Source organism: Spea bombifrons, chromosome 8 (assembly GCF_027358695.1).
Source record: "Spea bombifrons isolate aSpeBom1 chromosome 8, aSpeBom1.2.pri, whole genome shotgun sequence".
NCBI lineage: Eukaryota > Metazoa > Chordata > Amphibia > Anura > Pelobatidae > Spea > Spea bombifrons.
Window position 1 is genome coordinate 484,407 of NC_071094.1, and position 110,545 is coordinate 594,951.

General features: G+C 51.0%; 8 protein-coding genes across 15 annotated transcripts; 3 read left to right on the forward strand and 5 right to left on the reverse strand.

The window, feature by feature from the left end:
- The first annotated feature begins 1,353 nt into the window (after nt 1-1,353).
- CFP (complement factor properdin) lies at nt 1,354-10,060 on the forward strand. Its single transcript, XM_053473139.1, has 10 exons — nt 1,354-1,411; nt 2,737-2,887; nt 3,233-3,387; nt 3,816-3,986; nt 4,550-4,747; nt 5,101-5,274; nt 5,441-5,629; nt 7,072-7,180; nt 9,078-9,225; nt 9,910-10,060. The coding sequence occupies exons 1-9, from the start codon at nt 1,354-1,356 to the stop codon at nt 9,211-9,213; spliced, it is 1,341 nt and encodes a 446-aa protein (XP_053329114.1). The 3' UTR covers nt 9,214-9,225; nt 9,910-10,060.
- Nucleotides 10,061-13,035: 2,975 nt separating this feature from the next.
- On the reverse strand, nt 13,036-17,237 carry LOC128503393 (transcription cofactor vestigial-like protein 4). The gene is made up of 5 exons (XM_053473470.1): nt 17,147-17,237; nt 15,784-15,922; nt 15,443-15,662; nt 15,160-15,256; nt 13,036-13,395 (listed from the first exon to the last, which is right to left on the reverse strand). Exons 1-5 carry the CDS (start codon nt 17,211-17,213, stop codon nt 13,181-13,183), a joined length of 738 nt encoding a protein of 245 aa, XP_053329445.1. The 5' UTR covers nt 17,214-17,237; the 3' UTR covers nt 13,036-13,180.
- Nucleotides 17,238-20,275: 3,038 nt separating this feature from the next.
- LOC128503120 (basic proline-rich protein-like) lies at nt 20,276-21,843 on the reverse strand. Its single transcript, XM_053473140.1, has 3 exons — nt 21,790-21,843; nt 21,600-21,671; nt 20,276-21,343 (listed from the first exon to the last, which is right to left on the reverse strand). Exons 1-3 carry the CDS (start codon nt 21,841-21,843, stop codon nt 20,276-20,278), a joined length of 1,194 nt encoding a protein of 397 aa, XP_053329115.1.
- Nucleotides 21,844-23,624: 1,781 nt separating this feature from the next.
- SYN1 (synapsin I) lies at nt 23,625-44,068 on the forward strand. 2 transcript variants are annotated; one of them, XM_053473458.1, is made up of 13 exons: nt 23,625-24,300; nt 27,452-27,509; nt 28,496-28,587; nt 30,069-30,225; nt 30,307-30,396; nt 37,373-37,435; nt 37,849-37,991; nt 40,188-40,262; nt 40,607-40,709; nt 40,885-41,022; nt 41,098-41,158; nt 41,533-42,139; nt 42,848-44,068. In XM_053473458.1, exons 1-13 carry the CDS (start codon nt 24,002-24,004, stop codon nt 42,981-42,983), a joined length of 2,022 nt encoding a protein of 673 aa, XP_053329433.1. In that variant the 5' UTR covers nt 23,625-24,001; the 3' UTR covers nt 42,984-44,068. The 2 variants fall into 2 exon arrangements, with proteins under 2 accessions (XP_053329433.1, XP_053329434.1); XM_053473459.1 differs by having other exon boundaries at nt 23,626-24,300; nt 41,533-42,160; nt 42,886-44,068.
- Nucleotides 31,121-33,864, reverse strand: TIMP1 (TIMP metallopeptidase inhibitor 1). The gene is made up of 5 exons (XM_053473473.1): nt 33,735-33,864; nt 33,054-33,133; nt 32,506-32,623; nt 32,012-32,133; nt 31,121-31,668 (listed from the first exon to the last, which is right to left on the reverse strand). The coding sequence occupies exons 1-5, from the start codon at nt 33,841-33,843 to the stop codon at nt 31,465-31,467; spliced, it is 633 nt and encodes a 210-aa protein (XP_053329448.1). The 5' UTR covers nt 33,844-33,864; the 3' UTR covers nt 31,121-31,464.
- Nucleotides 44,069-47,019: 2,951 nt separating the features above from the next.
- On the reverse strand, nt 47,020-54,028 carry ARAF (A-Raf proto-oncogene, serine/threonine kinase). Of its 2 annotated transcripts, XM_053473461.1 has the most exons (17): nt 53,913-54,028; nt 52,681-52,933; nt 52,475-52,578; nt 52,223-52,325; nt 51,863-52,020; nt 51,633-51,701; nt 51,380-51,518; nt 50,159-50,186; nt 49,956-50,074; nt 49,413-49,615; nt 49,158-49,334; nt 48,738-48,784; nt 48,397-48,515; nt 48,188-48,319; nt 47,645-47,779; nt 47,285-47,453; nt 47,020-47,103 (listed from the first exon to the last, which is right to left on the reverse strand). In XM_053473461.1, exons 2-16 carry the CDS (start codon nt 52,924-52,926, stop codon nt 47,313-47,315), a joined length of 1,920 nt encoding a protein of 639 aa, XP_053329436.1. In that variant the 5' UTR covers nt 52,927-52,933; nt 53,913-54,028; the 3' UTR covers nt 47,020-47,103; nt 47,285-47,312. The 2 variants fall into 2 exon arrangements, with proteins under 2 accessions (XP_053329436.1, XP_053329435.1); XM_053473460.1 differs by lacking the exon at nt 47,020-47,103 and having other exon boundaries at nt 47,277-47,453.
- A 4,710-nt stretch (nt 54,029-58,738) lies between these two features.
- Nucleotides 58,739-93,945, forward strand: ZNF618 (zinc finger protein 618). 6 transcript variants are annotated; one of them, XM_053473312.1, is made up of 15 exons: nt 58,739-58,901; nt 78,081-78,324; nt 79,979-80,086; nt 80,527-80,604; nt 82,942-82,980; nt 85,025-85,114; nt 87,236-87,313; nt 88,163-88,252; nt 88,829-88,909; nt 89,134-89,202; nt 89,518-89,562; nt 90,160-90,243; nt 91,545-91,622; nt 92,038-92,136; nt 92,394-93,945. In XM_053473312.1, the coding sequence occupies exons 1-15, from the start codon at nt 58,878-58,880 to the stop codon at nt 93,899-93,901; spliced, it is 2,715 nt and encodes a 904-aa protein (XP_053329287.1). In that variant the 5' UTR covers nt 58,739-58,877; the 3' UTR covers nt 93,902-93,945. The 6 variants fall into 6 exon arrangements, with proteins under 6 accessions (XP_053329287.1, XP_053329285.1, XP_053329286.1 ...); XM_053473310.1 differs by having other exon boundaries at nt 58,741-58,901; nt 89,131-89,202; XM_053473311.1 differs by having other exon boundaries at nt 58,741-58,901; nt 79,982-80,086; nt 89,131-89,202.
- Nucleotides 93,946-99,823: 5,878 nt separating this feature from the next.
- Nucleotides 99,824-104,639, reverse strand: LOC128503121 (cholesterol 7-desaturase nvd-like). Its single transcript, XM_053473141.1, has 7 exons — nt 104,198-104,639; nt 102,648-102,836; nt 102,038-102,216; nt 101,593-101,718; nt 101,137-101,256; nt 100,884-101,060; nt 99,824-100,123 (listed from the first exon to the last, which is right to left on the reverse strand). Exons 1-7 carry the CDS (start codon nt 104,637-104,639, stop codon nt 99,962-99,964), a joined length of 1,395 nt encoding a protein of 464 aa, XP_053329116.1. The 3' UTR covers nt 99,824-99,961.
- Nucleotides 104,640-110,545: the final 5,906 nt, after the last annotated feature.

Consider the following 110,545-nt stretch of genomic DNA (forward strand, 5'->3'; position numbering starts at 1 on the left):
GGATCTCCAGGTTCTGCCGCCGTCTCTACAGGAAATTTACCCCGTCTGCCGGCAAACGCTTCCAGACAACATGGCCGTCCGCCTGTCATCTCTGAGACCCTTCCGGAATACGCATCACCTTCTCAAATCCTCTCTTTCACTGTAACTTGCACAATTTTTCCTCCCCAGCAGTCTCGGTGTATACTGGCAGCATTCCCAGGGAGTGTTGAGGAGTGCAAGGTGTGCGTGCGAGGGCAAGCATGTCGATACTTGTTTGTGAAATGGAAATTAATGTTCGGCATCCACGCAGGTGATGCCCACAAAGCCGTTCCCCTGTGCCGTGTCGCCCGTGACCCATTTCTGCCGTGTCGCCCGTGCTATGCCCCTGTGCCGTGATAACCGTGTTGTGTCGCCCGTGCCGCTGTGCCGTGTCCCTGTGCCGTGTCGCCCAAGCCCCTGTGCCATGTTGCCCGAGCCCCTGTGCCGTGTCGGCCGTGTCGGCCGTGCCCCTGTGCCGTGTTGCCCGTGCCCCTGTGCCGTGTCGCCCGTGCCCCTGTGCCGTGTCGCCCGAGCCCCTGTGCCGTGTCGCCCGTGGCAGGCCCACCTCTGGCACCCCACAGACGAGTCAAAGGGGATTCTGATTGGTTTCTATAGAAGATTAAATAAAACAATGCCAAACCTAACAAGGAAACGGCCTCCCCGGGGCTTCCCCTCCGGTCTCTTCCTGGCTGCACCGGCAGATGGTGAAATGAGGGGGCTCTGGGGGTCCTATTCACTGGCACGCCATACCGGGACCCCCTCTCCCTGGCCGCCCCAATTCCTTCATGGTAAAAACGGAGGCATCCAGTGCTGGGAGTTGGATTTTGCCTCTGTTGACGGGTCGGCACACTCCACAGAGGGGCAGATGACCCTTTCACTGGGGCGCTTATGAAAAATGCCCCCTACAGGACCGGCATCAAGAGATCTCCAGTAAACCGGACGTTAGGCGGCATGTACTCCCTGGTCGGGTCCTTTTTAGGCTCGTCCGGGGCTTCCGTCGGACAGGACTGCCGAGCGCACGCTGAACGCGCCGTCTGCTCTATTATTCCGAATCTGCCCCTTGGGGCGGCCCCGGTGTATAGGGTTAAATTGTGCCCTGTGGATGGGTGGCTGGCAGCTTTGTTACCCCAGATCAGCGCAAGTTCTCCTCCCCCGCCGCCTATTGCGACACCTGCAGCTTCTGCTTTTTTGTTTCCCGTTTGTAATGGGACGGTCTGTGCGGGGCAGGGGCAGTAGGAGGAGGTGGTAACTCGGACGTGTTATAAAGCCCCGGGGAGAAGGGGGTTAGCGCACTCCATCTCCCACACCTGACATTTCCACTCCCCCCCAAAAAAAATGTTCCGCCGCGTGCTGCTGCTGATCGCTGGGGGTCTCCTAACTCTGCGGAGTGCAGGTAAGAGCCTCTTATTCTCACCTTTACCCCCCCGGGGGCACTTCTATAAAGCGCGGGATCCATGTGCATGCGCGGAGGTGCGGAGGCCTCACATGCTGGGCTTTATATAATACGTAGGGGGTCATTTACATTAAAAGCCCCTCTTCCTATTGGTTGGTTTAAGCAGCAAAGTACGGTATGTAATGTAGCTGTATCCACTGGTTGCTATGGCGATAAGCCCAGTTCCCAAACTTGGCAGAATCGATCTTTGCACGTAAGCCCCTGAATGCCCTGGTGAGTGGAGGAGACCACCACGGACCCCGGCGTGTGAGGAGAGGGGCAGCGTGGACCTCGGATCTAGAAAAGGCTCGGGTTCTAGGTGTTCTAGATGTTCTAGATTTCGTTAATAAGTTCTCCAGAACACATTGTATTGAGTGCACTGTTACCCTTTAATCCCCCCCCCACGTGTCCCTGAACTTCTGCCCCTCTGCCCTCCCTTTTCACACCCAGTGATTGCGACATCCTCCTTCCTGGGGGTGGGCGAGGAGGGGGTCCTTTCACTTCACTGATAAACAGAGGAGGGGCAAATCCGAGACCCTCTTACCCCCAGCATGCCCCCCCCCTGGCTGTGGGTGATCCTCTGGTTATGCTCCCCAGCAGGGGCAGATACACGGTACTGATATATGGTAGGGATCCTGAGTGGCGTGGGATGGGCTCTGACAGATGACATCGTCTGATTTTCCCTATGATGTCATAATATTTTGGGATTATGTTTTCTCTAGGTTTGTATTGGTTGCCGTGGCTCCGGTGGGCTCCAGCACGCCCGCTCCTTCCCCCCTCCGCTCCTGCACACCCCCCTCCTGCACGCCCGGCTCCTACACCCCCCTCCTGCACGCCCGGCTCTTGCACCCCCCCTCCTGCACGCCCGCTCCTGCACGCCAGCTCCTGCATACCCCCTCCTGCACGCCCGGCTCCTGCACCCCCGCTCCTTCAGGCCCGGTTCCTGCACCCCCGCTCCTGCATACCCCCTCCTGCACGCCCGGCTCCTGCACCCCCGCTCCTTCAGGCCCGGTTCCTGCACCCCCGCTCCTGCATACCCCCTCCTGCACGCCCGGCTCCTGCACCCCCGCTCCTTCAGGCCCGGTTCCTGCACCCCCGCTCCTGCACACCCCGTTCCTGCACGCCCGGTTCCTGCACCCCCGCTCCTGCATACCCCCTCCTGCACACCCCGTTCCTGCACGCCCGGTTCCTGCACCCCCTGATCCTGCACACCCCCTCCTGCACCCCCTGCTGCTGGGTTTAAGTGTTAGGAAAGCACCGTGGTGACCGTGCCTCTCTCCCCCCAGGATCGGAGAGCGTCCTCTGCTATGGAGACTCGGACGAGGATCCGGGGTCCTGCTCCTCGTACCTCGGGGAGGGAGTGAGTGAAGAGGACTGCTGTCTGAACATTAAATACAGCTTCAGGCGTGATGCCCAGGGCCCCTGCCAGGCCTGCCGGTGAGAGCCCAACTACCCCCTGCGGGGCAACAAACGCACACATCTGACACTCACAGCATGTACACTTATGGGGAGTTCAATGAGAGTGTAAGCCTCACTCACCCTCTCTGACTCAGTCCTCACTCACACTCCTTCTCTTAGTCCTCACTCACACTCCTTCTCTCAGTCCTCACTCGTTCCCTTTCTTAGTCATCACTCACCTTCCCTCGCTCAATTATCGCTCACCCTCTCTGACTCTATAGTCCTCACTATAGAGATCACAGTGAGCTCCCTTCTCAAGTGCCCGTTAAATCTCACACTCGGACATTAGCCCTCACTCACACTCCCGGTCTGTCTCTGTTCCAGGCCAGCTCAGTGGACAGAGTGGGGTGCGTGGAGTGCATGCTCAGTTTCATGTAAAGAAGGAATCCGCAGCAGACGCAGGTCCTGCATTGGGCAGGGAGACTGCAATGGGAGCAATTTGGAGGTGCAGGCGTGCTCTTTACAAGACTGCTGCCCAGGTGAGTGTGAGTGGTGGGTTTACATTGGGTGAGTGGTGGGTGCGGGTTTACATGGGGTGAGTGGTGGGTGTGGGTTTAGAGGGGGTGAGTGGTGGGTGCGGGTTAAGATGGGGTGAGTGGTGGGTGCGGGTTTAGGGTGATGGTGGGTGCGGGTTTAGTTGGGGTGATGGGTGGGTGCGGGTTTAGGGTGAGTGGTGGGTGCGGGTTTAGTTGGGGTGATGGGTGGGTGCGGGTTTAGGGTGAGTGGTGGGTGTGGGTTTAGTTGGGGTGAGTGGTGGGTGCGGGTTTAGGGTGAGTGGTGGGTGCGGGTTTAGTTGGGGTGAGGGGTGGGTGCGGGTTCAGGGTGAGTGGTGGGCTACAGCTTTGTGTTCCCGGCCCCCTCCTCTTACTCCGTCTCCTTGTCTTCCGCATACCGCGACTCGGTTTAGAGGATGGTGAGTGGTCGCCGTGGTCTCCGTGGTCATCCTGTTCCGTCAGTTGTGAAAGCGGCACGATGGAGAGGAGCAGGGAGTGCAACAACCCACCCCCGCTGTGCGGAGGAACCTGCGGAGGACAGAAGAAAGAGACGGCTGTGTGCAACACTCGCCAAATCTGCCCCAGTGAGTGGTAATCTCTACTAGCACCACAGGCAAGAGGGGTAATTATATGTATCCTGCTGCCCTAGCCAGGGGCCAATGGTGGCAGGACCATTACCCGGTGGGGGTATTAAGGACATTACACTCGTTCTGTTGCCTTTTCGTGTTTCTCCGCCTTGCTCCCGGACCCCCCAGGTTCAGGTGACTCTCTCCCCACTCTCTATATGGGTTCGCGTGACGCTCTCCCCACTCTCTATATGGGTTCGCGTGACGCTCTCCCCACTCTCTATATGGGTTCGCGTGACTCTCTCCTCACTCTCTATCCGGGTTCGCGTGACTCTCTCCCCACTCTCTATATGGGTTCGCGTGACTCTCTCCTCACTCTCTATCCGGGTTCGCGTGACTCTCTCCTCACTCTCTATCCGGGTTCGCGTGACTCTCTCCCCACTCTCTATCCGGGTTCGCGTGACGCTCTCCTCACTCTCTATCCTGGTTCGCGTGACGCTCTCCCCACTCTCTATCCGGGTTCGGGTGACTTCTCTCCCCACTCTCTATCCGGTTTGACACTAATTTCTTTTTGCCCGTAGCTCACGGCTCCTGGGGAAATTGGGGGCCGTGGGGGTCTTGTTCCTCCCCCTGTATCAGAGAGGGCTCTGGAGACGTCGCTACCCAGGAGCGCCAGCGAGAATGTAACAGCCCCCCGCCATCCACCATCCCCCGCGGGAGACCCTGCACCGGGGACCAGGGGCAGTCGCAAGAATGTAAAGGTCTACCCTCCTGTCCAGGTGAGGCCATCAGTCACGGTGACCACGACGGCTTCCACCACGGACTCCGTTAAGGTGATGGGTGTGCAGAGAGAAAGAACCCCGGCCGCTATCCATGGGGCAGATGAGGGGCAAATTTCAGCCCGAGGTGGGCAAATCTAAAATGCATAAAAATAATGGGCTTCGCTCGATGTATGCCGGCCTCCGGTGTATAAAAACCCTGAAGAAGTAGTAGGTGCCTGACGCCCCGATGTGGCCACACGTGGGACTGAGGTTCTATAATGGGGCCCGGGGACCACTCACAGGGTGCAGCACGGCGTCTCTTTAATGGGTTTTCCGGGCGGGTTTCACGACGTCCACGCTTGTCCCCGCAGTGGATGGTGGCTGGAGTGAGTGGAGGGTGGTCTCCGAGTGCTCCGTCACCTGCGGAGTCGGGCAGAATAAAGAAGAAAGAGTTTGTGACAACCCTCCACCCCGACATGGCGGCAAAGACTGCGCGGGGTCTCCAACAAGACACACTCTGTGCAACACAAAGATCGTGTGTCCAAGTGAGTACACTGAGAAGGAAACACGCTACTCACACGCGTGTACAGATGGCGTGTGTCTAATTCTAGGCTACCCCCGTCCTGCGCATAACGTGGCACCTGCGCTGGCTGCCGGTGGGTGCGGGAATTGCCTCTCTGATGTCCTCACGCCATGGTTTGTGCCCCTCAGTTGACGGTCAGTGGTCGGAGTGGCAGGAATGGACGGAGTGCAGCCGGCTGACGGAAAAAATCAGCTGCACCAAGCGGGCCGGGGTGCAGAACCGGCGGCGCGAGTGCCAGGGCGTCGTATCCAGCGGCAAATGGTGTGAAGGACCCTACCGGGAGAGCCGGCACTGCTACAACGTCAAGGGCTGCATCCGTAAGTGATTCCCGTAACCCGCCGCCAAGGGAAGACAGGAACCCCGTGCGGGTGTGTGTGCGGGTGTGTGTGCGGGTGTGTGTGCAGGTGTGTGTGCGGGTGTGTGTGCGGGTGTGTGTGCGGGTGTGTTTGCGGGTGTGTGTGCAGGTGTGTGTGCGGATGTGTGTGCAGGTCTGTGTGCGGGTGTGTGTGCGGGTGTGTGTGTGCAGGTGTGTGTGCAGGTCTGTGTGCAGGTGTGTGTGCAGGTGTGTGTGCAGGTGTGTGTGCGGGTGTGTGTGCAGGTCTGTGTGTGTACAGGTACCTGTGTGTGTTATATGGGGGTAGTGTGTACAGGTACCTGTGTGTGTAATATGAGGGTAGTGTGTACAGGTACCTGTGCGTGTTGTATGGGGGTAGTGTGTATAGGTACCTGTGCGTGTTGTATGGGGGTAGTGTGTATAGGTACCTGTGTGTGTAATATGAGGGTAGTGTGTACAGGTACCTGTGTGTGTTATATGGGGGTAGTGTGTATAGGTACCTGTGTGTGTTGTATGGGGGTAGTGTGTACAGGTACCTGTGTGTGTAATATGAGGGTAGTGTGTACAGGTACCTGTGTGTGTTGTATGGGGGTAGTGTGTATAGGTACCTGTGTGTGTTATATGGGGGTAGTGTGTATAGGTACCTGTGTGTGTTGTTTGGGGGTAGTGTGTACAGGTACCTGTGTGTGTAATATGAGGGTAGTGTGTACAAGTACCTGTGTGTGTTGTATGGGGGTAGTGTGTATAGGTACCTGTGTGTGTTGCATTGGGTTGTGTGTATGTGTGCGTGTGTGTGTTCGGTTACTTTGTGGTACATTATATTGTGTTCTGTTACTTTGTGTTACATTATATTGTGTTTTGTTACTTTGTGGTACATTATATTGTGTTTTGTTACTTTGTGTTACATTATATTGTGTTCTGTTACTTTGTGTTACATTATAGTGTGATTTGTTACTTTGTGTTACATTATATTGTGTTCTGTTACTTTGTGTTACATTATATTGTGTTTTGTTACTTTGTGTTACATTATATTGTGTTTTGTTACTTTGTGTTACATTATATTGTGTTCTGTTACTTTGTGTTACATTATATTGTGTTTTGTTACTTTGTGTTACATTATAGTGTGTTCTGTTACTTTGTGTTACATTATAGTGTGATTTGTTACTTTGTGTTACATTATATTGTGTTCTGTTACTTTGTGTTACATTATATTGTGTTTTGTTACTTTGTGTTACATTATATTGTGTTCTGTTACTTTGTGTTACATTATAGTGTGATTTGTTACTTTGTGTTAGATTATATTGTGTTCTGTTACTTTGTGTTACATTATAGTGTGATTTGTTACTTTGTGTTACATTATATTGTGTTCTGTTACTTTGTGTTACATTATATTGTGTTCTGTTACTTTGTTACATTGCATCGCAGTGAAGAGCCAGTGGTCAGAGTGGAGCGAGTGGGGTTTGTGTTCTTCTCCCTGCGGACGTTCTGAAAGGACGAGGGCGAGGGTGTGTGAGCCGATATACCCCGAATACCCGTGAGTAACCCCGAATACCCGTGAGTAACCCCCTGCCCTATACCAGATCTCATACAGTAAATCAAGACTCGACAAACCCGGGCGCCAGGTCTCCATGGCGACTATAAATCACTTCCTGTCCCCGGCTTGGCCACAGGGGGGGTGATGAGGCAGGTACTGTAGTGTTAGAGTCAATGTGTGTGCATACTGTTAGCCAGTGTGTATGTATACATTAGAGTGAGTGTGTATGTATACATTAGAGTGAGTGTGTGTATAGTGCCTGAGTCAGTGTCCATCTGTCCCAGGCTCCGGATACAGCCCCCTGTCTGTCCATCTGTCCCAGGCTCTGGATACAGCCCCCTGTCTGTCTGTCTGTCCCCGGCTCTGGATACAGCCTCCTGTCTGTCTGTCTGTCCCCGGCTCTGGATACAGCCCCCTGTCTGTCTGTCTGTCCCCGGCTCTGGATACAGCCCCCTGTCTGTCCATCTGTCCCAGGCTCTGGATACAGCCTCCTGTCTGTCCGTCTGTCCCCGGCTCTGGATACAGCCCCCTGTCTGTCTGTCTGTCCCCGGCTCTGGATACAGCCCCCTGTCTGTCCATCTGTCCCAGGCTCTGGATACAGCCCCCTGTCTGTCTGTCTGTCCCCGGCTCTGGATACAGCCCCCTGTCTGTCCATCTGTCCCAGGCTCTGGATACAGCCCCCTGTCTGTCTGTCTGTCTGTCCCCGGCTCTGGATACAGCCCCCTGTCTGTCTGTCTGTCCCCGGCTCTGGATACAGCCTCCTGTCTGTCTGTCTGTCCCCGGCTCTGGATACAGCCCCCTGTCTGTCTGTCTGTCCCCGGCTCTGGATACAGCCCCCTGTCTGTCCATCTGTCCCCGGTTCTGGATACAGCCTCCTGTCTGTCCGTCTGTCCCAGGCTCTGGATACAGCCCCCTGTCTGTCTGTCTGTCCCCGGCTCTGGATACAGCCCCCTGTCTGTCCATCTGTCCCAGGCTCTGGATACAGCCCCCTGTCTGTCCGTCTGTCCCCGGCTCTGGATACAGCCCCCTGTCTGTCTGTCTGTCCCCGGCTCTGGATACAGCCCCCTGTCTGTCGATCTGTCCCAGGCTCTGGATACAGCCCCCTGTCTGTCCGTCTGTCCCCGGCTCTGGATACAGCCCCCTGTCTGTCTGTCTGTCCCAGGCTCCGGATACAGCCCCCTGTCTGTCCATCTGTCCCAGGCTCTGGATACAGCCCCCTGTCTGTCCGTCTGTCCCCGGCTCTGGATACAGCCCCCTGTCTGTCTGTCTGTCCCCGGCTCTGGATACAGCCTCCTGTCTGTCCGTCTGTCCCCGGCTCTGGATACAGCCCCCTGTCTGTCTGTCTGTCCCCGGCTCTGGATACAGCCTCCTGTCTGTCCGTCTGTCCCCGGCTCTGGATACAGCCCCCTGTCTGTCCGTCTGTCCCCGGCTCTGGATACAGCCCCCTGTCTGTCCGTCTGTCCCCGGCTCTGGATACAGCCCCCTGTCTGTCCGTCTGTCCCCGGCTCTGGATACAGCCTCCTGTCTGTCCGTCTGTCCCCGGCTCTGGATACAGCCCCCTGTCTGTCGATCTGTCCCAGGCTCTGGATACAGCCCCCTGTCTGTCTGTCTGTCCCCGGCTCTGGATACAGCCTCCTGTCTGTCCGTCTGTCCCCGGCTCTGGATACAGCCCCCTGTCTGTCCGTCTGTCCCCGGCTCTGGATACAGCCCCCTGTCTGTCCGTCTGTCCCCGGCTCTGGATACAGCCCCCTGTCTGTGCGTCTGTCCCCGGCTCTGGATACAGCCCCCTGTCTGTCCGTCTGTCCCCGGCTCTGGATACAGCCCCCTGTCTGTGCGTCTGTCCCCGGCTCTGTCTACAGACCCCTTTTGTTTGGGAAAATGCTTTTTTCTTTTTAAGGGATTTTGTTGACACGGCGACCAAATCAGTGGAAGTTTTCTTCTCCGGATCTCCAAGAATTAAGTGTCCAGCTATCGATGGGCAGACCCTGAAGGTGGAGGAGAAAAAAGAGTGTCAGAATGTGCCTGAGTGCTGATATGGCAACAAGGTAGATTACGGCATGCGGAGGGGAATGGGTGCTCTGGTGTGCGGGGGGGTCATTTCTTATGCAGCTGGCGAATGGCGACCTCGGTGCCGTCACGGTGTCCCACGCAGGGCCCACGGGGAATGTTTGGGCCCAGTGTCAGCTTCAGCCCCCCGGCCCCCATCACAGCCACTCTCTTCACCCAAAGCGCTCACATCAAATCAAGGCAAGCATATGGGGGAGTGCAGCCCGTGGGGGGGCCCAGGGCCCTTCGGATCTGAAAATGAGTTTTCCTGATTAATTTAAACAGTCCTTCTTCCTCCCCACTACTACTCTCTCCTCCCCTGATGCCCCCTCTCCCCTCCTCCGATGCCCCCTCTTTCCTCCCCTGATGCCCCCTCTCCTCCCCTGATGCCCCCTCTCCTCCCCTGATGCCCCTCTCTCCCCCCTGATGCCCCTCTTTTCTAGGAGGTCAGAAAGTTTGCTGGGTATGAGGGTATCGCAGGGTTCTACAGCCCTAAAAGCCCCGATAATGTGTATAGAAACATCAGGAAACGGCTTTATAAACTAAACGGGGAAATAAACCCCATTATTCTTCTAAATACCCCACTCAGTTACACCAATACCTAGTGCCCCCGCTGCACATGCTCTAATTTGTAGCCCTCCATAAATATGGCGGCTTCATCGCCTTCTTTTATTCTGCTTCAGGAGTTTTTTGGACCCGACGTGGAGCTGCGGGGCGGACGCTGAACACCCGGAGATGCGGAATGCGGAGGATGGGGATCGGGGGTCATACTCTGTACCGCTCGACTGTACCGGATCCCACCAAAGAAAGCCGTCCTGATCCCAATCAATAAAATGATAACTTTATCCAGATCTCCTGTCATGGATCGGGAATCACAGAAAGCATGGGGGGCCCCGGAGACGCTCAGCGAGGCCCGACCCCCACAATCACCGGGTAACACATCATAAAGTGATTGCCCGGGGCAGATCGTTATCCTGAGACCCCACGTGGCATCCTGACCTGGAACCCACGTGTCATGCAGTTACCCTGCTGGGTGCAGTAATACCCTGTGGAAGGGACAGTTAAGTTGGGTTTAGAGGGTAGATTAACGTCGTTTAAATCCACATTCGCTTCACAGATGGTACGGGGCATCTGGAGAGAACCACCGGCCGAAGTCCCTAGGAGTGCCACCAGGTGGCGCCGGTGCGGCTCTGATAAAAGCGCCCCACACGGGGTTATCATTAGTGACAAACTATATCTTCCGGCTTTCATCAGCCCAATTGCCACACTTGGGGCATGTCCCCTCCTAAACTACCCTGAACCCAGCTGTGTGGGGCATCTGGGGGGCTATTCTTTCTGGAAAATGTTTCCGGAGAGGACGGTTCCCCTGACGCGCCGCCAGCTGATCCTGTGCCCGATGCCACATTAGGGACACCCCATGTTTGCCCCGTGGCCGGCGTCCCCAGTCTGGGGTAATTTACCCGAAATGTTTCAGTGTTTAAAATAATTACCCTTTACTCAACCAATATAACCCTTTGTGTGCCAGAGGAGTGTGAGAAGGTGTTTGGGGCAGATGAGGGGTGAGAGTGAAATGAGAGGGAATACCCGGGGGGGGTAAGAAAGATGCAGGAGGAAGATGAGCCCCGCACATTAATTATGAACAGACGTTGGGGGTCTGTTATTTGGGGCCCCCCTGCGGGGTCACTGGGCATGTGATATTTCATGGTATTTGGAGCCCGGGGCAGTTGTCCGTGGGATGCCGAATACTCCGCATGATCCCAGGAGGGTCCTTTGTCTCACCTGGACCGTCCCTCTTTGAAGTTTGGCTCCATTGTTCTTTTTTTAGTGCTCGGGGGGGTAAGAATCTATTTAATCTCCAATCCGCCACTCAGCGGCATCCCCACCGCGTGGTGCACAGTGGCCCCGAGCCTTGGATTTCCTCCCAGGTTTCCGGTCGGACCGGTTTTCCCGGAGATCGGATTCCTGTTTGGATTGCGGCTTCAGAAATGGTAGCCCGGGGGCCGCTTCATCGTTTCTGTCTGAGAAACTTAACACCTGAAAGGAACAGCTGTCGGCCCCCGGCACTCACGCAGGAATTTGCTCCTGTCCGGGGTCTGTGGAGACTTGCCCCAGGAAGGTGGGGATCATTCCAAGCGCATTTCACAAACCTCCCAATGTCAGGGGGGGGCAACTTAATTACCCCTCGTTAAATGCGCGCTTCCACACTTCAAAGGCCGTAAATATGGAATATCCAGAATTATGATGGGATCCAGACGGGGAGGATCCGGAATGAGCAATATCTCAACGACTCCTAATACCCCTCCGAGGATGGTCTGTCGGCTCCCCGCATAGCAACTGCCCCACACAGCCCCACAAGGTGTGCCCCATTAGTAACGTATTCCCTTTGGGGAGTGAGTTTGGGGTATCAGTTATGTGGGGGTTCTCAGGTGAAGATGCTCTGGCTGGGCTCCTATAGAATGACTTATCGCCGATAATAACCCATGGAAGCTGTCAGGCGGGGGTAACAAAGCCATAACCGGGGCACCTGGGGCAAGGTTGAAGGTCCTGCCATCCGCTTGTGGAAGCAGAAGAAAGGGGGTGCAGGGGCACGGCTCGCCTTGATGCCCCTCTTACGGCATGGCAGGTACAGGCCTGGGGTATTTCCTCCGAGAAATAACACTAACATATACCAGAGGGCTGGAATGAAGATGCAAATCCCAAGACGGGGTTAAACACGCCTGCGGGGGCTGAAATGCGGAAAACTGTATAGTTAACCCTTTCAGCTACACGGAATCCAAATGGTCCTTGGATCATACATGTAGACAAGGGATGCCCCAGCGAGGTGGTAGCGTGTAGACAAGGGATGCCCCAGCGCGGTGGTAGCGTGTAGACAATGAATGCCCCAGCGCGATGGTAGCGTGTAGACAACGGATGCCCCAGCGGAATATTTGGGTGGATAAGAGAGTTTTTTCTCAAATTAAGAAAATGTCTGTTGTGGAAAGTTGGGTTTTGGATAAAGACGCTTAATTTGAAGATCAGTCTTGAATTTGGCTTTTGATGCAAGTTGAGGCACAGAACCCAGTGAAAGCCCCCCGGAGGGGCAGAACGTGCATGGACTGTGCAAGTGACCCCGGCTTGCCTCTTACCCCAAGAACTGACGCTTAACTCGTGGAAAGACAGATAAAGTGTATTTGCGAGCCGTACAGACCTGGAAGGCTGACCCCCCCCTTACTGCCCGTCCAGGGGCTTTAGGTTTCTCATATTGCCCCCACGAAAGCGTTTGTGTGTTTATTCCCGTGTAACCAGACCTGCCATCCACGCATCTCACCATCTGTGGTCGAGACCTTGAAGCTAAAGAACCCTCACCAGCTGCCCCACACAGGGATACGCAGGTAGTGGGGGCAGAAGGGAACCAGCTGGCCATCCATTCTGCCCCATTTTAAACCACTTTTCACTTTAGGAGAGCTTCATGCGCAACCCAAGCTTTCCAGTTACTGTGTTTGTATTGCTTCCACTGGAGGTCTATTTCAGGTATCTACTACCCCTCAGGTAGAAGGTTCTCATATTACCCCCCAGTCTCCTGCCCTGGTGCCCTCTAGTTCTGGGCTCCTCTCTCTTTTTTTATTGTTAAAGACAATTTTCTTTTTGGACTTTTTTAATCCCGTGGCAGCAGAAACACATATGTTGGCGGACACATCCCCTCCCCCACTGCTGACATGATCTGTTTCATACATGTAACCCGGAGCACTTTAACCCTCAGACACTAAAAGGGTTAATGCAACTCTGAACCCCCACTCAAATGTCTCGAAAGAAATGACCCCAAAAAGCGATTTATTCCACTTATTTTATTAAAAAATAATCCAATTATATACAGTTATCTCATCCGTTACACGCAGTTCCTTCGGGGGCCAATAAATATATTTACAAAGCGTGGAGTCCGGGGGGCCGTTCCGGCTGGGATTTTTCGGGCTGGTTTCATGAGAGGAGGCTCCTGTGTTCTGGAGAAGAGGGAGAGTCGGCCGCGGCCCGGATGAGAAGCCACCTGGAGCCGAGGGCTTTGGAAAAATGATCCTCCACGGAAACGCTGGGATTCCTGGCTGGAGCCGGCGGGGGGGAAACGTTGGGGCGAGGGGAAGAAGACATCAGGCTCCTCCGAAAATGCTCCTCCACATCAGGGGATCGAGAGAAGACTGCGCAGGAGAGAATCAGGAGCCGTGAGCCAGAGGAACCTCACAAGGGCCACAAACCTAGAAAACCCCCAAAGCCAAGCGCCCCTGACCGGCCCCTGACCGGCCCCCTCCAGCAGCCCCTTCTCCCCGAACGGCCAACATTCCCAGATCTTAACACATTCTCACTTTCAAGGAGAAGTATCCAAACACATAAAGAAACATTCCATCCAAACATTCTATCCACACACGTGAAGAAACATTCTATCCAAACACGTAAAGAAACATTCTATCCAAACACGTAAAGAAACATTCCATCCAAACACGTAAAGAAACATTCCATCCAAACACGTAAAGAAACATTCTATCCAAACACGTAAAGAAACATTCCATCCAAACACGTAAAGAAACATTCTATCCAAACACGTAAAGAAACATTCTATCCAAACACGTAAAGAAACATTCCATCCAAACACGTAAAGAAACATTCTATCCAAACACGTAAAGAAACATTCCATCCAAACACGTAAAGAAACATTCTATCCAGACACGTAAAGAAACATTCCATCCAAACATTCTATCCACACATGTGAAGAAACATTCTATCCAAACACGTAAAGAAACATTCTATCCAAACACGTAAAGAAACATTCTATCCAAACACGTAAAGAAACATTCTATCCACACACGTAAAGAAACATTCCATCCAAACACGTAAAGAAACATTCTATCCAAACACGTAAAGAAACATTCCATCCAAACACGTAAAGAAACATTCCATCCAAACACGTAAAGAAACATTCCATCCAAACACGTAAAGAAACATTCTATCCAGACACGTAAAGAAAGATTCCATCCAAACACGTAAAGAAACATTCCATCCAAACATTCTATCCACACACGTAAAGAAACATTCTGTCAACACACGTAAAGAAACATTCTATCCAAACACGTAAAGAAACATTCCATCCAAACACGTAAAGAAACATTCCATCCAAACACGTAAAGAAACATTCTATCCAGACACGTAAAGAAACATTCCATCCAAACATGTAAAGAAACATTCCATCCAAACACGTAAAGAAACATTCTATCCACACACGTAAAGAAACATTCTATCCACACACGTAAAGAAACATTCCATCCAAACATTCTATCCAGACACGTAAAGAAACATTCTATCCACACACGTAAAGAAACATTCTCTCCACACACGTAAAGAAACATTCCATCCAAACACGTAAAGAAACATTCCATCCAAACACGTAAAGAAACATTCCATCCAAACACGTAAAGAAACATTCCATCCAAACACGTAAAGAAACATTCCATCCAAACATTCTATCCAGACACGTAAAGAAACATTCTATCCACACACGTAAAGAAACATTCTCTCCACACACGTAAAGAAACATTCCATCCAAACACGTAAAGAAACATTCTATCCAGACACGTAAAGAAACATTCTATCCACACACGTAAAGAAACATTCCATCCAAACACGTAAAGAAACATTCCATCCAAACACGTAAAGAAACATTCTATCCACACACGTAAAGAAACATTCCATCCAAACACGTAAAGAAACATTCCATCCAAACACGTAAAGAAACATTCCATCCAAACACGTAAAGAAACATTCTATCCAAACACGTAAAGAAACATTCTGTCCAAACACGTAAAGAAACATTCCATCCAAACACGTAAAGAAACATTCCATCCAAACACGTAAAGAAACATTCTATCTCTGTCCCTAGCCGGTGGACGATAGGTTATTAAAGGACTCACCTTGTCTATGGCTCTCCCGCAGGGGGCTCGGGGGCTCGGCGGACAGTGCCGCTGCCGGTTTGGGTTTGGACACGCAGGTGATAACAGAGGGTCGGTTCTGAAACAGGCAAAAAAAGAAGAGTTAGGGCCACAGGCAAAGAGTGAAGGGCCAACGGAGAGAAGGGATGCGGAGACACAGCGAGCTTCCGGGCATGGAAGTCGTCGGCTGTCACAGTCAGGACTCTACTCCGGCAGCCAGTAAAACGCGTCGGCGATCAGGAGCACGTGATCCGGTGACACGTACCTGCTGGAGCAGGACTGCGGGGTCCACGGGCCTCTCCTTTCTCTTCACTAAAGCCAATGGCTGCTCGTCCTGGTTCTGATCCATCGTCTTCATCTCCAGCGGTCTCCGGTCCGGCATCAGCCTTCGGAGAACATGTTCCAGGCTGGCGTGAGGACCAGGCGCCGGGGGGAACGCTCTTCCTACGGACTGTGAACTCACTGGAGCCGGTGGAACCTTCCCCCTAGAAAGAGACGGGAAAAGCCGGTTATCCTCCAGCAGAAATGTGATTGGTGGAGGGCTGGTGGAGGTCCCCGCTCCCCCAGGGGTTACACTGGGCGCCCATATGCCGGGGGGGGCAGTACCTGGGCTGGCTGCTGGCAGGGCACACTCTCTTCGGCAGCTGGCGCGGTTCCGGGCTGCACTTGCGCTTTATGGGGTAGACGGGGATGCCGCGGCTGGATAACGGTCGCAGGCGGTCCGAGTCCCGAGAACTGTGCTGACCTGGAGCAAAACGGCAAGCGGGTGTGTTAATATTACTAATAGTAATAATTATACCACTAATACCACTAATAATAATAATAATAATTATACCACTAATACCACTAGTAATACTAATACTAATACTACTAATACCACTAATAATAATAATTATACCACTAATACCACTACTACTACTAATAATACTAATACTAATAATACCACTAATAATACCCCTGATAGTAATAATAATTATACCACTAATACCACTAATAATAATAATAATTATACCACTAATAATAATAATTATACCACTAATAACACTACTACTACTAATAATACTAATACTAATAATACCACTAATAATACCCCTGATAGTAATAATAATTATACCACTAATACCACTAATATTAATAATAATTATACCACTAATACCACTAATAATAATAATTATACCACTAATAACACTACTACTACTAATAATACTAATACTAATAATACCACTAATAATACCCCTGATAGTAATAATAATTATACCACTAATACCACTAATAATAATAATAATTATACCACTAATACCACTACTACTACTAATAATACTAATACTAATAATACCACTAATAATACCCCTGATAGTAATAATAATTATACCACTAATACCACTAATAATAATAATAATTATACCACTAATACCACTAATAATAATAATTATACCACTAATAACACTACTACTACTAATAATACTAATACTAATAATACCACTAATAATACCCCTGATAGTAATAATAATTATACCACTAATACCACTAATAATAATAATAATTATACCACTAATAACACTACTACTACTACTAATACTAATAATACTAATACTAATACTACCAATAATAATGAATATAATAATAATAATAATAACAACAACAACAAAGGGAATCTGAAGGGGGGGCATTTGGTCTAGGAGAGGCTCAGCTAGCCCGAGAGCTTGCAATCTATCTCCAAACACCAGTTGAGTCGGTTGGTTCGTGGGCTGAAGAATAAAAGCTTTACACGGGGGGGGGGCACAGGGGCCCCGCACGGCACAGGGGCAGATACCCGCATATGCTGATATATAGTGTCTGCAGGCAGCAGGGGCTGGGGGTAATATACGCTAAATATATTGGGAATGCCTATAGAACGTCGGGATCCGTCTCCCCGGCACGGGGGCTGCGGAGGGCTATGGGGGGCTGTGGGGGGCCATGGGGGGCCTACCTTCCAGGATGTAGACCTTGAATCCGCTGGAGATTCCCATTGTGTACTGGAGGCTGGACACGGCCATACTGGTGGGGAGAGCGAAGCAGGGATATTCCTGACTGGGAGACACTCGGCAGCTTTATATCCCCCAGGACCCCGGGACAGCCAATCAGCAGCTTGCACCTAAGCCCAGCTCCCCCCCCTGCCTCCCTCCCTGCTCACCTTCAATCACAGGTACAAAGAGCTTCCCCCCCCGCCTGCCCTCCCTGCGCCCGCTCCACGTGCCCCCCCCGCTGCCCCTGTTAATGCCCCAGAACCTCCCCTGGCACAGCAATGTCTGCAGAGTGAGGCTGTTAGGGGTCTCCGAGACCCCCTTACACCCTTTCCTGTCCTTCTGGTCCTCTACAAACTCAATGCCCCCCCCCCCCGTGGGTATTAAAGAGGGGTCACTGAGCCCAGCGTACTTCCAGAGGTTTAACCTCTTCTTTTCCAGAGCCCGGTACAAATGTTTAACCATTTCCCTGCCAAACAACCCTATGTAACGTACAGCTGACAGAACTGGATTTAACCCCTTCCTTGCAATATCCCTGGTTTTAACCCCTGCCTTCACCAATTCATCACTTAACTCTTTCACTGCCATAGGTGGCACACGGGGGGCACGCACACACATACACGCACAGTAAAGGTGACAAGGCCCTGCAGGCCCAAACATGCAGCGGGGCGGGCGAGGGGTTCTCACGCCGAGTGCCATCGGTACACATAGCTGTCATTCCTGCGAGTATGCGCCGAGACACGTCTCAACAAAACACGCGTGTCCCCTAATAGTGACCGCGCGCGGCACACGGATCACAGCAAATCTCCAGCAATCGCATGTATGAGCATCCGTGACAGGCCCAACAAACACGTTAATGTCACGGATTTTACATGCTGTGCACGGCTTCCAATGGCCCAAGACTTGGCACGCGATGGCCGGGCAGCGGGATTCTGGGGCCCCCATGGGCAGCCATGGTTTGGGGTTACATCGGGGCGTCTCGGGGAGGAGGGATTAGTACGTCGTCCTCCTTTATCCGGGGATATCGGCTGAGATGGAATGGAAGAAAGCTTTACTTTATTGAGTGGGTGGTGGGCCAGTGGAACAGCCTCCCAGCAGAGGTGGTAGAGGGTAATACAGTGAGGGCATTAAACATGCATGGGATAGACATACGGCTCCTGAATCTAAGACGAGACCAACGACTGATTAAGGTTTGAGTCTTTACAGCGGGAACCCCAAATTCTGATGCCCCCCCCCCGCACAGGCAGAGGGAGAATAAAGGAGTCCGTGTCAGGAATCTGCCTCCAGCCGGGTATTTCCAGGAGGAGAATGAACGTCGCGGGCCGGCTGGGAGTTGCATGCTAATGAGGGTGCGTGTGCGGCACATTCCAGCCCCGTGGCTAAGCTTCTGCCCCATTGTTACGAGCTGCTATTTACTTATCCCCCCCCCTCCCCCCCAGAGACACGAGGCCGGGCAGAACGCTGACACACCCCGCCTGAGCTCACCCTCGCCCGGGGGCAAATCCCAGCACACTTCTGAGGGCGCGTCCCACCAGGCGGCTCGCTTACTGATCCCAGCCCTAAATGCCCCAAATTCACAGCGTGAGCAGCAGCGTCCGCACACGGGGGGTAAAAGGGGCATTTCACAACGATAATCACGACCGACATTACATCATCATCTAAAACATCAGAGGCTTAATAGAAGGATGTTTCTCTTCACTGAGAGGGTAGTAGTTGAGTGGAACAGCCTCCCAGCAGACGTGGTAGACGCTAATACAGTGCGGGGATTTAAACTAGATAGGCTGACGGGGGCCGATCTGCCGGCAGCTTCTGGGTTTCTAATTCCGAGGGGAACCGCTGCTTGTAAATTAAATGAAGAGAAATGATTTCTCCTTTTTATCTGATTCCTGCCCCTTTTTGCCCCATTTCCCTAAGGATTAGAAACCCAGAACCCGCCAGCAGATCGGCCCCCGTCGGCCCGTCTAGTCGCCCGTTTCTCCTGCTGTAAAGACTCAAACCTTAATCAGTCGTTGGTCTCGTGTTAGATTCAGGAGCCGTATGTCTATCCCATGCATGTTTAATGCCCTCACTGTATTACCCTCTACCACTTCTGCTGGGAGGTTGTTGCACTTATTCTACTACTGGTGTGAGATTGGATTAGCTGGTCATTCTATTCACACCAGTTTTCCGCGTTGAGCCATTTCGCTCGCCATTTAGTGAATAAGCCCCAATATTTCCGGGGCGTGTAGGCACCCCCGACACCAACGGGACGTGGCGCCGGCAGACCGACTCCTGACTCAGTGACGGGGAATTAACGCAGACTCCTATTGACACGCGTGGTGCATGAGACACGCAGCTCTTAACCCGTTAAATGCCAGAAGGGTGAGTAACATGAATGAGTTAGACAGTCAACATGCGAGAGGTAGGCTATATGTGCAGGTAGACTGTGAGGAGTAGGCTGCGTGCACAGGGTGGGCTGTGTGGGGTGGGCTGCATGCACGAGGTGGGCTACATGCGAGGAGTGGGCTGCATGCACGGGGTAGACTGCGTGGGGTGGGCTGCATGCGCGGGGTAGACTGCGTGGGGTGGGCTGCATGCGTGGGGTGGGCTGCATGCGCGGGGTAGACTGCGTGGGGTGGGCTGCATGCGTGGGGTGGACTGCATGCGCGGGGTAGACTGCGTGGGGTAGACTGCATGCGTGGGGTGGGCTGCATGCGCGGGGTAGACTGCGTGGGGTAGACTGCATGCGTGGGGTGGGCTGCATGCGCGGGGTAGACTGCGTGGGATGGTCTGCATGCGCGGGGAGGGCTGCGCGGGATCAGGTGAGCCGGTGTTCAGACACGTCGCTGTAATTACCCCGTGACGGGCTCGGCTCGCTCCGCTGACTGACGGCTTGTGCCATCTGCCTCTGTTTGCTCTTCTGCAGGAATGTCGGCCCCCAGGCCTTCTGCCGCTCACCGGGGGGGGGGGGGCAGGTAGGGCGGCCGGGTCAGGAGGCTTCCTAAAGAGATGAACAAAGAGCCCCGGGGGGGGGGGGGGATTCTGCCCACTCAGGCAATGAATAGGTTAAGAGTATGCAGGAATGCCCCAAATCCCCATCACGGAAAATGATTTTATTATAAACAACCCCCCCCAATCAGGGCCCCTGAGACCATCCTCTGGAGGCTGAGGGCCCCTGAGACCATCCTCTGAAGGCTGAGGGTCCCTGAGACATCCTCTGGAGGCTGAGGGCCCCTGAGACCATCCTCTGGAGGCTGAGGGTCCCTGAGACCATCCTCTGGAGGCTGAGGGTCCCTGAGACCATCCTCTGGAGGCTGAGGGCCCCTGAGACTATCCTCTGGAGGCTGCGGGCCCCTGAGACCATCCTCTGGAGGCTGAGGGCCCCTGAGACTATCCTCTGGAGGCTGAGGGTCCCTGAGACCATCCTCTGGAGGCTGAGGGCCCCTGAGACTATCCTCTGGAGGCTGCGGGCCCCTGAGACCATCCTCTGGAGGCTGAGGGTCCCTGAGACCATCCTCTGGAGGCTGAGGGCCCCTGAGACCATCCTCTGGAGGCTGAGGGTCCCTGAGACCATCCTCTGGAGGCTGAGGGCCCCTGAGACCATCCTCTGGAGGCTGAGGGTCCCTGAGACCATCCTCTGGAGGCTGAGGGTCCCTGAGACTATCCTCTGGAGGCTGAGGGTCCCTGAGACCATCCTCTGGAGGCTGAGGGCCCCTGAGACTATCCTCTGGAGGCTGCGGGCCCCTGAGACCATCCTCTGGAGGCTGAGGGCCCCTGAGACTATCCTCTGGAGGCTGAGGGTCCCTGAGACCATCCTCTGGAGGCTGAGGGCCCCTGAGACCATCCTCTGGAGGCTGAGGGCCCCTGAGACCATCCTCTGGAGGCTGAGGGCCCCTGAGACTATCCTCTGGAGGCTGCGGGCCCCTGAGACCATCCTCTGGAGGCTGAGGGTCCCTGAGACCATCCTCTGGAGGCTGAGGGCCCCTGAGACCATCCTCTGGAGGCTGAGGGTCCCTGAGACCATCCTCTGGAGGCTGAGGGCCCCTGAGACCATCCTCTGGAGGCTGACGGCCCCTGAGACCATCCTCTGGAGGCTGAGGGCCCCTGAGACCAGTGAGGCCGCCGGGTCCCCCCGGTGTCTTCCCATCGATTACTTTTTGCTCATAAAGCCAGCAGATGGACGGCTGAGGGTTACATGCGCCGCAGGGTGGCAGGTCTCGGCGGGGTACTTACCAGGGACAGGGGCCCCAGAGAACCCACATGGGGTATTTACCACGGCACTGCCCTGGGACTGACCTGGACCTACCCCCTCCGCCACGCTCCTCATACATCACCCCGCGGAGCTCTGACAGCTGCCTGGCGAGAGGACGCCGGCTAAACACAGACCTCCGTAGTGTAAAAAGGCAATCTGCCCCTGGAAACGCAGCGCGGGGCGGTTACCACCGCCGTCTCGTCACTATTTGCCCCTAGGTTAAATCCCATCTGTATGAGTTTCAGAGGCTGCTCTGCCGCCTAGTGGAGACATTGAGTACTGAACGTGTAACCGACTGCACCTGCCCCGCGACATCACACAGGGGCGGGAGCCCCATAAACACTCAGGGGCATCTCGGGGCAAACGCCCAACACCCACCAGAGCCTTATCAGACACCTTTATTCCACCCCAGTCAGCAAACGATTCTACCATCTCAGCCTTTCTGCCTGTATCCCGCACTCTCTGTCTGTATCCCGCACTCTCAGACTGTCTCTATCCCACACTCTCTGTCTGTATCCCGCGCTCTCTGTCTGTATCCCACACTCTCTGTCTGTATCCCACACTCTCTGTCTGTATCCCCCACTCTCTGTCTCTATCCCACACTCTCTGTCTGTATCCCGCACTCTCAGACTGTCTGTATCCCGCACTCTCTGTCTGTATCCCGCACTCTCAGACTGTCTCTATCCCACACTCTCTGTCTGTATCCCGCGCTCTCTGTCTGTATCCCGCACTCTCTGTCTCTATCCCACACTCTCTGTCTGTATCCCGCACTCTCAGACTGTCTGTATCCCGCACTCTCTGTCTGTATCCCGCACTCTCAGACTGTCTCTATCCCACACTCTCTGTCTGTATCCCGCGCTCTCTGTCTGTATCCCGCACTCTCTGTCTGTATCCCGCACTCTCTGTCTGTATCCCGCACTCTCAGACTGTCTGTATCCCCCACTCTCTGTCTGTATCCCGCACTCTCTGTCTGTATCCCACACTCTCTGTCTGTATCCCGCACTCTCAGACTGTCTCTATCCCACACTCTCTGTCTCTATCCCACACTCTCTGTCTGTATCCCGCACTCTCAGACTGTCTGTATCCCGCACTCTCTGTCTGTATCCCGCACTCTCTGTCTGTATCCCGCACTCTCAGACTGTCTGTATCCCGCACTCTCTGTCTGTATCCCGCACTCTCTGTCTGTATCCCGCACTCTCAGACTGTCTGTATCCCGCACTCTCAGACTGTCTGTATCCCGCACTCTCTGTCTGTATCCCACACTCTCTGCCTGTATCCCGCACTCTCAGACTGTCTGTATCCCGCACTCTCTGTCTCTATCCCACACTCTCTGTCTGTATCCCGCACTCTCAGACTGTCTGTATCCCCCACTCTCTGTCTGTATCCCCCACTCTCTGTCTGCATCCCGCACTCTCAGACTGTCTGTATCCCCCACTCTCTGTCTGTATCCCCCACTCTCTGTCTGTATCCCGCACTCTCTGTCTGTATCCCACACTCTCTGTCTGTATCCCGCACTCTCAGACTGTCTCTATCCCCCACTCTCTGTCTGCATCCCGCACTCTCAGACTGTCTGTATCCCCCACTCTCTGTCTGTATCCCCCACTCTCTGTCTGTATCCCGCACTCTCTGTCTGTATCCCGCACTCTCTGTCTGTATCCCGCACTCTCTGTCTGCATCCCGCACTCTCAGACTGTCTCTATCCCCCACTCTCTGTCTCTATCCCGCACTCTCTGTCTGCATCCCGCACTCTCTGTCTGTATCCCGCACTCTCAGACTGTCTGTATCCTGCACTCTCAGACTGTCTGTATCTCGCACTCTCTGTCTGTATCCCGCACTCTCAGACTGTCTGTATCCCGCGCTCTCAGACTGTCTGTATCTCGCACTCTCTGTCTGTATCCCGCACTCTCAGACTGTTTGTATCCCGCACTCTCTGTCTGTATCCCGCACTCTCAGACTGCCTGTATCCCGCGCTCTCAGACTGTCTTTATTTCCTGCACTCTCAGACTGTCTTTATTTCCTGCACTCTCAGGCTTTTCTCCCCTTGTCTCTCCATCTTTTTTCCCTCCTCTCCATCCATCTCTTTCCTTCTGTTGGGTACCAGATTGTACCATCTTCACCATCACAGAGGGGGCGAGGCTAGGGATGCAGGAGATGCAGGTGATTCACCGTCTCCTCCCTGCTTCCCCTCCCTTTGCACTGGAATCTCCCAGCTCCCTGCAATGTCCCGGACACATGGACTGTCTCATCGTCGGATCCGGGGGGGAAGGGGTGTTTGAGCGCGGAATGTACCAGGCGACGGGGGAGGAGAGGATGCTCATCTTGCTCACTCGCTGAGGAGACTGAGGAGCATCCGCGGGAACCTCCTCCAACACCGGGAATACCGACCCCGGGATCCCCGAGCGCCGGACACACGGACACAGAAACATCCCCAGCACCGGGCACACGGACACCGGGAGCCCTCGGGCACCACTGGGCTCAGTGACTGACATACCAGGCCCCGCTTTGACACTGGTCTCTCTCCCCGGTACCCGCCCCCTGGTCTCTCTCCCCGGTTCCCCCGGTCTTTCTCCCGATCCCCAGCGCCGAGCACATGATGAATTACCTGCGGCGCCGCCTGTCGGACAGTAACTTCATGGCCAACCTACCCAACGGGTACATGAGCGATCTGCAGCGGCCCGAGCCCCCGGCGCCCCCCGCCCCATCCCCGGGACCCCCTGCCGTGTCCCCGGAGCCCAGCGCTGGGGTTGGGGGAGGGGGAGGCTTCTTCTCCTCTCTGTCTAACGCTGTCAAGCAAACAACGGCCGCCCTCAGCGAGCAGGTCTCTACCGCCACGGGGGCCACACGGGGGGCCAAACTGCTGCTGGTCATAGACGAGCCCCACACCGACTGGTGAGCGGGGGTGATGGGTATTACATGGGGGCAGCGGTATTACTGGGGTATTACAAGGGGGCAGGGGCATTACTGGGGTATTACAAGGGGGCAGGGGTATTACTGGGTGGGGTTATAATGTAAAGATGAATGTAATGAGGAAGGGCATTGGGTATGGGCAGGGGTAAGAGAAGATGACTGGGGCAGGAGTATGAGGCCCGTAGGGCAGAATCAGACACACCAAGAACCCCTGTCCAGGGGCTGATGTATGGGGCAGGGGTGGGGGTGGGATGGGGAGGGAAGGTCACGGGAATAAATATGGTGCGAGAGACAGGAAGATGGATTGGTGCAGAGCAAGAGAAGATCTTCTAGATCGTAAGCTCCTGTGCGCAGGGGCCCTCCTCACCTTTTCTTTCTGCCCTCATTGTAATGTGATGCACCACTGGTTATGTCCTGCTTGCTTGTTGTACTGCACTGCAGTGTATGATGGCGCTATATAATACATAAGTAAAGGATAATATAATCTTCAAGGTCACCGCAAGATACCCAGTGAGTAGGGACTAGAGGGGGCACGGCGGCCAGGGAGGGAAAGCGTAATCATGGCCGCGGGTCAGATCGTCACCATATATAATGTTTAATAGGAGATTTCCTCTATACAGGGAGGACTGGGGGGTAAATTTGGGATGAGGTGCATGGGGTATAAGGGACGTAGCATTAACCCTCCGTGTTTAGTTAAGCAGCAGTGAAGTAATTCTATATAACTTTGTTCCCATAGTATGTTCCATATGTCCTGGACCGTATATAACATATAGAATGTATAACTCGGGCTGCGTCCTGGCAGTAAGACTTGTAAGGCCTGCATATCGAGCCATGTCCACGACGAACAGCGTAATACAGAGAGTATTGACCCGCGTGGGGGCAGATAACCTGTATCACGGGAGAGGACATGTGCTACCAAGAAAAAAAATAAGGGACATGGGATCGTTAATGTGATTGGCTCCTAGAGCGAGGGGCCACACATGTCACGCTGCCTTGTGTCCTATAGTGTTATATATATATATATTGCATGCAGTCATTATCTCGCAGGCTGACGACTTGCTGTTTCCACAGTTTTTAGGGAAAGTGATAATTTCACAGCCTCCCCCACTCGTTCCCGGCTGTATTTACTGCAGTCATTACTGGATGGGAGCAGCGATCACTGAATCCCAGAGCGGATCCCAGAGCTGACCTAGACCGAGTCCCAGCTCCCCACGCCGACCCAGAGCAAGTCCCAGCACTGACCCAGAGCGAGTCCCAGCTCCCCGCACCGACCCAGAGCGAGTCCCAGCACTGATCCAGAGCGAGTCCCAGCTCCCCACGCCGACCCAGAGCGAGTCCCAGCTCCCCGCACCGACTCAGAGCGAGTCCCAGCTCCCCGCACCGACCCAGAGCGAGTCCCAGCACCCCACGCCGACCCAGAGCGAGTCCCAGCACTGACCCAGAGCGAGTCCCAGCTCCCCGCACCGACCCAGAGCGAGTCCCAGCTCCCCGCACCGACCCAGAGCGAGTCCCAGCACTGACCCAGAGCGAGTCCCAGCTCCCCACGCCGACCCAGAGCGAGTCCGAGCTCCCTGCACCGACTCAGAGTGAGTCCCAGCTCCCCGCACCGACCCAGAGCGAGTCCCAGCACCCCACGCCGACCCAGAGCGAGTCCCAGCACTGACCCAGAGCGAGTCCCAGCTCCCCGCACCGACCCAGAGCGAGTCCCAGCTCCCCGCGCCGACCCAGAGCGAGTCCCAGCACTGACCCAGAGCGAGTCCCAGCTCCCCACGCCGACCCAGAGCGAGTCCGAGCTCCCTGCACCGACTCAGAGTGAGTCCCAGCTCCCCACGCCGACCCAGAGCGAGTCCCAGCTCCCCGCACCGACCCAGAGCGAGTCCCAGCTTCCCGCACCGACCCAGAGCGAGTCCCAGCTCCCCGCCCGGACCCAGAGCGAGTCCCAGCTCCCTGCGCTGACCCAGAGCGAGTCCCAGCTCCCCGCGCCGACCCAGAGCGAGTCCCGGCTCCCCGCGCTGACCCAGAGCGAGTCCCAGCTCCCCGCGCTGACCCAGAGCGAGTCCCAGCACTGACCCAGAGCGAGTCCGAGCTCCTCACGCTGACCCAGACCGAGTCCCAGCTCCCCGCGCTGACCCAGAGCGAGTCCCAGCTCCCCGCGCTGACCCAGACCGAGTCCCGGCTCCCTGCGCTGACTCAGAGTGAGTCCCAGCTCCCTGCACCGACCCAGAGTGAGTCCCAGCTCCCCGCGCCGACCCAGAGCGAGTCCCAGCTCCCCGCGCTGACCCAGAGCGAGTCCCAGCTCTCCGCGCTGACCCACAGCAAGTCCCTGCTCCCCGCGCTGACCCAGAGCGAGTCCCAGCTCCCAGCCCAGCATGAGGCTGAGTGGGTGATAAGTATTATGCCGCAGCCTGCAGGGATCTGCCTGGGTATTTGTCATTGTTGAAAAGCATAAAGGGCCAGGAAGGAGGTGCAGGGCTCTGCGTTGGCTGCACTGCTGCGGTTATGTAGGAGGTAGTGCTGCTGGGTAGTGGAGCGAGACATCATTGTGTTTGCAGCAGTCTCTCTCTCAGATGTTACAGATCACAGAGAAGATTTATCTCACATTCTCATAATCCGTGAAATGCGGCTGAGCTCATTCTCTGCGGCTGCAGCGTCCGTCTCCACACTGCGTCTTCGCAGCTTCTCGCTGGGCTCGATTATCAGGCGCAGCTCTCTGCAGAACAGGGCATTGTTTGGCGTGAATGGGTTAGGATTATTGAGAGGACGGCATATGGCAGCTGAGTGCTCTGTGTTGGGTGATGGCGCACGCTGCTAATCTTGCCGATGTTGTGCTTGTCGGATGTGTAGATACATGTGTCTTAATCCAGGGAGTTAATCTGATTTCTGGCGAGACACGCTGACTGTCGGCCGCACTCTCCTCATACATCCATATCCAGCCTTCATAGGCATCCAAAAGACAGACCCTTGGCCAAACACACGCCTCTCACTCACTTAGGCTCTCTGCCCCCTGGCCCTCTATCATACCCCAGATAATTGCCCCTATTCTATTCCCGGTGGGCAGAGGACAGGGTAGTTTGGCCGTAGGGTAATGGTGTAAATGGTTTGGCCGCTCACTGACTCGTCACTTCGTTCACAGGGTAAAACACTTTAAGGGGAAGAAGATCAATGGAGAATATGACATTAAAGTGGAGCAGGTGAGTGAGGAAAGATCTTACCTGTGTCATTATATGTTACCCCGATATACTGCCCTGTGTATTACCCCATATGTCTCACACAGCAGTCTATCTGCCCGGAACCTAAAAGGAAAAACAGGTGGGGGGGACCTGATAGGGCACTGGAATCACCAGAGTTCACCGGAGCTCTCTCCATAACCAAACTCCCTCTCCCCATCACTCTCTCTTCAACTGAGCTCACTCAAGTTCTCTCTATTACTGAACTCAATGGAGCTCTGGCATTACCGAGGCCACCAGAGCTCTCCCCATCGCTGAGATCATTGTAGCTCTCCCTATCCCTGGGATCATCGTAGCTCTCCCCATCACTGGGATCACTGGAGCTCCCCCCATCACCGGGGTCACTGTAGCTCTCCCCATCACCGGGATCACTGTAGCTCTCCCCATCACCTGGATCACTGGAGCTCTCCCCATCACCGGGATCACTGTAGCTCTCCCATCACTGGGAATCACTGGAGCTCTCCCCATCACCGGGATCACTGTAGCTCTCCCATCGCTGAGGATACTGGAGCTCTCCCCATCACCGGGATCACTGTAGCTCTCCCATCGCTGGGGATACTGGAGCTCTCCCCATCACCGGGATCACTGTAGCTCTCCTATCGCTGGGGATCACTGTAGCTCTCCCATCGCTGGGGATCACTGTAGCTCTCCTATCGCTGGGGATCACTGTAGCTCTCCTATCGCTGGGGATCACTGTAGCTCTCCTATCGCTGGGGATCACTGTAGCTCTCCTATTGCTGGGGATCACTGTAGCTCTCCTATCGCTGGGGATCACTGTAGCTCTCCCATCGCTGGGGATACTGGAGCTCTCCCCATCACCGGGATGACTGTAGCTCTCCTATCGCTGGGGATCACTGTAGCTCTCCCATCGCTGGGGATCACTGTAGCTCTCCCATCGCTGAGGATACTGGAGCTGTCTGGTAACTGAATCCTGGCTCATTTTGTTTCAGGCTGAGTTCTGTGACCTGAATCTGGTGGCGCACAGCAATGGCAGCTTCTCGGTGGATATGGAGGTTCTTAGAAATGGAGTGAAGGTTGTGAGGTGAGTCCAAGAGGGACGTGAAGAAAACGACTGTGTCTGCTCGTCCTGCTCCTTTGGGGGCTGCATATAGCATGGTGGACCCCTTGGTCTCCGTAGGAATAGTGCGGCCCTGATTTGCCCGCACTAAATATACTGCCCTTCGTCCCAGCTCTCAGTCCTAGGGCTGCTTTCTCGCAGGCTGTGTACGGGGTATTATTGCCCGTCTGCGTGTACTCGCTGTTAAGTCTCACATGTGGCCGGCCAGCCGGCGCCGCGCGGTGCACCTCCAGCCGAGATCTGGCGCATGACTCCGGACGCGCGTTTGATAGCGAGCTGCCGGTGCTGTCGGAGAGCAGGGAGCGCCGCTGTTTAATTAGGGGAGCATGTCACAAATCACAAATACTTTGAGATGGAAACATGAATACATGCAGAGGCGTTTAATGAACCCATTGATCGAAGCCCCGGCGTAGCTGTTTATCGCGCAGGGATATATTCACGTTGGGCTTTGTATTCACCGCCTGTTATTGGCATTTGCAGAGACGGATAGATCTGTTTCCCTGATTTGTAGAGTGGAAATTAAACATTCAGATTTTACTAGATGTTGACAGAGATTATATTATTATTATTTCTATTATTACAATTATTGTTATTACTATTATTATTATTTCTATTATTACTATTATTGTTATTACTATTATTATTATTTCTATTATTACTATTAGTATTATTTCTATTATTACAATTATTGTTATTACTATTATTATTATTTCTATTATTACTATTATTGTTATTACTATTATTATTATTTCTATTATTACAATTATTGTTATTACTATTATTATTATTTCTATTATTACTATTATTGTTATTACTATTATTATTATTTCTATTATTACTATTAGTATTATTTCTATTATTACTATTATTGTTATTACTATTATTATTATTTCTATTATTACTATTAGTATTACGATTATTATTACTATTATTAACATTTTTATTATTAGCTCTACACTGCCGGCCCTGTCCGCTGTCTATAACACCGAATGACATGGGGAGGGTGTGTGCGTAGACTGCATGTATTTCCTCATAAATGACAAATGAAGAGACAGAGCCAGTCACAGACCAGTAGAGATCTCCCAAGGGCCCCGTGACCTGTTGACCATGGGAGCCACAATCAGGAGCCCAGCAAACGGAACTGAAAGCTGGGATTCATTGCGTCTCCAGGCGGCTGTTCTGGAGTGGCCACTAGGGGGTGCTGCGGGTGTAGAAACATCATATCAGCTCATATATCCTGTGAGATTATGACAGCGGCCCCTGTGACAGTGGCCCCTGTGACCGCGCGGCCCCAGACCTGCGTTTGCTGGTGAATGGGAAGCGCTGTGTTTTCCCGTGAGTCCCGTAGCTTTTTCTATGCCGTGAGATGGCGACACGTGATCTCTACACGCCGGCTTCGAGCTGCTCCCGTGTAACCTCATAACACGATTGCCCGCTCCTCATAGGTCACTGAAGCCGGACTTTGTGCTGATTCGCCAGCATGCTTTCAGCATGGCGCGTAACGGCGACTTCCGCAGCTTGGTGATCGGCCTGCAGTACGCCGGGGTTCCCAGCCTCAACTCCATCCACTCCGTGTATAACTTCTGCGACAAGCCCTGGGTGGTGAGTACCCGCTAGGCGCGAGACGTGGGCTTCCCCCGCCAGCGGCTGCTCCTGATTCTCCTCTCTCTGCTTCCTTTGCAGTTTTCGCAGTTGGTTCGTCTACAGAAGAAGTTGGGACCTGAGGAGTTCCCGCTCATCGAGCAGACCTATTACCCCAACCACAAGGAGATGGTGAGTCACTGAGAACCCCCCGTGCAGCTCGCCTGCGCCTAGCACACTCATTTCCTGAGCAGACACACACCTGCCACCACCGGCTTGCGGCAGACGGCCCGAGGCGGCCGGCCCGAATATCTCGTTTCCTGCACGGAACACGCCGGGCCTCGACAGCCCTGGAATTTGTGGTTTAGGGCTTGTGGACGCGGCTGCATGACGTGGTTTCCTGCCGTTCTAGGGTGAGGCATTTTCTGGTATGCTCTAGATTCAGGCAGATCTATCACCCAAGGAGTTAAATTACGGTACATGGGTCTGTTTCTAGAAGCAGACGTGTCCGTTCAATGTAATGTGTCTAGCTGAACATTCACCCATAGATCTTCATGTGAATCCTAAACCAGACATGTGAACGTCTCTTCAACCTAGAACCAGGCATATGAAAGTCTCTTTAACCTAGAACCAGACATGTGACAGTCTCTTTAACCTAGAACCAGGCATTTGAACATCTCTTTAACCTAGAACCAGACATGTGAAGGTCTATTTAACCTAGAACCAAACCAGACATGTGAAAGTCTATTTAACCTAGAACTAGACATGTGAAAGTCTCTTTAACCTAGAACCAGATAAGTGAAAGTCTCGTTAGCAGACATTTAGGGTCTGTGTATGAAGAAGCTGAAGCATCAGTCTAGAGCCTTTGTTCCTGGAACCGCCGGAGTGAGTCTCCATTCACAGTCGGGGAGACACATTTACGTACAAAAAGAAACATGAAAATCTTTATTGAAGTCCCACTCGTTGTAAGAAACTATGTAACAGGAGAAAGGATTTTATATATCAAGCTGCTGCCCTCCAGCCAACATGCGCGGCTCGCACACAGCAGAGGGCCCTGCAGTCAGTGCCTTTAAGTCAGTATCAGCGCTCTAATACCTCTAATACCTGCTAAACTCTAGCACCCGCTAATACGCGGCACGCGGACGGCCCCCTGCGGACAGGCGCAGCCCGGTGCGAGCCAGCGGTACACCGTGGTGCCTGTGCAAGGAGTAAACATACATTGGGATGGGGATGCTGTGCGTCGGTTCCGTGCCGGGGGTCCTAATGTGCTTTGGACTTGCGGATGGTGGTGAGCAGCCGGGACTTCTGGGTCTCCCAGGTACACAGACCTTTCCCCATGTCCAAGCAGGCCAGGCTCGAGGCTTGGGAACCTGCGCCAGTTGAGCTCCTCTGCATCAGGTGGTCCGTCCAGAGGCACTGCTGGTCCGAGGTGACCTCGCATGGCACGCTGTAGCATGGTACGATCTGAGGAAGAGGGAGAGGCGTCACACCCGGCGCTTATAATAGGGCAGACTACAACTCCCATAAACTCAGGCAGCCTCTAACGCTAAGGAGCCGGAGGTCTTGATGCGGGGCTCTGGTGAGCTGGAACCGGCCCCCTCTCTCAGGTGAATGCTGGCAGTTGGTGGCCGTGTAATAAAAGTGGCGTGATATATGCAGGGGGCAGTAGTCTCTGCCGTAACTTCCTGCAGTTCTGCCCCTTGGCGGGGTATTCTCACACTTTGTAGGTTTATAAAGATCTGCTTTTTGTGCCCTCTGCAGACTACCTGCCCGGTTTTAACCCCCGCCGGAACAGCACGCGGCTCACCTGGCAGCTGCAGCCTTTCTCATACATCTGCGAGAATCCCTTCTTCTGAAAAATGGTCAGGGAATCCCAGGGGGCGATGAAACCGCAGGCGGTGATAACTACCATGCCGTCCACTATAGAGCCTGGGGAGCAGAGGCAGGGGTTACACATCCACGGGCGAGAATGGAGGCGCCGCGTGTGACGAGTGGAGAGAGGCTCAGAGGGAAGAGAGCAGGGGAGGGCCGGGTGCGGAGCAGCGCAGGGGAGGGCCGGGTGCGGAGCAGCGCAGGGGAGGGCCGGGTGCGGAACAGTGATGGGCCGGGTGTAGAGCAGTACAGGGGAGGGCCGGGTGCGGAGCAGTGTAGGAGCGGAGCAGTGAGGGGTGGGTGTGGAGCAGCGCAGGGGAGGGCCGGGCGCGGAGCAGTGTAGGAGCGGAGCAGTGAGGGGCACGTCGGGTTGGGTAGGGAGAGGGTCAGGATGACGGGACGGTTTAGGGGGCGCTGACATCTCCTCACCTGTTATGAGGAACTCCTCGCTCCTGTTGGTGGATTTGTGTTCGTAGCCGCACAGACTCTCCGTCTTTGACGTATGAACGACCTCGATATCCCCCATGTCTTCCGGGGCCTTAAATACCTAGAGAGGTGCCGACATGTCTCACTGCGACGGCGCAATACGTCTGTCTGATAGATCGAGTGCTGGGGAGAGCTGTGGGGAGGGAATCTCTTCTATAATGGGGGAGAGCTGTGGGGAGGGAGTCTCTCTTCTATAATGGGGGAGAGCTGTGGGGAGGGAGTCTCTCTTCTATAATGGGGGAGAGCTGTGGGGAGGGAGTCTCTCCTGGAATGGGGAGAGCTGTGGGGAGGGATAACAGGGAGAGCTGTGGGATCTGCTGACTCCAAGGCTTTCTGCGTCATGTATTTCTGTTTGAAGGGGGTCTCGGTTAGGTCTATAGACTGCGCGCTTGGGGTCTCTGCACACGGTCGGGGCAGACAGCGGTCTCGGGATGGAAACTGCGTGGGTCTCGGCACAGATTGGGGTGTTTGGAGAGGCTCGCGGGACATACCTTGGTTGTCTTGATCCTGTACTGGTTCCAGTGCTCTCTCTTCTCACTGTCTGTCTGCGCAACAAACTTGCCTCGAATCACTACAGACAGACAGACAGACAGACAGGCATGTTTATACACAGTCACCTAATACTATGAGACGCTACAGAATCACAAACCCCTGGGCTGTCTCTGTCTTCCTCCCCGTTCCCCTGGGCATCTCTGTTTTTTCTTCCTGTCTCTTTCTCTCCCTTTCCTCTCAGCCGTCTCTCTCCCTATTCCCGTGGCCTGTCTACCTCTCTCAGTCATGGACTGTCTTCTCCGTTCCCCTCTGCTGTCTCTTTCCTTCCCTGCTGCCCTGGGCTGTCTCCCTGACATTCCCCCAGACTGTCCTTCTTTCTCCCCGTTGGTCTCTCTCCCTGTTCCCCTTGGCTGTGAGTCAGAACAGTCTTCTGGGCCGGCCGTCTCTCTCCTGTCTTTCTCTCCCTGCTCCCCTGAGCTGACTCATTTTTCTCCCTGTTCTCCTTGGCTGTCTCTCTCCCACCCCAGTACCCTGGACTCTCTCTCTCACCATTCCTTGCTATATGTTAGAGTAGTCTCGCAGGCAGTCTCTCTCCCCAGCCTGTCTCTCCCGTCTCCTGGCTGTGCGTCAGAGCGGTTATGTGGCAGCGAGTGTTGGGGGAACGCAGCCATAGAACTCACCTACAGCAGAGTTGCAGTACGCAGACTGGGGGTGAACGTGGCTGCAGCTACAGCCCAGAGCCCTCTGGCTCAAGCACCCCAAAATGACGATCAGCAACACGGGGAACATGATGAGCGCCGGTTACCAATACAACTGCAAGAAGAGGATAGGGTGAGGGAGACCGGAGTGGGGACTCAGGAGGGTGAGGGAGACCGGAGCGGGGAGTCAGGAGGGTGAGGGAGACCGGAGCAGGGAGTCAGGAGGGTGAGGGAGACCGGAGCGCGGAGTTGGGAGGGTGAGGGAGACCGGAGCGGGGAGTCGGGAGGGTGAGGGAGACCGGAGCGGGGAGTCAGGAGGGTGAGGGAGACCGGAGCGGGGAGTCAGGAGGGTGAGGGAGACCGGAGCAGGGAGTCAGGAGGGTGAGGGAGACCGGAGCGGGGAGTCAGGAGGGTGAGGGAGACCAGAGCGGGGAGTCAGGAGGGTGAGGGAGACCGGAGCGGGGAGTCAGGAGGGTGAGGGAGACCGGAGCGGGGAGGGTGAGGGAGACCATAGTGGGGAGTCGGGGGGGGTGAGGAACGGGTAGTAAGGGTTCACTTACCTGATGACAGGGTACCCGCTCACACTCTTCACGACTGCATCTCACCACTTGGGCTGTGGAATTTAAAGCTCGCTTCGCCCCCTCCCTCCTGTGATATGATTGGCCGAGAGCCGAGGCCGAGACGCCTTCCCTCTTAGTCAGAGATTTCAAAACAGGAATAAGTCACAGAGCTGGGAAATTATACTCAGTACCCACAGCGAGGACCTGTCAGCGGCCCACAACACACGGAACCGACACCACCCGGGGCCACACACAGAACCGACACCACCCGGGGTCACACACAGAACCGACACCACCCGGGGCCACACACAGAACCGACACCACCCGGGGTCACACACAGAACCGACACCACCCGGGGTCACACACGGAACCGACACCACCCGGGGCCACACACGGAACCGACACCACCCGGGGCCACACACAGAACCGACACCACCCGGGGCCACACACAGAACCGACACCACCCGGGGCCACACACAGAACCGACACCGCCCGGGGTCACACACAGAACCGACACCACCCGGGGCCACACAAAGAACCGACACCACCCGGGGTCACACACAGAACCGACACCACCCGGGGCAACACACAGAACCGACACCACCCGGGGCCACACACAGAACCGACACCACCCGGGGCCACACACAGAACCGAGACCACCCGGGGTCACACACAGAACCGACACCACCCGGGGTCACACACAGAACCGAGACCACCCGGGTACACACACAGAACCGAGACCACCCGGGTACACACACAGAACCGAGACCACCCGGGTACACACACAGAACCGAGACCACCCGGGGTCACACACACAACCGACACCACCCGGGGTCACACACAGAACCGAGACCACCCGGCTACACACACAGAACCGAGACCACCCGGGGTTTCGCACAGAACCGAGACCACCCGGGGTTACGCACAGAACCGACACCACCCGGGGTCACGCACAGAACCGACACCACCCGGGGTCACACACAGAACCGAGACCACCCGGGTACACACACAGAACCGACACCACCCGGGGTTACACACAGAACCAACACCACCCGGGGTCACACACAGAACCGAGACCACCCGGGGTCACACACAGAACCGACACCACCCGGGGTCACACACAGAACCGACACCACCCGGGGTCACACACAGAACCGAGACCACCCGGGGTCACACACAGAACCGACACCACCCGGGGTCACACACAGAACCGACACCACCCGGGGTCACACACAGAACCGACACCACCCGGGTACACACATTATGGTCCAGAGTTATATATAGATCGCGTAACAGAACCGTGACCGTCCAGGGTCATGCATACCTCGTGTAACTGACCGGTGTCATGCATACCGTGTGTAACAGACCGGGGTCACGCATACCGCGTGTAACAGACCGGGGTCACGCATACCGTGTGTAACAGACCGGGGTCAAGCATAGAGTCAGGTAAGGGGGGGCTGGGTGACACCCCCTGCCGGCTGCTGACGTCGCTGCTCACATTGTTGCCAGTAAACGAGCCGCGCGGACGGCAGTCACTTCCTGGGATTTCCCCCGAGTTCAGCCTGAACTCCACTCACAGGGGAAGCGTCTGCCGGGTTACTGAATCCCCCCCGAGACGGCACCGGCTCACACCCAGTCTAAACACTTCCAGAAACAGCCCGGATTCCTGGCCGGTCACATGGCTTCCCAGGAACACCGTGTGGGCAGCTGATTCACAATGCGGGGTCTGTACGTGAGCCCGCCGGGGCCAGGGAGGCATCTCTGCGGACGGGTCCTGAACCCCCTGCACCCCGGGGAGGCATACTAAATAACGAGCCGGGAAAAATAGGCAGATTACGGCCTAATTGGTCTCCACGGCAACCAAGTCATTTCTAAGCGCTTTAGAATAAAGTGATGTAAGCGAGACGCGGCCGGCCGCTTTCTGGGGGGTTAGAAATTCCTGTTGATTTATTAAAGCAATTTAATAGGGATTATTCTAGGAAGGAGTCATTAATGACAGCGGCGTCACGCTGTGACCGGGACACACGTGGCACCCGTCCCATCGCTGCTTATAAACAGGTGTGATGAGAGGGACACGAAACTCCACAGATCACAACACACAGCACGAGGGGTGATGCTGATATGGGGGGCGCCGCAGGAGGAGCGGTTATTCAGAGGGACCCCGTGGTTTGTTTCAGGGGCCCCGTGGCTCACAGGAATAAGGCAGGGCCAATGGGGCCGCAGCCCCGCAGAGATGTGGGTCACAGAGGCAGCAGTGTTGGTTGCGTGGGATCGCATGCCATGAAATGGTTAATCTTTTTCCACACGCTGCCTGAAAATGGAACAGAAAACATTCTGCCGGCTCCCTGCGGCCACAAAAGAGAGAGTGAAAAACCGCAAGAGACTGCGAGACGCGGCGGGGGCAGAGAGCGAGAGCGCGGCTTCCGCTACTACCTCCGGAGGAGCTGCGAGAGAGCGGCCCGCGTGGCGCACGGCGTGAGGGGATAATAATGTATAGAATATACACCAACCCCGCTCACTACCACTCTCCAGCCCTGCCCACTCTCCCGGGGCTCCTCATACCAGTCCCGTTAACGGTAAACGCGGGCCGGGCGGGTATTTAATACCAAGAGCCGTGAACACGCAGCGTGAGGGATATGTATCCGATATGCTCTCCCCGGGGGGCCGTGCGCAGCCCGTGTGAAGCGTGTTACTTTAGGGGAAATTACCCCCATTACTCTCCCGGAATTACCCCCATTACTCTCCGGGTATTACCCCCATTACTCTCCTGGTATTACACCCATTACTCTCCGGGTATTACCCCCATTACTCTCCGGGTATTACCCCCATTACTCTCCAGGTATTACCCCCATTACTCTCCGGGTATTACCCCCATTACTCTCCAGGTATTACCCCCATTACTCTCCCAGAACTACCCCCATTACTCTCCGGGAATTACCTCCATTACTCTCCGGCTATTACCCCCATTGCTTTCCGGGAATTACCCCCATTGCTCTCTGGGAATTACCCCCATGTGCTTTCTATTAGCCCCGTCCTGAAGCTTCTCTCTCTGTCTTGCAGCTCACGGCATCCAAGTTCCCCGTGGTGATTAAGATGGGGCACGCGCATTCTGGAATGGGCAAGGTGAGTCCTGGGGGTGAACGGGCCGGGTGGGCACACTGGACACGGGTGGGCAGGATCCCTCGTCAGGGAGCAAAGGTCCGGGTCCGGCAGGGGGGGCAGATAGATTTACATGACAGGTCACATACGGGACGGCCCGACCACGACTCAGGGGGCAAATCGATCACTCGCAGAACTCAACGTCCCTGGGCCACGAGGGTCACTCACAGGGCAGGCGGGTCACCGAGTGACGGATCTGTGTGCCACGAGGGTCACTCACAGGGCAGGCGGGTCACCGGGTTGTGCAATAAACATGTAAGCAGCTGCAGCAGGTGCGTCTGTCGCGTTCTTCCCCTTTTCTTCTATCTGCTCTTCATCTTCGGTTCCTCTTTCTCGTTGCGTCATTTTTCCTCCCCGGTTCCGCTTCATGCACTCAGGTGAAGGTGGACAATCAGTACGATTTCCAGGACATCGCCAGCGTGGTCGCCCTGACTAAGACCTACGCCACGTCGGAGCCTTTCATCGACGCCAAGTATGACGTCCGCATACAAAAGATCGGGAACAACTACAAGGCCTACATGTGAGTAGCCGGCAGGTATCGCAGGTCCCCGTATCCCCGCCACCTCCGTATCCCCGCCACCTCCGTCCCCCACCACCTCCATCCCCCGCCACCTCCGTATCCCCGTCACCTCCATCCCCCGCCACCTCCGTATCCCCGTCACCTCCGTATCCCCGCCACCTCCGTATCCCCGTCACCTCCGTATCCCCGTCACCTCCGTATCCCCGCCACCTCCGTCCCCCACCACCTCCGTATCCCCGTCACCTCCGTATCCCCGCCACCTCCGTATCCCCGCCACCTCCGTATCCCCGCCACCTCCGTATGCCGGTCACCTCCGTATCCCCGTCACCTCCGTATCCCCGCCACCTCCGTATCCCCGTCACCTCCGTATCCCCGCCACCTCCGTATCCCCGCCACCTCCGTATCCCCGTCACCTCCGTATCCCCGCCACCTCCGTATCCTGTCACCTCCGTATCCCCGCCACCTCCGTATCCCCGCCACCTCCGTATCCCCGCCACCTCCGTATCCCGTCACCTCCGTATCCCCGCCACCTCCGTATCCTCGCCACCTTTGTATCCCGTCACCTCCGTATCCCCGTCACCTCCGTATCCCCGTCACCTCCGTATCCCCGTCACCTCCGTATCTGTGTGACCTTTGTATCCATGTGACCTCCGTATCCCCGCCACCTCCGTATCCCCGCCACCTCCGTATCCCCGCCACCTCCGTATCCCGTCACCTCTGTATCCCCGTCACCTCTGTATCCCCGCCACCTCCGTATCCCGTCACCTCCTTATCCCCATCACCTCCGTATCCCTGCCACCTCCGTATCCTCGCCACCTCCGTATCCTCGCCACCTTCGTATCCCGTCACCTCCGTATCCCCGTCACCTCCGTATCTGTGTGACCTTTGTATCCATGTGACCTCTGTATCCCCACCACCTCCGTATCCCCGCCACCTCTTGGCACGTGGCGGCTCGGCGATCTCTCCTCGCTTGCTCATGGGCGGCACATCTCCTCCGTCTCGTTCTTTATAATCCGCCCTGCTGGTTTTTCAGGTTGGATTCAGTATCAGCCTCTCCCTTCCCCGCAGCCTCGGTACAGATACCGGCTGTGCCCATCGCCTCTCCGCACGTTACCCGACCGCTAAAAATACATTCTATCCGTGGAAATTGGGAAATCGGGGGAAAGGCGAACTTCTCCCCAATCCGAGCGGCGTAATAAGAGACATATCCTTCTCTATCATATAATAACAGACATGGAGAGTCTCCTGATGAGCGAGCGTAGCCTTTAGAGCGTTCGCTTATACGTTGTAACAATCCGAGGCGAGACAACCACCGGAATAAGGATTACCCCACGGGGGGGGGGGTATGGCATGTGGGCCGGAGGGCTTATTTATAAGACCCAAGACTCATGCGCTCCCTAAGCCGGGTTACTCAGATCCGTGGTGGAAAGTTTTGCCCCTTCCCTGTCAACTCCCAAAAACCCCAAAACCACAGCCCCCCCCCAAAACTGAACCCCTCTGCTCTCACATCCTCCGCGGCGTGTTCATTGCACGTCGCGCATGCACACGCTAATCGCTTGAAGCAGATAGTCCACAGCTCGACCCGCATCGAAACCCGAGCAGCGTGTTAAGGCGGGAGCCGGGAGCTGCTTTTATCCGGCACATTAGGAGGTGACCGGTGCTTTACACGCTATCACTTCCCGTCCGCGGGGCCGGTGCACGGGCCGTGAATAGGGTGAGGCTGGTTAGGTGTGATTGATGTATCACGGGTAATTATTAGGTCACTCGTTCGAAGGGATCGAGGACGTGGCATCCAACAAGAACGCCGGTTTTGGATTCATGCAGTCTGGTTAAACGTTACTAACGCTGTTATTCTGAGCCGTCTGATGTCTGAGGCATTCTGGATAAAACTTGTGTTTAACCACAAAATAAAATCTCATTTTCATTGAGCAATTTGGGACAATAGGGAATTTTCTTTCTCGCTTCTCCATATTTGGCCACAAAAGGGAAAATGCCCTGAACCGCTATCCTTTCTGAGCTCCATCCCATAGGCAGCACGATGAATGCTAAATTAGTAATGGGCCCTTTATGTTAGTGGGCCGTATGCAGCGGCCATTGAGTCTGGGTGACCCCAGGCGGGGGTAACATTGCGCGTTGCGGCAGAACTCGCCCCCGGCTGCTAAAGGTTCACCCGGTTCCTGAATGTTCCTTCCCCAGGAGAACTTCGATATCCGGCAATTGGAAGACAAACACCGGATCGGCCATGCTAGAGCAGATCGCCGTGTCTGACCGGTGAGTGCAGGTCACGCCGAACCCGGGGGGATTTAACGGGAACACAGAACGCCAGGGCGGTCGTAACGGAGCAGGTGATGAGTCCTGGACTTTTTAATGGCCGTTATTCTAGAAAACGCTGGCCCCGGGGTGCCTTTAGTTATTAAATGTGGCAGATCTCCTGGACAGGACGGGTCGTGGAGTCCCCTAGGCTGAGAAGCCACGGTCTCCTGATCCTAGCTTTGTAGGATTCTGGGTGTGTTCCTGAAGAAGCTGTCGGCTGCTCTTGGCCTAGGGGCCGGAACAGAAATCCTGCGACTCTCCGCTGCCTGATAACCGTTGCCGCTGCTTGTTCCCGGTTTTAGGTACAAGTTGTGGGTCGATGTCTGCTCTGAAGTGTTTGGAGGTCTGGACATTTGTGCTGTGGAGGCACTTCATGGCAAAGATGGCAAGGACCACATCATTGAGGTGAGTGTGGCGGGGGGCCTTGTGTCCGGGGCTCGGCCCCCTCTGGCTCACCGTCTCTTTACAGCCCAGTAGCTGACGGTGTCCCCTTTGACTCGCTCGGCTCCCGTCGGCATTCACTGAGAGGGGCCGTCGGCATCTTGTTTACGCGCCGTCTCCATGTCCTGTCTTCATGCAGGTGGTGGGATCCTCGATGCCCCTGATCGGAGATCAGCAGGAGGAAGACAGACAGTTAATCGCCGATCTGGTTGTGGCAAAGATGTCTCAGCAGTGCAGCTCCTCACCGAGCCGTTCCGTTCATGGGCCGCAAGCTCAGGTATAAGAGGGACACCCCTGGGCTCTATGAGTTATCTCCCCGCTTTCCTGCACTTACGCCTTTGGTTTATTTCAGGCTCAAGCCGCACATGCACGGCCTGCGGGCCCGGTACAGCAGCAGAGACCACCTCCTCAAGGTGAGACCAGACTACCCTAACACGGCCCCCGAGGGCCATTCCACTAACTGTTCCATGCATTACAGAAAGCCCTGTGCCCATAGGACCATGCCGCTCCTTGGCCCAAGGCAGAAAGAGTTCCCATGGTGCACTGCGGCTGATATCAGACCACACCATCCCTCCACGCTCCTGGATGGAGGGGTGTCACATAATCCGTTGTGGGTGCCGTGGGGTGGCGCGACCCGATACACCTAAGCCTTTATAATAACGAGACCTCCCTGAGAGAGCGCAGCACAGGCTAGAGGGCAGTTAGATGAGTCTGTGAGATCAGGGGGTCGATGTCACGTTGTATGGTAACCATGGTTTTATTGCGTGTGGTCATTGTGTTCCTTAAGGTGGGCCACCGACAGCTCAAGGTCCTCAGCGCCAAGGCCCTCCTCCCCAGCAAAGACCTCCGCCACAAGGACAGCAGCTCCAGGGCCTGGGCCCTCAGCCATCCCCACACCCAGCGAACCTCCCCAGTCCAGGGGCCCAGCAGCGGCAAATGATCCCTCAGCAGCAGCAGCAGCAGCAGCAGCAAGTGCGTCCCCAGCAGGCCATTCCTCGCCAGTCGCAGTCACCCCAACGGCAGCCAAGTCCTCAGGGCACTCAGTCACCCCAACGCCAACAGCAGGGTCCTCCTGTGCCATCAGGCCCAAAGCCAATGGGCGTCCAGCCTCCTCAACCCCGGCAGCCAGGGCCACCACGGCAGCCAGTCCCAGCTGGGCCGCAGCAAAAGCCCCCACCTCCGGCTCAGCAGCAGCAGCAGCCCCCACCTCAGCAACGCCAGACAGCTCCTGGGCCTGCTCAGCAACCACAGCAACAGCGACCCATGACCCAGCAGCCCCGGCCCAATCCCCAAGGACCTGGACAAGTGTCTTCCCGTGCCGGTGGAGGACCTCAAAAGCCTCAGGTGGCTCAGAAGCCGGGCCCCGAGCTGCCCCCACCCCAGCCGCAGCTGAAGTAAGAGCCCCGAGGTGCAGGGTGGGTTACACAGGTTTCAGCTTCAAATACTATATTTTGCATCCCCTCGTTGCATGCGGCCAGAGACCCCCCAGGCTGGAGCACTCGGTGCGTTTATGTTTTTGCGTAACAGACTAAACATGGTGTCTGTGGGTAACGGGACGAGAGCCGCTCAGAGGGAAGTCATTGGGGTGACATTGTACGTCCGCGTCCGTGCTCCCAGTTCAGCTGGCCACGTAAGAACGTTCCTATTAAAGAAAGCAAAAACATCAAAGCACCGGGGGCTCCGAGACTTTTCTTCCTGCATTTTAATGAAATGCACAGAAAAAGCATCCTTAAGGCTCATGTAGTTGAGGATTTCTTAAAGTGACCCTGACTGATAATGCATGACTTTAATGGTCCATTCTCTCTCTCTCTCCTCCTTCTCCCTAATACAACCAACATGTTTCTTTTACTCTGACTTCCACATCTCTCCTCCCCGTCCATCCCACCCTCCATTTCCCTCACGATGTGTCTTTTGGATCCTCGTCTTCCCTCGGATCTGTTTAAACATCCACCCCCCCCCCCCATCTGGCATCATCTTCTCTCTTCCAACACAATCGCAATTCTCCGCTCCCCCATCCCCGACTAACCGGTGGTCACTCTCTCCTCCACCACCCGTGGCTCCCACCTTTCCATCACCTCTTGCCTCTCATTGTTCTTCTCCAGTAAGTCCCAGTCCCTCACCAACTCCTTCACCCTTGCAGACTCGCCAGCTCCGCGTTCCAGTCTTAGCCACGACGAGGTGAAAGCCGAAACCATCCGCAATCTGAGGAAGTCCTTTGCAAGTCTCTTCTCAGACTGAATCGCGTCCCCCTTTTACCGCATCGTACCCGTCCGGCACTGCGGCTCTGTGTACCACCCGTTCCCCGCTCCCCAACTCGTGTGCACGGCTTACCCTACTCCTCAAAGTGCTAATGAAGAGGTGGCTATGGAGAGAGCAAACCACCAACAATGGGAGGAAGAGAGGCGATACACCATACCTGATACCATATATCATATCTCACATCCGAGGGGCGTAGGGGTAGTTGCATGGTTTGTTACAGCCGCTGGTAGGAAGACTGGCACTCACGGCGCTCGGGGAAACTCAACGGGCCGGGATGTTTCTGGTAAACTCCATTGCCTGTGGCTTCAAATATTAACCTTTTAACACACGCTGCACCCCAGGGGGGCAACGCAAAGTGCCCCCAGCTGCCACAGAGAGCCTGTGTGTGCCAGCCCTCCGTCTCTATATAAATATATCTATTCATATCAATGTTTGGAATACGCGGTGCTCGTCGTAGTGAAATGGTGTACGTTGGCGCACGCTCGACCGCACGCAGTCACCTTGTTACGCTCTTCCTCCTGGGCGCTCTCGGTATCGATCCCTCCTGGTTCTGTCTGTTTCCAGTCCAGTGTAGTGAGGTGCTGTGAACCTTTTTGTTCTGTTTGCCGGCCCGGCTTCCTCTTGCCCCGCGGTGCTTTGAGTTCCGGGGGGCTCACTTGATTTTCTTCACCATGACCCGGCTTTGGTTGTCTGCCGTATCATTTCTCCCGTAGGAGCCTGACCCGTATGCCCGGATTATTGCCCAAATTGTGTTCCCATTCCTCCATGTCTAATTTTGTGTGGCGGTAACACTGTTGTACTGTGTGTAAATTTGCTTGCTGTGCGGTAAATATTGTGACGGGATTGTTAGTGAGCGCTGTGTTCTTTCAAAGTAGTGAAATAATGTTGTAAGTATTAAGAGTAATATATTATATATGATCTATATTAAAGAATTTAACTCCATCGCCGCTACAATAAGGTGGAGGAAGGAGCGTGTGTGCTGTTTGTTGATGCGTCTGTGTGGAAATGTAAATCTGCAAAGGCATGAAAATGCCCCAAAAATAAAGATTCATAAAACATGGAAACACTTGTGGTTTGTCCGTGGGCCGAATCTCCTTAAAGGGCTCTGACACAGAACCGGTACTTTCCTCTGTGACAAGGTGCCAGAGGATACCTCCTCTCCAGGTCGAACAGACAAGAATAATTTTTCCCCATTATAACCCGTTATATATCTTTTATATCCCTCATATTATATACTCTTCGGCCGTATAACTAATCCCGCCCTTATAACCCGTTATATCCCTGTATATTCCTCATATTATATATTATATACTCTCCGGCCGTATAACTAATCGCATCCTTATAACCCGTTATATCCTGAATATTCCTCATATTATATATTATATACTCTCCGGCTGTATAACCAATCCCGCCCTTATAACCCGTTATATTCTATATATTCCTCATATTATATATTATATACTCTCCGGCCGTATAACTAATCCCGTCCTTATAACCCGTTATATCCCTGTATATTCCTCATATTATATATTATATACTCTCCGGCCGTATAATTAATCCCGTCCTTATAACCCGTTATATCCCTGTATATTCCTCATATTATATATTATATACTCTCCGGCCGTATAACTAACCCCGTCCTTATAACCCGTTATATCCCTGTATATTCCTCATATTATATATTATATACTCTCCGACCCATATAACGAATCCCGTCCTTATAACCCGTTATATTCTGTATATTCCTCATATTATATATTATAAACTCTCCGGCCGTATAACTAATCCCGTCCTTATAACCCGTTATATCCTGTAGATTCCTCATATTATATATTATATACTCTCCGGCCGTATAACTAATCCCGTCCTTATAACCCGTTATATCCTGTATATTCCTCATATTATATATTATATACTCTCCGGCCGTATAACTAATCCCGTCCTTATAACCCGTTATATCCTTTATATTCCTCATATTATATATTATATACTCTCCGGCCGTATAACTAATCCCGTCCTTATAACCCGTTATATCCTGTATATTCCTCATATTATATATTATATACTCTCCGGCCCATATAACTAATCCCGTCCTTATAACCCGTTATATCCTGTATATTCCTCATATTATATATTATATAATCTCCGGCCGTATAACTAATCCCATCCTTATAACCCGTTATACCCTGTATATTCCTCATATTATATATTATATACTCTCCGCCCGTATAACTAATCCCGTCCTTATAACCCGTTATATCCTTGTATATTCCTCATATTATATATTATATACTCTCCGACCCATATAACAAATCCCGTCCTTATAACCCGTTATATCCTGTATATTCCTCATATTATATATTATATACTCTCCGACCGTATAACTAATCCCGTCCTTATAACCCGTTATATCCTGTATATTCCCCATATTATATATTATATACTCTCCGGCCGTATAACTAATCCCGTCCTTATAACCCGTTATATCCCTGTATATTCTTCATATTATATATTATATACTCTCCCCCCGTATAACTAATCCCGTCCTTATAACCCGTTATATCCTGTATATTCCTCATATTATATATTATATACTCTCCGACCGTATAACTAATCCCGTCCTTATAACCCGTTATATCCCTGTATATTCCTCATATTATATATTATATACTCTCCCCCGTATAACTAATCCCGTCCTTATAACCCGTTATATCCTGTATATTCCTCATATTATATACTCTCCCCCCGTATAACTAACCCCGTCCTTATAACCCGTTATATCCCTGTATATTCCTCATATTATATATTATATACTCTCCGGCAGTATAACTAATCCCGTCCTTATAACCCGTTATATCCCTGTATATTCCTCATATTATATACTCTCCGGCCGTATAACTAATCCCGTCCTTATAACCCGTTATATCCTGTATATTCCTCATATTATATATTATATACTCTCCGGCCGTATAACTAATCCCGTCCTTATAACCCGTTATATCCCTGTGTATTCCTCATATTATATATTATATACTCTCCGGCCGTATAACTAATCCCGTCCTTATAACCCGTTATATCCCTGTATATTCCTCATATTATATATTACTGATAACTAATAACATATAACTAATCCCGTCCGTTATATCCTGTATATTCCCCATATTATATACCCCCCCAGGCCATATAACCAACTAAAAGTCTGTGTTTTATTGAAAAGGAAGCATCTGGGGGTAACCGGCAAAGAGTTCAAGACTATTATTACACCAAATGTATTTTATTTAAAACTATATATTACACATCCGTATATCCGAAATCATTAAAATGTACGTGTATCACCCTCACCATAAAGTTTTATTTATTCCACATCTTTTCTCAAGCATACCAGGCTTAATTAACCGTTTCACTACCTCTGCCCGCCAACCCCACTTTAAAAAATAAACCACACTAAACGGTTAATACAGAAGAACATTTAAATCTAGGGCTCCTTATCAGATATCCCACAATGGCCCAGTTTGTGAAGGATTCTCCCGAATCACCCAGTCAACAACATCGTCTTCTCGGACGTGAATCATGGCTTCTACGCGGAAATCATTTCTCCAGGATCCTCCGGCGGCTCAATGAATCAGGTACAAAAAAATTGTCACTTCTATTTGATTCAGTAACTCGCGAGAGCGTCTCGTGCGCTCTATAGAGACATCAAGTCCTGTAACAGAGTATCATACGTGTAAATGTTTCATCCAATCAGGAGATGGCAAGGTTCCAGGAAGGCACACGTGGAAGTTGGGTCGTGGCGGGTTCCTAGGCAGACAGATCCCAACGAGGTCCTGGGATCAGCGGATCTTCACTAAGCCTTTCACACGCGCACGGCTATGCTCACTTATCGCACGCGGGTCACGAGAGGCTCACTTGTCATAGGAAGTGATTGAATATTAAACCGCGGGGTCAGAATGGCAGAAAAGCCCGAGGGTATTCCATGTCCTGCTTTTTGCCAGCCTATCCCGGCGAGAACCGAGCTTGAAAGCCCCAGCCTCATCCAAGCCGGACCTTCACCAGATGGATCACTCATCGCACGGCGAGCGATTAAAGAGAATTCAAAAGACTAAAGCGCCATACAGACAAACAAGAGAGACGCAGCCCAGAGGGAGAGAGAGAGAGAGAGAGAGAAGGACGAAGGACATTAGACCCCGCGGGGGTGGACACCATGTTACTTCTCTCTTTCATATAAGAGACGTCCTTTATGCGACCGTAAGCCATGTCGGCGCCCCGGGATGGGCCTATACCGGGGACTGATGGTTTCCTCGGACTCCGTCACTGGGGGGCCAGCCGGAGAGTACTGATAAAGAACTGATTGAGGTCTTCGGCGTTCACCGCCCTGTGTAAGGAAGGTTCAGACGCGCTTCGCTCGATCTTCGGGAGAGCTCTCTGGAGCAGCTCGATGGACGAAAGGATCTGGGGACAGATAAGAAGTGTTTGGGGACGTCGCCAGGTTGGGGTCACTCTTTAATATTAGATTACGGACAGTATTAGGGGGGGGTATGTATATAGTTGTACCCCCTGCTGCTTCAGGCTCTCGCTGCATGGTGACCTTAAAACTGCCCCTTCTGAGCTTGTAGGATGGGCTCCATCACACGGCTCCTTACCTGAGGAAACAGAGGCCTCTCTTCTCTCTTGAACTTTAAACAATCGACCAGGAGCCGCTTCATGGCTTTGGGGCAGTTGGTGGACACTTTGCTGAGATCAGGAGAGAGGTAACCCCGACCGACCATGAAAATGATCTGCAAATGGGAAACTCGGGTTACAAACGATCCTGCGCCATGAACCCGGGGACTCAGCCCGCCGCCGCGACAGACGGCCGGAGGGTTCTATATGTGTGTGTGTGTGTGTGTGTGTGTGTGTGTGTGTGTGTGTGTGTGTGTGTGTGTGTGTGTATATATATATATATTATATATATATATATATATATATATATATATATATATATATATATATATATATATATATATATATATATATATATATATATATATATATATATATATATATATATATATATATATATATATATATATATATATATATATATATATATATATATATATTAAAAGGGCCGTAAAACGAGTCGCCTACGCGGACGTATTTATCACATCTCCAGCGTGTCCGGACGCTGCGGCCCCGGCCCTCACCTGGTCTCTGTTGTTGATGTTTGCGTAGGGTAACACTCCAGCCACGAGCTCGTAGAGCACCACTCCGTAAGCGTACACGTCGGACTGGAAGCTGTACGGACTGCTCTCCTGCATGCGGATCACCTCCGGGGCCTTCAACGCACAAAACCAGCAGCGTTAGGAAGCAGGCAATCCCGAGAATACACAGCGGGACGGGCAGAGACACTCACCATCCACAGAATAGATCCACTGGGCTGCTCCACCTGCTGGGATCCACTCCACCGAGTCTTCACCGTGGCCAACCCAAAGTCCCCGATCTTCACCGTGAGACCCTCGTGCAGGAAGATGTCTGTCACGGGAACTTAAGGAAGCCAAAACGCAAGCCTTGGCACCCCATGTGCTGTAGACTGCAGCTCTCGGCACACTCAGCCAGTATATGATTTAGAATATAAAGGGCTGCGTATTTCCTTCTGTCCAACTCACCCCCTGCAGCCCTTTGCTGCCCCCTTGTGGCAGGAATCAGGTAAATCGGGCTTTTAGCGGGCCATTATAAGAACCTGTTTAAGGATACTGTTTGACTTCAAGTCACGATGTATGATATTTTTGGCATGAAGGTAACTGAAAGCAAAAGACACGGCAGTCACACGCGAGGTTCGCTCCAAGCGGCATCAGTTACTATCGACACGCGGCGTTCACAGGACCTCCAGCGACCTCAACGGCATTAAAGCGGAAGAAGGGGGTATTTTATACGGCATAAAAGCACAAGTACCGGCTGGAGCTAAGGGCCGACACGTGGCAGCCGGAGCAGGAATACAACACACGGCGAGTGCCGGCAGCCTCGTAAAGAAGTAGAACGCGCGGGATACGCGTCGGCCACTAAATTCCAGATTTATATATTTTTTAACTGGATTACAAAATTCCTTCTGAGACCCCGAATAAAAGAGACCTGGTGAAAGGAAGGGGCCGTTGGCTAAATGATGAAGTCACTCACTCCATGCCCTGGGCCGTCTGCCGCGCCACGTCAATGAGCTGGAAGATGTCGAAGCGCGTCTCGATCACGTGCAGGTGCCGGTACAGGCTGCTCCCCTCACACCACTGCGTGATTATGGCGAAGTTGGGCCGCGTCATGAAGCCCATGAACAGCAGAATATTGACGTGACGCGTTTTCCTGCCGGAGACGGAGTGCGATCAGTACCACGCCCACCCGCGGGTCTCTCCCCGACTCATTGAGCGTTCGCTCCATTACCTGAGAACCTGCATCTCGTTCTTGAAGGCCTGGATCTGTTCGTTGGTGGGGTTGGTCACCTTCAGGATCTTGACCGCCACGTCCCCGTGCCACTTACCGCGGTACACCGTGCCGAAAGAGCCCGTGCCGATGCGCTTCATGACGACCACCTCGCTGGGATTGACCTCCCAGTAATAGCTGGAGTCTCGGTAACCCAACTGTTTCTAATTCAGAGACAGCAAAAGTATTTTAGGTAAGTGAGGGGTAAGTGAGAGGTAAGTGAGAGGTAAGTGAGGGGTAAGCGAGGGGTAAGTGAGAGGTAAGTGAGGGGTAAGTGAGAAGACGTTCCGGCGAATAAATGGTGCTATAAACCAGCAACTGTCTAATGTACCAACCAGCCCGACCGGCAAATGCATCACCGGAATAACGTCTCCCGTCAGGCCCTTCCCAAGCTGCCGCTGGAAGCCGGTAACTACTCCATAATACCCCCGTTACAGAAGCTTGCGATGGCCATGCGGATGGTATTGGGTTTTGGACACGAAACGCGTTGGGTTTCCCGCTTACCACTTTCTTCTTCTCATCAGACGCTGAAGCTTTTCGTTCCCTCGTGGGCTCTAAAGGCGACTTGGCCTGGGGAGACTTCGTCCCGTGGGGGGCCACACTTTTAGGGCCTCCATCACTGGCTGAAGAAAAAAAAAAAAAGTGTCATTTTGTGAGTTTTTGCAGAAACCGAGACAGACTGCGTCGTTGTGATCAGAAATACTCACGGGAGACAGCGGAGCTCCGCAGCGCTTCCTGCAACAGAAACAAACAGGCGGAAATAAAAGGCGAAGCACTGAGCACACCGTCAGGGAGCGGGGGGGGGTTAAATGGCTGAGAATTACTGGGAACCGTTTGTGCCCCCAGAAAATGCAAACATCAAATGGTCTCATAAGACATTGAAGGGTCTAATAAGAAAAATATAAGAAAATGGATTTATTCCCCAAAATAAGCGTCGGCTAAAAGCTGAAGCCCCTGGAAACAGAATAACGTGGCTTGTAGGAAACGGGGGGGGGGGGGGTTTGCTGGTCATTCATACCCCAGACGCTGGAAAGGATCCAAGGGTTCATTTTATCCTCCGGCCCCCGCGGCCCCCACAGCACAGCAGCAGCCAGTCTACCTGATACCCCCTACCTGCCGATGGAAACCCTTCCACACCAAGTGAAGCAGCAACTAAGTAACGAAGTGCAACAGCTTTCACCTTCACGTATCTACACCCGCTCTTACACACATAAAACAACCAATCGGAGGCACAACAGCACGAGGCGGAACACAGGACACCCAATCAGATACACAGCAGCACGAGGCGGAACGCAGGACACCCAATCAGATACACAGCAGCACGAGGCGGAACGCAGGACACCCAATCAGATACACAGCAGCACGAGGCGGAACGCAGGACACCCAATCAGAGGCACAGCAGCACGAGGCGGAACGCAGGACACCCAATCAGATACACAGCAGCACGAGGCGGAACGCAGGACACCCAATCAGATACACAGCAGCACGAGGCGGAACGCAGGACACCCAATCAGATACACAGCAGCACGAGGCGGAACGCAGGACACCCAATCAGATACACACTAACATGCTGCACAGGGGTAAAACCCGATTGCACAGCACCGGTCTGCCTTACACAGCATACACTACTCCTCAGCAGAAGAAAATGCGGTCTGTTCGCAGGTCGCATGCCTAGTAAATCACTCTCGGTCCTGGCGGTCCTGCGACATCCCGGACCCCGACCTTCTGACCAACCCAACACGGAGGCTTCATTACCGTCCCTTTCCAAACCCAGAGGACGAGGAGGACCGGTCCACCTGGGAGCTGCCTATCGGCACCCGTCAGTCAAACAACCACTAACCCCACTTTTGATGGCCCTGTCCTCCCCGGCCCCTCACTAGCCGCAGAGCTCGGCTGTAAGACGTTACACAGAACCTTCTCCAGGGTACCTCGATGACGGAGTTATCCACAGGGCCGGTGGTGCTGTCAATATGGACATTTGGGGTAGAGGTGGAGCGGTGTCTCTGCAGGGGCTGTCCCTCCGCAGGGAAGGAAAAGGAAGCGGGTCCTTGGTGCTGGGTCCGGGGGCTGCGAAGGGAGAGATGGCATGGACTGGGAAACAGGGACGAAAACGGAGGGGCCGGAGAAATGAGGAGGGAAGGCAAATGGATGATTGCGAGAAGGGAGAGCGGCCCTTGTTACCTGGGTAGCTGGGGCGAGAATAACTCGTGGGTTAAACCGGGAGAACCGTCGTAATCCTGGTAGAGATTCCTGGAGGAATAAAGAGATACCGGTTTATGAGACGTGCCGAAAGAGACACAGAACGGATGCCACCTTCCTCTGTTCGTACGGTCACAGCATCCACTACCCCGTCATCCACAACACAGCCCCTGTCCGGTGTCCCCGGGTGGAATAACAGGGGGGTCACTCACGTGGGCTTGTGGACCTTGGCCATGTCGAAGCAGGCGGTGGGCACTTTGCTGCTGCAGTGCTGGTGGAATTTGTAGCCACAGGTCTGGCAGCGAAAGCCGTGGAAGAGAAATTTCAGGCAGAAGTCACAGAACGCCAGATTAAAATGTGTCTTCCGGACCTGCGGAGAGAGGCAGAGCCAAGAGGCTGAGCGGGAGGCGGGGCGCGGAACCCGAGCGGGGCGGGGAACCCGAGCGGGGCGGGGGAACCCGAGTGGAGCGGGGCGCGGAACCCGAGCGGGGCGGGGCGGGGAACCCGGGCGGGACGGGGCGCGGAACCCGGGCGGGGCGGGGCGCGGAACCCGAGCGGGGCGGAACACTCACAAAATTGTGCATGGACAGCGGGATGTCGGCCAACACTTCCACCATGAGCTCCTCTCCCACCAGCGGCGTGATGTCCGTCCCCCAGTCGGTGAGCACTTTGCGGCTGCCGCGGGAATAGAGAGACGGTTACTGCGTGTAAAGCAGGCGCTCTGCGGTGCTGCGAGAGAACGCGTTACACGCAGAGAGAGGGAAAAGGCTCCTGAGGGCCCTGCCGGGGCCCTTAACCATCACAGCCCCCGACGGCCTCCTTACCCCTGTATCAGACGATAGACGGCGCAGCAATCCTGGCTCAGGCCGCGCACCTTCAGCGCCTTGTCTAGAGAATCGTAGACCGTCATCCCAGGCTTGACATTCACCTGACGCACGGGGAGGAAAAACAGTGCGAACGTCACGGCCAAAATAAAAACAGATGGAGAGGGGGCAGCGAAATGGGGCATAAAAACTAAAAAAAAACTCACCACGGTCCTCTGCTGATTGGGTAGATACACTTTGACGGTACCCCCTGCCTTGCCCTCTGGCTGATGGACGTCGCTCTGGCTGGCCAGTCTGGCCCCGGCGTGATGAACTGGCCCACGTGCCCCAGGACTGGGCAGCTCCAGCACGGCGGCCGACAGCATGACAGCGGTGCCCTTCCCCAGCTCCCGGGACAGAGCGCCCAACGCGCCGTTGGCCAGGGTGCCTGGCGGGGTGTGAGAGCGCTTCATTGGTGCCCTGGCAAAAGAAAGAGGAGTCAGAGCGGGCACTGAGAGGGGCAAGCATCCAGATCCACGGCCCCCCGGCCCTCAGCTTCGAATCGTCTCTCTGTTCTTCCTCCCCGAGATGCTGCAAATCACAGCATTTGGTGGAATAACGCAACAGATGGGAGAGGGAGAGAGAGAGGAGCCACGGACGGGAGGGAGAGAAACTCGGGAGGAAGGCGGCTGCGGGAATTAAAACAGAGAGCAAGCGCATGGGGCAAAGAGGCAGAGCTCCATGTGCTGGCAGAGGACCTAAAGATCCAGAACCATTCAGTTTGAAGAGGTGTGACCCTGCGAGGCGGCCCCCCAGCGGCCCCGAGGACTGGTGCAAAATACCAAGAGCGTCATTATTAGCATGCAGCCAATGCCCTCTTTGCAATCCCCGTCACATTACGCACTAATCGTCCAATGGCCATGCAGCTCGGCCCCTGCGCGCTACACAATAATCGTCCAATGGCCATGCAGCTCGGCCCCTGCGCGCTACACAATAATCGTCCAATGGCCATGCAGCTCGGCCCCTGCGCGCTACACAATAATCGTCCAATGGCTATGATTTTCAATAGCAACTCAGCGCCTCCCCTGAAGTTTAATCACACACACAACATACATACATATATATATATATATATATACACTCCCCTATATATATATATATATATATATATATATATATATATATATATATACATACATACATATATATATATACATACATATACACACACACATTATTTATTTATATATATATATATATATATATACACACCTCCCTCTCTCCCACAGACACACACATATATACACACACCTTCCTCTCTCCCACAAACACACATATATATACACACCTCCCTCTCTCCCACAGACACACATGTGTGTATATATATACACACCTCCCTCTCACTGCTATAAACGCTATTATTTGTAAAAACAGACAAAACAGCTTTTTCTCATCATACTTCAGCCACCGGGTAAGTCGCAATCAGTGACGTAAGAGCGGCAGGATGACGTCCATCTCGGTGCCAGTCACCCAGTAATGGGAACATCCGCCATGTCGGTGGAGAATGTGCTGACTCCACCCCCGGCTTCCTATTGGCTCCCCGCACTAGGCGTTACAGTGCCCCGCCCTCTCCCTGGCTGGTGGTGACATCATACAGGGAGGTGACACTGAGTTCCAATCACAAGAGACATCCCCCTGCCTGAACTTTAGAGGCTCCCCGAGAGCCGTTATTGTCTTAGTCGGCCCTGTTGCGCTCCTTGGGCCGGCTGTGCGGGGAGGGGCGGCCTGGCGAGCTCGTTACTTATCGGTTATCGGAGCTGCTGAGCCTGTTGCCAGTCTCTGGTGTATAGCACTCTCCCGGGGCACAACTCTTGGAATGTGCCGAAGTTGGCGAGTATTAAACACTAGAGAAACCCCCGCTCGCTGCTCTCACAGCGGTTGCCAGGATTTTACGATTCATATAAACATCTCCCAGGGCAGAGCGGCCGTGATTCTTGTGCTTAGAACGCATGACGTGATTTAATGACGTCATTTCTAAATGTTTGTAATTACTAAGGAAGTGGAACTCAATAGTGTTAGAATACAAAGAGTAACCCTCATACAGTGTATACAGCGCGCTAATACAGAGAGTAACCCTCATACAGTGTATACAGCGTGCTAATACAGAGAGTAACCCTCATGCAGTGTGTACAGCGTGCTAATACAGAGAGTAACCCTCATGCAGTGTATACAGCGCGCTAATACAGAGAGTAACCTTCATGCAGTGTGTACAGCGCGCTAATACAGAGAGTAACCCTCATACAGTGTGTACAGCGCACTAATACAGAGAGTAACCCTCATGCAGTATATACAGCGTGCTAATACAGAGAGTGACCCTCATACAGTGTATACAGCGTGCTAATACAGAGAGTAACCCTCATACAGTGTGTACAGCGCACTAATACAGAGAGTAACCCTCATACAGTGTATACAGCGCGCTAATACAGAGAGTAACCCTCATGCAGTGTATACAGCGCGCTAATACAGAGAGTAACCCTCATACAGTGTGTACAGCGCGCTAATACAGAGAGTAACCCTTGTACAGTGTATACAGCGCGCTAATACAGGGAGTAACCCTCGTGCAGTGTGTACAGCGCGCTAATACAGAGAGTAACCCTCATACAGTGCGTACAGCGCGCTAATACAGAGAGTAACCCTCATACAGTGTGTACAGCGCGCTAATACAGAGAGTAACCCTCATACAGTGTGTACAGCGCGCTAATACAGAGAGTAACCCTCATACAGTGTATACAGCGCGCTAATACAGAGAGTAACCCTCGTACAGTGTATACAGCGCGCTAATACAGAGAGTAACCCTCATACAGTGTACAGCGCGCTAATACAGAAAGTAACCCTCATGCAGTGTGTACAGCGTGCTAATACAGAGAGTAACCCTCATGCAGTGTATACAGCGTGCTAATACAGAGAGTAACCCTCATGCAGTGTACAGCGCGCTAATACAGAGAGTAACCCTCATGCAGTGTGTACAGCGTGCTAATACAGAGAGTAACCCTCATGCAGTGTACAGCGCGCTAATACAGAGAGTAACCCTCATGCAGTTTATACAGCGTGCTAATACAGAGAGTAACCCTCATACAGTGTGTACAGCGCACTAATACAGAGAGTAACCCTCATGCAGTATATACAGCGTGCTAATACAGAGAGTAACCCTCATGCAGTGTGTACAGCGTGCTAATACAGAGAGTAACCCTCATGCAGTGTATACAGCGTGCTAATACAGAGAGTAACCCTCATGCAGTGTGTACAGCGTGCTAATACAGAGAGCGTGCAGTCTGGTCAGGGACGCCCTTGTGTTCAGTCTGTAGTCTGCGTATCTCCAGCAGGGTTCCATCGCAGATAAATAAGGAGGAAACGCTGCGCTCCTCTCCTCTCCTCTCCTCTCCTCGCCTCTCCGCTCCTCTCCTCGCCTCTCTCCTCAAACATTTAATGCCACGAAATCCCAAAGCGGGAAGGCGGATCGGACGCAGCTTCATGCGCTTCCAGTCTCCGGGGGCTCCTCTCGTTAACAATGATTGGTTAAATCAATCCGGTAACGGTTTTGCTAGTACCCCACCAAGCTCTTTTAATAACTCGGGGTGAATCCGCCCCGGCCCCATCGACTTGTTTGTCTTTAGACGGCTGAAGTAGAACCCATGCCGGGACGGTCACCGCGCAGGCAGAGAAGTAAACCTTTGCCTGGTGTATAGATCAAAATGTTTTGGATTCACACCGTGTTGTGTTTCAGCTTGTGGCCAGTAGGTGGTGCTGCTGATCGCCGGTCGGGGGTTATGTGCTTCCCACCGTTCAGCAGTTGGGGTAAATGCTGGGTAAATGCCTCAGAGGGCACCCGACGGCGACACTAAGAGCTTCCGTCTGGGCTCATCGCCGACGCCGCGTCTCCTCTGCCATACATCTGCAGATATAGTGTATTTAAATGGAAAGGTTTAAGGTCACCTGTGAGACCCGGAAGGGGAAATGCCTGCGCCCCCGAACGTGTGCTAATTCACTAAAAACTGTGTGAAGAGGTAGGGGTGACTCGGCACGTGTACCAGTAACGGTACCGTGTATACATTATATACGGTATATAATCTCAGAGGGCGGAAGGCAGCCGGAGCGAATGCCTCTCGCGATAACCATTCATACAATAAACGAGGGATTGGGTAAAAGAGGCTGCACTACAGGGCGCATTATAAATAAATTACCCTAAGCAGCTGCTGGATTCGGCCCTGCACACAACCGGTGCTGCTCCTAAGTAAAGGTATAAATGGACGAAGACCCTGCCTACCATGTGCCCCCTGTGACATGTGACCGGGGCAAAAGGCACAGCTGGCAGGGATACAAGGGGCAGTCCAAACGGGACACATGAAGCCCCCGGCCCCATGTACCTGACACATGGAGTCTCCCCTGCCTCATTATTATTATTTATTGTGTTATATAGCGCTTCATATTCCATAGCGCTGTACAATGGGTAGACAGGACATAATAAGTATTATATAACATAACAAATTGACTAACTAAGTGAGGAGGGCCCCGCGCACAGGAGCTTACAGTCTCGTACCTGACAAGAGTCCCAACCCCTGCACACCTGGGGACACCTTGTACCATGAGGGCAGGAAACTACATCCTCCTTCTGTTACCACAGCAACCGCAACAGGAAACCCAGGGCTGCTGGGAGAAAAGAGGGCGGAGCAGAGAAAGAGCGGGAAACACGTACTGATACTGCACAAGTGCTTTGCATTACTGCGGCTCCTCCCCTGTTACCATAGCAATCAGTTGCTGGGACAAATTAAGCAGGGCAATAAATAGTGTGGGAAGCCCATGTTTTAGGCTGTTCACTCAGCATAACGGGGTACATATATATTATGCCCCGGGGCAAAATGGAGGTCAGTCGGGATCCGTGTGGTATCTGAGGGGATATTTGCCGTGGCGATGAGCGCGATCCCCCTTTATATCCGGGTAATAAGCGAGGAGGGCAGGAAATGACCGGAGAAGCACCGCAGGCCGCCATGTTTTTATGGATTTAGGAGGATACTGGGGCAGCCATGCGGGACGTTTCTGGTAACAGCCCCCTCCCAGTCACACGGATACGGTGTGTGCACACATTAAACACGCACTGACAGAGCCCAACACACAGAATGGCGAGCACACGGACATAGTTAAAACTCACTATGATACACACTTACACTATCACACCACGATACACTCAATGCCGCGCACACAGTGACAGCGCTAGACACGCAGAGCGCACAAGCACACGCACCATGCATACCAGTGCTATACACGACATGCAGTGTCCATTCACTACACACAGTGCACATATACACACACACTGCCCATACACTACACGCAGTGCCCGTACACACTCACAGTGCCCATACACACACACAGTGCACATATACACACACACTGCCCATACACTACATGCAGTGCCCATACACTACACGCAGTGCCCGTACACACTCACAGTGCCCATACACACAGTGCCCATACACACACACAGCGCCCATACACACACACAGTGCACATACACACACAGACACACAGTGCCCATACATACACAGACACACAGTGCCCATACACACACACACACACAGTGCCCATACACACACACACAGTGCCCATACACACACACACAGTGCCCATACACACACAGTGCACATACACACACAGTGCCCATACACACACACAGTGCCAAAACACACACACACAGTGCCCATACACACACAGTGCCCATACACACACACAGTGCCAAAACACACACACACAGTGCCCATACACACACACAGTGCCCATACACACACACAGTGCCCATACACACACACACAGTGCCCATGCATACACACAGTGCCCATACACACACACACAGTGCCCATGCATACACACAGTGCCCATACACACACACACAGTGCCCATACACACACACACAGTGCCCATGCATACACACAGTGCCCATACACACACACACAGTGCCCATACACACAGACACACACACAGTGCCCATACACACACACACAGTGCCCATACACACAGACACACACACACAGTGCCCATACACACAGACACACACAGTGCCCATACACACACACACAGTGCCCATACACACAGACACACACACAGTGCCCATACACACAGACACACACACAGTGCCCATACACACAGACACACACACAGTGCCCATACACACAGACACACACACAGTGCCCATACACACAGACACACACACAGTGCCCATACACACACAGACACACGGAGCCTCCTCTCCCCTCCTCTCTGAGTCTCCCCTCCCTCTCTCTCTCCACCTCCAGCCGATCTGCTGAACTCTCCCGGGCCGAGGCTGCCAGGGAGCCGGGACACATCGCTACCCAGCTGGGCAGGAGTGGAGCCCATGCACCGCGGACACCCGGGGAAGGTAAGAAGAGGAGCGGGGCCCGGGGCAGGGGCCCCACATGGGAGGAGCGGGGCCCGGCGGGCGGCACCCATTCCACACCCCCCTAAAAGCATGCACAGGGGGGTGTGCGGGGCGGCCGGGTCCGGCGGGGTTGGGGTGACCGGTGGTGGCGAGGGGGGCGCTGAGAGGAGTTTGGGGGGCACCCCGTGTCAGGTGCCCGCACCCCAGTGTGTGTGACCAGCGGTGCCCCGGGGTGCAGGGGGTGTGTGTGAGAGGCAAGTGAGTGTCAGCGAGACCCCCAAAGAGCCCGATCCGGGGGTCTCCGCCGGGAAAACAAAAGCATCCAGCCGGCCGCTCCCCTCCCCCCACATATTATTTATATTTCCCTTCTGCCAAAAATATTTCCGAAATGGGCAGCTTAACCCGGGGCATTACGGCTGGGGCACCAAGATTCTGCCCCGGACCCCTTTGCCCAGACCATGCAGCCCCCCAAAACCCCGGGACCCCCCCGTCCCCTCCAGGCCTTAATTTTCTTTCTCAATTTTTCCAATTTTTTTTTTTTTTTTTTTGAATCGGCAGATTTATTGCATTAAAACAGCGCCACCTGCAGGAGAAGCGCCGCGAACCGGACAAATTCACACAAATATTTTCTTATTTTCTAAAATCTCAAACTTTCATTTCTTCCACAAGAAACATTTTCCTTTTTATGTGTTTTATGCTGGTGAATTAATTTGCAGACCGCCCTGCGTTGTTGTTTATTTCATATTATAAAAATGTCATTTCTTTTTCTTTTCCAATGGCTGAAAAAATGAATTCAAGTATAATTATTATTTGTATTATTTTTATTGTTATTATTATTATTTTTTTTTCTAAAATTTTACTTGAAATAGAAATATTTTGGAAAGGGTCGCGCACGCGGTATAAATCCATTATAAGGGGGCTATAGAAATTTAAAAATTTCTGATTTTTTTTTTTCTATCTCTGAGCAGAAATGAAATGGCTGGAATTTGCACAGCCTGAATAAAATGTATTCTGTATCCGGACAGATGATTTCAGCCCCAAAAATACAAAATGTCATGACAGAATTGCTGAGGGCACACCCAAAAATAAGATTTTTTACTTTCTGTTTGAACTGAACATTTAGCAAAATCCGTGTTATATGTATATTAAAAAAAATGAACTATTTTGCGATTTTTCCTGATCAGGATCGGCTCTGCTCCGGTTTGTAATGAATTAGAAATTCGATTATTTCTTTTTATATGGTTGAAAAATTGTTTAAACTTTAAACCCGGCTGCTGCTTCCCGGATCGATTCGGCTCAGGAAGCTAAATGAAATTTTGCAGGAATGGAATTTTTTAATTAAAAAAAGAAAATGAATTGTTATCCCGCGTACGCTAACAATCTACATCTGCTTGAAGAGCATAAACCCAATTGGCAGCCACACGTTTCATTCAACCAGTGGCTGCCATATTGAATTAAATTTTAATGAATTGATTTGCTCGTTCTGCCTGCAGAAAATGGAACTGAAACCACATCGTTTCCTCCTCCTGCTCCGGCTCCTCTTTGGATTTATAGATTTTCAATATGATGGGGAAAAAAACAACAACAACCAAAAAAACAGAAAAAACACAATATTTGCCGGTACAGGCTGTATTTTTTTTAATTTAATATAAAAAAAACATAAAGAGGAACCTTTTTTCCCCTTTCATTTGAAAATGAAGAGTTAAGATATTAACCTTCAATTTTTTTTGTTTCCTTGGTAATTGGATTTTATTCTCACAGCGATAAATATTTAATGCGGAAAAACTAATTAGACATTAACTACCTTTTCTGATGGACGAGGAGCGCGGAGGTTTTAAGCCGAAATGATTTGGAAAACAATAATTGAATTGTTTCGGGCCGATCGCGGAGAAGATCGTTATTCTTTCTGTCTTTAAGGTTTCGGGTTTCAAACAGATTTGCGTTTCTTTTCTTTCTAGGATTAGAAGCTTGGAATATTTTGAATATTTATGAATTTATTTATTTTTTACCTTTTTGGGACTTAATAAATACTTTAACTTTTTGTTACATTTTTTCACTTTATGCATGCGCAGAGACATAGTTGTGGCCTATGGGCGCCGTAACGCATGTTTGTTGAATGTACGTGTTTTTTCTTGGAATTATGCTGTTAGAAGGGTGTTATTTCAGATGCGATTACCCACAATGCTCTGGGTGAAATAGATTGATCCGCCATTTTTTTCTACCAATGAAATAACAGCCCGACGTCGGCACGCAAGAAATTCACGGTCGCTTTTGCATTTCTCTCTTATTTTCTAAAAACTAAAAATACCCCCCCAAAAATAACCCCCCCCAGTTGTTTTTTTATGTGATTTTTTTTATTTTTTTCCCCCCGAAGCGAAGTTTCTTTACTGCCTTTTATGTTTAACGGAAGCTGAGAGAAGCAGAATAACAAAGTGATTTTACGAGGCGGCGTCTCCTGGATCTGGGAGCGGCGGCGGTTTTTGCCGGAACATAAAAAAATGTAATTTTTTTTTAAAGGGCTCGTTTAAAAATTTAAATTTTTTTTTTTTTTTTAATTAGAAATTTCTTTCCGGTTATTTTTTTTTAATTTGAGGAGAAAAGCGACAGCATGAATAATTTAGTGGTGAATTGAAGGCCCGCGTTGAAATGCGGATGGCAGCCGACGGCCACTCCATAATTTTTTTTATGCAAATCCCCCCAGCTTGTTCCGTCGTACGTATCGCCTGCTCAGCAGCGTCGGTGTACAGAGCCTCGCGTACCATCCGCTCCCTCTTGAGTTGGGGTGACATTTCGAGGGGGGTCTCGCAGGTGCCCCTACCGGAATGCACTAACCCCCTCCCCTTTACATTGCATTTCGTTGGTGTTGCTGCCGGTGATTGGCGGCTTGTAGAGAGTGTCGGGGGGCGCAACGCTGTTTTTTTAGGTACGTTTTATGTTTTACCCCAAACCCCCCCAATTTCCTGGGTGATTATTGCTAATTTCCCGTTTTAATGTTCATATTATAAGTGACGTTTTAACATTTTCTAGACTTTTCATTTCTCTTGTTGAGCGAAGCACCTTCGCAGCGCTCCTCGTTGGTGGGGCTGTTCGGGGCAATAGATCTACCCATTGTACAGCGCTACGGAATTTGATGGCGCTATATAAAACAATAAATAACAATAGATCACCCCATCCAGAAGCAACTAGACAAACATCCGGACGGCGGCAGTCGGTTTCTACGTTTTTTTCTCGTGTGCGTTGGAGTTATTTGGGAAAATCGGGGGCCGATGCTCAGTGATTGGCAGTTGTGTTAATAATTATAGTGAGGATAAGGCGGAAACTGCCCCAAAAACTGCCCCGAGATGCTGAGGTTCTGTCACCTCCGTGGGTTGTGCTCCTGAAGTTGAGTTGCCATTGAGTGTCGCCAAGCACTCCCACTCCGAGCGCACACAGGTGACCCGTAAGTGCACTCAGCGGAGAGAATTTCTGGTGCTAATGTGACCCGATATCTTGTTATTTCACATTGCCGGTTCCTAATATAGAGTGTTAGCTTCTGAGCCGAGTTCTCTTCCCCTGCTGTCTCGGGTCGCCTTAGTCTGCCAGCTCTAGTTTTGTCGTATATTGGGCCGGTGCCACGGACTTTGGACTGTAAATAATTCTCGGTGCTACAGAAATTATAATAATAATAAAGAATAATGATAATAAAAATAATAAACAACAATAAAAATAATAAAAATATTAATAATCAAATGAATAATGATGAAAATAATAATAATGATAATATTACTAAAATTATAATAATGATAATATTAATAAAATAATAATAATGAAATTAATAATAATGATAATATTAATAAAATAATAATAATGAAATTAATAATGGTGAAAATAATAATAATGATAATATTAATAAAATAATAATAATAATAATATTAATAAAATAATAATAATGAAATGAATAATGATGAAAATAATAATAATGATAATATTAATAAAATAATAATAATGAAATGAATAATGATGAAAATAATAATAATGATAATATTACTAAAATTATAATAATGATAATATTAATAAAATAATAATAATGAAATTAATAATAATGATAATATTAATAAAGTAATAATAATGAAATGAATAATGGTGAAAATAATAATAATGATAATATTAATAAAATAATAATGAAATGAATAATGATGAAAATAATAATAATGATAATATTAATAAAATAATAATAATGAAATGAATAATGGTGAAAATAATAATAATGATAATATTAATAAAATAATAATAATGATAATATTAATAAAATAATAATAATAATGAAATGAATAATGATGAAAATAATAATAATTGCCCCTCTGGCTCCTTGGTTCTGAGTAAATTCATCGTCAGTAACGATCGTCACAAACCTCTACCCGTCTACCCGGCTCGGCGGTTTAGGGTCCGCACGTAGTCCTCGTACGTATATATATATATCTATATATCTCCCAGCGGGGGGGGCAGGTATCATGTCCCGCTGTTCATGCGCGCCGTACGGTGCTTAGCCAAGCGGGGCCTTTCCGAGTCTGTGACGTGGGCTCGCTTGGCCTGGATGCTGGGCGCAGGTCTAATGCCCAGAGCGCCGGTGGCCGGCACCACGTACAGTGACTGGCAGTCAAAGGGCCACACGGGGCCGAGAGGAGAGAGTGCATGGATAGGGTCAGCGCCGTATATACTGGGGTGCGCGGCTGAGGCTTCAATTACTCTACATAATTACACGGAATCCAGTGCGTTTATCATCTACATAATGACACGGAATCCAGTGCGTTTATCATCTACATAATTACACGGAATCCAGTGTGTTTATCATCTACATAATTACACGGAATCCAGTGTGTTTATCATCTACATAATGACACGGAATCCAGTGCGTTTATCATCTACATAATTACACGGAATCCAGTGTGTTTATCATCTACATAATTACACGGAATCCAGTGTGTTTATCATCTACATAATGACACGGAATCCAGTGTGTTTATCATCTACATAATGACACGGAATCCAGTGCGTTTATCATCCGACCTCCCCGTTGCCGTACCTTCGCACCTCTGCCACCGGTGCTAATTATTAGTTTTACATTTCAGATATTTCAGGAAAGCTAAAAAATAACAATTCTCCCGGATATCATTTTTTTGAGCTGTGAACTATTTAAATGTGAATTTTACCTTTCAGTGAGTTATAAACCCCCCCAAAAACCTCATAAAATCCGCTGTTTCCGGAGACTTTATTCCCCCCCGGCTTCACTCTGTAATAATCGACATTTTTTTCGAATCCTTTACAAAGCGGATTCTTTCTGAAAAGAAAGATTTTCAGCGGATTTAAGTTGTCAGTCCGGTCGGCGCATGAAGAGAAGCCATCTGTTATTTATTGGGCGCTCAGAAATTCCACGGGAAAAATCCACTAAAAACGCAAGATTTTTTCTGTCCGCTCCCCGGGGCCCCGAACCGAACGTTGTGAATTATTTTTATTGCCAATGTTTTGTTCCTCTGGGAGCCGACGTTCTCGTTCCTATTTTATTCCGAATTTTTATTTGGAGAATTTTCCAGGAATTTGGATGTGGAATTTGAATCCGATGAATTTTATGAAAGTTTTGTGACTTTTCCGTCGGTTTCTGTGGTTTTGTAGGCAGGATCCGCTGTCACCGTTTCACATTTTGTGTTGAAATTCAGGAATTGCGTTTGCGAGTAAACATTTGAAATGATTTTATGAATGCATCCGCTAGAGAATCGATGAACCTGCGAGGAAATGCGGATTTTTTTTTTTTATAAATGTGATATTTTGAGTATTCTGCAGCGAGGCGCCGGGGCGAGCGGATTATAAATAGATGGCATGGAGTGCGTCGGCGTCTCTCCCGCACGAGCCCAGCGGGTAAAATTGTCATGGAAAGGAAAATGTTACGTTTATAGCGGGGATCTGTTGGCCGGCGACCAGGAGGCGCAATGAGGTCGGATCCTCCGCTTTCCCGCGCATTAATTTTCTGCCTCTTCCGGCGTGAATCGCAACTTAGAGAATTTCAATCCTTTTTTTGTAATCCCCAATTTATTAAAAATAATAACTCTTTCCAGTTAAGGAATCGGGTGGTTTTTCTCGGATTTTGGCTACAGAAGTGAAGAGGTAAAGATCTGTTTATTAACCAAACGAATAATGTCTTGCAATTAATAATAATAACAATAATACATTGTAATAATAATGATAATAATAATAATAGTAATAATAACAATAATACATTGTAATAATAATGATAATAATAATAATAGTAATAATAACAATAATGCATTGTAATAATAATGATAATACATAATAATAGTAATAATAATAATGCATTGTAATAATAATGATATTAATAGTAATAATAATAACAATAATACATTGTAATAATAATGATAATACATAATAATAGTAATAATAATAATACATTGTAATAATAATGATATTAATAGTAATAATAATAACAATAATACATTGTAATAATAATGATAATACATAATAATAGTAATAATAATAATACATTGTAATAATAATGATAATAATAATAATAGTAATAATAACAATAATACATTGTAATAATAATGATATTAATAGTAATAATAATAACAATAATACATTGTAATAATAATGATAATACATAATAATAGTAATAATAATAATACATTGTAATAATAATGATATTAATAGTAATAATAATAACAATAATACATTGTAATAATAATGATAATACATAATAATAGTAATAATAATAATACATTGTAATAATAATGATAATAATAATAATAGTAATAATAACAATAATACATTGTAATAATAATGATATTAATAGTAATAATAATAACAATAATACATTGTAATAATAATGATAATAAATAATAATAGTAATAATAATAATGATAATACATAATAATAGTAATAATAATGATAATAATAGTAATAATAATAATAATACATAATAATAGTAATAATAATAATAGTAATAATAATAATAATAGTAATAATAATAGTAATAATAATTTCGGGGCCGTATGTCGGGAATAAAGTAATAATTATTCGTTTTCGGGGCCGTATGACGGGAATAAAGTAATAATAATTATTCGTTTTCGGGGCCGTATGACGGGAATAAAGTAATAATTATTATTCGTTTTCGGGGCCGTATGACGGGAATAAAGTAATAATTATTATTCGTTTTCGGGGCCGTATGTCGGGAATAAAGTAATAATTATTATTCGTTTTCGGGGCCGTATGACGGGAATAAAGTAATAATTATTATTCGTTTTCGGGGCCGTATGACGGGAATAAAGTAATAATTATTATTCGTTTTCGGGGCCGTATGACGGGAATAAAGTAATAATTATTATTCGTTTTCGGGGCCGTATGTCGGGAATAAAGTAATAATTCTTCGTTTTCGGGGACCGCGCGCCGGCCGCCTCCAGCCTGTGAATGCCGGGAGGGTCGGGAAGATGATCGCTTCCGGACCGTAATCGCTTTACCGCTGAGTGTCTCCTCGGGGCGGCAGAACGTGGCGCTTCTCCTACCGCGGAGCCGTCCTGCGCAGAATATCTTACGCTCTGTCTGCCTCTTTGGGGCAGAAACTTTATTTTTTGGTAACTGCTGTTGAAATAAAGGGCTTTTTGGTTCCAATATTTACCGCCATTCATAACCTCGCAGTGTGGCGCACGTTGCTTATGTTCCTGACGTTCTGTGCGTTCCGGGCTGTATGATATCCGACGCTTTGCTATAATATTTATATAATATATATAATATAATTACCGTAACGCGTGATATACATCCCCTAATTGCCCATATGCCCCGGCGCCCCCCTCTATACATCCCGCCCCTCCCCCGCCGTCACTCGCGAGTATCTCAGTCCAAAGTCCAGAGATAATGAAGTCGCGTCCGTAGGTGGGGGGGGGATAGGAAGGAGGCGGCTCCCGACTGTGTGACCCCCGTAATCTGCCCCGTCACCCTGAGACTGGGGCAAAACCATGAGATTCGGGGGCAAATCCCGGGAGGTCCCAGATACGGCCATTACTATAACGGAAATCTAATGAAAGCATTGAGGCGCTGGCCGCTGGGCACCGCTTATTATTATTATTATTATTACTATTATTATTATTATTATTACTATTATTATTATTATTATTATTATTATTATTATTATTATTACTATTATTATTATTATTATGACTCCAGCTCCAAGCCGTCGCCCGCCGGCCGCCCGTCACATCCGATTCATTCATCCCGGCCCAGCTTTCTGATTAAACCGAAAGAAAAATGCTAATTAATGACCAGATTCTTAACAAAGACGCATTTTCCGCTCCCATAATCCGAGCCCGCGGGGAACGGATGCCCTCAGATACCTCGGCTCCCTTTTTGGAAGGAGGGGAGGAATAATTCACAGTTTTAATTCCAGCTTAAAAAAAAGAATCCGAAATTCTGCAAATTTAATAGCAGAAAATAAATCTTTAATAAAAATTTCTCACATATATGTGATTTGTTTGGAGTAATAATATCCGCCCTGCGCTCGGATTTACACTCACATCCCAATCACTTACTCACAAAAACTTTCGCATTTCATCCCCGGTCACAAAAAAAAAAGTCATCGGAGTGACGGCGGAGGGGGGGCTGCTATAAATACCGTTCCCGCTATAAATACCGTTCCCGCTGTGTAGGCGATAACCGGTTTGTGGGTTTATAGGCGAAAGGCACGCGGATTGATAAGTGGAACATGCGCGGAGGTATAAGAGGCCGTGGGAAGGAGGCCTAGGAGATATATGGCCGCGGTCTTTTATTGACCCTGCAGGGCATCGTCACGGTAACAGCGGCGCCCGTCTGCCTGCTGCCGGTTTGTTGCACAATTGTACAGCGCAACGGAATTTGATGGCGCTATATAAAACAGTAAATAATAATAATGACCTCTGAGCGCTTCCCCTGAGCCCTCTCCCCATTATTGCCCCCTGGGCAGTCACTCTGGGGAGGTCAGGCAACGCTGTTTAGCAGTTATTCCTATCACGCATTTAACAAAATCATCCATAATCCCAGTTGTTGCTTTTGCCCCGGTATGTTATGGCTGATCTCCCTGCTTGAATACAGGTGACTCAATGAAATAATGACAAGCCAAGAATTCCATGACGACCGTTGTCAGAGCCGTTTGGGTAAGAGATTTGGGGAATAAAATCTTCTCTGCGGGCTGTTAAAGGGTTAATATTTAACGCGTTTCAGGGTCAGCTCACTGGGTCAGTATGCGGAGCAGCGGGGGAGGGGTGTAAAGGGGATATGTGATATTTACATATAAATTACATTTTCAGCTCCAAATTAGTGACATTAGAGGAACAAATAAATGACGCTCTTTGTTTCTTCGCAGCCGTATTCGCTGCTTTTAGGAGAAATTGTCAGTTTTCGCCTGGAAATTGTCGATAAAAACGCACTTTTAAAACTTAAATAGATATTTTCGTTTTTTCTCCCCGGCAATCAGCGGAAATATCATTTTTTATGGTTGAAGTGATTGGTAAGTAATTTGGTGGCCTCTGCCGGAGAGATTCCCCCCAAACCCTGCCGCTCCTGCTTGGTGGAACGCGTCGGTAGAGCTCGGTCGCTGGATCCGGCCGGGATTAGAGATCTCGGAAGCCGGATCTCGTTAGCCGGGGCTGGATGTCGTTGGCCGGATCTCGGAGGGTGAGGCTGGATCTCGTTGGCCGGATCTCGGAGGCCGTGGCTGGATGTCGTTGGCTGGATCTCGTAGGCCAGGGCTGGATGTCATTGGCTGGATCTCGTTGGCCGGGGCTGGATCTCGTTGGCCGGGGCTGGATCTCGGAGGCCGTGGCTGGATGTCGTTGGCTGGATCTCGGAGGCCGGGGCTGGATCTCGTTGGCCGGGACTGGATCTCGGAAGCCGGATCTCGTTGGCCGGGGCTGGATCTCGGAAGCCGGATCTCGTTGGCCAGGGCTGGATCTCGGAAGCCGGATCTCGTTGGCCGGGGCTGGATCTCGTTGGCCGAGGCTGGATCTGGGAAGCCGGGGCTGGTTTCTGGGTGTAGAGCTCGTAATCCGGAATATTCCCAGCATAGAATATCGTGACGGACAAGCAAGGTAGCTCCATGTACACGAGATATTCTGTTATAACCCCCGCAGAGTGTGCGCTCATCCTCGCACGCAGCGCTCTAATTCTGGAGATAGAGGGTAAAAGTTCACCGTCTATTTCAGAGTCTGACAGACCCGCAAAGCGCGAGAAGAGACAGCAGAACTCTGCACTCTAATGACCGGCGTCTCCCTCCGCCGGGATTATACTTTATATAAGAAAGTCATCATTTTATAAAATTAGAATAAAATCTTCCTTTTTCTTTCACTTTTTTCTGTTTTTGACTTTTTTGTCGTGGCATGCAGGAAAAACCGGTGCCAGGAGTATCTTGATACGTGCCGCGCCAGGGAGACGGGTTCTAGAGCGGCAGCTGGACTGGAATTTATTCTAAAAAAATACCCCGAAAATCATCCATTTCTGAGACCCGATTCCTGCCGGGTTATTTCACAACCGACCGATGCGACAGGATGGCGAGGATTGGGTTAAACTCATTTGGGTGACATTCATATGTATAGCGAGTCTAAAAATAACAGGTATTATTCCACGTAAAGTAGCACATTGCCTCCCCCGGGAGCCGCTGACCCAGATTTCACCGTGACGGAGATCGTTTTGGGCCCTTGACAGACAGCAGAGACAGAATCTCCGGCTTCGCTCCAAACTTTGGCCGATCGGATGAGACGGATCCTGATTACCGGCCTCCTCTTGTGGCTGATTCTTTGACGCGCCGTTAAGCGCGTTGCGTTTTCTTCACCTCGTCACGTTCCGGATGTCTACCGAGGGCGCCTGTAATCGGGGGAGGGGTTTATGGGATCAGTGTGATTGGTCAATATAAATATAAGTGTTTGTGTACCCTGGAAAGACCTGGGGGGGTAGAAGTGTTCCTGTGTAATCTAGAACAGGGTTCTAGAGGACAGGAATCCACCGGAGGGACTCATCATATGTTTCTGCTTGTGGAGGTCAGTCGGAAGTAGGTGGCGATCTGGATATTATGTCGATGCTTTAAGGGTTCCGATGTCTGAAGATGGAGGAGATGGAGGCAGAAGGAGAACCCTCCTCCTGAGAGCTTCTTCTGGTCTCCTCCACGACCCGGTCAGAGATCAGCGCATCGGAGATCCGGAGAGCAACGACCCTTTATACTAAACCTTGCCTTATCTTGAAGTCTATGTCCTCCGACGTCTCAGCCGACCATGACTTTCCAAGCTGGAACGCGAGGGACCCGGGATCTCCTCCGGTCATCCATCGAGTTCAACCCTTCTTCTACCCAACCTTCCTACTCTTACCCAGCGATGGGGCAGATAAATCCCCGAAACACGAGCTGGTATTTCCAGTGCGATGATGGCGAGGGAGCCCAAAGTCTTTGCGTGGGAATATAGTTTTAGATGTTCCTGAATTAGACGCGTCTTTGGGGGGTCGGAGAGGTTTGCTGTGTGCGGCTCCCCCCGCCGCAGTAGCTTGCTGGGCTTCGTAGGGCCCCCCGGTTGGTTTCAAACCCCTGAAGGGAAGGTGTGGCCCTTAGAGGATTTTACCCTCTCAGAATCCAGATCGGCTCGGCCCCCGGGGCGGTGGGAACTTCCAGCCTCACCTTTAGGGTGAGAGCTGCCTGCACGGCGACGGAATGCGGTTACACAGATCATCGCCGCTTCACCTCTTTATGGTTTGGGGTTTTTTTGGGGACTTTTTGCCGATGTCACCTTCTTTTGGGACCGGCAGACGGACGCGGCTTCGGCAGACGGACGCGGCCGCCGCACGTGGCAGGGAACGGAGACGCTCGGGGGTTATCAGTAAAATATATGTACACGGCCGTAAGTATCGGCGTTCGCCGGCGTTTTACTTGTCGTCGGGGTGGAATTTTTCTCGGCGACCTCCATGGATATATTTATTAGAATATCTCCTGCGCTGCAACAGCGTAAACCCCCCTAATAACCCCCTTAAAATAAACCTCCGGGGGGGTAATTACTCCGGAATGGCGCATTTCTATATAGAAATATGTTTGTTTTTTATAAATAGAAAAAAGAGAGCTTTGGGATTTGTTGTGGAAATCTATATTTTTTTTATATTATTTTTTTCATGATTTTTCATTTGCATTTCAGTCACAATGCTGACAAAAAAAAAATGCTGAATTGTGAGAAAAGGCATGGTTTTGGGAGAAACGCGGTGTTTTTAATGTTTTTTTCTTTTTTTTTGTTTTCCCCGGCTGATCTTCCTTTAATGTTGGTGAATTCGGCGAGTACATTAAACGCGACCTCTAGAACTCTAAATGAAGAATTTATGCCGTCCTGAAATTTATGAAATATTTCCACATGAAAGAGAGGTCGGCCCCCCGGGGGAGAGAGGATAATAAATCAGGGCTCTGCGGATTTAATACTCCGCAGTCAGCGAGATCCGATCTCCGCTTCGCTCAAAAATGAAAAAATGTAATCCTATAAAATAGCTTAACGGCCCTCGCCCCGCATGCTAGAATTCTTAATTTCTGCTGTTTCTGCTCGGATTTATTTCCAATATTCCAGCTCCGCTTTTCAATTTCCTCCGTTATTAAAATTTAATTCAGCGCATTAGCATTTAAATTAAAAAAGGTTTTATTTCCAAAGAATCATTGGCAGGGAAGGGAAATTGCAGCCGACCGATTCCTGCGTTACAGGAATTTCCCTCAAATTATTTCCCCCAAACCCAGCTGGGTTTTTTTTTTTACATTTATTTGTATTTTTTATTTTTAGTTCTAATTTAAAGCAGTGTTTCAGAGAGAAAAAAACTAAAAATTCATTTCATTGAAAAGGGTGCAGTCATAGTCGAAACCATCTTAGGATCCATCCATGTGCTTCTTTATTTATTTATTTATTTAGTGGTAAAATTGAGGGAGTTTTTCTTAAATTAGGCATTTATACTGTTTACATTTATACTTTTTTAGTAAATTGCTGGAATCGGATGTAATTTTGTGGTGGTTCCGGTACGTGGCACAGCTACATAACTTGTATGATTTTCTGTTATTTAAGAAGAATAATTTGGGTTTTTGCATCCCGTTTGAGCCGTTTTTCAGACTATTTTCGAGAATATATTCCTCCGAATAACCTTCCTGGCAGCTGAATTAAAATACATAATTTTTTTGCATAAACATTATTTTTGGTCGTTCTGTGGTTTTGCTTGGGACAAGTGTGGGCACAGCTAGTAATTAGTGGGCGGAGCTTGATCAGAATGGGCGGGGTTTAATCAGGGAGCGAGGATGTTTTTCCACCCTGGCCATAGAAGCATCAGATTATCGGATATCTTCTGTTCACAACGGAAACCATGGAAACAATAAATGGCGGCACCGGAACTGGCCGAGACGCCACGTTTCACTAATAAATACTTTTCTATTACGAATAATTGTATATTAAGTTTAATGTTTATATATCTACTGCATTGTACAGCGCTGCGGAGCATGACGGCGATATATAAATAATAATATATTGTACAGCGCTGCGGAGCATGACGGCGATATATATACATCAATAAATAATAATATATTGTACAGCGCTGCGGAGCATGACGGCGATATATATACATCAATAAATAATAATATATTGTACAGCGCTGCGGAGCATGACGGCGATATATATACATCAATAAATAATAATATATTGTACAGCGCTGCGGAGCATGACGGCGATATATATACATCAATAAATAATAATATATTGTACAGCGCTGCGGAGCATGACGGCGATATATATACATCAATAAATAATAATATATTGTACAGCGCTGCGGAATATGACGGCGATATATATATACATCAATAAATAATAATATATTGTACAGCGCTGCGGAGCATGACGGCGATATATACCGTATTGGCTCGGATATAGGCCGCCCCCGTATATAGGCCGCACCCTAAAAGTTTGGTGCTTTTTTAAAGAAAAAGTTTTTTTTCTTTAAAAAAGCACCAAAAAAAACATGCTGCCACTCTGTTCTCCCTCCCCGAGATACGCTGCCGCTGTCCTCCCTCCCCGAGATACGCTGCCGCTGTCCTCCCTCCCCGCGATACGCTGCCGCTGTCCTCCCTCCCCGCGATACGCTGCCGCTGTCCTCCCTCCCCGCGATACGCTGCCGCTGTCCTCCCTCCCCGCGATACGCTGCCGCTGTCCTCCCTCCCCGCGATACGCTGCCGCTGTCCTCCCTCCCCGCGATACGCTGCCGCTGTCCTCCCTCCCCGCGATACGCTGCCGCTGTCCTCCCTCCCCGCGATACGCTGCCGCTGTCCTCCTCTGCCCCCCCTCCTCGACTTACCGGAGCAGACTCCCGGGTGTCTTGCGGGGCCGGCGAGGGACATCTACGCAATACGCGTATGCAACTTCCGGTACCGGTACCGGAAGTTGCATACGCGTATTGCGTAGATGTCTCCCGCCGGCCCCGCAAGACACCCGGGAGTCTGCTCCGGTAAGTCGGGGGTGGGCAGAGGTAAAACGCTTAGATAACCTCCCGTGCCGGCACCCCCCCCCCCCGTGGGAAGTGCTGGCAGGGGAGGCTGTCTGAGCGTATCGGGGAGAAGGATACAGGTCCCCTGCACCGCTGCGGGGGATCTGTATCTTAACCCCGCTGCCTGCCCGGCACCCGGGACTGCATGTCCCGGGCGTCGGGCGCTAGACCCCGAATATAGGCCGTACTCCCACTTTAAAAACTTAAAGTGGGGGAAAAAAGTGCGGCCTATATTCGAGCCAATACGGTAAATAATAATATATTGTACAGCGCTGCGGAATATGATGGCGATATATATACATCAATAAATAATAATATATTGTACCGCGCTGCGGAGCATGACGGCCCACAGGATAACGTGTCGTCAGGACGCGGCCCTCGTTGGCGGTGATGAGGATTTTCTCTGGTAATTTGCGCTCCTGTCAGGAAGTGATTAAAGGTAAACACGTCTAAGTATAGTGCAATCAGCCGGGGGCTGGCGGGGAGCGTCTCCTACACCCAACCTTACAGACCTTTAAGGTCAAATAATACATTCGGGGTATATTGCTTTCTACACATTGTACAGCGCTGCGGAGTATGACGGCGATATATAAATAATAATAATAACACACATTGTACAGCGCTGCGGAGTATGACGGCGATATATAAATAATAACACATTGTACAGCGCTGCGGAGTATGACGGCGATATATAAATAATAATAACACACATTGTACAGCGCTGCGGAGTATGACGGCGATATATAAATAATAATAACACACATTGTACAGCGCTGCGGAGTATGACAGCGATATATAAATAATAACACACATTGTACAGCGCTGCGGAGTATGACGGTGATATATAAATAATAATAATAACACACATTGTACAGCGCTGCGGAGTATGACGGCGATATATAAATAATAATAACACATTGTACAGCGCTACGGAGTATGACGGCGATATATAAATAATAACACATTGTACAGCGCTGCGGAGTATGACGGCGATATATAAATAATAATAACACACATTGTACAGCGCTGCGGAGTATGACGGCGATATATAAATAATAAAAACACATTGTACAGCGCTGCGGAGTATGACGGCGATATATAAATAATAATAATAACACACATTGTACAGCGCTGCGGAGTATGACGGTGATATATAAATAATAATAACACACATTGTACAGCGCTGCGGAGTATGACGGCGATATATAAATAATAATAACACACATTGTACAGCGCTGCGGAGTATGACGGCGATATATAAATAATAATAATAACACATTGTACAGCGCTGCGGAGTATGACGGCGATATATAAATAATAATAACACACATTGTACAGCGCTGCGGAGTATGACGGCGATATATAAATAATAATAACACACATTGTACAGTGCTGCGGAGTATGACGGCGATATATAAATAATAATAACACATTGTACAGCGCTGCGGAGTATGACGGCGATATATAAATAATAACACATTGTACAGCGCCGCGGAGTATGACGGCGATATATAAATAATAATAACACACATTGTACAGCGCTGCGGAGTATGACAGCGATATATAAATAATAACACACATTGTACAGCGCTGCGGAGTATGACGGTGATATATAAATAATAATAATAACACACATTGTACAGCGCTGCGGAGTATGACGGCGATATATAAATAATAATAACACATTGTACAGCGCTACGGAGTATGACGGCGATATATAAATAATAACACATTGTACAGCGCTGCGGAGTATGACGGCGATATATAAATAATAATAACACACATTGTACAGCGCTGCGGAGTATGACGGCGATATATAAATAATAAAAACACATTGTACAGCGCTGCGGAGTATGACGGCGATATATAAATAATAATAATAACACACATTGTACAGCGCTGCGGAGTATGACGGTGATATATAAATAATAATAACACACATTGTACAGCGCTGCGGAGTATGACGGCGATATATAAATAATAATAACACACATTGTACAGCGCTGCGGAGTATGACGGCGATATATAAATAATAATAATAACACATTGTACAGCGCTGCGGAGTATGACGGCGATATATAAATAATAATAACACACATTGTACAGCGCTGCGGAGTATGACGGCGATATATAAATAATAATAACACACATTGTACAGCGCTGCGGAGTATGACGGCGATATATAAATAATAATAACACACATTGTACAGCGCTGCGGAGTATGACGGCGATATATAAATAATAATAACACACATTGTACAGTGCTGCGGAGTATGACGGCGATATATAAATAATAATAACACACATTGTACAGCGCTGCGGGGTATGACGGCGATATATAAATAATAATAACACACATTGTACAGCACTGCGGAGTATGATGGCGATATATAAATAATAATAACACACATTGTACAGCGCTGCGGAGTATGACGGCGATATATAAATAATAATAACACACATTGTACAGTGCTGCGGAGTATGACGGCGATATATAAATAATAATAACACATTGTACAGCGGAGATCCCGCCGACGGGTTCTGTTTGGCGCCGTCACTTGGGCTGCTAATAAATATTAAGGTCATGAGAAGTGCTGAGAATAAAGATAAGATCCGTCCCGCATTAATTACAGACAGTAAAATATTCAGAACGATTCGAATTCATTATCTTCCCGGCCCTAAGAAGGAATTCACTATTTTTTTTTCTTCTTCTCATTAATGTTATTCCCTGTAATTGGGGTTTTAAAAGTGGAGCAGCCTCCCGGCAGAGGTGGTAGAGGGTAATACAGTGAGGGTATTAAACATGCATGGGATAGACATACGGCTCCTGAATCTAAGACGAGACCAACGGCTGAGAACATGCGCGATGTATAGTAACGGCAGGGGGTTCCGTGAATGTGAAGCGCGTGGCCGGGTTGTTGTTTGGTGGCCGGCCGCGTTCATTTTGGGGCAAACTTTGAATTGGAAAATTCTCCGCCGCCCCCCCCTTGAAATATTTGCATAAACTTCGTAAGAATTATTTGCTGAGAAAATGTAACTAGCCAAAATATTTCATGTAAATCCCGTCGCCGACGGCCGCCCCCCCAACCCCCCCCACGAAGCCGTCCACGGAAACATTTCTATAAATGAACGGAAAATCCCCCCGAGCGCTTCATACATTTCCCACCCCACGCAACCGAGTCACAGCCGAGAGAGAGTGTGTGCGGCCCTCTCCAGCCCTCCCGGACACACTCCAGGGCGCAACGACAAGTATTCTATCGCGTTTCCACGTAAACGGGGAACTTTCCTTCCCCGGCGAGCGGAAAAATCTAGCAAATAAACAATTATCCCGTCTCTATTTTAATTATCAAATGATCACGTTGGGTTAATAAGAATTTTCAATCATAGAATAATCCGGGGGGAAAATCTAATAAATCAATCAACTTTTCTCTATTATTATTTCTATAAAATACAATGTAAAGATTTATATTTCTCCATTTATCATATAAGTACATATTTATGTTTCTCCATTCATTGTATAAATACAGATTTATATCTCTCCATTTATTATATACGGTAAATACATAATTATATCTCTCCATTTATTATATAATATAAAGATTTATATCTCTCCATTTATTATATACGGTAAATACATAATTATATCTCTCCATTTATTATATAATATAAAGATTTATATCTCTCCATTTATTATATACGGTAAATACATAATTATATCTCTCCATTTATTATATAATATAAAGATTTATATCTCTCCATTTATTATATACGGTAAATACATAATTATATCTCTCCATTTATTATATAATATAAAGATTTATATCTCTCCATTTATTATATACGGTAAATACATAATCATATCTCTCCATTTATTATATAATATAAAGATTTATATCTCTCCATTTATTATATACGGTAAATACAGAATTATATCTTTCCATTTAATATATACGGTAAATACATATTTATATCTCTCCATTTATTATATACGGTAAATACAGAATTCTATCTCTCCATTTACTATATAATATAAAGATTTATATCTCTCCATTTATTATATAAAAACGTATTTTATCTCTCCATTTATTATATACGGTAAATACATATTTATATCTCTCCATTTATTATATACGGTAAATACAGAATTATATCTCTCCATTTATTATATAATATAAAGATTTATATCTCTCCATTTATTATATACCGTAATATAAATATTTTTATCTCTCCATTTATTATATACGGTAAATACATAATTATATCTCTCCATTTATTATATCATATAAAGATTTGTATCTCTCCATTTATTATATAATATATATTTATATTTCTCCATTGATTATATAAATTCATATTGATATTTTTCCAATTATTGTATGAATATTTATTTTTCTGCATTTATTATATAATAACAGATTTATATTTCTCCATTTATTAGATAAATATTTATTTTTCTGCATTTCTGTAGAATTTCGTTGCTGAGGGCGGCTGTGTTTTGTCCGGGGAAGCTTGTCATCTGTTTTTTTTACTTTTGGGTTGATACGGGGAATGTGTGTTACTTGCCGTTTCTGGCGTGAAATGTTGCCGTTGAATGCGCTCCTCAGACTAATCCTATCGCCCGCTCTCGTTCCGCAGGGAGAGTGCAGGGAGCGTTCACTCATCCCTAACCCTGGCAGACTGCGCTCACTCCAGAGACCTCAGACCATGACGACTCAAGATGTGGCCGTGAAGAAGGAGCGCTCGGAGGAGGTGATCCAGGCCGTCGTGTGGCAGGAGAACAGCAAAGAGTCCAAAAAGAAGAAGATGAACGCCGGCGCCGACGAGGTGCCCGCCGAGATCTGCGTGGTGATCGGAGACAACCGGAACCAGCAGAACATTGGTGAGTATTGGGCAGCGACACGGGGTACTTCCCACGTCTTACCCCACAGAATCACTGAGGGGGCCACAACGGCATCATATCTTTCAAACAGGAGAGAGCGGTGTGAAGCTGCTGACTGCTGCTGATTGGCTCGGGCAGCCGTCGTAAAGATGGAGGGGAGGGAGAGAAGTTCACAGCAGGAGACTGATCACATAATACTGGCTCTGCCACAGGCTGCCGCCGGCCGAGCCTCCCCAACATTCTTAAACCAAATGTTTTCAAACAATCCGACTGATTAGCGGCCTAAAATTAGGAGAAATACAGAAATATATTTATCGGCGGCCGCAGCCGACCCGAAATCTCCTGGATACCCCTCCCCCCACTGGGTCAGCCGTCTCTCCGCTTTCGGAATAAATGAGAGTGTGAACATGGCGGCCGCTTCAGACAACAGAACGGATTCTTTTCATTTGCAGCCGCGCTTCCCTTCCAGCAATCGTCCCTTTTTCATTTGTTTTTGGACTCGTGGATCGTCTCCTCGGGCCACGGAATATAATCGCGCAATTACATAAAAACATATTTAGGGCAATCGCCGGCACGATCCATAATATTTTTTGTCGTTTCAGCGGAAACACAAATTGCACCCATATTTCAGAGGAACGTTCGCAGACGGGACACGAAATAATTAACTTTAATTCCATTTAATAATAAAAAAAAGCCCTCTTGGTTAAAATAACCTTTTTTTATAGAAAAAAAGACATTTTTATGTGCTGGAATTTTTTTAAATAAATCCCATCAGATCTTTTAAATCCCCAAAAATGATTTTTAAAGAATAAGACTTTTATATATTTGCATTTTATGCCTGTATGAAATATTTTGTGGCGTAAGATTCCCGCGGAACGTTCTACGGATTGAATGAATAAAATGTATTTGTTATGCGGATAGTTACGCCGCTGGATTGCTTCAGGTTTTTCTTTTTGTTATATTAAAAAAATTGTAGCAGCTTTTTTTTTTTTCTACATTTAGTTCAGTAAATGGAGTGGCAGAAATGACGTTTTCTCCTGCTGCCATTTTTAGAAATATATTCCTGCAGTAGATTTGGATGAAGCTGATAAAAGCTGTTTGTTCTCCGAATGATAAATTTATACTTTATTTCCTACTCGTTAAACAAATGTTCCGGAATCGTTACAATGTTTGCACAATTATCCGTATTTATATATATATTAAAATACAAATCCAGGGGAATTTATCAGATAATGCCACAGACAGAGCTTGATAGATAGATAGATAGATAGATAGATAGATAGATAGATAGATAGATAGATAGATAGATAGATAGATAGATAGATAATGGATAGATAATGGATAGATAGATGAATGGAGGATGGATAGATAGATGAACGGATGGATGGATGGATGGATGGATAGATATATAGATGGATAGATGGATAGATGGATAGATAGATAGATGGATGGATGGATGGATGGATAGATAAATGGATGGATGGATGGATGGATAGATGGATGGATGGATGGATAGATGGATGGATGGATGATAGATAGATGAATGGATGGATAGATGGATGAATGGATGGATGGATGGATTTCCCTCTTCTGTGTTATTGTAGAGAATTCTCCTCATATATATAATCTTTGCCATTTCTGTGCATCGAACCAGCAGAAGACTCCCCGGAAAGACACAGCACAACGATGAGCCGGGAGCCGTCCTGGAGCGGCAGCAGCCGGGCGCGGAGTATCCCTCCGAGGATCAGCACGTCGTCGCCAGGTGGGTGGGAGCGCAGCGGTCACGGGATTCACACGCGTGTCACACATACACGTCGTCTGCTGCCCATGAGGGCATTTTTAAAAAGTTGTAAATTCAGTACGACTCCTACTTGCCGGTGACGTGCGCGTCCGGGGGGGCCGTTTCATGTCGTGACCCGGGCTCCCTCGTCTCTTTGTGGGACGGCTTGCGTGTTACCAGGAATGTTCATGGCGCTGTACCCGGCGGCACCACACACTGCGTATTTTAGTTTTAGGCAATGTAAGTAGTCAGCATAAAAATCCCATTTCTGGTGTCTTTGGTCTTAAAAATAAATAGTATTTTTTTTAAAAACCCGTTTGGCCCAAGCCAGGCTGATGTTGCGTCGTTTGGCCCGAGGCCGGCTTCTCATGTGGCTTGTTACAGATTTTTAGTTGAATTAATTTCATTTCTTTCATTTTCAGGGTCCTATGAATGTGGAATTTGTAGGAAGAAGTACAAATATTATAACTGCTTTCAGACGCACGTCCGGGCGCACATAGGTAAACATCTGGAGAAAGCGGGGGCCCGTGTGGCATATACTGTACTGGGGGTGGGGCCGATATTTATGGATTTAGGGGTAAATATCTCTGCCCCCCTGGGTCAGTGGAAATGTCTTTATGCCGAGTCCCGCGGGAAATCCTCTTTAAACAAATAGTGTTTTATTAGGTCGGAAAGGGAATAAAAATTATTTAATTCACTTTTCAATATTTTTTTACGTGCTGTTAGCATTTCACTGATAGGGCAGTTATCCCCAACCCCCCCCCCCTTTCCCCCAAGGGGCAGGAAGGGTACGCTGGTTACACATACCCCTGACGCCGTCCACTGGTGGAAATCCACCCCATTGGAGGGATGGATGGATTGGCTGGGAAGGTCAGGATAGGTGCAGAGCGTGGAAACAAATCCAGGGATATATTATATATATAATATATGATATATAATATACAGTATACAATATATAATATACAATATATAATATACAGTATACGATATACAATATACGATATATAATATACAGTATATGATATATAATATACAATATATAATATACAGTATACAATATATAATATACAAAATACGATATATAATATACAGTATACGATATATAATATACAATACACAATATACGATATATAATATACAGTACACAATATATAATATACAACATATAATATACAGTATACAATATAATATACAATATATACGGTAATATACAAAATACGATATATAATATACGGTATACAATATATAATATACAATATATAATATACAACATATAATAAACAGTATACAATATAATATACAATATATACGGTAATATACAAAATACGATATATAATATACGGTATACAATATATAATATACAATATATGATATACAACATATAATATACAGTATACAATATATAATATACAATATATAATATACAAAATACGATATATAATATACAGTATACAATATATAATATGCAATATGTAATATACGATATATAATATGCAGTATACAATATATAATATACAGTATGCAATATATAATATACAATACACAATATACGATATATAATATGCAGTATACAATAAATAATATACAATATACGATATATAATATACAATATACGATATATAATATACAGGATACAATATATAATATACAAAATATGATATATAATATACAATATACAATTATATAATATACAGTATACAATATATAATAAACAATATATAATATACAATATATAATATGCAATATACGATATATAAAATACAATATATAATATACAATATATAATATTACGATATATAACATCTTAATAACAAAATGCAAAAACCCTAAAACACTCCAATCCCGTCTCCCCGTTCAGGTCATTTCGCTGAATTCTATCATCCGGTCCTGGAAACATCGACTAATCTGTGATTAAAACGTATAATTAAATCCCGTCTCACTAAAAAGGCTTTCAGGCTATAAAAAACTAATGGGCCGGAAGATATTGCAATTAGACCGTCCGAGACAGAGCGAGACCTTGTCGGAATAAGAAAGACTGTTCGGTGGAACCTTTCGGATTGATGTTCATCGACATCACGGAGATTTATCTTCCAACTCCGCTTAAATGTTTACAAAGAACCCAACCGTGTTTCTCGATGTAAAAGAGACGCCCCGTGCCTGCGAGCGGCGAGACAGCCGTGGGGGCTGCACACAATGCCGTCCTCGTGTTCTCCTTTCATGTTTATCTCCCAAATTTGAGAATTAATTTGATGGGTTTGATCAGATTATGGCTTTTCCCCTCCCGTTTTCCCCGAGCCGTTATCTTTTGCTATAATAAGAGCGCTCTGTGATAATAAGCGCGCTCGCGCGGAGGCTGCGTTCAGCTGACAGCGGGATTCCATTATGGAGCCGTAACAGAATCATCCACAATCTCCGCGGGATCTGCGGCGTTTAGTGAATTACCTGAAACCGTAAACTCCGCGTCTCGTCAGTTTATTGGAGACAGTTTGTTTCGATAAGTTAGTGACGGCTCATAGAGGGGCGACTGTTACAGACCCCAACCCAGCAGCATACAGGAGGGGGCAAATCTTTTTAATGCTTGGGGTAACTTGCCTGAGTGTGGTAGGCGTGCGCGCTCTATCAGCCTGTACAGGTTAAAGATGCTGCTGTATCCCAGGAGTTTTTGGGGTAGAATTCCAGCAGTTTGGGCCAATCGCAGCCCCTTAAATGCTGGGTCTCTAGATAACAAATCTGTTAAATTTCCCAAACAGCGTCTTTCCGTGGTGTTGATAAGATAGAAAATGAGGCGTGAAATGCTGTGAATTCAGTAATCGAGTGCTGTGCTGCGTCTCTTGCAGATAACGAAGCGGCGTCGGGCGAGGGAGCGTCGCAGGGAAGTAAGTACCGCACTCTGCTGCTTTTCTCACAGAAGCTGTTATTATTTATAGCGGTTTGTAACATACATTCTACATGCGTGTCACGTGAGCCGGCTGCCACGCTACATACACGGTACAGAAAACACGCAGTGCCGACAGTGAGCCGTTTCAGACTCTTGCAGAGTTCTTGTTTTTTGAGACATTTTCTAGGCTTTGTCACTGAGAATATTTATATTTGGGCATTTCTTGTATACTAGTTGTTTTTGATACATGGTTATAAAGTTGGTGCCCTTGATATCTGCCATCAATGCTCAGATTCTGTGCTCTGATGAGTATTTATTCTCGCAGCTAGGAGGTAAGTGTCTTTCGTGGCCGCTTGCATCAAATATGAAATAAATTTCTTCCGAAACGGGCAAATTCGTTCCAGGACACAGTTAAAATCTGACATTTACTGACCGCCGCTGGCCAACGCGCGCAAAGAGCGTCGGAGCGAAGTCTCCGGCATTCCCCGCTCTCCCCTCTCGTATATTCATGCAAAATGTCACCGACACCACCATCGAGGGATCTGTGAATCTTTTCTGTCTTTTAGATAATCTCGTTTCTATTTTATATCTTTACTCCGCTGAGTTATGGCTTCACGTCATGCTGTCGGAATAATATCGGTGTTCGTGAGTAGCCAGGCTTACCCCAAGTTAACAAAAGAGCAAAAAGTATCTGTCACATGTGAGGAGCAAGGAGAGAAAGTGACATCAGAGGACCGTGACGAGTGGGGGAGAGAGAGATATGGAGCGTGAGGAGTGTAAGGAGACTAAGTGAGGAGCGACAACCATGAGGAGCCAGTATAGTAAGAAGGGTGAGGAGCATAAAGTGTGGATTAAGGAGCGTAATGAGTGAGGAAAGTATGAGGATGGTGAGGTGAGTCAGGAGTTCAAGGAGAGTAAGGAGCGCGGAGCATGAAAAGTGAGGAGAGTAAGGGATGTGAGGAGTGCGATGAGAGTGAGGAGTGTGAGGAGTGTGATGAGAGTGAGGAGTGTGATGAGAGCGAGGAGTGTGATGAGAGCGAGGAGTGTGATGAGAGTGAGGAGTGTGATGAGAGTGAGGAGCGTAATGAGAGCGAGGAGTGATGAGAGCGAGGAGTGTGATGAGAGTGAGGAGCGTAATGAGAATGAGGAGCGAGGAGCATGAAGAGTGAGGAGAGCAAGTAACGAGGTGTGTAAAGAGTGAGTGTGAGGAGTGTGGCTACTCACACCACGGACCCCTTGCATTGTATTCGAGTTCGGCTGCCGTTATGAGAGGTAAACTCTGAGTAATTCACACCGAGCCTGAGATGGGGAGATTAGTTCTGTGTTTGTGAAGCGATTGTCCAGAGGGCCGGATATTGGATTGATGAGAATAAGCACGGCGTCTGCCCGTATAGCGTGACTTCCCTGTCACAATCTTTAGAGACCCTCGGTTATAATGTCTCAGGACCTGTTTACTCTATCGGAGGGAGGACTGGTGGAGTTTTTGGGACGGTAGGGCTGAGTTGCACTCATTGACTTTTTAGTAGATCAGTCCCCCCAGGCTCCCTCCATTTAGTAGATCAGTCCCTCCAGGCTCCCTCCATTTAGTAGATCAGTCCCTCCAGGCTCCCTCCGGTTAGTAGTTCAGTCCCTCCAGGCTCCCTCCATTTAGTAGATCAGTACCTCCAGGCTCCCTCCATTTAGTAGATCAGTCCCTCCAGGCTCCCTCCATTTAGTAGATCAGTCCCCCCAGGCTCCCTCCATTTAGTAGATCAGTCCCCCCAGGCTCCCTCCGGTTAGTAGATCAGTCCCCCCAGGCTCCCTCCGGTTAGTAGATCGGTCCCTCCAGGCTCCCTCCATTTAGTAGATCGGTCCCTCCAGGCTTGCTTTCGGGGGCTTTGCTCAGGGACCATCTGTTTTATGTGCCCATCTGCATGCTTCACCCCCAGAAGGTAGCGTCCGGGGTGTCCCGCGATCCTCGTTGTTGTGTTAATCGCCCCCCTCGTCCCCGCGCTCCCGCCATTCATGTACGCGTGCTAGCAGACGTCTTTTCATTCTTGCAGACAATTTTCGATACACGTGCGACATCTGTGGCAAAAAATACAAATATTACAGCTGCTTCCAGGAGCACAGAGACTTACACGCCGTGGATGGTGAGTATTCACACCTCATCTCTAGATGTAGACCCCTTTCCTACACTTCTCACCCCTGGGGCATCTGGATGGGGTATCTCTGCCGCTGCGTATGTTAGCGCTATGCATCCACACAGAGGGAGACGTACATTAGGTGAGAGGCGCAGGTCCGAGGCCATTTTCTGCGGTGTATTTCTGCCCCTTTACTGAGCGCTAACTGCCCCGAGTTTATGCCACGTTATCGCGATAGTGTCGGGGACCCGGTCTATATGTGTATTTATAGTGTCCCCAGCCCTGCCTCCTGTATAATGTAAGCTTATGTCAGTTATTCATTACGTGGATCATGCGCTCCCTACCTGGAAGGATTCCTGAAATTATAGGTAACAGTCCAGCCGCTCCGTATACGCAGTGAGGAGCCGCTCGGCAGAGGTGGGTTCTCCGCAGCTCTGGGGGAATGTATTCGGAGCTGGACAGATTAACAGACGGTGCAGTCCGGCTGGGGCCACCGACGTTTTACACAAATCACTTTTGGTGCTGGTCATTATCACTTTACTGGTATCGCTGGTCATTATCACTTTACTGGTATCGCTGGTCATTATCACTTACTGGTATCGCTGGTCATTATCACTTTACTGGTATCGCTGGTCATTATCACTTTACTGGTATCGCTGGTCATTATCACTTACTGGTATCGCTGGTCATTATCACTTTACTGGTATCGCTGGTCATTATCACTTTACTGGTATCGCTGGTCATTATCACTTTACTGGTATCGCTGGTCATTATCACTTACTGGTATCGCTGGTCATTATCACTTTACTGGTATCGCTGGTCATTATCACTTTACTGGTATCGCTGGTCATTATCACTTTACTGGTATCGCTGGTGATTATCACTTTACTGGTATCGCTGGTTATCACCGTGGAGCCGGCAGGTCGGGGACGCGTCCGAAGCTGTGACCGGTGGAGACGGTCTGTTAGTAGACAGGGTTGTGGGGTATGGCGGGGTTTGTTAACTAGTTTTGTGTTTGTTGCGATATATATATTGTGTCAGCTCCTCGTTCTGTTCGTGCGGTTCCTTGTTCTGTTGGCGCTGCTCCTCGCCGGCTCCTCGTTCTGTTCGCGTGGTTCCTCGTCGGGGGGCTCCTCGTTCTGTTGGCGTGGCGGCTCCTCGTTCTGTCGGCGCGGCTCCTCGTCGGGGGGCTCCTTGTTCTGTTCGTGCGGTTCCTCATCGGGGCGGCTCCTCGTTCTGTTGGCGCGGCTCCTCGTTCTGTTCGTGCGGTTCCTCGTCGGGGGGCTCCTCGTTCTGTTGGTGGGGCTCCTCGTCGGGCAGGTCCTCGTTCTGTTCGTGCGGTTCCTCATCGGGGCGGCTCCTCGTTCTGTTCGTGCGGTTCCTCATCGGGGGGCTCCTCGTTCTGTTGGCGCGGCTCCTCGTTCTGTTCGTGCGGTTGCTCGTCGGGGGGCTCCTCGTTCTGTTGGTGGGGCTCCTCGTCGGGCAGGTCCTCGTTCTGTTCGTGCGGTTCCTCGTCGGGGGGCTCCTCGTTCTGTTCGTGCGGTTGCTCGTCGGGGGGCTCCTCGTTCTGTTGGTGGGGCTCCTCGTCGGGCAGGTCCTCGTTCTGTTCGTGCGGTTCCTCGTCGGGGGGCTCCTCGTTCTGTTCGTGCGGTTCCTCGTCGGGGGGCTCCTCGTTCTGTTGGTGGGGCTCCTCGTCGGGGCGGCTCCTCGTTCTGTTCGTGCGGTTCCTCGTTGGGGGGCTCCTCGTTCTGTTGGCGCGGCTCCTCATCGGGCATCAGAAACGTGACCGGGAGGAAGACGTCGGTCGCCGGGGCTCGGTGACTGAGCGGTTCTCTGGCTCCCTCCTGTGGCGCGTATGAGAACTGCTCGAGGCAGAGTCCACGCAGGCAATCGCTGGGGCCGTGGCTCCTCCACGTGGCGTTTATTATCAGCCAGACGCCCTGCTTTATGGCAGCAGCTCTTGGCGCAGCCACGGAGGGCCAAACAAACGTCTCCCGGCCGTAGATAGCGGGAATGGCGAGGCGCGTCCCGGCGAGGCGGTGCTGGGGATGTCGCCGGGTGTTGTATATTTTTGTTTGTTTGCTTGGCGTGTAACACGTTTATGTTTTATTTTTATCGTTCTCTCTGTAGACACCTATATCCATATGATGGTAACTTCAGGGGAGGCCAAAGAAGAGGACCCTGAACCATTTCTCAAACTCGGTCCAAGTACGATCGGAAGCCACGACGATCCCCGCTTCGGTTCTAATCCCGCCGGCTGCGGGGCCCATGCATGGCTGCTTCCCGCTCGCTGTTTTATTTTTTCTGTGATTTGTTCTTTTTTTGCCATTTTCCCCTTTATTTCTGTATTCTTCACGCGCTCTCTGCAGGTCTCGCATGTAACCCCCGCCTGTCACTACTTTATTTTACACATACGTGTCCGACCCGACCTTCTCGATCTGCGACTCTCAGCACTCTCGGCCGGTCAGGGCTCCGGGTGGCTTCCGAGTGTTTGTCGTTCCGATGTCTCTGTCGTTAGAGGCGTTTTTGTGCTCGTAGCCATAGCAGTCCCCTGTTGGAGGAGTTTATTTAGTAAATCTTGCCTTTTCGACGTGGCAAACACATCACGTATGTTGTGTTTTTTGGGGGGGTTTGGCCAAGCTCTCCCCGAGAAGTAAACCGGTGACACTTTGTTTAGCCAGGGACCCCTTCTTAGTGGCAGAAAGTGGCAGCGGAGAGCGTGGAGAGCGAGTGCGTGATCTGTATGGATGGAGAGAACCACATAGGAAAAGGAGCCTGCGGTGACCTCTCTGGGGCCACCATTTAGAGTCCTGTGACTTTCACACGCAGATTTGGGTCAGAATATACAGTTTTTAGGGTTTTTTCGTGATCTACAAGATAAATTCATGAAAACTGTAAAAATCCGTTAAACTTCTTCTTTTGGACAATGTCAGATTTTAAACGTGTCGGTAATTTGCCTGTTTCTTCCACCAATGCGAGGAACGTCAGTTTGGGGTCTGATGCCCCGGCGTTCGGGGGGCCGGGTGACTCATATTAACCTCTCGTTTCCTCTAACAGAGACGGGGAATTACACCTGCGAATTCTGCGGCAAGCAGTACAAGTATTACACGCCGTACCAGGAGCACGTGGCCCTGCACGCCCCCCTCAGTGAGTACCGCGGCCCCTAGCGTGGCCCTGCACGCCCCCCTCAGTGAGTACCGCGGCCCCTAGCGTGGCCCTGCACGCCCCCCTCAGTGAGTACCGCGGCTCCTAGCGTGGCCCTGCACGCCCCCCTCAGTGAGTACCGCGGCCCCTAGCGTGGCCCTGCACGCCCCCCTCAGTGAGTACCGCGGCCCCTAGCGTGGCCCTGCACGGCCCCCTCAGTGAGTACCGCGGCTCCTAGCGAGGAGACCCTCCGCGTCCCCTTCGTTTGCCCGATCTGCTTCACGGCGCGTCGAGTCACTGATGTTGAAAGGAATGCCTTTGGTTAACGACGCGTTTAGACATCAGCGACGTGTTGGCTGCGGTGAAGTTCAGCTTGTCGGGTTGTTGCGGCGCGATCCGTGTCCGTTTATCCCACGCGTGTTCAGCTCCTCTGGTTGTTGCGGCGCGATTCGTGTCCGTTTATCCCACGCGTGTTCAGCTCCTCTGGCTGTTGCGGCGCAATCCATGTCAGTTTATCCCACGCGTGTCCTCGGAGAGGGCTGTGAATTCTCACAAAGCGTTTAATCTCTCCCCCCCCAGAGAGCGTCTTCAGCCTGGAATCCGACCCCAAGGCAGCGAATAACTACGACGAGACCAACAGCAACTCCCAGCACTCCAGCGGTAAGTGCCCCCCCCCCCGGAGTCATGCAAGAAGCGCAGCGGCCCCCGCATGCACGGAGCGAGTATCTGGCGTGTTTTATACACGCAGTCCCAGTATATCCGTGTAAAGAGCAGCGGTTTTAGGAGAAATAAATGAATCAGAAATGAAACTCCGTAGAATGTTCCAGAAAATATCCAGAAGCTCGGGGTTCTCTCGGTGACGCCGATGCTTTTCCTTCCAGCAGGTTCCAGTCGAACTCACGCAGGGATGTCAGACATGGCCGGATCTGGGAACGTGACAGGCTGGCAAAAAGGTGACTTCCATTCTAATCCAGAACGTATAGTTGTGCTAGGAATCTAGAACCGCAGCCACAGAAGCAGAGCAGGAGATCCTAGAACCGCAGACACCAATCATGGCTACCAAACCAGAGAGACCCCAAACCAGAGAGGCAGAAATCAAGCAGGAACTCCAGGGAAGACCTAGACTCACAGAAGCCTACAGAGAGATCTAGGTCAACAAAGACAAACCTAGAACCTTCCACACAATGAGATCCATTCTTTATACATATTATACATACGTTATTATTGACGTTCTAAATGTGGTAATTTTGTCCTTTTGGTTACTTTAGAACCGGCCAATCCAGTCATCCCCAGCCCGTTCCCTCTGTTACAAGGTAAGTCCCCACCCCGTCCGTCCGTCCGTCCGTCCGTCTGTCCGTCCGTCCGTCCGTCATACACCCACCGCTTTCATGGGTTTACCTGCGGTTCTGCAAACAACCTGCATAAAAATTCCCACAAAACAGAACCAGATCGCTCGACAATCTGGAACGTCAGGCCTGGGAATTGTTCTTTTATTATGAGTTCTAGAGCAGTTCTAGAGCAGTTCTGATATTGTAAAAAGCCATTTTGCCGGTTTCCGTGTTTTTGGTATGTTTGGGAATATTTCTGCCGCGTGCCGTCTGACCTGAACCCCGGGCACTTTGTGTCTTAGATTTGTGTCCGTGGAGTCGCCTCGCTCAGTGTTTAGCGTGTAGCGTGTAACGTGTAGCCGGGGCCCGCTCGGGGGGGGTGTTAGGGTCTTGGTTTTATACACTTTATTCTCATTCATTTCCCGGGATCCCTCCACGTAACGGACCCCCAAAGGCTGCCGCAGGGGTCCCGGGCCTGATTGGGGCTTTTGTTAGCGCTGCAGAATATGAGGCTCTTGTGCTTTAAACGTTCTGGAACCTTCTGTTCATCGCAATCTTTGTGTTTCTCTTGAATCTTCCGAGGCAAGGGATGGAAGAAAAAGATAAAGAGGAAGGAAGATTCCGGCAGCAAGCCGCTGAAAGGAGAGAAGAGTAATAAGACTGCAGGTGCGTCCTGAGACATGGGGGGATCTACCCGAGGGGGCCGCACACACACACACCTCTACATGTATGTTGCATGTTTATCACGCAGATTTATTCTGTAGTCATCTATGTTAATGCTGGAGGAAGAAGTCCTACCCTGCAGAGCTTACAATCCGTGGTGATCAGAATTTGCGGTCTGTGGGGATCTGTGACCTTTGAACTTTCTACCGAATCTGTCAGAGTTTAACGACCAACAGAGCTTGCAATCTATGGGGCTCTAGCCGCGTGTCTCGTTCTGGCAGCCCGACACATATTGTCAGAGGGGCAGTTAAAGTTACCGTTTGCCCCGCAGACTGAGTCTCCGTAGCCATTTGTGGAGCAGAACCTCGGCGGGGTAGTTCTCTGCCGTTCGGGGCGAGTAGGGTAACTACGTTTGGTATATGTGAGTGTGTTTGCTGCGGTGTGCGAGCCGCCGGGTCATCTCGTCATTGGGCCCCTGGGAGCCGTCGTCCCAACGCATCAAAGGTTCGCGGAACTTAGTTAAAGGGCCAGACGGCGCCCCCCCCCCAGTCTCATGTATCCGGACACGGCTTGGGCCACGCCGGCTCAGTGACTTGTAAGAATTGTCTGTTTTGCCCCATTAATGGATGTAATTGGGGTGATCCAGGGGTCAGGGCTTCTCGTGGCTGATGGGTCCAGGAGCCGGGATAGAATGCGTCCCATCGGGGGGGGGGGCATACGACGTGTTCCTATCGGGGCAAAATGTTATCTGAGGCTCCCTGGGGCTGTGACCCCCTCCCTGCCTCTGAGTACTAGAGCAGACCCTAAGCAAAGAGCTTACAATCTAGTCCAATGGACCAGTGCCCAGAGTCCGGTGCTGTAAGTAGATAACCTGTCCCAAGGAGCTTACAGTCTAGCGGTATAACGGGAGGCTCAGGGACCTTGCGATTCGTTATCCCGGGAGTGTCTCCTTTACTCGTGTTGTCGGCCGTTCCGGGTTTCGCTTTCCGTCTGTTCCTCTGTCTGCCGTTAGTCCTCTGAGAGCAGCTCATTACACCAATAGACTGTAAGCTCTTCAGGGCAGGCCCTCGACTCTGCGATAGCGACAAGTAAACCATTTTCCCTGACTACATTGAAAGATACCAACTAGAATGCACCCGCTTTAACCATTTCAGTGCCATGCATAGAGCTGCGTGGCTGAAGCCCCCCTCTACCCATCTTACCCTGATGCAGACCCCCCCCCGCGGAGACCCCGCGGGTTACGTTTTTTGCTCAGCTGGCATTGACAGAATTCTTTGTAAATCCCACACGTTGTTTTCTCACAGAGCCGTACACGTGTGGTGCATGCGGGATTCAGTTCCAGTTTTACACCAATCTGCTGGAGCACATGCAATCTCATGCCGGTGAGGACCCGTCCCGTTCACAGGCGTCTTACCGGATCGCGCCCGTTATCTGGGTTTGGGGGGGTTAGTTATCTGACGGCGGCGTTAGGACCGGGGATAAGGTGGCGTTAGCCGTGCCGGCCTGCCGTGTGTAAGTCGCGAGGGTTCCCTGCATGCGCTGTTTCCGTGGATTGGTTATTGGACGCGTTAATCGCCCGCCGCTCCTCCTCATCTCAGGTACGTTGGTGTCGCGCAGGAGCCGGGTTGGTTTAGTTTGTGATGCCGCCAGAGGTTTACGGTTCGCTGCATCTGATCTGAATCTGCTTCCTGGGGAGCACCAGAGACGAGCTCCCCGCACACGGGCAACGCACACGGGAAAGGCACACGGGAAACGCACACGCGACACATACCTTCTTTCTCTCGTCTCTCCTCTTAGCCGACAATGAAAACAACATTTCCACCAACCAGGCGAGATCGGCTCCGCCGGCCGAAGAAAACTGGAAGCCTCAGCCCCAAAGAAACAGCAGTAATAACGGTAAGCGCTTCGCGTGTCCGGGTGCTTGGTGGGATTCGCCGTCAGGTGGTCCGCATGTAGGTTGACATGTCTGTGAAGTGAAGATGTTCCTCTGTATGTTCGGAGCTCTCGCTGTGGGCCCGTTTGTTATTTTACATCCGTGTATCCAGGCCGAGGGGTCAGAGGGCGACGTTTCTCCCTCCCGCGTCTCTCTCGTTCCGCGACTCCGCGGTCTGGAATTCTTCACAGATTTCTCCTTTTTTTTTTTTTGCTTGCAGTCGCCGCAGCCGCGCCGGCCAACAACTCCCTGCCCGAGAAAGAGCGGCAGCACATCGCCGAGCGCCTGCTGAGGGTCATGTGCTCGGACCTCGGAGCCCTGAGCGTGGTCAACAACAAAGACTTCCTGAAACTGGCGCAGACGCTGGTGGACACCGGAGCCCGCCACGGATCGTTCTCGGTCAACGAGATTTTGGGGAACATGAACACCTTGGCCCTGAAGCATTTACCTCGGATGTACAACCAGGTGAAAGTGAAGGTGACCTGCGCCCTGGGGAGCAACATCTGCTTGGGCATCGGCGTCACGTGCCACTCGCAGTACGTCGGCTCCGACTCCTGTTACATCCTCACGGCGTATCAGGCCGAGGGCAACCAAATCAAACGCTACGTCTTGGGTATTAAGGACATGGACAGCAGAGACAGCGGGGAGTTCATCCATCAGTGGGTGCAGAATGTCCTCTCCGAGTTTGTGATGTCAGAGATCAGGACGGTTTATGTCACGGACTGCAGGGTGAACTCGGCTGCTTTCTCCAAGGCCGGGACGTGCCTGCGCTGCTCAGCCTGCTCCCTGAACTCGGTGGTACAGAGCGTGCTGAACAAGCGCACGCTGCAGGCTCGCAACATGCACGAGCTCATCGAACTTCTAAACGTCTCGGAGGAGCTGGCCGGGTCCTCGGGGTTCTCCAAAGAGACGTTTGGCTCCTTGGAGGAAACGTCTCCCCCGCCGTGCTGGAATTCGGTGACGGACTCGCTGCTGCTCGTCCACGAACGGTACGAGCAGATCTGCGAATTCTACACTCGGGCGAAGAAGACGAGCGTCATACAAACGCTCAACAAGCATCTACTGAGCAACTTGGCCGCCATACTCGCTCCGGTGAAACAAGCCGTGATAGAACTGAGCAACGAACGCAGGCCGACGCTGCAGCTCGTCCTCCCCACCTACGTCAAGCTGGAGAAGCTCTTCACCTCGAAGGCGAACGACGCCGGAGTCATCAGCAAGCTTTGCCACCTCTTCCTCGAGGCGCTGAAGGAGAACTTCAAGGTGGACACCGCGCATAAGGTGGCCATGATCTTAGACCCGCAGCAGAAGCTGCGGCCCGTCCCGCCGTATCAGCACGAAGAGATCATAGGCAAGGTCTGCGAACTGATCGGCGAGGTGAGAGACGGGGCGGAAGAGGCAGAGTTTGAGACGCCTCCCAAAAAAGGCCGACAGGCGGCGGAGACGGCCAAAGTGCAGGACGACGAGCGCACGGGGAAGAACGAAGTCTACGACTATCTGCAGGAGCCCCTGTTCCAGGCCACCCCGGACCTCTTCCAGTACTGGTCGTCCGTTGCCCAAAAGCATAAAAAACTTTCCAAACTTGCCTTCTGGCTCCTGGCCGTCCCCGCCGTGGGAGCGCGGAGCGAATGTGTCAATATCTGCGAACAGGCCCTGCTCATCAAGCGCAGGAGGCTGCTCAGCCCCGAAGATACCAATAAAGTCCTGTTTCTGAAGTCAAACATGCTTTAAACCAACGTGAACTTTTCTCACTAAAGCGAAACACTGTTCCAAAAAAACTGCGTGAAACGATTCAAAACAAAACTTTGAGCTCAAAACACTGTGGACCTCAAAACAAACGAAGCAAGTAGAACCCGGAACCAAGTAGAACCCGGAACCAAGTGCTTCTTCTGTTTGGAAAGGAAGGAGGATCGGGCGGGTTGCGGGATTCCTGACGTCGCATTCGTGGACAGCGTGTGAGCGAGACGAGGGTGACCTTACAGGCAGCTGACTTCCAAATCCACGAGTATCCTTTCTGTGCTCCTTCCAGGGCATCGGCCGAGTCCCACTTCCGTGTATATGAGGAAGGCGGCTCGCCCGGCGCGTTTCTTTGGCCGATAGGGACCGGGACGGTTATTTTCGTTGCCAGCCTCCATTCCGTGTTTTATTTTTTCGGGGGATTTTCTAAAGGGAAGCGAAGCGATGTCATTCATTTTATTTTTACAACGCGAGGAAAGCTTCTGTTTTAACCCCATTTTCTGAACTACTGTGACCCCCCCCGAGCGTAACGTCCATGACGAGATCTGTTCTGTTTAGGTAAATAAGCTGTTTCCTCTTCTAATTTATAGGCAGTATGGAATGTATCCGTTTGCCGAGCAGTGATCGTGAATGTATGTCTCACAAAGCATGTTCCCGGCAGCACAGGGGCCACAAAGCTGCCGCCAGGCGAGGGTCTCGCTGCCGGACACTTTAAACGCAAAGAACTTCTCCACGCCGGCCAAAGAAGTCTAAGTTATCCGGGGGCTGCCGTTTGGTACTCGGTGCCCCCCCCCTCCGTCCCGTTTCGTCTCCCGTTATCTCGCCCCAAGACTGACCATCGAATAAAAACCAACAGCTGGTCTTCAGCTGGTGTTGGGCAGAGGGTTATGAGAGTTGTAGTCCAGCTTCTGCTGGGGGTTCCTCTGTTTTTCTCCCTTCCCTGATACTCGTGACAGTTTTGGTTGCGCGCCTCGCGTGTCTCCCGTTCAGACGTTAAATACTCCGGGTGAGAGAAGTCAGGAATTATGGGAACCGAACCTTTTGCACATGAAGACGTTTGTGAACGCGTTTCGGTGACGTGCAATATTTCATGTTTATTTTATACACGTTGTACTGTTTATATAAAAGAGAACGCGGCCGCGTGCACACGCGTGACCTCTGCACACACACGCTTCTTTTATTTTCTTCTAAACTTCTACTTTATCCTTTTACCAGCTGAAGGGACGCTGTGAGCCGGTTATAGCCGGTACGCTCCTCACTCCCCGTCACCCGTACACGGCACCGCTCCTCACTCCCGTCACCCGTACACGGCACCGCTCCTCACTCCCGTCACCCATACACGGCACCGCTCCTCACTCCACGGCCCCGCTCCTCACTCCCCGTCACCCGTACACGGCACCGCTCCTCACTCCCCGTCACCCGTACACGGCACCGCTCCTCACTCCCCGTCACCCGTACACGGCACCGCTCCTCACTCCCGTCACCCGTACACGGCACCGCTCCTCACTCCCCGTCACCCGTACACGGCACCGCTCCTTACTCCCCGTCACCCGTACACGGCACCGCTCCTCACTCCCCGTCACCCGTACACGGCACCGCTCCTCGGCTTCGCGGTTTTGGCTTTAGGGCTGTTTGAGGTCGGCGCACGGACTGCCGAGTCTCTTAACCTCTTCCTTCCTGACCCGATCAAAAACAAAATACCTCAATAACCCCCAAAGAGCGCCATTAAGCAGACGGCCCGCGTAGCTTTTATACCCCATCCTCCTCTACAGGTCTCGGTGCTGAGGGGGGATTCTGTGAAACGGGGGCTTTCTTCGTTCTTCAGGATTATTCATGTTATTTCTGATATAATTTTTAACATTCTAAGTATTTGTGGCGGATGACGCTGGGTCGCGGATGACGTTGGATGCCGGAGGTCGGAGGTCGGGGTTATTCCGGGGTGAAGTCCTTTTTTACCAAATCAAATCTATCGAACCAAATAAATATAGAGCGGGGGGATTCTTATTCAGCCACTTCGAGGGGATCGCCGGCTGGGTGGACTTTTGGGGTCCTTTAGGGAAATAATCAGATTTTCAATGATCTTTGATCAGAAACCCCCAAAGCCTTAACAGAACAGCCGCTAAGGATCAAACCCACCGGGGTCTTCCTACTTATAGAAGAGATAACGGAGTGGGCGCTCGGCTTCTAACGCGGGGTCACCAGGCCCACAGACGAGGCTTCCCACTCCATTTACTATCAATGATTCCCCAGTGATTTACGAGAAGAGATTCTGGTGCAGAGTTTTCATCTGATAATTCCATTTGTTGCTATGGTAATAAGACCACTTCTGAACCTATCCCAGGAATCGCTGTTTCTGTCGGGGGGTTTAATCTGTCGGTTCCGGGCGTCAGACACTGGATAGCGTTAGGGTAACACTGGGACGGGTAACACGGCGCCGGCCTCGGTATCTTAATCTCGGTATTTTAATATCTCATGTATTAATGCGACGGGCACAAAGCGCCTGTCGGAGCTGCGTCAGCGAGTGCTTCGCGCAGGTATAACCGCAATACTACACCATCCCCCCGTATCGCCGTCAGATCGTTCTCCCTGCTGCCGATAATCGCGTCTCCCGACCCCCCTCAGTTTTTGTTCGTTTCTAGGCAATTTTAGCAGCACAATATTTTTATACGACTGCCGGGGGCCGGCGCGTGGCCCTCACATCACTGGGAGCTTCAATGTGCCGGTCGCTGGCGCCACGTACTGTATGATCGACATTTTGGGGGGAAACTCCACGGATTCAGTGAAGAGCGAAGCTGCTCCGAATATTCCAGATTATTTATATTTATTACCGGGTTCCGTACAGATTCTTATTAAAGCGTCAATAAGACCTAAAAATGTGAAGAATAAGTTAGGATTCGCTTTTTGCTGCCCCCCCCCCCCCGGATTCAGATCAGCGTTCTGATTGGTCACCGACCAGAGAACTTCCAGATCAGACATTCTGGAGCAATAAAGTAAAAAAAAGAAAAATGCGTAACCTTGAACTTGTTTTTGTGAAACGTTATTTTTCGGATGTTACCGTTGGATGCGGAGGAATCCAGGTTCCGGGGTCTGTTTGCAGAGGGCTGCGTTCGGTCGCCGTTGACCCCCCCGGACCGGTACTTTGTGCTGGATTCTCCTGCTCAGAGACCCCCCGCGCATTGTCGAGACCCCTGTTTGCGATGGGTCTCTGGTGGGTTTTTGGGGAATACAGTTAATTAAATGCTTCATGAATAACTAATTACTAAAACCTTTTTCAAAAACTGCCACCAAAATCTCCCTAAAAGTTAGTTTTTTTTTTAACATCCAGGCAGCCAAAAACCCCAATTACAGGCAATAAGTCTTCAAAAAGCGTTTACTGCGCATGCTACGAGCTGATCCCGCCTCCGAACGCCAGCCAACCAATCACAAAGTGTTTTATTTTGGTAACTTTAATGTACGTTTTTTATTTGTAGACCAAAGATGGGGATTGTGTAGGGATTGGAACGCGCGTCGCACTCCCGGAGGTCAGCGCGTCGCACTCCCGGAGGTCAGCGCGGGGTCACGTTCTGTCCTCGTCTTCTGTTTGGTGATTTTAACGTTTACCGACGGTGACAAAACGATAAATAAATAAAATATACGTCCAAATGAGAAAAAAAACCCCTTTCCCGGCTTTTTCCTTCCCCTGTACAGGTTCCAGAAAGTTCCGCGTTTAATAGATGATTATTTCTTGTTAAAATAAACACTATTTTGTGATATCAGAAGCCAAGATGGGAAAATCCATGAAAGCCGAAGCTGATTTTCTGTCTGTATCGTGTTTATGATTTTACAATAAAATTTACATTTAGAAAAAAAAAACCAAGCTTTTGGAATTAAAGAGCGAAAGTTTGATTTTTATCCTCATTCCGCCCTTTTTACTGAAATCCGTTCGGCTCCTGAGATCGAGCGATCGAGGACACGTCGGATCTAACAATGAGAAGGTGAGTGGTCGGTCACGTTAAGGGTTAAATCAGCTGACCAGCCTCGACTCCAGTGGCAGACCGTCGCATTAACCCTTGATAATCTGCAGGGGGGGGCGTTCGAGGGACGGCGTGCAATTGAATGTGACTTCGGATGACCTCGCCTGTAACACACAAAGTGACAGCCCGTGCTACAGCGAATAAAACTCGAGGTCCCTGGGGGCCGTTGAAGTCCATAGAGGTGCAATACCGGTTTGTAACACTGGGGGGCACCGGTGTGCAGGAGTACGTGACAACACCCCCGGCACTTTAGAAGATGACGGATTGCTGTATTTTTTGCGGGGCTCTTTATTGTGAGGAGCAGGGGCGTCGCGGATCATCACTGTGTGGACCCCCCCAGCAGGGATTTTTATTTAATTGGTAAAACTTCACCCCCCCCAGTGGGTGATAAGGGGAGGCACAGCTTTTAATATTTTTACCCCTCTCCATTCCCTGCTAGAGGGGCATAACCCCCTCCAATGATTATTTAAGTTTCCCTCACTGCAAGGGGGGAGAGCGCAATTATTACCCCCCAGTTACTATACAGCGAGTTTACCCGCACGGAGGGGTTTTTATTTTGTGATCTGGACTCGCACTTTAGTGAATTGCCTCAAATGAGGATAAATTCGTACAAAACTCTCTCTCCCCCAAAGAGCTTACAGTCTAATGAGACAGCAGCCCCTCCCCGGACCCCCATTCATACACGCGGGTTATTGAGTTTTCATTTTTCGGTAACCCGTGACGGAGACCCAAATATGGCGGAAATCTGCGGATAACCAACACGCGTGTGTCACGGGGTCTTTAATGTGGGGACAAATGGGGTAATTAAAGCATCGTACACGTGATTAGAAGAGAAGTAACACCCAGCATGCACCTGCCCCGCACATCCTGATTGGCTGATCAGGGCATGGAATTAGCCCCGCACATCCTGATTCTTAACCCTTTGATATCGCGGCATCGCATTTAGACCCCGCAGTACTATGTACAGTTAAGGCACTTGTTAGAGACATGCAGCTCCGCTCGAGTCTAACGAGACCCCCAGACCTTTAAGGCACCCTTAAACTAAACGCAGCGCAGGCAACGTACCAAAGCTGCGGCCGGGGGGCTGTAATTGGGGTCAGTCTGGGGCAGATTACCCCACATGCTCGGAGCCGGGATTGCATTTCACCCTTCACTGGGGCAGGTGGGTCACGCTACAGACCCTTGGGTGCTGTCTGGTATAAAAAAGGGGTAGCGGGTTAAGGCCCATTCTGCTATTTAGTAAATAAGGCACGTTACGGGGGCTCTGCCCACTATAGAATTTTACAAAAAAACACTAAAAAAAAATAAAATAAAAGTCCATTATCAGGAAAACCTCACTTGATATTTCAAAACAAAGACTTCCTGTAGCAAACGGTTCGGCCCCCGGGACAGAGGACGTTGCTGGTAACGTGCGAGCGCTTCACGGAGAGGCCCCGGTGAACCTGCGCCGCTGCAGCCATCTACCCCGGGCCAACTCTCATCACCCTCAGCACACAGTTTGAGATGCTCAGTCCCCACCACGGCCCGCGCTCCGGAGAAGGTGTTTTTTTAAAATAAAAACTGAAGTGGCTCGGAGGTAAATGCCCCGGCTCATCATTGGACGCCCCGACTCGAAGGTAAATGCCACGGCTCGAAGGTAAATGCCCCGGCTCGGAGGTAAATGCCCCGGCTCGGAGGTAAATGCCCCGGCTCGGAGGTAAACGGCCCGGCTCTGCGTTGGACTCCCCAGCTCGGCGGTGACTGAGAATGGTAGTTTCAAAACATACTAAAGACACGGGGTGCAGCCGAGCGCCGTGTATATCCGCGGCTGGAGCCTTCGAAGCGGAGATAAAGAGTTAATAACGCGGGGGGGCGGAGTTACAGCCCAAAACTAGCAAAAGTTTGAATATAAAAAATAAATATTTCATTAAATTATTCACGGTTTCAAAGTCTATTTTCCCTTCGCTCTGAAATCCGCGTCCCGCAGACGCCTCGCAGCCGAGGAGTGTTTGCCGATTGGTGGAATAGGCGAAAAGGGCGGGGAGTGGGCGGCGCTCACAGGTCACCAATCCAGGCCGTGTTTCTGGAAGCTGAAGCGCGGGCTGTTCTCGCTGTAGAACTGGGAGTACCAGCGCCGGTGCTTCTGGATCGCCGCGTCCTCCTTCACCAGCAGCGGTTTGGAAACGTATTTCTTGTTATTCCAGATCATGACGTCCCTTTCAAACTGGAGACAGAAACGTTAGACTCCCGACAGTCCACGCTCCCCCAACAGTCTGCAGCCACCATCACCACGCTCCCCCAACAGTCTGCAGCCACCATCACCACGCTCCCCCAACAGTCTGCAGCCACCATCACCACGCTCCCCCAACAGTCTGCAGCCACCATCACCACGCTCCCCCAACAGTCTGCAGCCACCATCACCACGCTCCCCCAACAGTCTGCAACCACCATCACCACGCTCCCCCAACAGTCTGCGACCACCATCACCACGCTCCCCCAACAGTCTGCAGCCACCATCACCACGCTCCCCCAACAGTCTGCAGCCACCATCACCACGCTCCCCCAACAGTCTGCAGCCACCATCACCACGCTCCCCCAACAGTCTGCAGCCACCATCCCCATGCTCCCCCCAACAGTCCCCGGCCACCATTACCACGCTCCCCCAACAGTCTGCAGCCACCATCACCACGCTCCCCCAACAGTCCCCGGCCACCATCACCACGCTCCCCCAACAGTCTGCAACCACCATCACCACGCTCCCCCAACAGTCTGCGACCACCATCACCACGCTCCCCCAACAGTCCGCGACGACCATCACCACGCTCCCCCAACAGTCTGCAGCCACCATCCCCACGCTCCCCCCAACAGTCTGCAGCCACCATCCCCACGCTCCCCCAACAGTCCCTGGCCACTATCACTATGCTCCCCCTAACAGTCCCCTGCCACCATCACTATGCTCCCCCCTAGAGTCCCCGGCCACTCACCTGAATACATTCTGCCCTTAATATGCTCTTGGGAACCACCGTCGGTACACTTTTCTGGTAGTAGATACTGTGAGACACCTTCTGAAGCAGAGGTTCCTCTGGTGTCACATAATGCAAGATGACTCCAGACCCCAAGAAGGAGTGATTGAAGGTGAGGAACACTATCCCAGGGCCCACCTGAAACATATAGCTTTGATGAGTATATGATGAGGGGGAGGTTACCCGGGGTCTGCGCCGGTGCTGAGCCGTTTACCTGTCTGGCGACAACGTGAAAATCAAGCAGGGGAACGTGAATCCCTAACAGGAGCAGACTGTGGTCCAGCAGCATTTTGGAGCAGTGCTTGTTGGGGGCCGACTCGGGCATCCACTCCACCTAAAGAAACACAACGCAAGAGGTCCCATAAAGAGAGGGGCGAGCCCAACGGCATCTCACTAAAGAGCCATAAACCACCGGCATGAAGGGTTAATGTGAGCTGAAGCGACGGCTCTGATATCGCCCAGCGTGGTCGGTCGCCACAAGTCGTCTCACCTAGGGTTAAAACCTGCCCCAGGGGCACAGCCCCCTGTATTTGGTGCACTGTGACCACCTTCCCGCACCTTAAGGGTAAACCGGCAGCAACGCACTGACGACTCCTCAAATTCCTTCAGAGACGGCGCATGCACAGAGGGACTGGGGCATAAACCTCGAGCCCGCGCGTAAGGCAGGTACCTTCCAGGAGTGCTTGACGAAGTCCCACGTGTTGGCTTTGGTATACCGCAGATCCACGCCGCTAACGATCCCCGGCTCGTGGAGGAACTTCAGGTGAGCGATGTCCGCCGCGTTCTCGGGAATCTCCTGCGAGCAGAAGCCTAGGAGTTACATCAGCCTGTGGATGGCCTGTCCACACCGGCCCCAGACTCTCCGACCCCATCCCCACCGGCCCCAGACTCTCCGACCCCATCCCCACCGGCCCCAGACTCTCCGACCCCATCCCCACCGGCCCCAGACTCTCCGACCCCATCCCCACCGGCCCCAGACTCTCCGACCCCGTCAGCCCCGTCCACACCGGCCCCAGACTCTCCGACCCCATCCCCACCGGCCCCAGACTCTCCGACCCCATCCCCACCCACCCCAGATTCTCCGACCCCGTCCACACCGGCCCCCGTTAACCTACCTCGATGTGCGCGTTGATAAAGTGCTCCGTCCGGCCGCGGTACACCCATTCCTTGCTGGTGATCTCTTGCTGCTCGGGAACGGCCCACGTGGGCTCGATGCCGTCACAATGATACCAAACGAAGATCGTCTCGTTCACCTCGCAGGACGGCCACGTCTTGATTTTGGCAAAGTCCGGCACTGGAATTGGGGGAGGGGTAACTGAATGATTGACAGCCTGGGGGCCAAACATCTCGAAATATCAACACGGTAAAGATCGCAAGCCTTTGAGACCACGTCATATACCGGGAGCTCTCGGGGTCTCTGCGGTCTCTCTGCGGTCTAACGCAGTTACTGTCTCTTTCCCCCTAAATGCCCCCCCCCGTGACATCACATTCTATACGTTCAGCCATCTGAAGACCCCGCTGGGAGAAGCTGAACCACAAGCGGCCCAAAACACGGAGCTAAAAACGTGTCTTATTCACCCTCATTGCAGAAAAGGACTGAGCAAAGGACCCATCAGCCCCGCAACACCAGACCAAGTCCTGTCAATTTACACCCCGTGGCTGGCGGAGGAGATCACAGTGGGGTTACAGACTGTAAATGCCCCAACGGAGGGTAGATAAACGTACCTTTTTCAGCGTATGGAATCCGCGCACATTTTCCATCTTCTCCACGGAACTGCCACCCATGGAAGGGACACTCTATACAGTCGCCGACCACCCGGCCGCCCACAGCCAGATTGGCACCAAGGTGGGGGCAGTAAGCATCCACGACGTACACTTTGCCTTCCTGGGTGCGGAACACCGCGATCTGCTCGCCTGCAAATACACGCGTGTTCTTAAAACCCCTCTTTATACCCCCCTCCCCCCCAATGTCCCCGTCCACGACCCAAACCGTTTAATGCAGGATATCACGGTCACAATCTGCCCCGGGAGCATTTCATACAGCGAGCCAAAAACTACCCCAAACGCAGCAACCCCCCCCCCCGAATACCCTAAATGCGCATATAGGGACTTTCCAGGGGTGAGAGGAGCAGTCCTGTGACTGCTCGCTGTATCCGGCACACAGAAGGGGGTGCGACAGATTCTTAACCTTTATATTTTGGGGGGGTTCGGGGCATCAGCCCAATCAGACGCCATCCCTTCCATGAAAAGGGAACCGACCGCATTCCAGACCCTGCCCCAGGAGAACGTTCTGGTTTTACGGGTAAAGCGGAAACCGAGGTAACTGCAGGTTGCTGCCCCTGAGCGCCCCTCCCCCACACTGGGCACTAAGGGACACCTATGGCGTCCGACAGTAAAGGATCGAGGGCATCGAGAAGTTTATGTGCAGGAAGAGCTTCCGGCTGAGATTCAGGTGAAGGGTGACCGGGGCAGTTTATCATAAACCGCTCAGAACCACCCCGGCAGGCACGGCCCTCCCAACCCCAGAGTATACTGATGTCACGGCCCCCCCCCAACCCCAGAGTATACTGCCGGCCGGCACGGCCCCCCCCAACCCCAGAGTATACTGACCTCCCACCCCCAGAGTATACTGCCGGCTGGCACGCCCCCCCCCAACCCCAGAGTATACTGACTCCCCCCAACCCCAGGGTATACTGCTGGCATGGCCCCCCAACTCCAGAGTATACTGACCCCCCCAACCCCAGAGTATACTGCCCGCCAGCACAGCCCCCCAACCCCAAAGTATACTGGCAGCATGTGCTTGAGCTCAACCATACATGTTGCATTCGGATAATAAGCGCACATATTGCCCCGGTTCCTGGTCGCCCCGCAGGAAGCCACCCCAGTATACACCAGTGAGATAATACCCCCGGTGAATGCGAGACTGGGACCCAAAACCAATAAAAGTTTGATTTACCCCCAAGGGCTTGTTATTCTCAGGACTGTGCAGGTGGGGCACATAGTAATACCCCCACTGGGGCAATAACACCTGACCTAACTTCCTGTTTATCCCGGGCAACATGTGCAGCCTCTCATGGAATATTACACCCCCCCATACCCACTGTTACCCCATTACCCCCATACCTGCTGTTACCCCCATCACCCCCCCATACCCACTGTTACCCCCTCATCACCCCCATACCTGCTGTTCTCTCCTCATCACCCTCCATACCCACTCTTACCCCCCATACCCGTTGTTACCCCCTCATCAATGCCCAGCTGCCCCAGGCACTCACCCAGCACTGTCAGACTCCGAGTCTGTTGAGGTCCCAGCTCCCGGGAGCCCAGCACATGGTACCACCCGTTGGGGTAGACCGGAGGTAAGTCTCCCAGCCTCCGCCGCCTCTGCACCTGTCTGGCAGTGGCTGCCCGATCCCGGCCCCGCTCCGGCAGGTAGCCCACGTCCTCTGGGGCCCGGAGCAGCTCCAACGGGGCCCCCAGCACGCACCAAACCCCCAGCAGTCCCACCACCAGGGCGCCCAGTGCCAGCCAGGGTCCCAGGAGAGGCGCGGAGCCCAGAGCGGCCGCAGCCCCCAGCAGCCCGTACACCCCGACCCGATCCATCCCGCGCACTGCTCCGGGACCGCCCCCCGCGCCGCTTATATACCGCTCCATAGCAACCAGGCGCCCGCGGCTCCTCGCGCACTGCGCGTCTCCATAGATACGCCACGCTGCCATACCTAACCGAGCACGTGCCCAGGCCACGCCCAGAGATTGTTTAAAGAGACACAAACCGGAAAAGTGGGTTCAACGTCTGAGGGGAAAAAGGGGGGAGAGAAAGGGGGGAGAGACTCAAACCTTAATTAGTTCCTCTCGTCTTAGATTCAGGAGCCGTATGTCTATCCCTTGCATGTTCAATACCCTCACTGTATTACCCTCCACCCCATGGGATGGGATCTGATCCCATGCATGTTTAAATTAGCCTCTACCGCCTCTGCTGGGGAGCTGTTCCACTTTGCAGACATGGCCCCGTGTCTGTACCCGCAGACTTGTTTCCTGTGTTGCGAAGCAGCACAAAGGTCAGAGATGGTGGCAGCAGGCATGCAGCCGATCAAGTCTTACGGCCTCTCCCCCCCGGCCGGCGGATCTGCTGTCAATCGAGTTCAGTTACTTTCTATTGTTTACTATTGGTTTAACCCCGTGAGCTCCGGGGACGGGCAGTCCTTCCAAATCTGAAACATACCCCAGCGCCATTACCCCCCACGCTCCCTGATACCCCTCTGCTCCCTGATACCCCCTCTCTCCTCCCCGATACCCCTCTCTGCTCCCTGATACCCCTCTGCTCCCTGATACCCCTCTGCTCCCTAATACCCCTCTCTCCTCCCCGATACCCCTCTGCTCCCTGATACCCCTCTGCTCCCCGATACCCCTCTGCTCCCCGATACCCCTCTGCTCCCTGATACCCCTCTGCTCCCTAATACCCTTCTGCTCCCTGATACCCCTCTGCTCCCCGATACCCCTCTCCTCCCTGATACCCCTCTCTCCTCCCGGATACCCCTCTCCTCCCTGATACCCCTCTCTCCTCCCTGATACCCCCCTCTCCTCCCCGATACCCTCTCTGCCCCCTGATACCCCTCTGCTCCCTGATACCCCTCTGCTCCCCAATACCCCTATCCTCCCTGATACCCCTCTCTGCTACCCGATACCCCTCTCTGCTCCCTGATACCCCCCTCTCCTCCCGATACCCTCTCTGCTCCCTGATACCCCTCTCAAGCCCCCGATACCCCCCTCTCTCCACCCCGATACCCCTCTTCTCCCCGATACCCCTCTTCTCCCCGATACCCCTCTTCTCCCTGATACCCCTCTTTCCTCCCTGATACCCCTCTCTCCTCCCCGATACCCTCTCTCCTCCCCGATACCCCCCTCTCCTCCCCGATACCCTCTCTCCTCCCCGATACCCCCCTCTCCTCCCCGATACCCCCCTCTCCTCCCTGATACCCCTCTGCTCCCCGATACCCCTCTCACCTCCTGGAGGTGTCAGAAGGACAGAGGCAGAGCTCGATGGGACAGCGGGATATAGAGGCGAAATCGGGACTGTCCTGCACAAAGCGGGGCAGTTGGCAGGCATGGTATGAAGGCCTTAAAAGCCTCTGTAATATTTTGATAGAAAAGCGGAAAATGTTTATAAATTTCTGCAATAATTGGGAAAAACTGATTTCCAGCTAAAAATGGGGGCAGCCAAAAGCATTCCTATCAGTCCAGGCCGGCCCGTCCGCCATCGTTCCCCGATAACCCCTTCTGTGCCCTGGTGCAGGGCAGAGCGTGGCTGCTGGGGTTACAGAGGGGCCGCTCGGGGGCCGGGATCGGGCCTTCCATGGCTTCTCCTACCGCATTGTCTTTACAACGGGAATATGGAATTGCGTTTCCTAGCAACCGACCTCCGTCTCCCTGGTAACTGCATCCGGCAAAATGTATGGAAATCCTGAAAAATGCATCAAAATCCAAAATTAGAAAATCGGGGCAGCGGATTCTGCGGCGTCCGACCTCAAAACGCCAAAGAAAAGGAGGAATTCTGACAAACGGCTCGTTTTTCTCAAAAAACACAAAAGTGGATTATTCTGCATTTTTTAAATGAATCGCACTATACATGGCTGCGATTTCACCAAATCCAATCATTTTCACGGTTTTAACCATTAAAATTCCGTTTTATTATATGAAACAATCCCCTGTTAGGGTTCTGCCCCCCGAGGGGGTATCTGGGGGTTTCATACCCCTCCCCCATCGGTAACGCTTTTCTCTCTACAACGGGGCCAAAAAATAAAAGAAATGGTCAAATCCGATGGCTTTTTTTGTTATTTTTGAAGCAAACAGCAAATACATTGTTCCCGACACAAAAGCGCGGGGGGACGCGGCGCCGGCACACGGACCAGTAACACGCGTGTCTTTCATTGCCGCTCCGCGGTCCTCCGTCTTACATCTGCCGCCCAGCGGGAGTCTTTGGAAGGCGACACAAAGCGAGCAGCAGACGCCGTTCAGCGAACACGGAGCCTCCCGGGAGAACAAGAAGAGGCAGCGAGCCGGCCGAGCGCGCGGGGTTAACGCTTCGAATAAAGAGGAAACGGGCAAAATATCCGTGACTTTGGGGAATAAACGTAACGGCGGCCGATCGCTGCCTCGTTGCCAAAACAAACCCTGATTGGTGGCTTCCGTGTCCGGTGCAGCGGCCGCCGGGTCACCAACAGGTCGTCTGAGTTTAGCGGGCGAAGTGGCTCAGGAATCTGCCCCGGGGGGAGGGGTGGGGGATCACACCACGCGGGGCAAATGAGTTCATCCAACAGAGACACGGAAGAGTTTAACCTACACGCTAAGCACACACATGACACAAACATAACGCGTGAACAGGAGACGCCGAGTCCTGCTGTACAGATGGAGAATCCACTGGCTGCAGAGATCAGATACAGTCGGGGCAGTAAAGATACGGGTTTCTGTACAGGGGCTGTTGGCAGGTACAGTCGGGGCAGTAAAGATACGGGTTTCTGTACAGGGGCTGTTGGCAGGTACAGTCGGGGCAGTAAAGATACGGGTTTCTGTACAGGGGCTGTTGGCAGGTACAGTCGGGGCAGTAAAGATACTGGTTTCGGTACAGGGGCTGTTGGCAGGTACAATCGGGGCAGTAAAGATACGGGTTTCGGTACAGGGGCTGTTGGCAGGTACAGTCGGGGCAGTAAAGATACGGGTTTCGGTACAGGGGCTGTTGGCAGGTACAGTCGGGGCAGTAAAGATACTGGTTTCGGTACAGGGGCTGTTGGCAGGTACAATCGGGGCAGTAAAGATACGGGTTTCGGTACAGGGGCTGTTGGCAGGTACAGTCGGGGCAGTAAAGATACGGGTTTCGGTACAGGGGCTGTTGGCAGGTACAGTCGGGGCAGTAAAGATCCGGGTTTCGGTATAGGGGCTGTTGGCAGGTATGGAATGGGTGGGATTTAGGGGCGCGGATCATTTTATGATTGGGATTGGGATTTTTTTCCCTACTTCTTGTTCAGAAAATTAGTTTCCATGGAAACCGACAACTGAAAAACATGGGCTGGGTAATAATAGCCGAGACCCTCTGTGCGGAGGCAATAATTATACCGCCCCCCCCCCCCGGGGGATATACATGGAGTTCACATTGTGGGGGTCCACAGGCTTTCTCCGGGTTAAAGTGACCCGGTCGCCCCCAATGAGTCCGTGGCTGACAGACAAACAGACAGCGAAAGACGGACAGACAGACAGACAGACTGAGAGATACAGCGACAGACGGACAGAGACAGACAGACAGACAGACTGAGAGATACAGCGACAGACGGACAGAGACAGACAGACAGACAGACTGAGAGATACAGCGACAGACGGACAGAGACAGACAGACAGACAGACTGAGAGATACAGCGACAGACGGACAGAGACAGACAGACAGACAGACTGAGAGATACAGCGACAGACGGACAGAGACAGACAGACAGACTGAGAGATACAGCGACAGACGGACAGAGACAGACAGACAGACAGACTGAGAGATACAGCGACAGACGGACAGAGACAGACAGACAGACTGAGAGATACAGCGACAGACGGACAGAGACAGACAGACAGACAGACTGAGAGATACAGCGACAGACGGACAGAGACAGACAGACAGACAGACAGACTAAGAGATACAGCGACAGACGGACAGAGACAGACAGACAGACTGAGAGATACAGCGACAGACGGACAGAGACAGAGAGAGACAGACAGACTGAGAGATACAGCGACAGACGGACAGAGACAGACAGACAGACAGACTGAGAGATACAGCGACAGACGGACAGAGACAGACAGACAGACAGACTGAGAGATACAGCGACAGACGGACAGAGACAGACAGACAGACAGACTGAGAGATACAGCGACAGACGGACAGAGACAGACAGACAGACAGAGTGAGAGATACAGCGACAGACGGACAGAGACAGACAGACAGACAGACAGACTGAGAGATACAGCGACAGACGGACAGAGACAGACAGACCGACAGACTGAGAGATACAGCGACAGACGGACAGAGACAGAGAGAGACAGACAGACTGAGAGATACAGCGACAGACGGACAGAGACAGACAGACAGACAGAGTGAGAGATACAGCGACAGACGGACAGAGACAGACAGACAGACAGACTGAGAGATACAGCGACAGACGGACAGAGACAGAGAGAGACAGACAGACTGAGAGATACAGCGACAGACGGACAGAGACAGACAGACAGACTGAGAGATACAGCGACAGACGGACAGAGACAGACAGACAGACAGACTGAGAGATACAGCGACAGACGGACAGAGACAGACAGACAGACCGACAGACTGAGAGATACAGCGACAGACGGACAGAGACAGACAGACAGACAGACAGACAGACTGAGAGATACAGCGACAGACGGACAGAGACAGACAGACAGACAGACTGAGAGATACAGCGACAGACGGACAGAGACAGACAGACAGACAGACAGACTGAGATTGTCTCCATTATTTCAGCCCCTACATACTGCCCCATGTAATAATTACCCCTCATACAGCTCCCTGCGTCACATACATGATCCATACGTGACGCCGCGGGGTATCACACGCCCTGGAGCCTCGCAGCAGGATGGGGTTCATGGCTGCTGTTTCTGCCCCTCTTGGGGGCACATCTGCAGGATGGGGGTAGTGCGGTGGGTCATAGGGGCCACCCCTGATCACTGGGGGGGGTTTAACCCCCTGCTGCCTGCATTCTGGGTCAATTAACCTGCTCCATGCCGGACACTGAAAGAATATATAAAAGCCCATGCAGGGGGGTAGTGGCAGCGAATGAAGGGTTAAATAGCTTAGTTGCCTGCTCTGTCTGATTTGGAGGCATCTGCTGGGGAGGAAGAAGTGTCCGTTTCTGTGATCTGCAGGGGCAAAAAGGAATAAATGCCCCATTCCCAGCGCTGATCACACCATCGCGGGGTATAATCAGAGAGGGGCTGCCCGGGCCGGGGGGAGGGGGGTTTCTGGGGCGGGGAGGGGGGTCTGGGAGGGGTATCGGGGCAGAGCTGTGAGTGGCGCTCGTGCCGGGAGAGACCCCCATCTGCTGGCTGAGGCTGGTGAGGCGCAGACTGCGGAGGGAGGCTGGAGGATCAGCACCGAGGACAGCAGCCTCTGCCGGGACTGGGGCGAAAAGCTCTGTGCCAGGAGGCATCTGTGTCTGAACGCAGCGAGCCAGCCGGGCAGGGATCGGAGGAGAACCGGGACCAGAACCGGGGGTCCAGCCATCAGGAGGAGATCCAGAACCGGGGGTCCAGCCATCAGGAGGAGATCCAGAACCGGGGGTCCAGCCATCAGGAGGAGATCCAGAACCGGGGGTCCAGCCATCAGGAGGAGATCCAGAACCAGAGATCCAACAATCAGAAGGAGATCCAGAACCAGAGATCCAACAATCAGAAGGAGATCCAGAACCAGAGATCCAACAATCAGGGGGATATCCAGAACAAGAACCAGGGATCCAACAATCAGGAGGAGATCCAGAACCAGAGATCCAACAATCAGGAGGAGATCCAGAACCAGAGATCCAACAATCAGAAGGAGATCCAGAACCAGGGAT

Bases quoted from the DNA above. Each gene is read 5' to 3' on its own strand.
- CFP (XM_053473139.1), top strand. From the start codon at position 1,354: ATGTTCCGCCGCGTGCTGCTGCTGATCGCTGGGGGTCTCCTAACTCTG. The intron at 4,748-5,100 runs GTGAGGCCATCA...TTGTCCCCGCAG, and splicing joins AGGTCTACCCTCCTGTCCAG to TGGATGGTGGCTGGAGTGAG. The intron at 7,181-9,077 runs GTGAGTAACCCC...TTTCTTTTTAAG, and splicing joins CCGATATACCCCGAATACCC to GGATTTTGTTGACACGGCGA.
- TIMP1 (XM_053473473.1), bottom strand. From the start codon at position 33,843: ATGTTCCCCGTGTTGCTGATCGTCATTTTGGGGTGCTTGAGCCAGAGG. The intron at 32,134-32,505 runs GTGAGGAGATGT...TCTGCTCCCCAG, and splicing joins CGAGGAGTTCCTCATAACAG to GCTCTATAGTGGACGGCATG. The intron at 31,669-32,011 runs GTGAGCCGCGTG...CCTCTTCCTCAG, and splicing joins AGAAAGGCTGCAGCTGCCAG to ATCGTACCATGCTACAGCGT.
- LOC128503120 (XM_053473140.1), bottom strand. From the start codon at position 21,843: ATGGTAGAATCGTTTGCTGACTGGGGTGGAATAAAGGTGTCTGATAAG. The intron at 21,672-21,789 runs GTGGGTGTTGGG...TGTCTCCACTAG, and splicing joins AGGTGTCTGATAAGGCTCTG to GCGGCAGAGCAGCCTCTGAA. The intron at 21,344-21,599 runs GTAACCGCCCCG...TGTAACCCTCAG, and splicing joins ATAGTGACGAGACGGCGGTG to CCGTCCATCTGCTGGCTTTA.
- ZNF618 (XM_053473310.1), top strand. From the start codon at position 58,878: ATGCACCGCGGACACCCGGGGAAG. The intron at 78,325-79,978 runs GTGAGTATTGGG...GCATCGAACCAG, and splicing joins CCGGAACCAGCAGAACATTG to CAGAAGACTCCCCGGAAAGA. The intron at 88,253-88,828 runs GTGAGTACCGCG...CTCCCCCCCCAG, and splicing joins GGCCCTGCACGCCCCCCTCA to AGAGCGTCTTCAGCCTGGAA.
- ARAF (XM_053473461.1), bottom strand. From the start codon at position 52,926: ATGAAGCGCTCTCACACCCCGCCAGGCACCCTGGCCAACGGCGCGTTG. The intron at 48,785-49,157 runs GTGAGTGACTTC...TTTTGCTTTCAG, and splicing joins CAGACGGCCCAGGGCATGGA to TTACCTTCATGCCAAAAATA. The intron at 48,516-48,737 runs GTATCCTTAAAC...TTCCCGTGACAG, and splicing joins TCGTGACTTGAAGTCAAACA to ACATCTTCCTGCACGAGGGT.
- LOC128503393 (XM_053473470.1), bottom strand. From the start codon at position 17,213: ATGGCCGTGTCCAGCCTCCAGTACACAATGGGAATCTCCAGCGGATTC. The intron at 15,923-17,146 runs GTAGGCCCCCCA...GTTTTGCTCCAG, and splicing joins CAAGGTCTACATCCTGGAAG to GTCAGCACAGTTCTCGGGAC. The intron at 15,257-15,442 runs GTACGTGTCACC...TGCCTGTTTCAG, and splicing joins CCGCAGTCCTGCTCCAGCAG to AACCGACCCTCTGTTATCAC.
- SYN1 (XM_053473458.1), top strand. From the start codon at position 24,002: ATGATGAATTACCTGCGGCGCCGCCTGTCGGACAGTAACTTCATGGCC. The intron at 41,023-41,097 runs GTATAAGAGGGA...GGTTTATTTCAG, and splicing joins TTCATGGGCCGCAAGCTCAG to GCTCAAGCCGCACATGCACG. The intron at 42,140-42,847 runs GTAAGAGCCCCG...GTTCTTCTCCAG, and splicing joins CCACCCCAGCCGCAGCTGAA to TAAGTCCCAGTCCCTCACCA.
- LOC128503121 (XM_053473141.1), bottom strand. From the start codon at position 104,639: ATGGCAGCGTGGCGTATCTATGGAGACGCGCAGTGCGCGAGGAGCCGC. The intron at 101,257-101,592 runs GTACCTGCCTTA...GTGTTTCTTTAG, and splicing joins TCGTCAAGCACTCCTGGAAG to GTGGAGTGGATGCCCGAGTC. The intron at 101,061-101,136 runs GTAAACGGCTCA...TATATGTTTCAG, and splicing joins TTCACGTTGTCGCCAGACAG to GTGGGCCCTGGGATAGTGTT.